This window comes from Saccopteryx leptura, chromosome 1 (genome assembly GCF_036850995.1).
Source record: "Saccopteryx leptura isolate mSacLep1 chromosome 1, mSacLep1_pri_phased_curated, whole genome shotgun sequence".
Lineage (NCBI taxonomy): Eukaryota > Metazoa > Chordata > Mammalia > Chiroptera > Emballonuridae > Saccopteryx > Saccopteryx leptura.
In genome coordinates, this window is record NC_089503.1 from 324,630,992 (window position 1) to 324,775,170 (window position 144,179).

The window sequence follows — 144,179 nt, forward strand, 5'->3', positions numbered from 1 at the left end:
GAATGCAACGGAACAGGCGGTCTCGGTCTCTTTTATGGCCGCGGAAACAACTGCCGCCAGTGCACCTCCGGCAGCTGAAGGAATCGCGGTCACAGGCAGCATCAAGCCCAAGCGGGAACCGCGTCTGTAGGGAGTGATTCGCCAGCAGCCAACACTGTCTGGGGGGACTGGTCAACTTGCCCCCGTTGCTGTCTTTCCTCAGGTGATAGAGAGAAGGCGATTCAAGTTAGGTCTCTAAGGAAAAAACTGTCAGCAAGAATACTTACAAGGCGTTTGTTTAAACGGCTCCTGTCGGGGAACGTGAATGCTTTAACTTCATTCACGAAGACCGTATCCTTTCTGTAAGGAACACTCGTGTTGGACTTTTGTTTTCTGAAACAAAATCCAACAAAAAGTCTTCGTTCACACTGAAGACAACAGCTATGTGAGATATACATCTCAGTTTTGGCCTGAAACAGAGCCGCTTTTTCTGGTGTGCCCCCTACCTGCTCCCCAGAGGAAAACTCCAGCAATGAGCTTTCCACGGTGAACGCATCAGCCACCAGACTCTGCCCATTTCAAAGAAGACGCCCCTCTTTGGGATTAATTGAGAGATAGATACATTTATCTCCTCTGGCGATGCATTCGGTGTCGCCGTGGATTCAGAGAAACGTGAAAGAGAAAATAAAGCTCAGCACCGGCCCGAGCACGCCGGCTCCTGGAGGAACCTCGCCCGCAGTCGGGGCGACTCCCTACGTCGCGGGCCGGGAGCCCCAGGCTCACCCCCGCCTCGCCTGACCTCCGCGGCCGCGGGCCTCGCCCCCCGCCCGGTGCCGCGGGCGCTCGGGGCTGAGTGCTTCGGCCGCTCCACCCAAGGATCGCGCGGCGCGCGGCCCTGCACCTCCCACAAAGCCCCGGAGGCCCGAAGCGGCCGTGGCGGCGCGCAGCGCAGAACACCGGCGCTCCCGGCTCGTTAGGAGCGCGGCGGCCACGCGGGTCCCAGGCTGCAAGGCGAACGCTGGGGCGCACGGGGAGCCGCGCGAGGCGTGCTCGCGTCATTCACCACGGCTGGCCAATGAGCGCCCGGCCCTGGGGCGCGCCGGACCAATCGCAAGCGAGGAGGTTTGTGAGTGGCATTAAGGGAGGGCGGGAGAGAGCGAGCCCCGTAGTGAAGTTGAAGCTAAACCCCATAAGGTAGAAAGAAGTTACAGGGGGGCGTTTTCGGTTTCCAATTAGGAATAGTACTGGCTTCGTAGCCACTACCGAGGAGGAGGATTCTCAAACCGCCTCACCCGTCCCAAAGCCCGCAGCCCCCTCCTTCTCCCACGCACCCTGCCCCCAATTCATGACCGAGAGAGAAAAGGCAGCCCGGGCGCTCTCTGCTCCTCTCTGCCGGTGGGACGCGGAGAGGCCCGCGGGGCCGCCGGGTTGGACGGTAGACATGAGTGCAATTAAGAGGCGGGCGCCTCCGCACCCTGCGCGGCCAGCGGGGACTGAAGGTAGGTGAAGCCGAAGACGCCCTGCGCCCGCTCAGTGGCACCCGCAGCGCTGCGGCTGCGGGAGAGGCCGGGCCGCCTCCCACCCGCGGTGCCCGCGCGGGGCAGCGGTGGAGGCGCCACCTGTTAACCTGGCGCGGCCGTGCCCGAGCGCTGCCGCCCCCGCTGGGCAGGGAGAGCGCTGGGGCGCTCGGGAGTCCCCAGGGACTTGGTGTGTGAGCGCCGCTCTGAGAGGAATCTCCGAGACGTAAGATCCAAGTTAGTAGGTAGCCAAGTTCCAGACCCGCCGACGCGGGGGGACTGGAGGCAGCCCGCGCTGTGGAGGAATCCGGACGGGCGGAACCTGCTCGCCCAGGACGCGCGCCGGCCCCGCGCGCGGGCACCCGCGGCTGCGGTCCGCCCAGGCTCCTCAAAACAGGCGTTTTGTTGTTGGGGCAGCTTCCCGGGGGGCTGGAGAAGGTGGCTGGCACGGGCGAGGGAACGCGAGCGAGTATGTGCAAGGGGCTCAATCCCTGTTCATTTCTCCATATTTAAAAAAACAAACAAACAAAAACACCGCGGAAAGCTGGGGCGCGCTGAGGCCCTTCCCGGAGCTCGGGCGAGGGCAGGAGTGAGTGTGGAGCCGCAGGTCTCTGACGCTCTGATGCTGTTGTCTTCACAGTGGCCTGAAAGAGTCGCCCAGCTTTCCCGTTCTCCCCCGGGGGACTCGGAGCCTCACCTGCCGCGGGACTGACGGCCGAACGTCGGGGATTATTATGTCGGTGTTCCGAGGGCCGGGCTTTGCAGCGCGGGACAGAAGAAAAGGTTGGCTCCCCACGGGTCCCGCCGGCGTCTGATATCCAGACGCCTAGGATTGCCTAGACTGCCCTGGAGCAGCAACTTTTCTATGGTGTTTCCCGTATTTTTAAAGAAAGTATTTTCTGTTAGCCGCGTTGGTCTGTTACTACTACCAAGACAACGAAGCAAAGACTTCCGTCTCTTCATTCACAACATGCTTTTATATATTTGCCAAATATGATCTCTAATTTAAAGTTGATTTTGGTTTTGGATGAATCTGTGGAGCTTATGTTGTAAGAAGAAAGGGGGAGCGAGACACCATGAAAGAGAAGTCCAAAAATGCTGCGCGGACTAGGAGGGAGAAGGAAAACAGTGAATTTTATGAACTGGCTAAATTACTGCCTCTGCCCTCGGCTATCACCTCGCAGCTGGACAAAGCATCCATAATCAGACTCACGACCAGCTATCTCAAAATGAGAGTAGTGTTCCCAGAAGGTAAGTGACTTTGCCCGGATGGAATTTCAAAGACAGAGAAGGGAGTCGAGGATTTGCCAGCCAGTGTGTGACCCTATCCCACTGGGCAGGGAAGTACATTCATACTTTCATACACACTCCGCACAGGGAAGGTTAGCATGGCTTCTTGACTGAGGCTCTCTCTGAACTTAGAGATCCTGTTGCCTTTTTTGTGGCTCTTTCTACTTCCCCATGAATACTTTCTCTTCAGTCCATCAAATACGTTTGGTTGGGAAGCAGCCCAGAGCTGCTTTTGTCAACACTTCAGATACTGGGCTCAATTGAAAGTACTACTAATCCAAACATGACTTTTTTTGTTGTTGTTGTTCCTCTCTTAAGAATTGTATCTGGTAGAAAGCAGGAACGCTGCCAAATTCTTGGATTTTTGCTATGTATAGATAGACCTGAACACGAAGCTAGCTCAACTAGATAATAATTTTTTCTATATGTTTATAATTCTGAAAATGAGGAGCAGCATATTCATGAACAAATATGTCCTGAATTTAACAAATCTCTTGACGGCTGATAGCAAATTTATTTCAAAATTTTGAAATACTCACAGATTCTGAAATTAACTCTGGGACATGAGCTTTGCAACTTTAGGCTTGATATTATCGCTGAGATAATAGGCTGGCCCCCAAATACATAAGATTGAATTAAGATCGCTAGCCCACATAGAAAATACCTCCTAGGTAATGGGTTGGCAATTGGATAATGGGAAAATTGTCTTGTAAGACCTAGATGTTAGAATAGCTGAGTTGTTGACATGCTTTCAAATGTGTATGTAGGTTATTAAGAGTCACTGTGTGAGAACAGAGCAGCCTTCACAAAACATTCTCCTGTAGAAAACCATTTATAGTCACTGGGAAAAGAACACTTCTCTCTTGTACGTCCATTTTTTCCTTGATCCACATTCAAATAACACGAATGGAGTTTAAAATATATATTTTTTAGATAAATCTTTCTGGGCAAGGAGATTTAGAAAGGTAAAGGAGAAAATACCAAATAAACAAAAATCCAAGAGAAAGAGCCCTGTTTCGTTTACAAACCAGAACTTAGGTGACCCAGAAAGGTTTATGTTATTGTTGATTTTGGATGTTTGGGGTTTGTTTTCTTTTAAGGAATTAGGGGAAAGGAAAGAGTCATTATTTGACTTGGCGTTTTGCTTGGTCTTGACTAGAAGTTATTATCTGAATCAAAATCTTGCAAAAACATGCCCAAATTAGTCAGGGGCACTAAAGGGAAAGTTTCAGATTATAGTTTAAATTTATCCTCAAACTTTAAGTAGTGTTACAGTTTTGTCTTAAAGCAGTTTCTTGCACAGTCTCAGCTGACACTGGAAACCACAGGAGAAAAGGATCAAACCCAAAGTACCCGAAAAGTGTGCGTGGCAGGGGGACGGGGATGTGGACATAGATTTAAAATTCTATTTCCCATTAAAAATTCAGCTGAGCATTGCTGGTGAGAAAATTACTATGATGCTACACTGCCTTGTGTTTAAAAAAGAGACCTCGTTGTCTTTTATACTGTCAGCGCCAACTTTATAAAAATAAAGCTATTGCGAACTCCGCTGATGGCGCTGTCCCTAACAGGATTATTAGCAGTGATTTGTCAGCCCCTGCGGTCTCAGTGGGCTACCTTTCGGCGTGATTTCTAGCGGGTCTCGTCAATTATCAGTGCCCATGTCGCTTGCTGTTTGATCAGAAGAAGCATATGGTGCTGCTTGTGGGGCTGCGAGTAATCGCGGGAGGAAGATAATAGCAGGTCGGTGTTCCTGAGTGGACACAGAGTGGGACCCTAGAGTTTGGGGAGTCGCCGGGACAGGGCGCTCATCTGTGTCGTGCAGACCCTGGGCAGGCGCGCCCAGGAGATCGGGCTGGTTTTTGTCATTTTGTTTTTAAGAGAGCAAGCTTTCTTAAGTGCTAACGCCACAAATTATAAATGGCGCGATAAATAAAAAGGAAGAACAAAAAGTAAACTGTGTTAGCCAACTTCTTGTTATTTTTAAAGAGTCCGCTGGCCAGAGTCTGGTTGTTGGCCAGGCCAGTCTCCTGTGGCTACCTTAACAAGAGACTGTGCTTTCCGCCTCGCCCCTCACCTTCCTCCCCAGCCCTAGGCCCTGGGCTCCTCCTCCCTCCTCTCCCTCAGCGGGTGAGTGTGAGTTTATGGGGAGGAGGGGATGGAGGATGTGTGAACTCTGGGCACATCATTTATTTCTCCAGCTACTGTTGAGCTCATAACTCACCCTGCAGCCTCCACACGGTGAGTTAGACAGTCCGAACAGCTGGCTTCTAGGGATGAGGTTTTAATTTTAAGGATAGATTAGCTTCAAAAATTCAAAACCCAACCAAAGCCCTTAAAAATATTAAACAAGAGCAACAAACAAAATAACCCAAATAGTGTTAAGGGAGTGAAATGATCACAAGCGGAAGAACCAGGCACAACCTGCAGAGGGTGCCAGATTTGTGTTCAGCTGCTGCCTGAAGGCAGGGCTTGGACGAGACCGTGTCCATCGCAGTGGGGGAGACTGAGCACTTTACATGGGGGTACTTTTTTTTAGTGATGAAAAAAAAAAGAAAAATAAAGTTTGTTTTTACATGTCTTGACACCATCCTGGAACATAGTAGGACTTCAATTTAATTTTATTTTAAGGATGGGAGATATTTATTTCAAAATGGTAAGCATTCTATCAGATGTAACATAGATTTTTCATGACATATAATCTAAAGTAATTATAAATCTGGTAACATAGGCATAACAATGACTGTAAGACTCCATTGTTTTAGTTCATATACATTTCATCTCTAGTATATTACCTTGTAATGCTAAAAGGCTTAAATCAATAAACAAAAATTCTTTCATACTTATACTTGAAAAATGTTCTAAATCCTAAAATATTGTTAATCCCACCCCCAATTACTGAATACGTCCCCCCACCACCTCCAGTGTCTGCTAGATTCCTTGTCTAGGGGCAAATTTCAGCTCTTATCTGAACAGATAAATTTGAGCTATTGAGGGGAAAAGGAGAGGGGGACAGAGAATAGAGAAACAGAATATGGATGCCTGGAATAATTAAGAATAAATCATTAGATTGGATATTTCACAGTAAAAATAAAAAAAAAAACCTCAGGGAAGATTACTGTGAAATCATTAAAACTGCATATCTCCCAGTTGGCAATGTATCCTATTTTAAAATAGGCTTGCAAGGAAAAATTGAGGCATCTAGAAATGTATCTTTGGTGTTATCAAGACAGAAAGGCAAGATAAAGAAACAGATGATGTGACTTTATTTGTATGTAAAATAGGACAAATTTCACTAAAAACAAATATGTATTTGTTGTCCAGATAGAATACAGTTTTGGATGGGGGTGAAGTGGCTTACAAAATAAACTTCAAAAGGATCAGCCTTGGTTTCCCGTCTATAGCCATTCAGAATCTTAGTAGCATCATACTATTTCATTCGCAAGGTGTCTTGGGAAAATAAAAACAATTAAGATTTTAAATTAGTGGCTGTACAGGAAAGAGAATCTTCTGAAAGGTTTGAAGTACTAGGGTGATTAAACAAACCTTTACAGACCCTTTCTGTAATATTCACCTCAAGACTGAAATCTTTAGTCACCTTGGATTTCTTGAAGCAGAGAACTGAAAGAGAAAAAGAGGCCCCATTTCCCACGTGGATGGGTGATTTAAGGCTGTTTTTCTTGCTGCTTGGGGAAGTGATTGAGCATTAGGTTTCCATGTTTATTTTCTTACATCAGTTTTTCTCATTTAACAGCCTTTAAGTACAGTTTATGCTCCACGCTGGTCTTCTCTGTTTAATTCCAGTTTTGATGTTAACTTAAAATGTAGCATGCAGAACTAAACTCCATGCAGAGCATTTGCAAGGGATATTTATGTGCTAAAAATTGTAGATTAGATCAATGAAAAATATTTTTTCCTACAAACGAGGTGTCCTTAATAAAAACAATAACACAACAACAACAAAAACCATAGAGTATCATTAGCCATGGTAGGAGGCTTTTAAGCAGGTACAGTCACCCACCTGAAGCGAAAATCAAGTCAACTTTCCCGAGGACAAACGTAATTTTTAAGGAGTCACTTTTCAATTCTGGGTAATCTTAGCTGCTTCGAGCTTTTTGCAGACACAAATGTAAACACGATCCAGCCCATGGATTCTTGCCTCATGTCCCTATCTGTCGGCCCAGGTGTTTCTCACGAGAATGCTTGTGACCTTCTCTGTCCACTCATTGTATCTCTGACCCACGGAATTAATTTTTTTGTGGAGATGGGGAGATCCTTCAACTGTTTAGCAATGGGCCTGCTTAATCATAAAGTGCTAACGCAGTGTCTGAGAAGTGTGGGGCAAAGCCTCTTCCGTAGGCAGCGCCACTGGGCAGGCGGCTCCTCCGCGGAGTCTCTGGACCTCGGTGTCTCGGACAAAATCGTGGACGGCGCCCTTGCCGAGGCCTCTGCCTCGCCTCCCGCACAGGCCGCAGCGGCGGGAGGAAGCACGCTGTGGGGCCGGCGGGCTACGGCCGGGCACGGCCGGTTCCCCCGCTGCCCTGTCCGCCTGCGCTCGGGTGGCCGCAGCCGAGGTTGCGCGGGCTCGAGGCCTGCGGACGGACCGTGTCTCCACCGCTGCCCGGCGCGCCCGCCGGCCTCGTGCGGCCCGTCGTCTGACCCTGAGCCTCGGTCCCGCTGGAGCGGCCGCTGTGCAGCCGTGGGGGTCCCGTGGGATCCCCCGCGCCGCGGGCGGTCCAGTCCCATCGGCCTCGCAGAGACCGCCTTTGGGACGGTGGCATCGCCCCGCCGGCCACGCTCAGGAGGCCCGGAGGCATCGCTGGACCCTGTTCAGCTGCCGGGCAGGTAGGTACTGGAGTCAGACCTGCGCGCGTTCCCGTCCGCGGTTCATTAGGACCTGGCCGCAGCGCGCCGGCCCGGAGCCTGCAGCGCGCGGTCTCTGCGGGCGGGCTCGGCGCCCACAGCCGGCGCGGCCCTCGGCCTGACCCGGCCGGGAAGCCCCAGCTCCAGGGCCGGAGCACGAGGAGGGCGCAGAAAGTCTCCAGCCCAGATTTACGCTAATTCTAGCGGATTCCACAGGCGCGGGGAGAGACACTTGAGGCGGACAGGGGAAGGCAGGGCACTCAGTTCCACCACCGAGTGCAGACAAACACGGTGGAGCCCAGGCTGCTTCGCAGGACTAACCCTGGCCCTGCGCGGCCGTGGGCACCCTCCCAAGATCAGCCACACCCGCCAGGCAGCGGGCAAGGCCCACGCTTCCCGCCGGAGGCGGGGGTGGTGTGCCTAGGTGCGTGAAGCAGCCTCCCACCCGGTGTCGGCTCCTGGATTTGGGTCTCTGCTAAGGGTACACAATCCCCATCCTCCTGTTCCCCGGAGAATCGGGCCACTGAGACTTCTGCAGCCCTGAGGCCGCCTGGTCGCTGGGCCCGGGGAGAGGCTTGGCCGCTGCGCACTCGATGAGGACGCGCAGGCCCCGGGGAACACCCAGCCCTCCGAGACAAGTCCACTGGGGACCCGAAGTTAGGAGCGCGGTCTCGGAGGGCTTTTCTGGTCTCAGTCTCCGAGCTGTGATCAGGCCATGGGAGGGCTCCGTTAGACCCCATTATTCCGTAGACGAAGGTTTCCAGGAACGACCACAAGAAAGACAGGTTGTTATAGAGATATAGTGCTTGTTTATTTAAAAAAAAAAAAAAAAAAACCCAAACGACAGAAGAAGCTCTTCTCTTCCTCTCATTTGTGTCTGAGTGAAGGAGGCAATGATGCCAGGTCTGCTATCTATATTTTGTCAAGGGTATGAAATTCATTCCGAAGGAAAAGCTCGATCAATTTATTTTTGCTGCTTGCAATAACACAGCTGGATGATGTTTTGAGCTCACGCTAGACTGCGGCTCATCATTCATTCGCCAAGAACGGGCCTAAATTGTGCCTGTGGGATTAGGTCAATTTTAGTGGATCTACTTCGCCTCATTTGGTTACTAATTGGTTTCTTGTTTTATAAATCGAAATCTCATTTTCAGGAAATTACAAAACCCGTGCAGTCAGTCCATTGAGGTAATCCTTGGGTCAGGGGGTATTTAAATGGAAATGGCTTCACTGCGCACGGAGGGTAAAGCAACAGTGAAACTTCGCCCGGGTTTTCACAGGAAATGTGAGCTAGCCCTTTAGATACATAATAGATACATTCCTTGTAATACTACTTATGTAAATATGATAAACCAGACCTGAAGGGAAGAGGGGGGCGGGGAGAAACAAAATTTATCTGCTAAGGTTAATGTAGCATATCTTGGAAATCTTCCAAAATAGATTATGTTTTCTTTTGTCTTTGGCCACTTTAGCTGGAGAAAATCCTTTTGTCTAAAACCCGATTTAGTTATCGCCTCCCTCACAGAGCTCCCTTTCTCCTTTGCAAAACCCCGTTCCCTCGGCCTCACCGAATTACAAGAGAATCTTTAGATCTTGTTCCCACTGTAATCCTGCCGCAAAGGGAGCTGGTTTCCTCCTCATTTTAAACAGACAATCAAAGGATTTGCGAATTTTCTGCGGTAGGTCAAGTGCAGAAACGAAATCTCAGCTTACCCCCCTTGCCAAGTGAAACTGGGTGCGGGAGCGCGGCCCCGCAGGCGGGAAGCGAAGGGGTCCGGGAGCGGCGTCTCGGGCCCACTCCCCAGTTCTCCGAGGCAGAACCCGTGACCGGGTTCAGAGGCGTCCTGGGTAGGCTGAAGGGCGAGTTCAGCTCTAGTGTTAGGTCAAGAAAGCCAGGCAGGTAGACGTGGGCAGCCAGTTCCTTATAAAACATTAACCCAGACCATAACCTTGTGACGGAGATTTCGACCGGGAACATAAAGAAAAGGCAACGCTCCGTGAAAGCAAAAGGTTCCTTAAAAGGTGGGGGGTGGGGCTGGGGAGGGCGCGGAGGCCCCTGTTAACCTGCGCCGGCCAGCTGTTCATTAACCTGCGGGGTAGTCTCATTTCCCGCCCCCACCCCCAGGCTCACACTAATGAGGCCGCAACCCGAGGCCACGAGCAGCCGAGGCGGGCACCGGGAGTTCGGAACCAGTACTTAACCTCAGCCCAGCTTGGGGGACTTTCAGATGATTTGGGTTGGGAGGCCGATCCCGGACGTGTTCCAGCCGCTTTGGGGGCCTTGCATAAATTTAGAATAAAGGCTTTTGCGGGTCCAAAGCGCATGCTTTACCCTTCGGAGGCTGCAGAAGACCCAGTTCCAGACTCGACTGGGCCTCAGCAAGCTCTGCTCGTCCCAGTGCCCCAGCCCCCAGCCTCTGCAAAGCCGGGCTTTCCAGCTTTGACTGGGCCCGCGGCGTCCAGGGCCAGCGCCACCCGCGCCCCGGGCTCCCCCAGCAGTGTCCTTTCCCCTGGGCAGCCTCCCTAGCCATCCTGCCCGCCACTTAGACTGGGTGGGTGTCTACAGGTTACAGGCGGGGATGAAAAAAGGAACACATTATGCCAGAAACCGAGGAGGATAGTTTGGCTAAGACGGGAGGAGTGAAGAGAAGGTGACAGGGCAAGGGGTGTGTACAGGCTGTCGTGCCGGTGGCCCACCAGAGTGTCCCGGGAGGACCGCAGGGATCAGGGCAGTGGAGTGACTCTGGGGAGCGACACTGGGGCGGGCTAAAGTGGCAGGCAGGCTGGGGAGAGAGGGAGAGGAGTTCCGGGGCGGACAGGGAGCATAGGTGTTTGCAGAGCGGTGGGGAAATCGTTAGATTTATTTAGATGTGCAAACACCCAGAAAGACCCGATTTGAGCTTAAGGGGCGCTCACGGTTACTCGTTATTAGGATTTTGATCGTTTGCTTAAGAAGCAGTTCCTGGTCAACACACTTAAAAGTCCAACTCCATGTTTTATTCTGAAAGATCTAACCCCATATTACAAAGCGAGTGTGTTTGTCATTGTGTATTTCATAGTGATTTGCCCTGTACCCCCATAAATCAGTAAATTGTCCCTCTTTTTCGGTCATGGTAAATCTTGTTTAATGGTGTAACCATAAAAAAGTTTACCTAGTTACATTAATTTTAGCAGCAACACTGTTAAAATATAATACCCATAAGAAGTTTAACCTTGGTCTGGGCAAGTTTCTTCTATCTTATTTTTAATTTTCTTTCGGCAAACAAGTGCTAGAATGGCTAGAATGGCTCTATGTTAATTTTTAAAAAATCAGTCACAGGCATCCTGAGAATTTTATTTTTTAGGCATCACTGGAAAAATTATTTGAGGCAATGACTGGAGAGATCTTAATGTGGTGACATCAAGGAGATAAAGGGGCAGTCTTTATTAAAATGTTACCTGGAAAGTAGAGGACATGAATAATTGTCTATGTCCTAAAATGTTGCTAAAATAGTGTTAGAACCTGTAAGTAGCTGACTTCAAAGAAACTGCGATCTTGGAGGGCATGGGATGGCAGGTGAGATTAGGATGTGTAAGGCAGAGGTGGGGAAGGAAAAGGCAGAGGGAAAAGGATTGCAAGGGTATGTTGCTGCTGGAAGTCATCTGCAAGCAAATAGATTTTTCCAAAGGGAATTAAAGTCAAAGGCCCAGGGGAAAAAAATTGCTGCAGAGCCCTGCAGCCAATCAGAAAGCCCACCAGGGACAAGCTGGGCCTGGCCAGCTGCCTCAGGCCACTCTGGGACAGCAGTGACATTTGACATTCGCTGGATGTGTGGACATCCTCGGCCTCGTGATAAGAATGATGATGAAACTTTGGGTGAGAAATTGTGTCAGTGTCCCTCATCTCTCTATCTATTGCATAGTTATCTATCGCTGGGGTGCAGTGTAGGGTACTCCTTATAGGCCAGGCTGAAGGGGGATGCTCAGTCAGACCCCACCTGCCCTGAGAAGCCCAGGCCCGTCTAGGAGAATGAGTCTGACCTCTGTCCAACCCTCTAGAAGCTGAGAGGGCAGGGTTGAGATTTACTTGCCCCCATCCCCCGCTGTCCAGGTCAGTGAGTAAGGAGGAGCCCTGATGGTATCTGGGCCTGAGTGCAAACTTGGGTATATGACAGAATTGCGAGACTAGTCTCAAACTGCCACGGGGGTTGGAGTCCCGTTGCTAAAGAGTGTCTCTGTGTCTCCACAGGGCTTGGTGAAGCATGGGGCCACTCGAGTAGGACCAGCCCCCTGGACAACGTTGGCCGTGAACTGGGCTCTCATCTGCTCCAGGTACTGGCACGGGCCTTTCGGCAGCCAGCGTATATGCTTGGCTCTTGGCTTCTTGTTTCCCAGAAAAATGGGATCCTGCCCAGACTTGGCCCTACTGCAGCCCCTACAATTTCTCCAAAGTTAAAAAATGTTTAGCTCTCAAGCTCGCTGAAAGCGGGTGGTGCCTCCAGAGGCTGAGAAGGAGACAAGGTGACAACGGGCACGTTTTGGGTTTGAAAGGAAGACCTGCAAGGCCCCTATCAGGATGGCTGAAGCCAGGGAGGGGACGCCACTTGACACCTTTGGGCTGAGGGAACCTGAGTGCCTCCAGGCTAAGCTGCCGAGGCTGGGCTGCAAAACCCTCAGAAATAAAGGATTTACACAGGAAATAAGGGGAATCTGGTAGAAATGCTAGTCAATGCTTTTAAGCCCACACATTCCGGATCCAGCTGTGCCTGCAACTCGTTTCATCTCCTCCCTGTAGTTCCAGGGCTCTCTCCTCTCTCTCCACGGCCCTTACCCTAGGCCCGGGGCCCTGTATAGATGGAGCCTGGCACATAACCCGTACACCTCCCCAGGCAGCGAGTTTATCCAATGTGGACGCGCCCATTGCCGTGTTGTTTGCAGTGTACACCGTTTCAAACTGCTGGTAGCCCGCTTAAGTCGCCTAGCAAATATTTAAAATAGTATAACTCCCAGTGGCATTTTTAGGCTTGACATATGTTTCCCACCCTTTACCCCTTTATTATTATTCAAATCTACCACGAGCTTCACTGGAGGCTCCTCAAACCTAAGCAGGCATCAGAAGAGAATGTGAGCCCATTCTCCGAGGTGGGCGGGCCCGAGTAGCATCTCCCAGCAGGAGTGCCAGGCCCTTTCCTGACCCGGAGCTCCCCTATCCCTCCCTCAGTACCAGAGGTCAGAGATTTTAGTTTTACAGAGTATGGAAAGGCATCGTTCAAGCATTCCCTCATAGGCCTGGCCACTACAGCTCAGAATTCAACTACAAAGGCACTGTCCCCCCCTTTCTCAGGATATAACTTCCATCAGTTGCCTCTCAACAACTGACCACTTACCCAAATTTGACATATCACCAGTCAATTTTCCTCATCAATATAAACAAGAGAACAAACCCCCCAAATCTCTCAGCCCCTCTGGCTCTTGCCCAGTCTTTCCCTCTCTTCATCCCAAACTTCTCACAGGACTGAATTATACTTTCCATTTCCATCGCTCACCCCGCCTTTCTCACTCCCAAGCCCTGCAGCCTGGCACCTCTCGCAGCCATTGTGCTCTGCCCAGGCTCCACCACATTTTGATAAGCAGCATAAGATGCTGGCTTCTTATCCTGCCCCACCCACTAATGCCACAAATATAGGGCCAAGTATGTGCCAGACAGAAAACCCTGCCTTCATGGAGTTTACATTCTAAGGAGATCAGCCTTGCAAATCTAGGTGCACTATGTAGTGTAACAGGTGGTGTGGGTGCTATGGAAAAGAAGAAGGGGAAGGAGTAGAACTGTGTTTGAGTGGAAGAGGGCATCATTGAGAAAGTGACGCTTGGGTTCAATGGAGGTGACACTGATACTTGACATTCTCCCTTTTTCTGAAGTAGCACACTTTCCTGGATTCTTCTCCCTCTCTGCTTGCGCCTCTGGTTTTCCCATCACTGTCTGGCTATAAATGCTGGCATTCCCCCAAGGTTCCAGCTCTGTTTCTCATCTCACAGCTTCAAGGCCTCCTGGGCTATCTCAGCCAACATTATCACCTCAACTCCTTTTCCCACATTTACCTGACTCCAGCTGGTTCCTCCAGTCTAGACATCCTTCCTTAGCTCCAGACCTTTATTTTCTACTGCCAACTGGGCACATCCAAATGGAAATCTGCAAACACCTGAAGTTTAGTATCTCCAAGTCAAGAATTTATTATTGTCCTCTTCCAGACTTCCAGCCTATAAAAACTCATTATGCCTCTCTAAATTTCTAATCTTCGTCAACGGTGTTACCCTCTACTCAGTGACACAGAAGTCAGTCTCAGCTTCCCTTTCTGCCACCATTAATTTCACAGCCAAAACCATCTTTGACATGGATTCCGTTTTCTGATTTCTTCCTCCCCCCTCTTTCCTCCTATAGGTGACTACCCACATTTTGCCAGGAAAAAAAAGTCTAAGCATGTTATTCCTCTGTTTAGAAACCTCTGTTGGAACCCTAACGCCTATAAGAGCATCTCCACATTTCTCAGACTGACTTCTCAAACTCTCCAAAAATCCAGTACTGGTGTACTCTGTCATCCCTGTCTCTGGTGCATGGAAGTAATCAGATCTACCCTCCTGTCAGTTCCTGCCTTTGCCACATCAATCCTTCTGCCTAGGATGACCTCCCTGTTTACTCCAGTTCAAGCCTCTTTTCCAGGGATGTGCTCAAACAGCACCTCTACTGCCTCTGATTCTTCCCCAGGCCTCTGGCCACTCAGCCCCTGAGCTCCCACAGCATTATCTGTTCATCTGTGTGGTCATTATATCTGTATTTAGACTCATCTCTAGGCCTCCATTGGACTTCCAGCTCCTTAGAAGTAGGATCTGACTCATTTTTATGTCTCCACTGCCTGAACTGAAGATTCATTCACAGAAATAAAGGGACAGTGAAAGTCTAAGACTTGCATCATGGAGAGCCTGTCAGTTTGATACATCAGTGTAAACAGACACATATCACAGTACAGCACTACTTTGTGAACTTGCTGCCTGGAAAGCCTCTCATCTAAATCCCCCTCTCCCAGACTCTTTTCAGAGCCACTGGCCAGCTGCCTTTTGTCTACAGCTTTTCAGACTGCCAGCCCTTCCACATCACCCAGTGCCTGCTGTTTCCCAAACCTTGCTACCCCCTCTTTCCATTAAAACATGCTGTCACTATGGAGTCCTTCAAGACCGACAGAGGGAACCTCTGGTCATCATCTCAAGAGCCTAACTCACCTCTTACAGCAGGCTGTGTTTCCCCCCACCCCAGAACATTTGTGTGTGTGTGTGTTACAGATATGACTGCTTTGTCTATTTCAGTGGATTCTGAATCCACTGAATTTGTGGATTTCTGGAGGGTAGTAGACTTATCCATCACTTCCTTTGGGTCTCTTCCTGGGGGCTGCATTTCCAAGACACTTACAAATTTATAAAAAAAAACCCAAAAGGAGGACTCTTGTGGCTGGTTTTCTGTGCCCTCTTTCCTGCTGGCCCTTCTCTACTTTGCCTCTCTGCGCTTCTGGCTGGGCATCTAACTCCTGTCCCCCTCAACCCAGTGTGTCCCAGTGTTCTGAGGGCTCTCCATTCAACTCCGTTCCTATCTCCCCAGACCCTGGACGGTTTCATCTTTGTGGTGGCCCCAGATGGGAAGATCATGTACATCTCAGAAACAGCCTCAGTCCACCTGGGTCTCTCTCAGGTAGGTGAGTGGTCCACACCTCCAGCCTTCAGTGTTCAGAACTGGAGCTGGAGGCAGGAGGGGAAGGGAGGGAGGGCTTTCCTAAAGGCTTGATATGTGCATTTCTGGGACTTGAAACATCTCAACTAGTAAGAGGGCTGGATCTCTCCCTCTCTCCACTTCCCTTATTCTTTAGCTTCCATCCCAAGCCCAAACAATGGCTACATTTTTGAGTCCCTACCAGAGGCCAAACAACATGGGAGATGGGTTACATACTTAAGTCATGATGTCTTCACCAGAATATTGCCAGGGAGCTACTACTACTATTTCCTTTCACAGGTAAGGAAACTGAGGCTTAGATAGGTTGCAACAGCAGAACCGGAATTAGAAGTCAGGGCCGACTCTAGAGTTGTGGCTCCTGTGCTCACAATGCTGTGGACCCCCTGGCCCAACCTTCCAGTCTTCCCATGTGGCACCCACCACTGGGAGATGGTGATACCGTCCTCTTTACAGGTAGAACTCACCGGGAATAGCATTTACGAATACATCCACCCCGCAGACCACGACGAGATGACAGCGGTGCTCACGGCCCATCAGCCCTACCACTCTCACTTTGTCCAGGGTAAGGCAGAAGGGCGCCCGCGACCCTCGGTCCCATCGCGCAGTTCGCTTGTGGCTTTTCCCCAATTATCCACGGCTGGGACGGTGGCGCTGTGCCGCTCGTCTCACAGCCTGCGTCTGCCTCCGCTTCTCGCTCCCAGAGTACGAGATCGAGCGCTCCTTCTTCCTGAGGATGAAGTGCGTCTTGGCCAAGAGGAATGCGGGCCTCACCTGCGGCGGCTACAAGGTGTGTAGCTGAGAGGAAAGATCCTTGTCTCCTGGCCGCCCGGGCCACTTAGCCAGGTGTAGGCGAAGGGGGCAGGGCAAGAGACACGTGCTGCATGGGAGGGACTTTCCTGGGGCCAGGACCGCCAAGGAGGGCGTTCCCCGCACGAGTCAACGAGCCCTGGGAGGGGAAGCAGTACGAGGTTCGTTGAACTTTGTGAATACCTGGAACTTTGTTTTAAGACAGTCTCACTGGGTCCCGTTACTGTGCCGCCTTTGGCGCTCTTAAACCTGGGGACCATAATGGGCCTTAGCGATGCGCTAAGCGTCTGAAATGGTCGATCGCTTTGGTGGATTCGTAGAGTTTATTCATGGCGTCAGATTCTGACCCCGAGAGAGGTTAAGAACCAGAAGTTCAGGTCAAATCCATGATTGTCCTGTTTAAGAGATTAAACATGTAGGCTCCAGGGCACGGCTTCGCGATACAGGTGCGTTAGGATGGGCAGGGCCCGGGCCTCTGCATTTTAAAAGTCCCCAGGTAAGTTCAGTGTGGCAGTCGTTTCCTTGAGACACCTTGGAGCACCAGTGACAATGGACATGGGCGCAGGGGCGTGGCCCACCAGGCGTTTGTGGTCAGGTTGAGGCGCAAGGTTTTAATCACTTCCCCATCTTTTTGGGTGGGTTCCTGACTGAGTGGCTGAGCCTCTCCTTGTCACTTTCCGCCGCAGGTCATTCATTGCAGCGGCTACTTGAAGATCCGCCAGTACAGCCTGGACATGTCCCCCTTCGACGGCTGCTACCAGAACGTGGGCCTGGTGGCCGTGGGCCACTCGCTGCCGCCCAGCGCTGTCACCGAGATCAAGCTGCACAGCAACATGTTCATGTTCCGCGCCAGCCTGGACATGAAGCTCATCTTTCTGGATTCCAGGTGGGTGGCGGGGGAAGAATCGCCCCTGTTAGAAGAGCGGCCCTGCTCAGTGGCTGACAGCGCCTTCCCGACTTTAGGAGCTCATTTTGCAGATGAGGTAACTGATCAGGCCCTGCAAAGTGAGGGTGGGCACCCGGGCCTTAAGTGGCTCTCTGGGATGGGCACACCCCCGCCCCCCGCGCTCATCCCGCGGGGATTGCTTTCCTCAGAGTGGCAGAACTGACGGGGTATGAACCACAGGACCTGATTGAGAAGACCCTGTACCATCACGTGCACGGCTGCGACACCTTCCACCTGCGCTGCGCCCACCACCTGCGTAAGGCGCCACCCTGCGGCACCCACACGACCCGGCGAGTCCCTGGAGTAAGGGTGGGGGAGGGGAGGAGGCCTTAAGTCTCCAGCCAGAAGACAGCTGGGAGCCCCGGGAGCCAGTGACCGTGATAGGTGGGGTCCTGCCAGCCACCGCGCCAACGCTGGGCTCCATAAGCTCCGCCTTGTTTCTTGAACACGGGGGAGGGAGAATTTCCGAGTTTCTAGGCGAAAATTTCCCCAGGGGTTTTATTCTATTGATATGCTGTTCCCCCTCCCCCTCCCCCACAAACTCACTAAAGGTGGGAGGAGAAGCCCAGGCTAGCCCGCTTGGCTCACTCGCGTTGATCCTGTCACTCGCTTGGCTTTGGATTCTGCTTTGCTTTGAGCTTAATCTCCCCGCACAGGGAATGTGAGCGAGGGAGTGAGCGGCCCAGACCCGACCTGACCTTACATAGTTAGAAAATCGAATGGGGGCGAGGGGAGTGGAATCTCCCAACTTTAAATGTTACCCCTCTTTGCTGATCACGATGGACCAAGGACTCAAAGTAAATTAATAGGACAATCCATGCGTTTGGGAAGGTGCGTGCTCCTCCTCCTCCTGCCCCGGCGCACTTTAATCAGGACCCGCTGGGGACCCTGCTCTCACTGCCACGGGTTGCATTTTTGGGCCGTTGAGAAACGGGCTTATTCACCACCAGCTGCCTTCTATCTCTCCATCAGTGCTGGTGAAGGGCCAGGTGACCACCAAGTACTACCGGTTCCTGGCGAAGCACGGCGGCTGGGTGTGGGTGCAGAGCTACGCGACCATTGTGCACAACAGCCGCTCGTCCAGGCCGCACTGTATCGTCAGCGTCAACTATGTTCTTACGTGAGTGCAAATCTAGGACCCCTTCTCCCACTTCAGGCGACCGTGGTCTCCACGAGGGTGCAGGTGGTGCTCACCGCCGGATTGTATGTGAGACTGGGGTCCCCTGGTGACGCCGGCTTTCACTAGAGTGCTGCTTGCATTGGGAGGCGGCAGCTTGAACACTTTCATCTTTATGAAGAGACTTCCTTCGTTATATTATAGAGAAAGATTTAGGAGTTTTTCCATCCACAGTCCATATTTGCTCTCTACTCTCTCTCTCTCTTTTAACCTTTTAAGCGAACTCTGCATTAAATAAAACTTAATGCAGCATAAAGGAAAAAAAGGAGAGAGAGGAAAGGGTCTGACGTACGGAGCCATTTATGGATAACAAACAGGACATCTGTTTCACTTTTTCAAATCTGGGTTTGAAGTTCTTAATTTTAACCAGAGTCTCCAATCAAAGTTAAGAGTTCTGAGAGAGTGATTTTCCCCCTGAACCACAAAGGGGGTTTAAGTGACCAAGAGGGTCTAACCTGAACATCCATACAGCAAAGGGAACCGGCTGATGCTGCAAGTCTTGGCGGGCGCCCAGGCCTCGCGCCCGAGGTGTGACGGCGACATGGGGTGGGGGACCCGCCCGGCCGTGCCACCTGCGGGTGTGGCTGGCTGGGCGGCGGTGGCAGTCGCTTGTGAGCTTTATTCTTTCTAGAAACAGTAATCCTGTGGCCCTGCAGGCTGATCACGTGGCCTCGTGTGTGGCTGACGAAGAAAGCACAGTCCTGTGTAATGTTTGTGAAAGTCGAAAGGTTGAGGACTTCATGAAGAACTCTTTTGTGTGCGCAGTTGCAGTTCGTGTGTGTGTGTGTGTGTGTGTGTGTGTGTGTGTGTGTGTGTAGGTTGAAATTCTTGTGATTTTAGGGGACCTCAGGAGTTATTGTTTACTTTGGAAGAGTTGACCCACCAAGCACTTAGTAGAAATGCTAGCTTTACATTAGGAAGTAGGTTAAGGGGTGCTTTTTGAATTAGACTATACTATGGGAGATGAGATTTGGATTCATTTCATGTTCTCTTAAATTGCCAAATTAAAAAATGTAGTAGTTGAAAATATTTTGCTAGGGAATTAGACTATTTACTTTGTGCCCTGCTTAATAAAAAAAATTAATTCAATAGACTTGGAAAATTAGTTTCGATGAGAATTCAGTACTCAAGAATAATGGCTGGTTACTAAGAACAATTGTTTTATTTTAATTTTTTTCATTTTAATAAGCAGTGCTAAAATAAAAACTACTAGATTTTTGTAATAGCACAAAGTCTGTGTAACAGAGCAGAAAACAGCAATATTTTGGATTTCATGAAACAAAATCATCTATTTTATGAATGCAGTTTTTCATATTATTAAAATAAACATAAAAGAAAATGGCAAATTATAATTCATAAAACAAGACACTCTGTGAAGCATAAGTATTAAAGAGTGAAAAATTATGTCTGCTTACCATGGAAAGGAAATGGACATTCTTTAAGAAGGTGCTTTGTATGTCTGGGACATCACAAGCATTATACATACACTCTGTTCTCTGGTGAGTTCCTGTGGTTAGTAATCATTTTTTATCAAACAGCAGGGTATATAGTCACACAGACCCATATAAATGATCAGAATGCAAGTTAGACCTCCCAATGGGTAAACTTAATTTATGTTTGAAGTCATTTTGAAATATTCTGTTTTGTTTTCCAGTGCATAAGTGTATTTTCTTTCTTCGGTTGACTCTGCCATTCTTCACTTTACACATTTCAGAGCTGCTGGATTAGGCTACCAACTTTACATCAGATTAAAAAGATGTAATGAGGATAAATGATTTACAGAAAAAAAAATAGCATGGCATACGTTTTTCAGAATGTTTTATGACTCTAAATAAAAATAGAAATAAACACAGAAGCATACAAGATGAAAAGCTGAAATTGATTACCCTTTTATGAGACTCAGTTCCAAATCTTTGTATAAAAATTCTTAGGACAATTTTTATAGCTACAAATGTGGAAACTGCCTTAGATGAAATGCCATCAAGTGGTTCTGTGTGTGTTGACAGGATTTTCATAATGAACAGGTTGCAGTTTGTTTGATGTGTATATCACACATCTGGCTGGAAGTTACTAATTTACATTGTCTTAGCAAATTAAATAGATGGCTATTGATTCTCTATGGTAGCAGTGAACTACCACATACATTTGTTTTCAGGACTAATTCTTCATGTAGCCTGAGAATTCCTGATAAGTGAGTTCTTTCCAAATACACTCCCTCAAACAATGTACTTAAAGAACCACAGTCCCCCCCCCTCCAAATAATTTGACAGGCCAAATGTTTCCCAAATTTACACATTTTAATAGATACAGTTTGATGGGATTTTTCATGTTATAAAAGTAGAGAGAATTGTAAATAAGCATTCATCAAATGAAGGTATGACATTTTGGTGGAAGCTACATTTATTCGATGCACATTTCTAAAATTTTTGATGGTAAATTTATTGATGAAGTTAAAATATACCTAGAAAAATCAGTCATCATTATCTAACAGAAGCAATAATGAATAGAAATATTTAGTAACCTTGCTTTTATCAGCTACAATAGCGAATTAGAGGAATTACAGAGGTAGGTGGTGTATGCCCTAATGCATTATTGGCTTTTGTATGAGCACCATACAGAATGTTTATGTTCTGAAATTCTGGAGAAGAGAGTGATAGGGCACTATGATTAAAATGTTAAATTCTATTAGTTATAGGTTTTCCTGAGGCTTCCATAGTTCTTTATTAAAACTTACCCTCTCCCTGCCAAACCAACTACTCCCACCCCCAAACCCATTAAAAACCCCAAACCAAAAACCTAGTCACTTCATGATTTTCTACAAGACAAACATGTCCTGTTAATTTTATGTGCCATATTAAAAAAAAAGATTCCCTTACAAATTTTGGTGCTTACGGGCTTTAAAGTAAGTGTTAAGTATGATAGGCTATGTTCCCTAATTATTTCCAAGAAATAAGTTAATGGAGCTAGTGTCTAGTAACAGTGAATGTGAGGAAAAGTCTAGAAAAATATGGAGAGAAAAGCATATCTATAAAAACCTAAGGAATTTTCTTAATTCATATTTCTTTGATGTTGTTGAATAAGTAGTATTAATTTAACCTGTAGTAATATTTAGAGTATTAATTGTTAATTGCCAGTTCAGATAGGAAACATTAGTATATATTTAGGGTGAAAAAAATTGAAAATATAAAACTATGAAAAAGAATTTGTTGAGAAATGAAGTCTTCTCTTAGTGTTTTTAAACTTTATATATTTTAAAAATAAAACTTAAAAATCTACTTATAAGAATAGAAACCAAGTGTAAAAGTGTGAAAACCCCATTTTAAAATATTTTAAAACAATTTATTCAAACATGCAAGTTGAAATAGTACAACGAATGTTTGTACACATGTTATCTATAATATAAGCCATGTTTTATTTATGTATCAAATTATTCTTATTTGTATCTATTTGTATGTGCATTTATTTCCTCCATAGACTCATTCCAATGTAAGCTACAAACATCATGATACTTCATTCTTAAATAATATTCCCCTACATAATCACTGTACTGTTTATGATGGCACATTTAAAATGTTCAAAATTACTGTGTGTAAAAGGTTGAAAAATATACACAAGAGCTAGTTTATTGATGCCATTAAAAACAATCTGCCACTGAAATTCATCAAGTACTCACTGATGTATATGACCTCAATTAGGCTGATTGATCGATGATATTTTGTGAGGGGTCTTCTGTAGTGGTAGAATGTGGTAAATGTTAGTGTATTTTAAACTGGACTTCTAATGAGAATTATAAGCTAATACAATTCAGATATTTTCTCTGAAATGTAAAAGAGAGAGAAGATTTCAAGGGTGATTTGGTAATTTTGGAATCAGACAGATTTAATATCTTCAATCATTTTTTGTTGGTAAAGAAGACTTCTCTGCTTATTTACTTCTGAAGTTTAGGATGTAATGATAGTGGAAAATCTCACATACTGTTTTAGAGTAATTTGCTAATCACAGATGAGGAAGTAATTGTTTATGTTAAAAATACTATTTTAATGTTGCAAAGAACAGAAGAGACAATTTACATTAGTGTTATTTGCTATTTACTAAATAACCCTTTTGATTTTGAAAAGTTAGGTCAAATGCCCTAGTTCCTTCATGTAAAAGAAAAAACAAAGGTCTCTACATTGTAATCATTGCAGGTCCCATATATTTTTTTTAAATTTTGCACAAGAGCATTGCAGTTCTGACAATCAAAAGGGTATTTTAATATCAACATATTCTGTAAATATAAAACCTTATGTATCCTTACCATAAACCAGCAAACATTAAAATATACTCATGTTAGTTTGCTCTTTCAAATATAATAGTACTGAGTTGATTTGGGCATTAAAAATTTTAAATTAATTAAAAAACCCAATGATATTGTTATTACAACTAGGGTGTTTTAGAAAATATTTTTTAATACTTTGACCAATAATATATATAGTTACAGAAATAGATTTTATTTTCCTGGTTAGCAAAATTACTGTTTTATATTATAAATAATGTCGAGTAAAGCACCCTTTGCCTTAGCAAGCTACAGCAAAATATAAAATAATTCACTCTTATCCTTCAAATCTATGGAACACATGTTGCATAAATTTAATTTTTGATTATAATAATCATGCACTAATGTATACTCATAAATTAGATTTGATTCTTCATTGTGTTTGATCTTTATTATGATCATATTGAACATCAAAGCTGCAGTTGTTCTTTTCAAATGATTTTCTACATAACTGAATCATTATAGAAACAAATTGAAGACACATTCATATTAGCAGTAATTTTTAACAACCCAAACTCTTAAGTAATAATTAATATTAATTTTATAACTATCAAACACTCTATTAAAAGAAAGAACTGGGAGATTTAGTCTGTTTTACAGTACTTAATACTAGTACTCATTTAAATAATCTTATCCTTATTCTCATAAACTTTCACTTATAATTTTTTAATCATAATGATCTGTATTTAGTTTTAAATTCATTATTTAATCTCAAACTTTGTACTTTTTTCCCCCAATACCAAATACATATTTCTTTCAAAATACTGTCATATTTGTTACCTAATTTGCACCTTTGACAACTGTCAAGGGTAGTTTGGGAAGGGATTACACTCTCCATTTTCTAGGTGAGGAAACTAAGGTCAGAAATGCCAAGTCATTCATGAAGCCCAGATTAAACAGTAGGGTGTCAAACTGCTGTTGCATCATGAGATTCTCTCTCTTGGGGTAGGAGTCAGGGGTGGATATAGGGGAGATAATATCTGGGAGAGAAGGAAGGATTTAAATGATTAAGGCCTATAGGGTTCAGCCCACCCAACATCTGGATAGGCTTTCATCTGATCTCATAATGGAAGATTAAAAAGCTGCCTCTGTGTTGCTGCTTCACCAGTGTATTCAGATATTGATGATTTAATGGATTAAATTTAGCTAAGGCATCTTTTCAGTGATATTCAATTAAGACTAAATCTTTCATTTTTCTTAAAAAAAATGTGGCCTGCAGACATTTTAATTTTTTACTGAATTGCTTGCTTTAGACTACACAGATATATTATTGCTAATTGTTTCGATTTTGCAACCAGATTTAATACTTTATGTTCCTTTTAAACAAAAGTGTTAAAATGAATGTTAATGGATTGGGAACCATGTCATCCTTTTTGATGGATGAGGCACAAGTTACCTCCTGTTGCAGTGGATTATTTCCAAGATGATGTGTATGGCGTGTGTGTGTGTGTGTGTGTGTGTGTGTGTGTGTGTGTGTTTGTGGGTGGGGAGTGGTGGTGGTGGAGATGCAGAATTGGCCCCTTTTTCCTTTGTTGGAGAATGGCAGGAAATGTCCCCTGGGGACTCTGTTCAGGGCCTGGAGATAGAAGGCTCTGGGAGGTGCTCTATCAGGGGTGTCATTCTTTGGTCCTTTGGCAAGGTTGCTGCTCAGCCACTTCCCCCTCCCCAGGTGTCTCTGGCCTTCACTTCTTCCTTTGCTGTTGTCCTGACATGGAGGGCACTGACACAGGACATCTCCTATAGTTCCTGGGTAGAGACCACTTGGTGTGTGCTAAACGACCAGCCTGATCACTCATCTCTGGCTTTCTCTTGGCCTAGCTGTTGGGAGTGAAAGGCTTCTCTGATCATGATTCACATCATGGAAATCATATGGATGATTACCTTATTCAAAGGCAGGGATTCATATATGTTATTGTGCCTGGATGGACAAATTCCAATGTGGCTTTACTTGAACCCCAGAAAAAGCATGGTTTTGTCTTCTGATTTAGTCTGTTCATGGGCAAATACTCTCTTATGTTTGGTAAAAGATATGTGTGTGTGTGTTGGATTATGCCTATTCTGTTAATTTAGTAAAAGGCTGCTACTTCTTTCTCCTTATCCAGTGCTTTCCTCTCTCTTCCCTCTTCTGTTCTTTTGGCCTTGTGACATCTTTCCAGATGAGCAGGTGGTAAAAGAAAATTCATTTGGGTTGAAGTGCTGGTGTCTGTGCTTCAGCCAAAAGGACTGGTGGCCGAAAGGATAGGCTGGAGTTTAGGTGAAATCTGGAAACACCTGAGTGCATGCCAATGGAGGAATTTAACACTCTGCCTAGTCTGAGGAGTAACTCTCACTCCTTCCTTTCCCTGCTTCAGGTGTCCCAAGGCCCAGGGAGGTGGCGGGGAGGTGATCTGTGGTGATGGCAAGGCCGAGGGGGATGATGAGGAAACTTACCTTTGTGGGGTCTGGCTGAGTCTGGGCCATCTGTTTACCATCTGTGATTTTTATTCTGAGAAGTTACAGTGCCTTTGGATAAAGATTTTATTTTCATAAAGTTCTATATTATCATGCAAAAAAAAACTTTCAAAGAAAAGGCATGGGCTTTGGATCTGTGTTTGAATATGATTTGCTGTATAATAGCTGTGAGACTATGAGCACAGCTCTACCCCTTTAACCCTCTGTTTTCCCATCTATCAAATGGGGACATTTGTGTCCAATTTTTAAGGACTGAGGGGAATTAAATGAGATAATGTATAAATAGTGCAGTATCAAAATTTATTAACTGTTAGTAATTGCCAATGATATGATATCAACTGAAATTCTTTGGAAGGGGATGAATAATTCCCTCTTTTAGTTGAATTTCTAAATCCTCAAATCCACAAATTGAAATGTTTATTTTCTCCCTCCTCCTCAGACCCTCAACACATACACCTGCAAGCATGTGTTTTTTGTGTGTGGTGGTTTCTACAGCTGGGTTAAGCTCAGCCTGCTCTTCACTGCTGTCACTGTATACTCTAAAGCCAGCTGAGATTTCTGCGGGGCGGGAGGCAAGCAGCCTTCACCGAATGCCTCCCTTATGCCAGACAAGATGGAAGCCCTTTACCTGGTGGAGAGCTGCTTCACAGGAAAAAAGACAGTTATAAGAAACAAAGCTTCTGTCAAATTTCTAAGGTTAATTTAGTTGGAATCAGTGTTTTGTCAACTTGACCAGTGTCAGTAGTTATAGTATAAAGGGAATAAAATGTGCAACAGTGGTATTTTGGGCAGTGTACAGGGGAGCCTTGGGAGCATGCGCTGTACCGCTGTCCGGGCTGGGTGTGGCTGCCCCCCCACACCAGCGCAGAGAGTGGGGCGGATCATGCGGCTGAGGGCCTGAATGCGTGAAGCAGAAGTCTTGGAATCTCTCGAATAGTTTATCACTTAGTTGGCAAAATAGAAGTTTGTGCCATTTATATTTTTAAGAACTCAGATGAACACAGTTTGAAATGATTTGGTACACTTCCACGATGTGCTGAGGGCACAAAATGCGAAGGAGCTTGAAGGGAGGGTGGAGTTGTCAGGGAAGGTGTCGAATTTTAGGGAAGCAGAGGTGGGGTCTTTTTAAGATGGAATAGTGATATAACTATTTGTCCCATTGTTCTTTCCCCATAAGTTATCCTTGAAACGCAGTGATCACTCTTCAAATGAGATTTAACAGTGCTTGTCTCACTGCTCTCGTCTAAGCTAGGATTTCCTTCCTTCTTTACCTTGAATTTTGTTGTTGTTGTTGTTGTTGTTGGAACTAGACATGTTCCATCGGGATTGGTCACTATTTTTCTTAGGGTTATCACCTTTCCTAAATTAGTACCGGTACATCTTCTACGTGGTCACCCTGCTGTAGGAATAAATTAGTCTTTTTAGCATCTAGGCATAGAACACAGTTTTTAAAGTTTTAAGGGATGTCGTAATTCTGAATTGAATGTAAAAATCTATTGAAATGACTATCCAGTGACAACGGTAGTTGTATTTTAAAAATTATTTCTGGAAAGCAAATGTGAGGTATACATGAGGACCACAGACACTGGTGGACTGGAGGGGAGGGAGGGGCAAAGCACCGTGCAGCTGGTTCCAGACCTGCAGGACCGGAGGTCTCCCCAGTGCTGTGTTTGACATCAGAAGCCCACTGTTATTAGAATATGATGCAGCCTAGACTCTTAGTGAGAAATTTGAAACCCTGATAAACATAAGGCGGTATTACAAAGTATTTGAAAAAATGTGTTATGAAATGAGATCTTACTACATTTGATTAGGCAACATAGCATATTAGTTAAGAGCTTGAGCTCTGTGTCTATTGTTTGTTCAAATCCCATTGCTGTCACTCACTGACTCTGTAACTTGGCAAATTGCTGAACTTTGTTGTCTCTCTCGCTTTTTTTTTTTAATCCCTGAAATGTAGGTAATGATAACATCCACTTCATTGAGTCATTGAGAACGTTAAATAGGAGGATGTGTGAGGTCCTTGGCACTGTGCCTACAACAAAGTAATATAAAGTAAATGTGAATTAGGGTGGTTATTTCAGTGAAACTAAATCAAATAATTTTAAGCTTGCCAGTAAGCATAAAAAAATGAGTGTCTATGAGTCCTTGGACTGAAGGAGGGAATGTGGGAGCCTTAGGAAGGCAGAGGGTTTCCCATGAAAGAGAAATCAGCAATGATTCTACTACATCTAGAAAGGATTGCGAGATCCTCCTGCAGTCGGTACGACTAGTAGGTCCTTCAGCATTCACACATGGTTTATTGAGCACCTATCATGTGCCAAGTTCTGGGGACGTCAAAATGAATAAGGAAGTGTCTATAGGAAAATGAAAGACACCTAAGTAGGCTTCCTCAGGACTGATAGTCTTCTTTGGAGGAAGAGTTTCCATCTACAATTAGAAAGAAGAGAGCGTGGGGTGGCTGGCACTGCCTGGGTAACCCCTGGGGAATCAGCTTGCAGATATGGTTAGACTACCCTCTGGTTAGATGGTGGGGGCGGGTGAGGAGGCAGTGTGAGGAGCTCAGCATGTGCGTGTGTGAGTGTGTGAGTGTGTTGACAGAGACCATGATTGGCAGCAAAGTACCTGGCTGCAGGCTAAAGAGTCCATCTTTAATTCTCACAAGGACAACTTTGTTCAGGGCAGGTTCTGAGTATCTCATTACCTGGCCAGAGAGAACTGGGCTTAGAGTGATGGGGAGGTGATTTTTTTTTTCTTTTTTAATGCTTTAAATGAGATTTTTAAATATTTTGGGGGTTGACTTCTAATGGGATTAGGAATCTCAGTAAATTTTTAAATTGAAGAATCATTCTAGGTTCAAAAATCTTTGTAGATTTATTACATTTAAAAATGTTGCTAATTATTTTAAGTTTTTTAATTTTTAAAAAAAACTTTTCCTTTGTAAGGGGTATTTCCCAGGCTTTGCTGCTCTGCTGGAGAGACTGCAAGATGATGGTCGGCTCCAAGCTGAAGGAGGGTGGGGGACGATGCCCGGTTTGCCCCGTGCTTAGGTTGGGGAGTAAGAAGGACTCACAGTGAGGGCTGCCACTTTGTGCCAGAGGCACAGCCCAGCGCCAGGACTGCAGCGCCCATCGAATTTCCTTCTTAGTACCCTATCTTTAAACTGGTAACATTGCACTAGTGTGAACCATGTGAAATCACCATTTCTGTATATTAGAACAGCCCAATATCAACAATTTCATGTAATTTCACCAAATGTTTAAGATGCAATGTGACATTTTACAGAGATTTTGCAGAGGTCTATAGAAAGTTTACTCTCTTGTCTAATATGGGGGTCTCCACTAGGCGCCTCAGTTGCTTCACAGTTTGGGTGTACTCAGAAACTAGTCAGCAGCATATAGTAGACCCCAGACCCGACCCTATCTCCTCTTCATTACCTTAGTCCTCAACAGTTATGACACTTCCACAAAACAGCAATTAGTAAGCACCACACACAGAACATTATTTTATTTAGAACATCTAATATTTTACTAGGATTCAAATAGGAGCTGCTGTCTTGACTAGAAGGATCTTTTCCCTTTGATTGATTGCTAAATGGATAGAGCCTGTGAAAGGCTCTTTTTTCCCCTGGGGATTTCTTGTTCAAACAGAATTTGTTGTATCCACATCAGTAAAGCCGTGCTAATATACGCTGCTGGCCAGATTGTGAAAATGGCCTCATTATATTGAACTGGATGTCATTATGGTATCCATTAAGGTGGGATTCTCTCTGTGTTTGTTCTTTTAAATCCAAGTTCTTTGCCACTTTTCACATCTCTCAGAGAATAGCGACATTCTCTGGCAATGCAATCTGAGAGTGTGCTGTCTCTCCCTCCTCTTACTAAAACCATTACGAAACAGAATCCTTGGTTCTGAGCATTTTCAGGGGTTTGTGCCTTGCTGTTGCTGTTCAGTCATTCACTTTACTCTCTGTGCTTGTGATGACTGTGATGTGTACTGGTTGCTGAAGGTAAGAACCCGCGAGATTTACTTCTTTTAACACTCTCATTAATTGATACCGTTGTCTAAACACACGACAGGAAAAGAGCAGCTTTTTCTGTTCAAAACTAACCAAATGCAACACAAGGCTTTTCATTTTAATTTTTGTAAGCTGTTAAGAGACTAATAGTGTTGGAAGTCACAGCATTTCTGTTAGCTGTTGAAATGTTACTACAGTTCTGGCAAAGTGAAGTATTTGTTGTACTGAATTTGGGTAATGGACCCCTGCAGGGTTCCAGCTCAGGAATGCTGGAAGGCTGAAGCCCATGAGAAGGAGGGCAGGGTGGGTGCCAATTTATATTCCTTCAATTAGAGCAATTAAAGTATAGCAAAGTGCAGGGTAGCATTTTCTTGTGAAGGCTAATTGAAAACAAGAGGAAAATATTTAGAGACGCTACATGGCATTTTACATTATAATTTCTTTTCTATTTGTGTGTCTTGTCAACTCAATAGGACCTTCATTATAAATAATTTTCTATCATTAGAATCAGCTTAATTTCTGTTGCTATAATTCAGGGGATGATAAGGAATGTTGCAGAGTGTATATCTCTCCATGGCAAAGAGGATGGTTCTTGTGTTTGCTCAGCAACTGTTTTCCCAGTGCTTTCTCCGTGCTAGGGCTGTGGTATGACCAAGATAGATGAGACCCCTTCCCTCATGGAGCATAAATTTTAGTGGGAAGAAATATACTTGTTCACAAAAATTAGGGAATATTTCAATGCTTCATATTCATTTTAAGATATTCTCTAATTTTTGTGAGCAGTATAGATAGTATTTATAAACAAATATATCATATAATGTTAGGGAATGAAAGGAAAAAATGAGCAGAACAAAGAGATGAGAGTTAGAGAAGGCCTCTCTGAAGACCCCTGAATAAAGGGAGGGAGACAGCTATGTTGAAACGTGCAGGGAGAGCATTCCTGGCAGTAGAAAGCAAATGCAAAGGCCCTGAGGTAGAATCCAGCTTGGCAGGTTGATGGCACCAGAAGGTCACTGTGGCTGGAGAAAAGAAAGACAGGGAGAGAATGGAAAGTGATAATGTTTGGATAGGGGAGTCAGGCCATGTTGGGTCTTGAAGGCTTTGGGAAGCTATTAGAAAGTTATCACTAAAGGCATGGCAAAGCTAATTTAAGCTATAAAAAGATCATTCTGGTTGGTGTGAAGAATGGGCTTTGGGTAGGATGGAAGGTAGAGGCAGAAAAACCAGTTGGGAAATGATTGTCATTGCCTAAGTGATAGAAGATAATGGCCTGAAAGAGGGAGGTGATGAAAGATCAGATTGAGGATATGTTTTGAAGGTAGATAGTTGGGGTTTGGAGATGGATTAGATAGGATTTGTGAAAAAAATGGAGAGTCAAGAATAACACTTAGGTTTTTAGGCTGAGCAACTTAGGTGAATGGCAGGAAAGAACAGATTTGCAGGTAGGGGTGGCAATTCGCAATGTTTAGTTTGTGATGGCTGTCTTTCATCACAGTGGATATTTCAGGTAAGTGGCTGGATGTGGGTGTCCGTGGAGATTGGGGGTCATCAGTTTATGGAATTTAAAGCTGGTAGAATGCATGTGATCACTGGAGTGTGGGCGTTAACTGAGAAGCAGGCCGAAGACCAAACCCTCTAGCGTTATGGGATCTGAAGAACAGGAGGTGCCCAGGAGGAGGCTGGGGGAAGCAGGCCGTGCGGTGGTGGGTGGGAACGGGAGAAGTTTGGTGAAGGATATGCAATGAGGTCAGGTGGCGGGTAAGTGTACATTTTATCTTTGGGGTGTTTCCTCCATTTTTAGTGGTTTTTCCATCTTGTCTATGGTGCCCTTTCACCAGATCCCTTTAGTTTTCTCACCCCAGATAACCACTGCTCTAGGTAACAATGTCTCCTGATTGGCAGCATCAGCACCACCTATGGCAGAAGGATTATTGAAAATGAAAATTGTAGGTTTCACCCTAGACTTCCAAATGAGAAACTCCAGGGGGTGGGCCCAGCAAGCTGTGTCTTAATAAACTTTCCAGGTGCTTCTGATGCGCCCTGACGTTTGAGAACCACTGCTGTAGGAAAAAGAGCGGTTAAAGTGAATCAACGAAAGATAACAGACGAGGCTTTCCCTTTTGAGCCATCTGTCAAAAGCCAAAAAAAAAACAACCCCAAAACAAAACCCCAAAAAACCCTAATAGTGTATTTTAAGTATCAGCTAGTAGACCATTACCATCTTCATGGGGACTGAGGGACAAGAAATCTCCTTAAACCCTACAAATCACGAAAGCGGGCAGCTGCCTCTTCTATCTTTGGTAATGGGTTCCGTTGGAAAATATATAACTTGTAAAGAATTATACAGCTCTCTGACTTTAAATAGAGACAATGAAAATTCTGGCATTTTAGTGGGCAGTCCAAAACCTCTAGCAACAATTTAGAAATTATTTTGGTTAAACACAGCATATCTACCAGGCAATTTTAAATAGTGTCCGAATACTGAGGCATATAATAATAATGGTAGAACATTTGTTGAATTGTTAATTTTTGTTCATAAAATACAACTCAAATTTATTTTAGCTGTTTAAATAATGGAGTTTAATATATATTTAGTCAAGCATTATAGTAGTAAGGGCTTAAGGAGATTAGAAATAAATGAATCCAATTAAAGAACATCTGTGAGGTTTGATATGTTATAGGTGTGAATGAAGTGTTTGCACAGGAACTGTAAAGAAACCATTAATGATTGACTATCTAAAAGAGGTTTAATCAAGAATAAATGATATAGGACATCTTTTAAAATATTTAAGTTAAACAAATGAAGATTCATACATTTGAAAACAAAGCATGTCATCATTTTTCCTGCATCTTTTCCTAGGGAGTTCAAACTCTGAGGGTCTACTTCTCTATTATCTGCAGAAATGCCAGTATCTTTGTACTGTGCAGAAAAGAGCAGAGCTTCCAACAGTGCCTTGAGACTTGCCCTTGTAAGGCCCTGTGGGGAATTTGGGGACCCTGTGGCTTTGAGTTTGGGATCCAGATTTTCCAGTGTTACAGGAAGGTTATTTCCTTATGACCACAGGTACCTTTTCTGTTTTTGGAGTTTGTGTGGACTTAAAAATTGGATCTGTGGTTCTACCACCATTTCTGCTAGGAGACATTTTTAGAGTTTAGGAATCAGTATTTTTTTTTTTTTTTTTTGTATTTTTCTGAAGCTGGAAACGGGGAGAGACAGTCAGACAGACTCCCGCATGCGCCCAACCAGGATCCATCAGGCACGCCCACCAGGGCACTATGCTCTGCCCCTCCGGGGCGTCGCTCCGTTGTGACCAGAGCCACTCTAGCACCTGGAGCAGAGGCCAAGGAGCCATCCCCAGCGCCCCGGGCCATCTTTTGCTCCAATGGAGCCTCGCTGCAGGAGGGGAAGAGAAAGACAGAGAGGAAGGAGAGGGGGAGGGGTGGAGAAGCAGATGGGCGCTTCTCCTGTGTGCCCTGGCCGGGAATCGAACCCGGGACTTCTGCACGCCAGGCAGACGCTCCACCACTAAGCCAACCGGCCAGGGTCGGAATCAGCTTTTAAGGGTGAGAAGAACTAGGTAAGAAAGCTGTTCCTATGAGAATTAAACTTCAATCTCATACAAGATGGTAGGAGGCAGGCTCCCCATAACTTATTGATCTTAGGCATTGGAAAAGTTTAAAAGGGGACAGACATTTGGAAAACTTCAGCTTAATAAGTGGTGAGGAAAGAGAGGGGGATGGACCCCGAGGGTGGGAGGTAGGAAAGAATAGAAGGGGATGGAAAAGAGGGGCTGGAATAAGGTGTGCACTGTATTTTTTATTTTTTGAAAAATCTAAAAATAAAAAAAACTTGGTTCATATTAGTATCACTTTTTCTTTTCTTTTATTTGGCTTTCCCCCACCCAAAAAGGGGCTAAAATCAAGAGTTCTAATTGTAGGAGAGGAGACTTCCCCTACTCAAGGAAATAAGAAATGAGAAAGTGATAACAGCAACAGAATTTGGAATGTAGAGCAGGAGGATTCATAAATGTGCCTACAACGTTGGTAGCTAAGTATAGAACGAATTCCCAGGTATAAAAAAGTGAGGTTCCTTAGAACAAGGAACTTGGCCCCAAATAGGGTTCACTCCATTTAAACAGTGATGGATATGCCATCTCTTGCTCACATGAAGCCAAATTATTTTAAAAAGCTACACAATTTTTTTTTAATAAAGAAGAGTTTCTTTTCTTTCAATTATAATGAATGATTTAAGTTAAATTCTCCAAAGAAGGAACTACGAAGCCATACAGTACCCATGAAAGCCTTCAGAGACTGGTAATTCTGTAAGGAGGGAGGGGTGGGAAATAGATTAGAAAGTCAGTGAAATGTGTAGGCGCTGATAGAGCATATGGACATTTAAAAACGATCAGTGGTGTGCCTGAAAAGTTGGACCTACGGGAAAGAAGTTTAATAGTGCTTTCTCTTTTGCCATTTTATATTATTCACAAAGAATAAACCCTGAAAATATTTTAAAAAGAAATTCAGGAACTATTTTTTTTTTTTTTGGATTTTTTTTTTTAAGATTTTATTTATTCATTATAGAGAGGAGAGGGAGAGAGAGAGAGAGAGAGAGAGAAGGGGGAGGAGCAGGAAGCATCAACTCCCATATGTGCCTTGACCAGGCAAGCCCAGGGTTTTGAACCAGCAACCTCAGCATTTCCAGGTTGACGCTTTATCCACTGCGCCACCACAGGTCAGGCAGGAACTATTTTAATATAATTTGCCTCAGTGTTTTTTTTTTTAAGGAAATATTTTTCTGATTATGAAAGTAATACATGTTTACTATAGAACAAGATAAGATAATGCAGAGAGGTATAAAGGAAAGACACAGAACATTTTAAATTTATTTTCTAGATATCTACTGTTGACATTTAGTTTTTGCCTTTAACTACATGTACATGCATATATGTTATGTTACATATATGTGCATATACTATACATGTTAATTTTAAAAGATAATTTTTCATGTTATTAATATTTTGTCATTAGAGTAACAGAATTTAATGACTGCATAATATTTTATCACTTGTGTATATCATAATTAATCTTTATATTGGTTATTTAGTTTTATTTATATTTGATTATTTACAATGAAATATAAGAAGTTGTATTGATAAACACCCTTGTATATAGATTTTTGATGCCTTTCTTTCACTATTTTTATAAGATATATTTTTAGAAGTGCAGTTACTGGATTTAAAGTATAAACATTCTTAAGACTCTTAGTAAACACCTTCAGTATACTCCCTTACCAGCTGTATATAAGAATGCCCATTTACCTGAGCAGTGGTGGTGCAGTGGATAGAGCATTGACCTGGGATGCTGAGGTCCCAGGTTGGAAACCTCGATGTGACTGGCTTGAGGGCAGGCTCACCAGCTTGAGCAAGGGGTCACTGGCTTAGCTTGAGCCCGCTGGTTAAGGCACATATGCGAAGCAATCGATGAACACTAAAAAGTGACGCAAGTACAAGTTCCTGCTTCTCATCTCTCTCCCTTCCTGTCTGTCTCTCTCTCGCTAATATATATATATACACACATATATATATTTATTTATATTTATCTCAGCTTATTTTCATTGGGATTTATTGTCATTAAAAAATCTTTGCTAATTTGAAAGGCAAAAATGACATCTGATAGCTGCCTTAATTCATATAGGTTATTACTAGTGGGGCTAACTAAGCCTTTTAAAAAATTGTGTTTTAGCAATCTGGGCATTGTTTACAGTTTTTTCTTATTTTTCTATTGAGGAGATATTGTATTGATTATCAATTTGTAGAGTGATTCCTCTGGGCATTTAAAGTACTATTCTTCCTCATTCCTTTAATACAGTTGTAATAATTCCAAATCAATGGTTGAGGATGAGATTAATATCACATAGGACGTGCCTGAATTATACCTTCATGAAAATTAACTGCATTGTATTAATAAACATAATAAGAAAACAATAACATAGAATCCATTTCTTTGGTTTAGGACCTCACAGAATTTCAGAATGATCATTCCCATATACTGGTTTTTAAAAAAACTCCTTGGGGCCCTGGCCGGTTGGCTCAGCGGTAGAGCGTCGGCCTAGCGTGCGGAGGACCCAGGTTTGATTCCCCACCAGTGCACACAGGAGAAGTGCCCATTTGCTTCTCCACCCCTCCGCCGCGCTTTCCTCTCTGTCTCTCTCTTCCCCTCCCGCAGCCAAGGCTCCATTGGAGCAAAGATGGCCCGGGCGCTGGGGATGGCTCTGTGGCCTCTGCCTCAGGCGCTAGAGTGGCTCTGGTCGCAACATGGCGACGCCCAGGATGGGCAGAGCATCGCCCCCTGGTGGGCAGCGCGTTGCCCCTGATGGGCGTGCCGGGTGGATCCCAGTCGGGCGCATGCGGGAGTCTGTCTGACTGTCTCTCCCTGTTTCCAGCTTCAGAAAAATGAAAAAAAAAAAAAAACTCCTTATATAAGTTTGCTTGTTTAGCAGATATCTCATTTATGTAGAAAGATTTGCCAGTTCTTGTTTTTTTCAAGTCATGTGGGTTTGAGATGAATAAGTTTATTGCAATGAGAATTATTTTGTTAATCACTTGGAAGTAAGTATCTGCTCTCTGTAAGATATTGTGCTAGAGAACAAGCAGAGATTGTTCTAACAGATGGAATTTTGGAGTTTGTTTTCAAGATATACCGTTCATCACACTGTGAGATAGAACTAGAAGTGCCAAATGTGTGAGAGAGGCAGTGAATGGTGTAGGGGCTCAGAGGGAAAGCAGGAGAACTCACTGTGACCCATGGGGGTAAGGAAACAAATTCAGATGCATTGTGGTTAGCAGGTCTGGATTTAGCTAATATTTCAACTTGTATCATGGGGTGATGCAAAGGTATTACACAATCCCTGTTGTGAGGATGGTGACTTTGCCACATCTTACTGACACATTACAGTTTTTGATTGACTTTTTGGTTGTTATTGTTTGTACCCAGGTCTTTCCTTCTTGAAATCACAATGTGATAGTAGACTTTGTGCCTAAGCCATTCCTTACCTTTGTGGCACCATCCACTCCAGAGCATGTTGGGTGAAACTTACAAAATGGAGCAGAATGATGTTTCTAGGCAGAGGCAATATTTATGTAACACCCAAGACTTTCTGAGAACTACTAAAACCGCCAAATCAAACGGGGAAAACCACAAGGAGCAAACACAAATCCACTTATTAGTATGACACTATTACATTTCCAAGGGCGCTTTAGCGTAATTTCCCAGCAGACTATCCTAGTCTGCAAGCCTCTCACAGTATGGAATCCTCCTTATCAGCTCTCTCTGCTGGGCTTCCTGGGAGCCTGACTATGAAGCATAAAGTAGGTCTCGCCGCTGTGGAGGTTTGCCCGGTGGCCAGGCAGGAACTCTGCCAGAATGTAAAGAAGGTCATGCACTTCGTGTAACAGTGACTCTAGAATCCAGTTAAAAAGTTTAGTATAAGGCACAGTCATTCCCACTTAATCCGATCACGGTTTAATGCAATCCTCTGCTTATTTCAGTCAGCGCCTTTGGAGCCAAATCAATTGTATGTCTTTGTTTTCACGTTTTCCTCAGTAATTTGATCACCTTCAGCTGTTTAAAAAAAAAAAAAAAACTCAATTGGGAAATCTGGCAACATCTTTTAAGAATTGCCACATAATATAAAGTCAACAAAGAAGCTCCAGAATGGCCAGCTACACAGCTGACCTGACAAGAAGCAAAATCCAGTTGTCCCAAATGGAAGTGGAGTACGATGTGGCGAGATGAAGAGGGAAATACTTGCAAAGACTCATTACTCAACATGAACTGATAAAATATTGTTGTTACCTTTTCTCTGTGCATTCATTCCAACTCACTTGAAGGTTTTAAATATGTTAGTGCTGCTGTTGGCATCATGGGGGCGTGTCTCCCAGTTGACATGATAGAAATATTAATCCATTTCTCTGAAGCTGAGAGTACCTTTTAGTGGTGAAGACACCTTCTATTTGCTTTGCAAGGGTGTCACACTGAGCTTCCCATGCGGGCGAGGCAGCATTTACCTTGTGAGTGGGTATGCATATTGCTTAAGGGAAGGCTGGAAGGCCAATGATGCAAAAATGGCTCCTATTAATTTATTAGAATTTGAGTAATTCCAAATATATACATGACTATTATAAAATTTAGAGTAGACTCCGATGGTTAATCCTGCAAATTGAATGATTTCTGACTGTCCATAATAAAATAAGAGGATTACTTTGGTCTGTGCAAATATGGGTGAGATTGACAATCTGCATGTACTAGTGATTACAAATTACCCACTGCACACTGCTTTCTGAGCCGAGGCAGCTGAAGATGTCTGCCGCTCTGGTAGAAGGCATTAAAGGGAGGAAAAGAAAACAAATGTAAATTGGTTTTAATAGCTATTTAAAAATATATGGCAAAAGGTGAATGCTACCGTTTCGTTCTTCTTTTGATATGCCAATCATGTTTGGGGGAACTGCAGGAGCTGTTCTTGGGATTGGTTACCTATGGAGTCCCAAACAGGGTCAATGTGGCACTTTCAGGAAAGCAGCAGAAATAGAGCAGGCTGTGTCCTTCCTTTATGAAAGTCAGCTAAGTCAAGTTCCTCACACCATATTCATTTTAGAGGCTAAGTCCTTTGTGCCCAAGTAAGTTATTTTGTCCTTCTCCACAGGGAAGCATTGCTACGCACACACCTAACATTGCTACGCATGTGCCTAACTTTGAGGATGTGTGTGATACAAGAACATGCCTCACTGTGGGAGGGGAGAGAGAGGTAGGGCCAGACTCCTCTTTGTGTCTGAGTTTGGAGGAGGGAAATGGAACTCATAATGTGATTCCCATCAGCAGCCAGCCCTTTAATCTATACAAATGAAATACTCAATTTAATAGAATTCTAAAAATAAAACAAATGCTTTGTTCTTAGTGAATCTGCCATTCAGAGCTCCTCTTGGCAGCACATCAACCATACTTGAAATGTCTTTAAGTGGATATTTTTTTATTGTGCTTTTCATCCGAACACATCTTTTGAGCTGTTAGAGTTTTGAAGAGGCTAAACTATTCTCAGAGTTTTGGTCTGTGCTGCTATAAGGTCCCCGTTTGCTGACTTAGCAATAAAGAATTTACCTTATAAGCTTAAAACTAATAGAGCAGCCTGACCTGTGGTGGCACAGTGGATAAAGCGTCGACCTGGAACGCTGAGGTTGCCGGTTCAAAACCCCGGGCTTGCCTGGTCAAGGCACATATGGGAGTTGATGCTTCCTACTCCTTCCCCCTTCTCTCTCTCCTCTCTCTTTAAAAATGAATAAATAAAAAAAAATAAAAAAAAAAAAAACTAATAGAGCAAATTAAAATGAGTTTGGGATAGAAAGAAATACAGTGTAAGGAGGTGTTTGCAATGAAATGGATTATAATTGCAATCAAAATGAAACTTGTTCTGGGAAAACTGGGTGTGAAAAAGTGCCACAGAGTGTGGGCATTAAGAAAGAATACATTCTATTTATTGAACATTTACCGTGTTATGAGTTTTTCATATACTATTTCATCTAAACCTCACCACATCCCTATGAATTGAGGTCTAGGTGGGTTGTCACATAGACAGTGTGACCAAACCCTGGTCTACCTACTTCATAGTCTTCTCTCAATTTGGTGGATTCTCTTTTGTATTTTTCTGAAGCTGGAAACGGGGAGAGACAGTCAGACAGACTCCCGCATGCGCCGGACTGGGATCCACCCAGCACGCCCACCAGGGGGCGACGCTCTGCCCACCAGGGGGCGACGCTCTGCCCCTCCGGGGCGTCGCTCTGCCGCGACCAGAGCCAATCCAGCGCCTGGGGCAGAGGCCAAGGAGCCATCCCCAGCACCCGGGCCATCTTTGCTCCAATGGAGCCTCGCTGCAGGAAGGGAAGAGAGAGACAAGAGAGGAAGGAGAGGGGGAGGGGTGGAGAAGCAGATGGGCGCCTCTCCTGTGTGCCCTGGCTGGGAATCGAACCCGGGACTTCTGCACGCCAGGCCGATGCTCTACCACTGAGCCAACCGGCCAGGGCCCTCTTTTGTATTTTTTGATGTGCACCAGAACATTAAGCATTTTTATTAATTCATCAAGAATATTTGCATGAATCTTATATATATATGTATATATGTATATATGTATATATGTATATATGTATATATGTATATATATATGCGTTTTCATGTGAATATTTAGAATTTCAAATCATTTATTGGTTTTAAATGTTATTTAAGCCTATTTGATTTGGAGTACTTCTGTCATTGGAAGCAATGCAAGAATTTAGAAAGAACTTTTCTAATTAGTTGAGATGCATACTTGTGGAATCTGAAAGTGTGCAAGAGAAAAACATTTACTCTCTGTTTGTAACCATGAAGTCCCTGTGCTAAAGTGTTGCATTAAGAAGGAGTGGTCAGAATTCTTTAGCCATGTTTTCAGGGGTGCATGGTGTTTGCTGTCAGTGTAGGTCCTCTCTGGCAGGGACAGGCTGGATACTCTGCTGTTCAGTGGAGCAGATTCCATTTGACGCAGAAGATGCCCAAGTGTTGGCGGAGACCTTACTTTAGAGCCCAACCTGCCTGGCTCACTGTCTCACATATGTGATCTCAGGGCAGGTGGGTGAGGAGCACTTACAGCCACTAGGGGCTTTTCTCACAGAGAAAGGCTGTTGGGTTGCAAGTTATTAGTAATCACTGGGGGAAACAATATTTTCTTGGTTGCAACTGTATCTTTTCCCTCTTCCATCTATGTGAAATGTGCAAATGGCATTGGGATACCACAAAATATCTCTTGGTTCTTGTCCTCTAAGAACTTAGAATCTACTGGGAAAAATAGCACATAGTCACTTGAAAAATAAAGTTTAAGGGAGAAAAAAGGTAATTTCTGGTCCCCCCTCGCCTTCCCTTAGGAACTGGCCCTGGTGTCTTCTTCACGTGGGTAGTGACTTAGTCCTTCTTTTCATTGATAGGTCTGTAGCCCCTAGGACAGAGCCCATACACAGACACTCAGTACACACGTATTGAAGGAATTAATGGGGTTAGCAATCAGAAAGGGCTTCATAGAGGCAAATGGAACTTAAGATATTTCTTTGTAAAAGGAGTTTTATAAATATATATTGGGGAAGAGAAAGTCAGGAAAATAAAATATCAGTTTGAGGAGAATTATTTTGGATAATGTGAGGAAAATTTTGAGATATTGTCAGAAAAATAGGTGGGAGTCACATTTCCACATTTTGGAGGGCATTGCATGTCTGTCAGAGGAGTGCTTAGCATCTGTGTTGTGCGTAGTCCTTAGAAGCAGTTGATTAGAGCAGTAAGGCAGACCAGAGATGTAATCAGACTTCCCAAGCCTGAAGGACAAAATGCATGCCCACCTTCTAAATTTCTGTTGCTCCTGTAGGAGGTGTTTTTCTTCTTGCACTGAGTAGATGGACGATTTTATATGAATCTGCTGTAATTTGTTGACATAGATCTCTAGACTAGTTTGTGGCAGTGATATTATTGAACCTGTTTTAGTGTCTATTCCTAGGCACTTGAAGGACCCTTTGCCTGAATTATACTTTTGCTTTTGTGTGATCTCTCTGTAGGAAAACAAATAAAAGCAAAAAAAGGTAAATGAATATTTGCTGACCCATGGAAATCTGCCAGTCACTTTTTCATGTATTACTATAATATTATTAATTTATTACACTACATATATCCACCTTAATCCAAAGAATATTAAAATGAATATAACATTTTTGAAAAGATGAACCCATTAGAGAAAAGGAAAAATAAGATAAAAATAATGGCCGCCAGTGGTGTCTGTTGCACAAAATCCCTGCCATGAGGACCAGTAAACTTGCCAGAGGTGGTTACAAATTGGACTCGTGGCTTGAAACTTTTTAACTCCTGATGCGGAGAGCAAAACATGATGAGTTCTATGATCCACAGTGTTCATGAAAGAAAAGGAAATCAAATGCCCAGGAGCAACCCCACTAGTTCTGGAACCTGAGAGGAAATTTTCCCATGAGCCCTCACAAAGAAGACTGTGAAGCATTTTACTTAGGCTGCCAGTGGGAAGGGTTGACACCCTCTTAGAAAACCGAGGCGTCAGAGGAGACGCTCTGCTTCCTAGAACTGGACTGAAGTGGGAGCTAGGGGCAGGGCCAAGGCTCTTATCTTCAGCCCCTTGGTACCTCAAGCCATAGATTTGCAATAAACTCTCTGAGATACACTCTTTATCCCCTTCATATAAATCTACAGTTATGCTTGTTTATTTGTTTACTGTTTCTTCTCCCAAAGGGATTGTAATCTGCACAAGGGCAGGGGCTTTACCTGTCTTACTATCCTTTCATCACCATAGAGCACAAAATCCGGGATATATTAGAAGCTTAATGAATATTTATTGAGTGAAGGGAAGAATGCAAAGAACTGGTGATAAAATGTACCTGAAGGTAACTGAATTAGTTAGGGATTTTTTAACTTACTGATAAACCAGGTTACATTAGTTTGCTGGCTATAAGAATATTTGGAGTGTTTATCAGAATTATTGATCTGGAACCGCTGATAGAAGATGTCCGCTGGCCAATAATCAGACAGGATCAGATGGCCGGGTGTCTGTTGAGATCACCCCACACAGGAAATCTTTAGCGTAGGTTTTATAATCCATACCTCACCAATGAGGACACATAAGATCTGAGTAGTTGAATATGTTTTTTTTTTTCTATTTATAAAAAGAAAAAAGAATTAATCAAGACATTTTCATAAGCATATACTATAATTTAGTTGTGGTATAAGTAATCCAAATATGGATTACTGTCATTCCTAGTGAGAGAAGGTATGAACTTCATTGCGTGTGGTGGCTAATTAAGGGCTATGTCCTCCCGCCTTGCAGAGACACAGAGTACAAAGGGCTGCAACTCTCCCTGGATCAGATCTCGGCCTCCAAACCAACCTTCTCCTATGCGAGCAGCTCCACTCCTACCATGCCTGACAACAGAAAGGGGGCCAAGTCGAGACTCTCCAGTTCGAAGTCAAAATCCAGGACTTCACCATACCCTCAGGTATGTGCATTGTTGTTCTGCAGATTTCTCTCTCTCTCTCTCTCTCTCTGTGTGTGTGTGTGTGTGTGTCCTGGTTTGGTCTCCTTGTGGAAGAAGTATGAAAACTGTTTGGGATGATTTACCTGGCTTTACTAAATTTAAAGCTTCTATAAATCTGGAAAGCTTTTGAAAACTATTTTCTCTCTCCTGTTCTTTCTTCACAATAACCATACTAGTAAAGATTTGAAATGATTGTGGTTTACTGCTTTTATATAAAGGTTGTGAGAGCCTCTGTTTGCAGTCAGAATCCTAACTTTGTTATCTCAAAGAGTTGATCCAATTTTTTTCCCTTCACGATGATTAGCCAGAAAGATGTAGCCAGCATAGCAAAATAGGGAAAACAAGAGCTTGATGGAGAAGGATTGAATCTTCGTACTGGAACTGAAGTTGGAGGAAATTAAGAAGTGGAGGCAAAGGATCAAGGATGCATTTCATTATGAGAGCGGAGCACAGATGGACTGTTTATGGGGAAGAGTGAAACAGAGAGGGCCTTCCAGATGGCAGGAGTGGTGGGAAAAGCAACTCCTCTCATCTTTGCAAGGTGGTGAGCGGATGAGACCCAGAGGAGGCATTCCAGAAACACTGCAAGGTACAAAGACAAGTCCTGATGCTTGGAAGAAAAACCATTATTTTTCTGATCTGTTACTCAGATGTAGAAACTAGACTGTGTCAAGGTGTGTACACACCTCTCTCCTAGCCTGAAGGGAGCAGGACAGAAGGGGGATTCCCCACTCCCAGTGTCCTGTGACCACCTCACTTCCATCCTGCTCTTTAAGGGCATCACATCAAATTTCCTGTGATTTATTAGAGTAACTTAGGAGAGGATTTCTGGGCTAGTATAAAAGCAAACTGGATTTAGAGTAATTTTATCAAGGTGGTCTTTATCATTTATGTTTTTAATATATATTTTGAATAAAATAATGTCAATCTAGGGTGAAGAAAAATGATTATTTTCTTACTTGTCAGCCAGAGCATATTATTTTGTTGATTTCTACAAGTGTATATACTGTTTGAAGAAATATCATTCATTGACCTAATGGTCACTAAGAAGCTACTCTTTCTATATTATTTTAGTGGCTTAGTATATGAAGAGATTTATGTCACAGGGTTTAAACTCTCCCACAGAAGACCCGATTTCTTTGATTTGACAAAAAAGGGAGAAATAGAGTGTAATTAATGCCTAGACATTTTTCAGTGGACAGCTTCTGTTATGAGGACTGAGCAGTTTACTTTTCAAGTACATTTGAGTTGAAGTCACTGTGAAGGAGGAATTTTTTTTATTTTAGTATTATTTTTTAAGACTATTTATTTTAGAGAGGAGAGAGAGAGAAGGGGGAGGAGCAGGAAACATCAACTCCAACATGAGCCTTGACTGGGCGGCCATGGTTTCAAACCAGCCACCTCAGTGTTGCAGGTTGATGCTTTATCTACTGTGCCACCACAGGTTAGGCAAAGGAGGAATTTTTATTGAACATCTGAGAGACTTTTTTTATTAGCATCTCATACTTTGGGAAAAGTTTTACTGTCTCTTTTACTACCTGAAAGTCTGGATTATATCTTTTGGTAATTCTATCCTTAACTATATAAGAGTGTTGGACACATCGATGAAAGAATTGAAATTAGGAGTATTAGGTTAAAAGGGAGTTTGTCCATTATACAGAAATTAAGCCACAAAAGCAAAATCTCCCCATTCAACTTCCAGAATCTCACTAAGTCTGTTTTCTTTCATGCTCAGCTCTTAATGTCTAAAATTTTTATTATTTTACTCTAGCTGTAATTACTCACTTAAACAAATGTTTTAACTGCCATTAGGCTGCTTCTTGTGGGGGGAGATGAGTTCATTGAAAGTTAGACATGTTTCAAAGCTTTTAAAAAAAACAATACAGAATAGTGGAAAGTAAAATAAAAAAAAGAAAAAGAAATAAAGGCCCTTTTATTTCCTCATTTTTCTTTTCCAAAATTGTGCTTTTTTCTAGATATGTTCTCTGAAGTATAAAAATCATGCGCACACACACATTTGTCCACATAGTGTTTTTCTTGACGTTTGTGTGTCCATTTTTGTGGTTAATATGTATATAAATCTGGTCTTTAGAATTTTGGCCATATGTCTCATTTGAAATTGCACAGTCATGAATTAAATTTATTTGACATTTATGTGTCTAGTAAAGGTTATTCTTTAATTGTGTTTACTTTAGATAATCATGGTGCTGGGTCAATCATTGACTGAGTTCCTACTACATGGGCTGCTAATAGACCAGGGAGCAGGCATTTGTAGTGAATCGTCATGGGGTGAGCAGAGATCCTCTGAGGACACGTTGGAGGAGCGTGACATCCAGGGCCAACTCATTACTGTTTCTGCTGAAAGGAAACAGCTTAATACCATCATCTGGAATTCCAAATTCTTGGGAATTTTAATGAAAAGATAATTTAGCTTCTCAAAAATCGTATTTGGTTCAAACTATTCTCCTACTATTTAGGAATATTTAATTTTTAATTTTCATGCCTTATGTCTTTGACTCCATTGATGCTAGCTGAGCATCAGCACTGGAAAGTTGCTGTGCTGCCCATTGTGAATGAGGTCAGGGTTTGGGCAAAAAGTGCTGGAGTATGAAGAAGCGGTACAAGAAATATACATCAGTTTTGTAGTAGAGTTGGCAGTTGGAATAAGTTATATATTTGGATACATAGTGTATAGATGGTGTATACAAAAGGCTTTCTGAGTGGGGTATCAGATACAGGAACTCTAGCCCGGGGAAGATATTGTAGGAGATTTGGTTTTGAAGGTACAATCCAGGTAGATAGAAGGGCATAAGGGAAAGGAGGGGACATTTCAGGATGACCAGGATTATGAAAGATTATGAATAAATGCAGGAATGCATTGTTTGTGAGACTGGATTTGGAGGTGGAGTGGGGGAGGGTAAGTCCCTGAGGATATGGACAAGGGATGATATGTTTGGAATCATTGAATGGTGCTAACTATTGGCTAAGCCAAGGAATTTAGAGTTTGTTTTGTGGCGAATCAGTAAAGGTTTTGAATAAAAAATGAGAGCATTAATGGGGTTGAAGCAAAGCAAACTACTTAGGAGACTCATTTGGATAATCCTGGTGTGAGTCTGTGTGGGTCTGAACAAAACTTTTTACTGAAGTAAAAGGCATTGTACAGGGAAAATGGGTAAATTTCTATCTTTGGCTTGCCTGCTGCACCTCTTCTTGTTATAGATATATTTTGATCATTATAGATTTATTTTGAAATTATATTTTAAAACTTACTTTTTCTTCAGATAAATACCCAAACATAGAATCACTGGGGCATAAGGCCATTCCATTTTTAATCTTTTGAGCTAACTCCTTACTGTTTTCCACAGTGGCTGCACCAATCTGCATTCCCACCAGCAGTTCATGAGGGTTCCCTTTTCTCCACATCCTCACCAATATTTGCTGTTTGTTGATTTATTGATAAGAGTCATACTGACAGGTCTGAAGTGATAGCTAATTGTGGTTTTTGATTTGCGTTTCCCAGATGATTAGTGATGTTGAACATCTTTTTTATGTCTGTTGGTCATTTGTAAGTCCTTCTTGAAGAAGATACCTGAACATGTCCTCCATTTTATTTATTTTTGTGTGACAGAGACAGAGAGAGACAGAGAGAAGGATGAATAGGGACAGACAGACAGGAAGAGAGAGAGATGAGAAGCATCAATTCTTCATTGCAGCTCCTTAATCTCCTTAGTTGTTCATTGATTGCTTTCTCACATGTGCCTTGAATGGGGGACTGCAGCAGACTGAGTGAACCCTTGCTCAAGCCAGTGACTTTAGGCTCAAGCCAGCGACGTTGGGCTCAAACCAGTGACCTTGATATTTAAGCCAGTGACCTTTGGGCTCAAGCCAGTGACCATGGGATCATGTCTATGATCCCAGGCTCAAGCCAGAGACCTTGTGCTCAAACTGGTGACCTCAGGGTCTCAAACCTGGGTCCTCTGCACCCTAGCCCAACACTTTATCTACTGCACCACTGCCTGGTCAGGCTTCTCTATTTTTTAATAAGATCGTTATTTTGGTGTTGGGTTATATGAATTCTTTATGTATATTTGGATATTAACCCCTTACAGGATGTATCATTTGCAAATATCTTCTCCCATTTAGTAGGTTGCCTTTTTGAAAGATACATGCACCTTTATTAACCAAAGCAAGATACAGAAGTAACTTAGGTGTCAATTGATAGATAAATGGATAAAAAAGTGTGGTACCTGTATACAGTAGAATATTACTCAGCCATAAAAAGAAGAAAATCTTGTTATTTGCAATAATATGGATGAATCTAAAAAAAAAAATAAAAAAGTGATACGGATGAACCTAGAGGGTATAATGCTATGTGAAATAAGTCAGACTGAGGAAGACAGTACTGTATAGACTCATGTACTTGCGGAATCTAAAACAAAACAAAACAAAACAAAAATAAAACAGAAACAGACTCATAAATACAGAGAATAAACTGATGGGTGCCAGAGGAAAGGGTGGTGAGAGAATGGGCAAAAAAGGTAAAGGGGACTAAGAGGCTCAAGCCTCCAGTTACATTTGAAAAAGTCACAGGGATGTAATATACAGCATGGGAAAAACAGCCAATATTATTGTAATAACTTAATATGGTAACCAATGGTTACTAGACTAATACTGTTGGGTTCACACTGTAAGGAATAGAAATATTGAATCAATGTGGTGTATACCTAAAGCTAATATAATATTGTGTGTCAACCATAGTTTAATAAAAAATAAAGCTTACATTTAGTAGCTAATGACACACTTGTACTGAATTTCCGTTTACATATTATTAAAAGACACATAATAAATGCATCTTTATTACTGAATAATTAAGATTTTTTTTAATTTTATTTTTTTTAAGTGAGAGGAAGAGAGGCAGAGAAATAAACTCCCGCATGCTCCCCAAACAGGATCCATCCAGCAAGGCCCCTAAGGGTGGTGCTCTGCCTATCTGGGTGGTTGCTTCATTGCTTAGCAACCTAGCTATTTTTAGCATTGAGGTGGAGGCCACAGAGCCATTCTCAGCACCCGTGGCCAACTCACTGAAACCACCAAGTCTTGGCTGCAGGAGAGGAAGGGGTGGAGGGGTGGAGAAGCAGATGGGTGCTTCTCCTGTGTGCCATGACCGGGAATCAAACCTGGGACTTCCACACGCTGGGCGGATGCTCTACCACAGAGCCAACTGGCCAGGGCTGAATAATTAAGCTTTTAATGGTATTTAATTTTAAATACTTCTTCCTCTTTTCTCAAAAACAAAGAGAATTTTTTTTGTTATTTCTTTCTTTTTTTTTTTTTTTTTTTTCCTGAAGCTGGAAACGGGGAGAGACAGTCAGACAGACTCCCGCATGCGCCCGACCGGGATCCACCCGGCACGCCCACCAGGGGGCTACGCTCTGCCCACCAGGGGGCGATGCTCTGCCCCTCTGGGGCGTCACTCTGCTGTGACCAGAGCCACTCTAGCGCCTGGGGCAGAGGCCAAGGAGCCATCCCCAGCGCCCGGGCCATCTTTGCTTCAATGGAGCCTCGGCTGCGGGAGGGGAAGAGAGAGACAGAGAGGAAGGAGGGGGGGTGGTGGAGAAGCAAATGGGCGCTTCTCCTATGTGCCCTGGCCGGGAATCGAACCCGGGTCCCCCGCACGCCAGGCCGACGCTCTACCGCTGAGCCAACCGGCCAGGGCCTTTTTTTTGTTATTTCTATGTTCACATACTTTTAGCATGCAAATCTGCATCAAATTTTTAAAGGCAGTTTCCAGAGCAAAACTGAGTTTGTAGAGTAACAGGCTTATTCCTTTTATTAGTTTTGAAAATGGTGTTTCAATGGTTCTGTTAATATTATTTATTAGGTTCTTGCTCTATTATATATTAGGCATATCTATAAATTTCTAACAGATGTCTGATAAATGGCAAACAGCAACACTGCTTTTTGGAATTATTTAGGCACCCTTATTTGAACATGCAAGACATGCACAAATTGTAATTCACTGTCACCACCCAGTTTATCTGCAGTAGGAGGTGAACTTTCAGGTCCCCTCTGGTATGAGATGCCCTTGGGAATAATTTTAGACTTGATTATATTAGAGTCACTTAATGAATGACTCAATCACCTTAGCACCTTTAGGGATTACTTCAGACAAGAGAGGTCAAAATAGAATTGTTTTAAATGATTTTGGAGAAATGGTTGTAAGAAATATTATAGTTAATTTTCAAAGACTCTGAAGATAACTGTGATGCTGCAGTTTAGTGACCCTCTTACCATTATGTCAGTTGTATTTCGTTGTTATTGGGTTTATATTCAGGAAAGTAGCAACTTCTTTTTTTTTATAGTTCTGTTGAATTTTAAATATTGAGTATAGAACTTATTTCTCAGACCTTATCTGTAGCAATTGTTAGTAGTAATTGCTAAAATATTTTTCACCTAGCTTTATAGTTAGGTGAAACTAACTATAAAGCTAGGTGAAAAAACTATAACTATAGTTATAGTTTTCACCTAGTTATAGCTACTCTAATACAGTTGAAGTTATCTTGCCATAATTTAGCCATATCAATCATGAATCAATTGCCTCCTGATTCCATTTTCCTTTTCAACTTCTCAAGTCGACATGGTTATAGTTGTTACGTTTTTTACAGACAGTATGTAGCCTCCTGCTTACTGTCTCATCCTGCCCTCCTTTTGTTTTTCCCCTAGTTACTAATAACCAATCCACTATATAATTTTGTGACAGTAGTGCACACCTGAGACAGTGTCTGCTTCTGAAATCTGAAAGTATTTAATCACTTGCCAGAGATACACTGTAACATTTGTAGGTTTTACTCTACATCTGTTACTTTAAATAATCTCACAGAATCCTCTTAATTTTCACTGCCAGCTCTCTGGCTTCCTTTTGGTGAAGGTAGAATCTGCCTTCCTGCAGAGGTTCATCTGACCTCAAAGATACATTGGCTGCAGTGCTGACTTTTTAAATTACAGAGAAAAGAAGGACCAAGAATTTCTCAAGTAGAGTTTTTCCTTGTACAAACTACTTTCACCACTACCAGGATAAATATCCCTTAATTTCATATTTTGTATGAAACATATTTTTTATGTAACATAAAAAAGTGTAATCCTTAGCCATTAAAAACAAAAAAAAATACATACTGCAAAAAAGTGACATTATATTTTTCAAAAATTCCTACACTGTACAAAATATATAGTATTCTAAAAATGTAGGCTTGTTTATATTTTCTGAACATGTATGAATTTGAAATTAGTTCCCTTTTCCTCTAGAAATATCAGATTATTAGAGTGGACTTTTATGGTCTTTCTAGATCATCTTTATAAATTAAAATGTTTTGCTCATAAGGCAAGACCTCTGTGTTACAGATCTGTGCTTTGCTTTTTATTAACTGTTGCATTTAGTTTAATAGTATATAGATGGGCCGACAGAGGCGTCCAAGGGCTGCTGGCTGGTGCCCATCCTTCTCTAATTACGAAGAGGTTTTCTCCACAGTCACTCCCTGGTCACACACTTTTCCTTTACTCAGCTTTCTGAGACTCCCAACTTGACCTGTCGCTAGCCCTGCTTCTCTATCCCGTTCAGAACATGGGTTTCAGGAGGACCCGATGCCTTATTTGAATTAGGCTAGTAAAGTCTGCTATAAAGGACACATAAACTTGCTGAAGAAATGTGCAGGTTCAAGGAACAGTCTGATAAAGAGAGTCTGCAGACAAAGGTGACATTTTAGAAAGTATAATGAATAGAATGGGTAATGAGAAGGAAGGAAGAGGAGAGAGGCACTATTGGGGAGAGGCAAAAGTGATGGTTTCTGGTGGAGTCTCCCTAAACCACTATAGGAAGTTTCTTTGTCTTTCACCTTGCTTTGGAACGTGATAGTATAAGATATTGGTAAAGGTAAGGTCCATATTTATGGTAGACAAACTAGGTATGTGGGTTAGAAATAGGACCATATGATTTTTTGTTAGTTTACCCAAGTGGGCAGGTATCTTAACTATACTGTTTCATTGATTTTTACTATATTGTTACAATATATAGTGACATTATGTCACATAAAATGTATTCCTAAGAGTGAGAATGCAATGACAACACATGTCACAAAAATTTAAATAAAAAGATGGCTAGATTTAGTCACATTAGATTTATAAGTAAGGCAGCAGGATGTTATTAAGAAAAGACCACCGAGAAGAAAAAAGAAACAGTGCTTTAAATGAGAAAGGTGGAATGAAACTTAGCAAAAATGAGAAGATGAAAGAAATAAAATTTGAGGGGACAGTTAATGGGGATTCTAAGGTCCATTAGGACAGGAGATGTTGCTCTTGATAACCAGATTGCCCTGGGCACCCCAAAGTTTTTAGTGCATACTGAATGAGTGCATGAATGAATCAATGGACGAGCCCATGGAGGTGATAGGGTAGGTAGAGAAAGAAACAGAGGACATAGTTCTGGGGATATAGTTCTTGCCTCAGAGGGCGTACAGATTCAGTGGGAGATAAAAATGTAAATGAAGAATACAAACAGTGGGTTTGTCTGTACCAAAGGCCTGTGGTGGCGGCAGCGGTGGTGTGTGCGGGGGTTGGCTGGCCCTTCCAGGCTGGGGAGGTGGGAGTTGGAGGCTGACAGTGAATGCACTCTAGGTGTAGAGACCTGCATGTCACGGGGAGTTACAGTGGGGGTATGGGGGGACAGCTAATAAAGCCCTGCACCCCTGGGTCTCCCCTTAAGGACCAGACTCATTCCTGCTCAGTATCCCAGTTGTGGTTTTCTCTCTCTTCACTCGTTTACCCTTCTTTCCCTATTGCCTGTGTCCTCAGAGTCCTCAGTGGAGGACTGCAACATATCTTAATTTTCTTCTTTGGAAATTTCCCTTTCCAGTCTGCCCTGCTTCTCAGATTGACCTTAAAAGACTGCTGATTGTGTCAGTGCTTCCAGACCTTCCACAGCCGTAGCTGTCACTCAAGGTCACCTATAACCGAGTCCTAAATTACCTGAATCCTGTGATCCAGACAGACTCCTCTGCTCATTATTTGGTGAATGCCTTGTGCTTTGCTACTTCCGTGTTGAACTCATGAATTTTTCAAAATTGCCTATTTTGAAAGGTCCAGACTGAGTGCTATTTTTTTCATGATCTATAACTGAGTTATATTTCTTCCTTTGACCTCTATTTAGAATAATGTATATTCTATCACCTTCTTGATATATCTCCTCTGTCGGGCTGTAATCTCTTTGGAAGTAGTAATTATGTTTATTTGATTTCCATTCTCCATCTGCCCCAGCTTCCAGTATAGTATCTTCCACATAGTTACTCACTAAATGGTAATGGAATGATTGAGTAAATAAATACATTAAAAAGAGTGGGAATAGCCTGATTAGGCAGTGGCACAGTGGATAGAGTGTTGGACCAGGATGTAGAGGACCCAGGTTTGAAATGTCGAGGTCGCTGGCTTGAGCTCAGGCTCATCTGGTTTGAGCAAGGCTCACCAGCTTGAGTGCAGGGTCACTGGCTTAAGTGTGAAATCATAGACATGACCCTATGGTGCTGGCTTGAGCTCAAGGTTGCTGGCTTGAACAAGGGGTCACTCGCTCTTCTGTAGCCCCCTGGTGAAGGCACATATGAGAAAGCAATCAATGAACAACTAAGGTGTCGCAACAAAGAATTGATGCTTTTCATCTCTCTCCCTTCCTGTTTTGTCCCTCTCTGTCCCTCTCTCTGTCTGTCTCTGTCACACACACACACAAAAAAAGGAGTAGGAATACTTTGTTAGTTGTCTGTAGAAGTGTAAAAACCATAGAAGGGAAAATATTCTGCTACTAAGGAATCTATAGCCTATATAAAGAGGCAAAAGGTCTGCATGCAAACAACCTAGAAATGGTTTCACAAATGCCAACTCCTTCAGTACAGATCAAACACCTAGGTACTGAGGAGGAATTAGATGTAGTGGGAGCTCCAGGCTCTTTCAAGAGTAAAACTATGAACAAGCACACTCTGGATCATACTCTAGGGGCAGAGAGCCATCCACATCGGGTCCTGAAGTGGGCTTCCTAGCCTTCGTGTTCCTTCTGTCATCTCCAGTGCAACAATGCAAAGATATGATAGCTGATATTTGTTCTGTGTGTTTTAATTACAAAATGATTGCACTGACCCGAGTGTCTGTGCAAGAAATGCTGTTAAGCTCTTTCTGCCATCTCAAGAACACATCTTTGTTATGGGCACATCCCTTAGTTCTAGGGCTCAGTTCCCATAATTAGTAGATGCTTTCTAGGTCACTGTCTTATCTTCTTTTAATAAGCTATGTATGTTTTTGGGGTACTATACCTTTAGTAGTAGTATGCTCTATGAGGGATAGATGTCTATATGAAAGGCAAAAGTCTCTTAAAATTTTTTCTTGGTTTTGATTTTTGATCCTATTGGCATAAAAGAGCTATGAGGTCATGCTCCCCTCTGGGCCTTGGCTCCTCTTCTGCCCCACCCCCACTGTCTGTGTTGGGTCCCCGATTCAACAGGCGAGTCCATCACTTTTAGACATCTTTAGCGTTCTCCTTATTGTTCTTTCTGTCTCTGATCTTTCCTGCCAGGGTAACTTTTCTGAAATATCATTTTTGTCATGTACCCCCTCATCATGCCTCACCCCTGCCCCTATTTAAAAACCCACTGAAGCTCCTTATTGGTTATAGAAGGAGGTCCAATCTCTTCAGTCCGACCCAGGCGACTTCTTCAACTCTGTCTACCCGCTCAGGGACCCCCTATATCAGCTCTCTACTCTAGCTAGGGTCTGCTGTGTCCTGTCCCTGAGGACACATTTCATGTTGAGCTTAAATCCTACCCACCCCCAAAGCTCAGCTGCATCGTCACCCCTCGTCCCCACAGACCCCTGGCTATATGGCAGAATTCATGTTAAACACAATGTTATTCCATAACATAAGATGGTGTGAATCTGGGGGAGATGTAGTGTCAGAAAAGAAACTGGGCAGTGGGGGAAGCAGCTGGGCTAAGACAAATGCAAAGCCTCTGCTCGGCTCAGTGGAAGTGAGGGCTGGAACCTGCGATCCTGCTGTCCAGCTGAACAAAGGGGACGGGCTGAACCCATCATCAAAACGTATTCAGGGAAATTTACTTTAACAAAATCTATAACAGCAAACTTAGTTAAAACTAAACAGTGAAATTAAAGGGAACAGTGTCTTATTGATAGTTCTTGGTAGGACTTGACCCACTCGTAATGGGAACCTTCTAGAATTAAGAACAATGGATTTGAATACATTTAAGAAACATATTCAGGTTAAAAATGGACGGCATTATTTGACTGCTGTTCAGTTACATGATCAGAGGCACGTGTTTTCGGTCAGCCTTTCAGATTAGCAAACTATCTTGCATAATTGTCATTTAAAAAAGCATTTGATTCTGACATTAGATTCTTTCTTACACTGATGTTTATCCTTGGGAAAACCCCCAGTAATAGTTTAAGAAAGCTAGATTTCTTTAACTCTTCTACCTTTCACAGATTTTTCAGAAACCCTTTAGCATATTAGTATGCATCAGTTTGCTGCATTTGAAAGTTAAGGTTCTGGTGTGTATTGTTTAATAGTTAGTTATGATAGTTTCAATAGTCTTCCTCATATTTTACTGAGTTTGGCTTAGAAGAAGGAAAGGTAGATCCATTCTTCCATTTACAGACAACAGTTTGAAATTGATTAACTCAGTAGAGAGCCTTTGAGCTTCAATTTCTTTTCACAAAATTACAAATCCAATTGATCGCTTTCAGTGTGCAGAAGGCCAGTAATACTCCTGCCAATCTGTTGGTTCCTTCCAAGAACACTGCCAAGAGCAGCTTGGGAAGCCTGTCCTTTGTCCAGACCCAGAATATACCAGTGGATGACCAAACAAAGCTGCAGTGAAGGCATTGGAGCAGGTGGCACCACCTGTACCCATCTAATTCAAGCCCATCTAATCTGCCACTTCTATGAGAAAAATCAGGGAGTGAGAATATCAGTATAGGATGGAAGTGGATCTGGCTTATGCCAGAAGCTCATAATAGAAGAAGATTACCATACAAACTAGCTACTGGTCCTGGAAACTCAGAATTTACCCAATGAAGGGCTAGAGCTATTTCTGTATTACCTATGCAAGTTGGGATATTCTTGATCATTTACAGCTGTATATGCCAGGACATTAAGAAAACTTCTTTAAATATTTATTCTATGTTTCTTACCTGTTTAAAATCTTCAGTGCAATGAAAATCCCAGCAAGCTGTTAGGACTTTACCTTTAGATTTACAAAAGGATATGAATTGTGGATTTCATGGTTTGGGAACAGCTCTCTCCATATGGACCTCTATAGGAGATTCCTTATAGAATTTCACTGGAGGAAACCCGGCCTCTGGTCCGAGTGCTGATTCTCTTCCAGCTGTACATCACCCTGACAGCTAATGAGATGTCGACTATGGTTACTTTTCTGTGAGAAAAATGAGTGAACCAAATCCCAGGAACATTTTTGTAGCTGTGGGGGGTGGATTAAGAGAAGGCTTATGACATTTCAAACCACATTTAAAGCATGTTAAAAAACTTCCCATGTTTCTACTTTGTGAAATATGTCAGGGATTTTACAGGTATATAAGATTTCTCACCAGAATACTCTTTGAGCTAAAAATAACTAAAGTGTGGATTAAAGTTAAAAACAGTGTCGTAATAAGTAGGTTGAACTTTAAATGGAGCAAATGGAAAACGAGTGAAAAATCTTGTAAACACATTCTTAAAAATGGATTTTTAGAAGCTGACAATTTATCTTATTTTTTTAAATGAAGCAAGATATGACCAAAACATTTAAAGTTCCTAAAAGTTGAATTTTGAGTATTTGCTTTCTAATTGTTTATAGTATAAGTGGAAATATTTATTGCTTAGTTCTTCTAGTGAAACCATCCTCAACTCTGTAGTATGACTCAAGATTGATTTTTTTTTTCTCTTTCAAATGCATTGTCCAATTTTTCTTGAAGTTGTTTTAAGGCTTCAATGTTTTGGAGCTATATGTCATTAAACTGACTTTCATTAAAATATTCATGAGGGTTCTTGTTCAAAGCGAAATATTTTTGAGACTTAGGTAGAAATCATGTTATACTTAACCGTTCTTAATGTGTAGTCTATAAGAATTATTCTTGCTGTTGATTAATAAGACAATAAATTAGAAATAAAGTGGCAGCAAAAATCTTCTACCTACTACTAGTGGGAGGGCAGGAATGTTGAAAATAATGTCTATTTGATCTCTTTGTAGTTTCAGTTAGTTAAGATTTCTAGCTGTTCTAGTTCGTTCAGGTTAAAAATGGACTGCATTATTTGACTGCTGTTCAGTTACATGATCACAGGCACGTGTTTTCGGTCAGCCTTTCAGATTAGCAAACTATCTTGCATAATTGTCATTTAAAAAAGCATTTGATTCTGACATTAGTTTCTCTCTTACACTGATGTTTATCCTTGCAAAAACCCCCAGTAATTCCCAATGTGTGGAAGCCAAAGCCATTCTTTATAGTAAACACAACTCCTGTTTGAGGGAGCAGCCCAGAAGTGGGGGTTATTTTTTTTAATGGACATGCTGTATTACTTTAATCTAACCCTTTTACCATCTGTTCTTCCCATAACAGTGAATGAAAAAAAGGGAACATATTTTATGTTTCAGGGTTACATTAGTAAAAAGTAAGATAAAAGTGATTTAAAAGCGTGCATATGTTCTTAGTACAATGCAGTCTGCATCTGTGATGTTTTTTTCTCATGGTTCAGACACAAATCAAGAAGAAACCTGCTCACGCTTGAGAGAGTGAAAGTTTTTCATGGAAAACAGGACTTTACCATAAGAGGGTCTCTCTCTTTATGTTACAGCTAAAAATGATAAAAACCTCCATGAGCTGCCAGAATAAAAATAGATAACTGTAACGTCTATTGTTGTAACATCTGGCATCTTTCCCGAGTTGGGTTGTTGCCGCCACCTCCAGATGAATGCCGAGCACCTGTCTGGACCATGCTGCTGAGGCAGGAATGAATCTCACGACTTGTATCAGAGGAGGAATAACTGTGGGTGTAACTGTGTTAAAGAGAATGTCAGTGGGGAGGGGACGTCCCCAAAGGTGTGTGAGGGTGGTTTACTGGAGTGTAGAGGTTGGGGAAAGTCACCTTGGTAAAAACATGCTTGGGGATGTAGGATCCATTCCTACTTAGAGGGTAGGACACTGCCATTGCTGTGATCCGAGTACCTAAGTCTAGATGAGCATAAGGTGCTGGAAGGAACCAGGGCTCTGGAATCGCACCTTTCCTCTTAAACTTCATAACCATGTGACCATGAGCAAAACATTCTTTTGAGCTTCATTTGTTGCGTCTGTAAAGGGATTCAAAGTCCTTTCAAGATGCAGTTAGCATTTAACAAGGTAATGTCTATGGGATCTCAGCATAGTGACAGACACATAGCAAATATCTGATAATGGTAGTTATTGTTATTGTCATTACAGGTAGTAGTTAGCATATGCAGATCATACAGCAAATTGCCTTTTAATCAGTCATTGTTCATTTTCTCTTCCTGAGCCACTAGTGTTGGAAGGGAGAGTATCAGCTTCCTTCTGTGAACTCCTAAACTATATTGTTTTGTTTTTCTATTTGGGTCTTTGCCATTTTCTTACCTGTATTAAAGTTATGTTTTATGAACATAACTTTTATTTATAAAGTTATTTATACTTCTGCTAATGTGAGCACCTGGAAGGTGGGGCTGTAGTTTTCATATCACCTGGCACAGTGCCTTGCAAATGGTAGGCACACAAACATTAGAATGAATTGCAGAAGGAATTATTGTAAATAGTTTGCACTGGATACATATAAAGCTTCAAATGATGGCCCAGACCTTTAACTGAATGAGATATGAGTCTCTTCCAGAAGGAATGATTCTTTCATGAGCTAAATCCTAAAGAAGAGCCGGGGGATCTAGATGTCATCTGACATCTATTTCTGGCAGTCATCCAAGACTTTTGCCTGTCAGTGTTAGCCCACCTTTGGAGAATGACATTTGGTTTCATGTTTATGAGAACCAAGGCAGCCTTCATCTGTTTCATTTTTTAATTTGCTAAAATTAATGCCTGCCTTGAAAATTAAGTTTTAAATAAGAAATATGGGTAAATTAAGGTGCAGAGTATTCCAAGTTAACAATTAAAAAAAAAAAAGAAAAATAGAGGTTTTTAGCAAAATTAACCCAAAATTAATTTTCAGTGAACTTTTTGTGCCTGATTGATACACCCAATCAAAATAGGAAATTAAATCATTTAGTTTCTTAGCCTTAAATATAAAAAGAAGTGTTGGTACCTTTTCAAAGGAAGAAGAGCAGGTATTCTATAGCTGCTAAAATGTAATTTTGTTTTACTTGAAGAGGGAATACATGCTGACAAGCACTAGGAGTACCATCTGCAGGTCTTGCATACATTCCAATTAGTCATGATTCTTACTATCTCTCTACTCTTTAAAGAAGATCTTTGGGCTTTTAATCAAAGTTTAAGTAATAAGAATCATTGCTACCAAAGAGAATTTCAGCTCTGAAAATCAAAGTATTTCAAAGAAAGGCCTAGTGTTTAGGTAATTGGACAGTGGGCTGATTTCTTTTTGCAGTTGGGATGTTGATATCTTATCCTTGCACATATGTTTTATCTCTAACAGGCTTGGAGGATGAGGGACTGAAAATATGGTCTCTAGAAAATACAGTCTAGGGAAAAACTCATTTTCACAAGATGGCGATATGATAACCATTCTTGTTTATGCACATGAAAGTCACTAATCAAGAACTTGTATATGCGACATACATACCTGTAACATGCTTGCATTTTTTTTTTTATTAAGTGAGAGGTCAGGAGGCAGAAACAGGCTTTCACATGTGCCCTGACCGGGATCCACCTGGCAAGTGCCCTACTGGACAATGCTCTGTCCGTCTGGAGTCGTTGCTCCATTGCTCAACAACTAAGCTATTTCAGCACCTGAGGTGAGGCCATGGAGCCATCCTCAATGCCTGGGATGGGTTGGAGCCATGGGTGCAGGAAGAGAAGAAAGAGAAAGAGGAGAGAAAGAGAGAATAGGGAGGGATGGAGAATATGGTCTCTTTTCCTGTGTGCCCTGACCGGGAATCAAACCCTGGACTTCCCAATGCCAGGCAGATGATCTGCTGCTGCTGAGCCAATTGGCCAAGGCTCATGTTTGCATTTTTAAGAGTGCTTTGATGCACATTATTTGATCTTCTGCAGTCCTATAATGGACATAGTCTGTTCTGTTCTGCAGATGGAAAATCAAGGTCCAAGGAAAGTGATCTTTTGTTGTACAAGTCATATTGTACATAGTAGGTCGGGTCATAGTAGGTCGGGTCCTTCCATATTTGATTCCAATGCTGTTTTTACTAGAATCTCTTGTTGGTACTTTAAGTTACATTTTTATGAACAAAATATTAAGAATCAGTAATAAAAACAAAGATACTTAAATAATTCACTTATAAAGCAAGTTTCCATTTCTTTAGAAAACAAGTATTTTTTAAGAAATGTCTTTGTCACTAATCAGTCTATGAAAATAAAACATAGGTTTACTATACAGGATTTTTAAAATATTTAAAATATTTATTTTGAAATGATCTCATACAGAAAGAAAAGTTGCAAGAATAGTAAAGTACTCCTGTATATTAAACCCAGGTTCACTGGAGCTTAACATTTTGTCATATTTGCATTGCCATTTTCTCTCTCTTTCCCCTCTCCATCTTCCCTCGTTATTTATTTTTTCTCAACCATTTTAGAGTGGATTTCATATATGATGACTCTTTACCTAAAGCTTACTACTTCAGTGTGTATTGCTTGGTGTAATTCTAACTCCTTAAAAAGGCAAACTTGCAGTTTTTGTGAGGTGTTGCCAAATTTCCCTCCTTAGAAGTTTCATAAAAGTTGGCATTTCCACCAGCACTAGGCAGAAGCACTGCGTCTCCACACCACGATATATTGTCAGGCTTTGGAATTTTTGCTAATCTGATCACTGAGAAGTGGTATCTCAGTATTACTTTAATTTGCATTTATCTTATTAAAAAATTAATCACCTTTTCATATGTTTAAGGGCTACTTTATTTTTTGTGAATAATCCATTTGTCTTTTGACCATTTTTTTATTGTGCTTTCTTTTGGCTTCTTTTGTTAGCTTTTGAATTGAGAACTGAATTTATTTGTATTTTTTTTTTAAATTTAGGTGTCCAAGCTGTGTATCCTGTAGATCCAGATATGTAGTACTTTTATTAACTTTTCCCCAGAAATTCTGTAGCTTATGTTTGTATTTGCCTATTTCTTTCAGTTATTTAACAGCATTTTTCCCAAGTAAAGGGTTTTTAAAATTTTAATTTTCTTTTTCTTTTTTTTTTTTTGTATTTTTCTGAAGTTGGAAACGGGGAGGTAGTCACAGACTCAGGCATGCGCCCGACCGGGATCCACCCGGCACGCCCACCAAGGGGCGATGCTCCGCCCATCTGGGACATTGCTCTGTTGCGACCAGAGCCATTCTAGTGCCTGAGGCAGAGGCCATGGAGTCATCCTCAGCGCCCTGGCCAACTTTGCTCCAATGGAGCCTTGGCTGTGGGAGGGGAAGAGAGAGACAGAGAGGAAGGAGAGGGGGAGGGGTGGAGAAGCAGATGGGCGCTTCTCCTGTGTGCCCTGGCTGGGAATTGAACTCAGGACTCCCGCACGCCAGGCCGACGCTCTACCACTGAGCCAACTGGCCAGGGCCTTCATTTTTCATTGTGATTCGAGAGTATTGTTTATATTTGTACTTCATAAAATATACTGGTTTTCTTCATAGCCTAATACATTTTAATCAATTTTGATGATTAGTTATGTACACTAAGAAAGATTCAGTCTGTGTTATCAGTGGGTAGAGTTTGATACATAGCCATAACTTTTAACTGATTGGTTTTGTTAAGTCTTCTGTAGTTGTTTTTTTTTAATCTATTTTTTTGTATACTGACAGTGGTGTCTTAGTTTCCTATTATTTGAATGTTTGTCTATTTCTCCTTGTAACTCTTATAGTTTCTGCTTTATAAACATGGTATTGCTTTGTTGTTTGATAAATAGAAAAAAAAGAGAGAGAAAAAATATTTGTAAGCAAGAGAGTGACATGATTACATAAGACTTTCAGAAAGATCTTTGAGGTGGCTGGGCTCTGGGAACCCCAACCCCAGGCTAGGTTGGGGGTTTCCAGGAGCTTATTTAATTTTCCTCTGTCAGAAAGACAGAAAGTAGAATGGTGGTTTCCAGGGGTTGGAGAGTTATGGGAGTTATTATTTAAGGGGTACAGAATTTTTGTTTTGCAAGATAAAAGGCTCTGGAGATGGATAGTAGTAATGGTTACACAGAAATGTGAATGCTACTGCCATTAAAATTCATACTTCAAAATGGATAAGTTTGAAAGTTTTATGCTACGTATACATTACCACAATTAAAATAATTTTCAAAAACAAAAGGAACAATTAAAGAGAGTCAGGAAGTGGGTAACAATGCTGCTGTAGACACATGTATAGGGTTTTGTATAATTTTCACTTATCTGGAAAAAATGTCCAAGATTGCACATGGTACTTGCACATTTAGTTTTTTAGAAATTACCAAACTGGTTTCTAGAGAGGCTGGACCATTTTACATCCCACTACAATGTGTTTGAAATGCGGCTCGTAAATACTTCCTCCCTGTCTGTAGTTTATCCTTTTAGCCCTCTAATAATGTCACTTGCAGAGCAAAAATTTTAATTTCAATCAAGTCTAATTTATCAGTTTTCTTTTATGCATTGTACTTTTGGTATCAAGTCTAAGAACTTTTTATCTAGCTCCAGGTCTTGAAGGTTTTCTTTCATGTTATTTTATAAAAGCTTTACAATTTTACCATTTACATTTAATTTGTATTTAAGTTATGATACTTAGGTTGTGGTTCATTTTACTTTTGCCTATGTCCAATCACTCCAGCATCCTTTGTTAGGTCTGTTTTTCTTCTATTGAATTGCTTTTGTACCTGTGTTAAAAATCAGTTTGGCATATTTGTATGGGTCTGTTTCTGGGTTCCCTATTTTGTTCTATTGATCTCTGCATATCTATTTCTCCACCAGTACCACACAATTATGATTACTATAGCCATATGGTACGTTTTGAAGTTGGGTGGACAGGGTCTCTCACTTTATTATTCTTTTTCAAATTATTTTAACAATTTTAGTTCCTTTGCCTTCTGTATAAATGTGTATATATTGAAAACTTTCCATCTTCTTTTAGCTATTTTCTCTGATCCTTTTATTTTTTCTATCCAATATTTGTTTTCTTACATGTTTTCCAGCTTTTCTTTGTTTTATCTTTTTAAATCTATCCTCCTCTTCACAATTTGTAATTTATAATTTTACAATTTGTAATTTAATTGAAGATTTATTCAAGTTCTTTGACTTTGGTCAGTTTTTATTGCATTTTTTTTCTTGTTTTGTGGTTGTTGGCTGTTTTTTTCTTTGTCAATTTCTCACTGTTAAATTTCTAATTCCAGGTGTTGTGTGCCCATGTGTGCGTGCCGTGTGTGTGTGTGTGTGTGTGTGTGTGTGTGTGTGTGTCTGTTTCTTCAAATCCTTGTTGAGGGTACTCATTACATTTCAGAGAGTTTGTTGTCTTATAATTTTCCTTTGTTTCATGGTTAGTTACTTGATGAGAACTTTTATCCAGCTGGGATGTTTGTATTTCCATTTTCATGTTTTATTATTTTTTTTCTATAGAAATTTAATAGGGAGTTTAATTTTTTTCCCTATTCTTTGGCATTTCATGGGCTGGCTTACTATTTCAAGAGCACTCTTTCCTGTCAGTTTTGTGAAATATAGTTTGTAAGTATATAATGATGGTGGAAGGGAGGGGAAGGAGGAAAGAGGATTTGTCTGTCTTGTTTTTCTTTCCTGTTTGCTGGATTCTTAATTCCCCGTTCCTTCTTTCCTTTCACTGCTGTGTGTAAGGGACTTGATCCATTCTCAACTTACTTTCTTCTCTTATGGAAGTGACACTTGTCTGAAATTGCCACTTTGGATTCTGCTTTATTTTGAGCCCTTTTACTGTGGCCAGTGCTGTGGATCACCGTGTGCTCTATTATGGTGATGTCCCAACTCTCTCTCTCTCTCTGAGTCCCTTAGACCTTCTTTTTATCCTTCTCTCTGTACCTACAGGCTCACAGAAGCTGCCGTTTGACTTTTTAAAAACATATAAATAATCTGAACTTTGGCATATTTTCTGCCTGTTAGTACTGCCAATAGCATGGGCCACATGTGAATTAACTTGCGCTCCTTGATGACCTTATAGGTTCTGGAGTAGGATGTGCAGAGACATTTAGATTCAAATGGCAAACATTATCCTTCATACTCAGAAGCTTCTAAAATATAATAATGTATTGACCAAAAAATATCATGTAAATCCTTCTAAAACTTGGGCTATAATTGGATACTTGGGGGAAAATCAACATTATAGTAAAATAATAACATATAACTTTCTTCTTATAACCATAATAATAAGAATTCTTGGACATGAATTATAATTTTAAATAATTATCTCCTTTAAAAAATGAAATATAAGGAAAGGCATAGGAATCATATGTCTCAACACTGGATAGTATACCAAATACTGATGGTATCATATAGGATATGAGAGCTTAAGGAACAGTTAGAGAAAGTTTAATCTAACCAAGGCATCATCCTACAGATGAGGCTAAGAAAGAGAAAGTAGTTTGTCCAAGGTTACCCTGAAAGTTACAAGCAGGGATTGACCTGAAACCAAGTTCTCCTGGCTTCTTGTCCCTATTGCCTGTTTCATTAAATGGGCCCTTTTCTGGATCAGTCATTAGTAGGTCAACTATCAGCATGACCCTTTTACTGTTGGGACAAAAGAAATTAAATCACTTGTCCAAGATGGTGTATGTAGTAAGGAGCAAAAGTAGGTGTGGGGAAAACCGGGAGCCTTGCTAAGCAGCATTCATTCACTGTGCCACTCATGCTGTGAATTTCTGCTGGCTGACCTCCTTCCTCTCTGCTCGCTCGCTCTCTTTCCTCTAACACTTACGGAACACCTGAAAGAGTTCAGGTCAAATTGTGGGGTTGTACTGTTCTCAACAGAGTTCACTTCTAGTGCAGTTCCTTTCCAAGGAACGAATGTGGCTCAGAGTTTTGATGATGCACACAGGTGCAAATTTACAAAGGTTTCTGATTGGGCTGTTCCTCTGTGCCTCTAAAGCAAGGTGAGGTCTTGGTCTACTCAGTCTACCAATTTTTGCCTGTTTGAAGGGCAATGTACCCGCTGTTGTAGTTTCCTGACTATTGACAAGAGGCTTATCTCTCAACTTTTTTGGGTGCTTTGGGTGCTCTTGAAATGTGTACCTCATGTATGCCCAGGTTACCTTGGGTTGAATTTTCTTTGTGAGCGAAGGACTGAATGTTCTTCTTTGCTGTGCCAACACCACTTTCCCGTATACACTCAGGGGAAGCTTTTACCCTTCTCAGCAGGGCTCAAAAGTCTTGACTGTAGTACTTCAGAAATAGGCCTGGTTTATACTTTTATTGAAACAAGCAGAGTCTGGGCAATTCCTGGCATGGAATAGCACGATGATCTGAATTTTCCCTAGGCAAGCACATGGATGGTGTTAGCAAAGGGCAAATGTATAGCACTCTGATCCTCACTCAGTAAGGAGAGGGGGTGCCACCGCTTGCTTGGTGAAAGGGAAGGTGGTTTCTTGTGACAAGAAAGGCTGGTGCTCATGGGGAGAAAACACTGATGCCATGTGTGTGGGATGTAGGCAAACGGAACTTAGGATGCCTTGATGTGCCCAACTCATAGTCCTGCAGGGAAAGAAGTTGGATTGACTTTTATTTTTTCCTTGATGGAAAATGCTGATAGTCCATATGTACATTTGGGAAATAATTAAAGTAATAATTAGAAATGGTAATGGAAAAACCTTGAACCTGGGCCTTGCACAGAACTCTGTCCTGAGCACAATGTATTTATTAGCGTATTTTGGAGCTACCCCGTAGGAACTTCTGTACCTCGTTGCTCTGGTTCCAAGAGCCACGGGCTGAGCTGCCTGTGAGCACTGAGTGTGGAAGGCGGTCTTCTTCCTTCTGCTGTGGGTGGGCCTGGTGAGGGAAGCAGAGAGTTTGCCTGTCCTGTGTAGGTCTTATCATGGGTAAAATTTGCTCAAGTAGCACATGACAAGAAAAGAACAGTGGAGCCAAGGAATATATCTTTCCTCTTCCTTCCCCCTCCCACCATAGACAACCATTCCTCTTTTTCTCTTGGCTAAGAATAAAATGTAAAATAGACTTATATTTTGGTTTCTGCTGAGACTATAAAGCAGTTCGTGCCACTTTTCTGGAAATCTCTCTAACATTGGATTATTTTTCTCTCTCTTCTCTTCCTTAACAGTGTTTTCTCTCAAGTGTAAAATCATGGTTTGGAATTCAGGCTTTGAGACCAGATAGACTATGGGGTGGCCATACCCTCTTATTAACACTCTCAGTGGTGCAGTTTCCTCATGGATAGAATGGAGATACGTTACTGTCCAGGTGGTTATGAGGATTTAATGATATAATATATATACGCAGTGATTAGCACATTGATAGGCATACAGTAAATTCTCAATAAATGGCATTTATTAATTTTATAGCAGGAAATCTCTAGCACCTAGCTTTGTATCTGGCATTAGATAACCAAAAGTGGACAGAAATTATGTTACTGATATTAGTGGCTCATGAGGACCTTCAAATGGAGCGTATCTCCTAGGGAGGTCTGCTGAGCCTTTTACGTTTCTTTCAACACCAGACCAAATACCCTGGCAACAAGTAAGCAGTTTAATTCCAACAAGGCACAGCATGGCCTGCAGCTGTGTTTTCCTGATGATCCTACGCATATGCATATTTGAAGTTGACTTTAGAAAGCAAGAAACCAACCCCAGTGAGTAGGGCCAGCTCATACAGGCAAGACTTTTTAAAAGTTGTATTGCAATTGAATTAGGTAAGCATTTATTAACTAGCCTACCCTGTAGCCAGCACAGCCCTCAGAGAGTTTACAGTCCAAAGTAAGGAGTTTGGGTGCTGCACATTGATGCCTTCCTTAATTCTTATTTTTGTTTTGTTTTCTAATTCAGAAAAAAAGCCCCCAAAACCCGTGAAAAGGAAATACTGTAGAAATAAAATCTGAAGCTTTCTTGGACTCTCCCTTTGGCAATACCATTTGGGTAGTGATAGAGAATTTGAGTTAGATTGTTGGCATTGCCCCCTGCTAACCCTGTGGTGTTGGGCAAATCGTGTTCCCTCTTTGGGCCTCACTATCCATACAATGGGTTACTAATGTTTCCATTAAAGGGTTAAGATAAGAACTATGTGGGGAGAAGGATGTAATTCACACTAAGCACTTTCAAGAGTGCCTGGCATTTAGTTTCACCCGTGTTTGTTATTATTTTATCTCCTCTTTTCAGCAGCCAAAAGGATTTTGTTTTGCATGATTGCTTCCTGGGTGAGTCGGGGGTGCCCAGCTGGTGCTAGAGTGAGTCTTCTTTTGGTGTCTTCAGCCCATTACGTCCGTAGGGGTGCTTGCTCAGTAAAAAGGCTATTTTTAAAAAAGTGTACGTTTTTCACCTTCTCGGTTTCAGTATTCGGGATTTCACACGGAAAGATCGGAATCTGATCACGACAGTCAGTGGGGCGGAAGTCCCCTGACCGACACAGCCTCCCCGCAGCTCCTGGACCCAGCTGACAGGCCAGGTTCTCAGCACGACGCGTCCTGTGCCTACAGACAGTTCTCGGACCGCAGCGCGCTCTGCTATGGCTTCGCGCTGGACCACTCCAGGCTGGTGGAGGAAAGGCACTTCCATACCCAGGCCTGTGAGGGGGGCCGCTGCGAGGCCGGCAGGTACTTCCTGGGGACGCAGCAGGCGGGGAGGGAGCCCTGGTGGGGCTCCCGGGCAGCCCTGCCCCTGACCAAGGCGTCCCCGGAGAGCCGAGAGACCTATGAGAACAGTATGCCTCACATCGCTTCAGTCCACAGGATCCACGGTAAGGCCGCTGAAATGACTGGAGCTCACAGCAGCGGGTCCCTGGGCAGGTTGATAGTCCTCGAGGTTGGACACTGCAGTGACTGACCCAGAGGTCTTCTCCTTTGAATTTACAAAACAGAAACTCACACCAAGACTTAAAAAAATCAATTCCACTTTCTTTAACGGTATTCATTTTGCTAATAGTTTGCCAAATACATTTATTTTTGGACAGGAGAGTAAAAATGATTCCCATTTTACACATCAAAAAAGTATAGAAATTAAGTTAAAGTGAATTGCTAAGTCTGTTCAACTTGTAGTTTTGTACATATTTAATTTTTGTGTGTATTGTTTTCTTGGTATTCTCATGCTTCAGATGTGGGCTTAATTGGTTTGGGGGCACATCTCGCTGCGTTTTCCCCCAGGGTTCTGTTGGCATTCTAGGGCGGCCTTTGTTTTATGGACTATCACTCACATCACAGGAAGTTTAACCTTTATGGCCCTCCAGACATTAAATGCCATTAATTGCCACCTTTCATCCTTATTGTGGCAACCCACAAGGACCCCTGTGAGTAAAGGACCAAGAGAGATGTGGAGTACCCAGAGATTTTCACCTGAGGCTATGACAGGGCTGTTTGAACACACAGAAATGGGCACTGAAGGGCAAGCTGTCAGTGCTACTAATGCTATCCTTCATTCATTTGAAAGAAAACTGGTCAAGGAACCCATTCTGTCCATTTCAAACTTGGGTCCAGACAGGTCTTTGAAACCCTTCTTATTTCACTAAATGTCAATGACATTAAAATTGATTCAGTGGCCCTGATATTATTATTCTTCTTGCTGCGTCTTTAGGGTGAGCAATGTTCTAGACGGTGATGTACTCACCCATAACGGCTTTTGTCAGATGCCACCCAGCACTGCCTGCCTTCTATGATTTTAATTTTCTGGTTTTGATTTTTATTTTTCTCTTTTTACTTTGAGTTTCTCTACTTTGGTAGACTGGTAATAGAAGCCCAGGGCAAATGGCAATGGCTTGCCAAAGAATGGAGCGAAGTGAAAATCCTGGCTTACCATACACGGTTTCGAAGAAAATATTAAAAATAAAATAAGGAGAGAAGGGAAAAGGAAAGCAACGGATCACGCGATCCAGGGCTTCTCTGCTGCGCTCAGCAGTTCACAATGGTCATGCGTCCCTTCCTGTTTCTCTTTTTTCTTTTATACTGACTTCAGACTTCTTGGAGAATTATTTAATTCATGAAATGTATTTTGGATGCACTATTCCTGCATATTAGAGCTCTCTCTTTGGTTCAGATTGAGTTTTATTACCATTTAAAATTTTTATTTATCTTTATCTTATTTCAGATACAAGTTATTATATGATTATGTGTAAAACTGAGATTTTTACCACTAGATTTGAGAAGGCTATATTTATATTTTTGATTGGGACAAGACATACACATATCCATGCACACATCTACACATATACATCTATATCAATGTGTATGTATTAACACTCACTTTAAAAATTACATTAAAGTTTTTTTGTAACTCTGCTTAAGATATATTTAGCAATATTGGCATTTCAAGTGATTTATTTGGAATTGAGGAAATAACCCAGCTTATATCATTGTCTTCCCAAAACCCATTGAAAGCATTTTCTAAGCATTAATTTAACATGACACTTTTCTAGAAAATAACATAAACTAAAGCTATGCATTTTTTATAATTTACAGCCAGACAGGTCCAATGATATGCATACATGAAATACAAACACACTTCACCTGTTTGCTAATTGGCATTCACAACCTATGAACAAGGTTTACCTTATAAAAAACATGTTACAAACTTCATCTGCACTTAAAAGCCACAGAACGATGAATTCCAGAACAATACTTTGACCCTCTATCTACCATGTGAGCCTGTCTGTTTCAAATATTGCTGCATCTATTAAAGATGAAGAATATAATGTTTGTTTTAAAAAGAAATACACTTACATTTTGGGGGGTGAATTTTGAGAAAACTTACCTTTTACTTTTTATTTTTTCCAGGGCGAGGCCATTGGGATGAAGATAGCGTGGTCAGTTCTCCAGACCCCGGCTCTGCCAGCGAATCAGGTGACCGCTATCGCACTGAGCAGTATCAAAATAGTCCGCATGAACCTAGCAAAATTGAAACTCTGATAAGAGCTACCCAGCAAATGATTAAAGAAGAAGAGAACAGATTGCAGCTAAGGAAAGCACCCCCAGACCAACTGGCTTCCATTAATGGAGCCGGGAAAAAGCACTCCCTCTGTTTTGCAAACTACCAACAGCCCCCACCGACAAACGAAGTCTGTCCTGGCTCCACTCTTGCTAACACTTCACCATGTGACCACATCCAGCAGAGAGAGGGAAAGATGCTGAGCCCCCATGAAAATGACTATGACAACAGTCCCACTGCACTGTCTCGGATAAGCAGTCCCAGTTCGGATCGCATTTCAAAATCCAGTTTGATCCTAGCTAAAGACTATCTCCATTCGGATATGTCTCCTCACCAGACAGCGGGAGACCATCCCACCGTCTCTCCAAACTGCTTTGGCTCTCACCGGCAGTATTTTGATAAGCATGCTTACACATTAACTGGATATGCCTTGGAGCACTTATATGACAGCGAAACCATTAGAAACTATTCCTTGGGCTGTAATGGCTCACACTTTGATGTAACTTCCCATCTAAGGATGCAGTCAGACCCAGCACAAGGACACAAGGGAACATCTGTTATAATAACCAATGGAAGCTGATGTTTTTCTAAAATATTTTGTTCTTTAAGGATCTCTGAAACATATTTATAGTTTAGTGCCCCATGACCAGGATTTACTATGCTACAGATTGTTAGAGAGGATAATTTTTAAGTTACTTGGTGTTTCACATGTGTTCCTTTGAAATCAAAGAAAACAGCACTAGCATTCAAGGTTTTTCACAGATAATGGAGCTGAAGTGAATACACAAATTTCCCCTCTAATTATATGGGAACCGAATAGATAAATTTTGAATAGAAAATACTTGTGTGGCTTAAGTGAGCATATACGCCACATGAAAGGACTGATGGATGACAACATTGTGCTGTGATGAACCAGTGAACCTCACACAACACAGACCGCTATCTATACTTTATGTGCAGACATATAGATTATGTACCATAAATATACCCCAAATGAGTAACTTTCCTTAACCTTAGAACGTTAGGATTCTTAAAGAAATTTTCATTCCCAAGTTAACTAAGAAAGAGAGAGATGCGTCTTGTAAACTGTTTTCCTTTCTGTGTTTCTAAGCAGCTAGCTCATTTCGTTCAGGTATAAATTAGGGAAATGGTTATGGATATGGTATAAGAATGAGTTTTCACCTGGTATCCATTATAAGCAATCAGGAAGTGGTGATTTTTTACCTTACTTTTGAGTTAGACAGGGAACAGGATCACATTGACATATCAGTAAGGGTTTTTCTAAGTGAAAGTACAGAGATGTTGAGACATACATCAAAAACTTAAGAGTGCCCAATTGGAAATAGTTAGTGAAGATAGGTCAGAGGCAGAGAGAAATGAAATAATATCTCAAAAAAAATAATTTAAGGTTCAAAATATGGAATCAACATATTTGGGGCTCATAAAACCAACCAAATAAAAATTTCAAACCAATTCAAGAAAAAAGGCTAATAAGTACAAAAGCTAAGGGAAACCAGTGAAGTGCTACATGATAGCAGTTATGTGTTTGAAAACATTTCAAAGCACAGATGTGCAAATGTGACAACATGTGGAAAGCCTCAGGAGAGAGTCTTAAGATAAAAGCTGAAGCTGATAGACAAGGGATTAAAAAGGCAAGAGTAGTACTTTGACTGAAGGAACAGGCAAAGTATTCATATTTTTATTGTTTGTAAACAACAAAAACAAAACTTGGTCTTAAGTTCATGTGAAACAGTAGAAAGACCAGCAGACTAGATGCCAAGATCTCTCGGTTCTGGTTCTGACCCTGCCTATAACTTATTTTGGGAACATAGATGTACCACTCACATCTCCTGGGCCCTAGTTTCTTTGTCTGGATGGCAGTTCTGGAGTTCCACGGCTCCGGAGTTTGGTGGTGCAGCAGAACTGAACTTTTTAATCATTAAGTGATAAAGTTGTTGAAACTGATCATTCTGGCTTTTCTGTACTCATATAGAGGTCTAGACACTTTATCATTTAAGCAGGTGCATGGACTCTTTTAAGCGTGTATAGTTACAGACAGACAACTTTCTAGTTCAGCCAGTATGTAGATGGTAGAAACTGATAAGGGAGGAGAAAAATAAGATTTATTTAAGGTACTATTCCCTAGTAATCAAAGCAAAGTGACATAGGTGATTAAAGAAGTTTCATAGCTAATGTTTCCTAGGAGTCCCACACCTGAAACTCTTGCCATATTCAGAGGGAATGTATTGGAAGAAATTGACTTATAATTTTAAAGATACCGTGATATTGAACACTCAGGGATTACTACTATATTTTCATCATATGACACAGTTATTTGGCAATCCATAGGTAGGTGACAATCTGAATGATGCTAATCTGAGAGGGGAATACTGGGTTGTTTGCACATGAGGAAATGGCTACATAAAGTTAATAATTATATCTTGGGTATGAAACAATGTGCTGTAAATGGAAAAAAGTGCAAGTAAGTGAGAAAGTTAGTGGTTATATATATTTTCAAAAAAGTTCAAACAATGAAAACTAAATTTTGAACTATACAAGCAAAAGTATTCAGTAATTTTGGGAAAAAATATTTATGAGAAGCTCCTGGAATACTTAAAATAAATTTTTGATCATTTTGCAACATGAAGTAAGTTTTTAGGAATGCTAAAGGTTTTGCAGACTTCTGTAAATGGATAAATGGTTTACAGACACAAATATCTGAAGAATATGGTCTGTTTTGGAAAGGAAATCTATATAGATGTGGTTTACTGATGTATATACATTCTACGAAAAGGTCAGAGACAGAGACTATAAAGGAAATAGCATCTTAAGAATCAAGGAAAATGAACTGATAGGAAAGAAAAGAATGTCAATAAAGAAGTTTCAGTGGAAAATTAATATAGAAGATAGTTAATTGAGGAAAGAAATAAATTATAAATTTTACAAATAGGGGGTAATTAGAAGGAATAATGATCTTTTAAATGGTATGACCAATATCTTTTAAGTGAGGACAGAATTAACTAAATTACATTTTAATTAAAATTTTTGATAGATTGACCCAGTTTTAAATACAAACTATTTATTTTATAAGTCAATAATTTTATAGTAGCATATTTATTGTATTACTTACACTGCCTTACAGGCTCACAGTATTATATAGCTTATATTTTTTGCAATGTGGCATGATTATTACAAAATGTTCCAAGATAAGTTGAGACAGTTTAAGGCAAGGTATCTTTTTAATATACTGTACACGCAGACATGTTTAAATATATTTACAACCTACACTCTTTTGTTCTGTGCAGGAACATATTGCCTCATAATGAAGATGTCATCTGTGTCTTTTTAAAATATGGGATATAAAATATGTATGTTTCCAATAACTTAATCAGTTAAAATTAAACTTATATTGGCTTTAGTTTTGATCCTTGATTTCCATAACTTTGTTAAATCCTGAGAATCATGATACTTGATTAAAATGGAGAGAGAGGTATGATTTTTATATCACCTTAGGGAGTCGTAGCAATGTGCTCTATCCAATTGCTCTTACAGTATGAGGCAATTCATTAGGTGAAACTAAGCTCATGCTTTCTAGTAATAGTAAGAGTATCTTTACTGCCCATTTTACTTGCCTGCCCTACCTAACTTTAAAAAGTGACCAAAGAAATCAATATATCCCCTGTCTTTCTCTGAAAAATTTTGTGAACTCTGCTATTGAGAACATACAGATTTGACATTTTATTTTTGGATGCAAAATATTCTTGTCACAGTCACCACAGGTCAGACACATAGGTGTGCTTCAGCTCCATCTTTTGACATCCTATGTTGAATATAACAGACCAGCTTTTCTCAACTGTAACTGCCTTATATATATCAATAGGATAAGAGGAAACAGTGCTGATGGGACATTCAGAAAAGAACAGGATGCAATAAATGATTTGCCTTCAGTAAACCCACTCATTCTTTTCTGATTTTATTTTATGGGAGTTAGACTATTTCTATTGTGTAGTATTCTTAATTTTTCTCTATACCCAGCTGCCACATGATGCTTCTGGGCAGAGAATCCACTTAAAATAAGCTTTAATGGGATCTTCCTGAAAAGGATAATATTCTCATATTTTTTTCTTTTCTTTTAAAATGGGGGGTGGTGGTGAAGATTGATTCAATAAAAAACCATTTGGAAAATATGCATAGATACTTTAAAATAAAAATAAAGGTTTCCCCACCCACCTACCCACCCACCCAAGACCTAGACCAACTAAGTTTGATAGAAGACACTACAGCTAAAGAGACATTCTGTATACAGGTATAATATTTTATAGCTCTCTCTTTTTCAAGAGAAGGACATTATTAAGGTGTTCAATGAAATTCTCTTGGTACTAGTAGAATTTGGAAGTGATGGAGTGATATTTGAAAAACTGAGAACTTCACCATTTTCGGGTCACTTACCTGGCCCAGTGGATAGCTTACACTGTAAATACACTATCTTTAATTTAAGGATTTTGAATGCCCAGATCTGACTCCCCAGTTCACGCAAATCACATAGACATACATTCTGTTTTCTAAATGACTTAATGAAGAATGTAAATCCTATGGTTTCTAAGTAAGTGGTTCAAATTTTATGTAAATGTCAGTATTTTCAAATAGGAATTTGACTCTAATACAGTTAAATTTATTGGTTAGTTCTTACTGGGAAATGCACTGTGGATAAAACATTCATTATCATTCTAAACTTTAAATGAATGACAGAATAGCTATGAACATATGGAAAGGATATCTTACATAAAAAACGTTCTTGGGGGGAATATCCATGTGGGGTACGCATTTCTTATGCACAAGAATTGTACGGGTAGTCCTTCACTCAAAAAGTGAGATTGTGCTCACATCCAAATAGGGGTCTGTTCAGAGTTCCTTCTCTAAGTTGTGTGCAGAAAGGCTGTATGTGTGTATTACATATATTTACATATATGTATTAACACACAAACACACACATGCAATGGTAAAGCGAGAAACAAGACTGTATTCTGCTGTGCTCCTTAAAAACTGATGGTTCATATAAGAAATCCTAATGAATAATTTTAAACCAAACATTTATAGTTTTAATGATTATAATTTTGCTGCATGGGGCTTTGCTTTCATAAACCTATATAGTAGAAAATTTGTCCTAATTTGCTGATCTGGAACACATTTAATCACAATTGAATTTATACCCAACAACCCTGGAGTGTTTACATTTCAAAAGAAATGAAATGGCGTGAAGATTTTAGAAGTACTGTAACTTTTTTCTTTATTTTCCAAAGGGGACATATTTCAAAAAAAAATGAAACATATGAGTAGGCACTTCAAAAAAGATAAAATATTTTATGTTTGTTTTTTGACTGACATGGTATAAAAAGGATTATATTTGTGAAAGAAGATACTGATTGCCAATATTTCAAATACCATCTTGCAATGTAAAGTTTTTAGTGACATCGTAGTATAAATCTGTAATTTGAACTTTTACTTTGGAATGTAAAGTAGAAAATATTAGCTATGTCAATGATATCTTGCAAAGTGTTTCCATTTATAATTATTTATATTGTAAATAGCTTTCTGAAGTAAATTCGAAGTTAACATGTGCATAAAATGTATTTATTATGTGATGAATTTTTTGGTTTTAAATATAGCTACCGATATGCACTTTGAGTCTGAATTATTCATTGAGAAAAAAATCTTTGTAAGACAAAACACACTGTCAACCAGCAGATTTAGAACAGCAAAGAAATAGGACTCTTTTTCTGCCAGATTCTGTTGGAATGGTTAACACACACACACACACACACACACACACACACACACACACACACACACACGCTTTAAGAGACCTAACAATCGAATGTCACATATATGCACAGTAACAATTAAATGATGAGTCTAATTTTTACTAGACACTGGAGATTTTCTCAGTTTTTCATTGGAACATCTTAAGCAGTACTTTTTTGGTCGGCACTTTGCTAAAATAAAGCAAGAAATTTTTAATGCCCAAGGGAAACAAAAACATAATATTGAGGTTATTTACTTTGCTGTCATTCAAAAGCAAATTAAAAACACATCTTGAATAATTTTTATTTTATAACTTAAAGTATTATTTTACATTTAAAATGATGAATTAGGGTCAAACAAACATAGATTGTCAGATGGTTTTCTCTTAAGCATTTTCATAGCACCCACCTTTTTTTTCTCCAGAGACTTCTGACTTTCCTTGATATACTCTAGAAATGGTCAATTTGGTCAATTCAACCAACACAATATATTTTTTGTTCATCAGAAATATTGTTTATGTTTCATAACGGTTTTTGGCAAAGCTGCATAAAAATATCATTGCCATTAATATCACAGCATTTTTCAGATTTTTTCTAACATGATTCTTTAAATATTTATATTAGTGCTTTTGCTTCTAAAAATAAAATTTTCACCTACTTTATACTCCAGAATAACTGTACTTTCAGTTTAATCCATAAACTTTATGGAATATCTTTTACATGCCCCCAATGGGAAAGATACCAAGACTCTTATTGTAGGATGTTATAGGAAAGCACAAACAAAGGGTCTTTGATTTTCTTTATATGCTTTGAAAGAGTAAATTCTTTAGATAGTCATAAAAATGACAAGCACTTATTGAGTCAGACTGTGCCAGGCACTAAACCAAGCTCAGGCCGTCACTGAAGTCTCAGTAGAGAGCATCACGGAGGACATACCGATATGCTCCATCTCAATAATGAGGAAAGCGAGATCAGTGGTTACGGGACTTAGTGGCACAGCTAGTAAGTGGTGAAGATGAAGTTTGAACCCAGGCAGATTTACTCCAAAGCTTTATTTTACTTCATTCTGCCTTCTTTCTATAATAATAATTTAAAAATTAACATTGTCTAAATAGTGGCTGTAGCAAGAGATCACTTAATCCAATTGATGGAGGCTCCAGGAGCCCCATGAGTGGTTTCAGGGCTGGGTTGCTATTTCTCCCCATCACACAGACATGGATGACCAGCCCCAGGATGCTGAGGCCAAGCCTGCTGCTCCCTTACACAGTATTTCGCCCTCCTACTAAATGAGTGGTATGATGTCTCTTTTGTATGCCCATGAAACCAAGAAAAGTCTAAGGCATGAAAAGCTATAGGCAAATTAACCTAAAACAATTCCCATCATACTTGAAAAAATTTTTGAGGCTTTCTTAATTAACAAAATACAACTATACAATGTTTTTACCTACCATTTTTAGGATGGCCAAAACAAAGTATTACCTTTTTCATGATAGTCCTTAAATACTCTTTTGTGTCATGGAAATCTTTTTTTTTTTTTCCCTCTTTGGATAAAAACCAACCAAATCCCACTCCACCAATAACTGGTATGTTGGTATTGCTTGCATTAGTTAAGGCCCTGGGTTTGAGGGTACTTTGTGGGTTGAGCTTCTGGGGCTATTGCAACTGCCTGAACGTTATTTGACAGGAAGGCTGCCCGCCCTCAGAACACAGCTGATTCCTATAAGATGTCTTTAGGAATTGGCATGAGCCTGCTGGGATCAATCATCTCTGGCTGCCTCAGTGGTGGTGGTAACTCATGGGTGCCAGCCATGCAGGCAGCCCATCCAGCATTCGGCTGCCTTGGCCTCTGCCTCATGGTGTAAGGAGGGTTGATCTTCTGTATCTTCTGTAGCACTTCTCGGCTTTTCTATAATTATGCCTTATAACTTAATATGTACTGCATTTACTGATGGAATCAGATCCAGAATGGGGGAAATGTAAGACAGCCCCTGCTTTGAGAGTTTGTAAATAATCTCTGCTTTGTTCAGCTTCCCCCAGGTCAGGCTCCTGTGTGGGGAGTAATTCCATATGGGAATCTTACTCGAGTGCCATCTAAGTAAACCTTAAAGGGAATCTTGGCAGTATCTCCCGAGACATAAGGAAGTCATTCTCAGTTTCTGGGGAGGATTTTCTGATAGCTTTGTTTTGTGTCTTTGTGTGTATATGTGTGTGTGTGTATGTGTGTGTGTGTGTGTGTATATATATTTAAAATAAACTGAACGCAACCCAAAAAGTCTTTTTATGGGTGAGATCTCCAGAGTTCACTTGGAAATAGGTAATTGGGATCTAATGTGAAAAGAATCATCCAGACAATAATTGTGGTTCATTATTCAGGGCTTTCCACATTTCTGATTTCTACTTTTAGCCCTTGTGTTAGTCACATGCCCCATTAGTCAGGCTAGACAGAGTTTGTCTATGGTGCCATGCTAAACCTATTTTTTTTAATTTATAAGGTTAGAGACACATTTTTAATCAGAATTTGCAAGGTCATAATTGAAGGTCATCAATAGGTAAGAAAAATTTTTTCAGGTTGGGGAGGAGAAGAGGTGGGAAGGCTAGCAAATTTTTGCACAACTTGAATACATCTTGCAATCACCAGTGTACTTTGCTTAAATACCTACATCTGCTATATAATTGACTGATTTTTTTCTGAATAAAATTAACATATATAGGAGGTATCTTTTAATTTAAGACAGTATATTTTATACTTGAAATTCATTTTTCTTTCATGAATACTGCTATTGGTCCATTTAATGTCCTCAGAAGGAAATAAGATGGCTAGAGAATTCTACCACTCTTTCATAACCCCTGGGTTGGTCTATGGCCAGGTCTCCAGGTCTCCTTTAGAGATTTTATGACATAATGCCTTGCTGCAAATTTTTACTTGTTTTTTCAAGCTCATACCATCCTGCAGACATCATGTCATGTTACTTGAGTAACCATCCCTAAATGAGGACTTTAACAAAGAAGTATATACAATATAACCATTGTGCCTCCCTCACAGTTACAAGAATTAACAACTCTTGCCATCAAATCTATGGCATTTTTTATAAGGAAGAGATTGAGATTAGGTGTCAAATTTTGTCTTTATGTGTCCAAGTCCTGATGCCTCTGGTCATTCCCTGTCTAAAAACCTTTCACAGCTCCGTTCACCTGCTTACCCTCCTCTCTTCTCTCTCTCTCTCTCTTTTGTATTTTTCTGAAGCTGGAAACGGGGAGACAGTCAGACAGACTCCCGCATGCACCCGATCTGGATCCACCCGGCACACCCACCAGGGGGCGACGCTCTGCCCACCAGGGGGCGATGCTCTGCCTCTCCGGGGCGTCGCTCTGTTGTGACCAGAGCCATTCTAGCGCCTGGGGCAGAGGCCAAGGAGCCATCCCCAGCGCCCCGGCCATCTTTGCTCCAATGGAGCCTCGCTGTGGGAGGGGAAGAGAGAGACAGAGAGGAAGGAGAGGGGGAGGGGTGGAGAAGCAGATGGACGCTTCTCCTGTGTGCCCTGGCCGGGAATTAAACCCGGGACTTCTGCCCGCCAGGCCGACGTTCTACCACTGAACCAACCGGCCAGGGCCTCTCTCTCTTTTTGACTTGACTCAGCTCCTCTCTGATTTTTTACATACACCGGTGTTCATTTGACACACACACAGGTACACACACACACACACACACACACACAGGCACACAAACACTCCCTGCTCAGATATTCTCGACTCAGCATGGCTGCTGTTGTAAATGCTGAGAGCAACCTGAATCCCACTGAGTTGAAGCCAGAGTGCGCTGCTTTACCTCGTTACCTCTTCCCAGTATCTCAATATATATCTGTCTCTTTGCCTTTTTATTTCTGCCTGCTTCTCTTATGAACCAGTGACTTCCTCTTTCCAATGAGGATGCTAAGGCTTTGCATCTCAGAAAGCTGTTGTGAGCATGCAACGGAGCCACGCCTGGGGAGCCCTCAGCGGACAGCAAAATGCTCACTAGATGTTGGCGTTGGTGTCAGAGAAAAGAGCCTCAGAGAATAGCGTCAGGCTGTTTCCCACTTCCCTCTCATTCATCATCCGGTCAGAGCTCAATTAATTCACTGAAACTCACCGAGTGCCGAGTGCCAGCATGTGCTGACATGCAGCCAGTCGTTGGCAAACCGAAGGGAAGTGCCGCCCCACACTCTAGAGGCTCACAGCTGGGGGAAGGAGGAGAGGGAGAACCAGAGGCCCTTCCGCGCCTTCGCCACTTTCCTTGGTGCTGTCCCAATGGCTGGGAACTCCCCTTTCTTTGACTCTCCATATTGATGTTCTTAGCTAACTTGGCAGATTCTCCCTCAGGTTCTCTCATGTGTTTGGGTTCTTTCATCAGCAGCAAAGACCCTCAATGCTGGGACTGTTCCCTCTCCTTCTGTTCCCTCTAGCTCTGGCCCCCAGAACACTGCCTGACAGATGATGGAAACATGGCAGATATGTTTCTGATGAGTGAAGAAGTGCTCCCTCACAAATAATGATGATTTCAGACTATTTTATCTTGGTCTATAGTCAGTATCAAAAAACTCCCTGGGGCTTCTGTTACCCAAAATAATATTCTGGATTCAATAAACATGTTTTTGTTTCTGTTTGTTTGTTTGTTTGTTTTCCTGGCGAGCAACTTGCTTTCCACATTCTGATTTTGAGACTTGACCAGGTTCATTCATCTTAACGATTTCCCCCTATTACTTGTACCCTGAAAAGGTGATATCTATGTGACACCCTGGGGCAGTTCTGACTGATGGTGAGTGTGAGCCCCTCTGTCCTGTCTCTTCTCCCCTCTCAAACGCACCTTTTCCTTTCACTTGCCTCAATGCTCCTTTTGCATTTTTGATGCATATTCCATATTTCCAAGTTGTATTATATCACACAGACCCATTAAAAACAGTGTTTTCTCTAAACCTTATCTTGTCATTGTGTGAGATGCCACCACAAATTCAACTTACTTATTTTCTTTCCCAAATCCCTCTCTTCCTCTCAAATTTCTATGCTATACATCTCCCACACTGTCGACAGGGTATTTTCTTTTCCTGAAGAACTTATGCCATTTATCTACTTTAAAAGCCCTTCTGTATCCCTAGTGAGGTTGAATGAAATTGTAATCCCTTAGCTTGTCACATCAGGTGCTTCCCAACTGAGCCCCAAACTACCTCCCAGGTTTCTCCTGCATGGGTTTTTTCAGTCTCCCTGGAATGTGCCATGACTTTTCGCTATCCTGGGGCTTGGCACTAGGGGCTATTCTCTCTTTGAAATGCTTCACAGCCATTTTATTGAAAAAATTCCTCTTCATCCTCCAAGGCACAGAGCTCTCTTGTTTTTTTTGTTTTTTTTAATTTTTTTTATTCATTCATTTTAGAGAGGAGAGGGAGAGACAGAGAGAGAGAGAGAGAGAGAGAGAGAGGAGAGACAGAGAGAGAGAAGGGGGGGAGGAGCTGGAAGCATCAACTCCCATATGTGCCTTGACCAGGCAAGCCCAGGGTTTTGAACCGGCGACCTCAGCATTTCCATGTCGACGCTTTATCCACTGCGCCACCACAGGTCAGCAGAGCTCTCTTGTGATGCCTAAGACAGATTCCATTTGGGAAAGTTTTGCACTTCCTTTCTGGGCTCTCACAGTATTTGGTGTATATTTCTGTTATAAAATTTAGGGAGTGTGCTGTGAGTTGTAGGATCTTTATTAAACTATAGAAACAATAGGCTGGATAAAAATTGGCACATAATAGAAACGTGTACAGCAATAAAGAGAATATATATAATTTTTCAACTTTTTTTTATTCAACAGTGTGTGATAGACATCCTTCTAAGTTAGTTTCTATATATTTCTTTTATTCTACTTACAGGATATATGATGTTTTATAGTATAAATGTGCTATGGCTTACTTATCTATTCCCTGTTTTGATAGCCACCTATTACTTTCCAATTCTTATTATTTTACATTAAATACGTGTATATGTTTTATATACGTATATACATAAAATAAACATCTTCACAAGTAAATAATTTTGAATCTGTGACTGAATTTCAGCAGAGCAGTTTCCTGGAAGTAAAATTGTTGGGTCAAAGGGTATCTTCTTTTTTGTGTGTATTTTTCTGAAGCTGGAAACGGGGAGGCAGTCAGACAGACTCCCACATGCGCCCGACCAGATTCCACCAGGCACGCCCACCAGGGGGCAATGCTCTGCCCATCCGGGTGTTGCTCTGTTGCAACCAGACCCATTCTAGTGCCTGAGGCAGAAGCCATGGAGCCATCCATAGTGCCTGGGCCATCTCTGCTCCAATGGAGCCTTGGCTATGGGAGGGGAAGAGAGAGACAGAGAGGAAGGAGAGGGGGAGGGGTGGAGAAGCAGATGGGCGCTTCTCCTGTGTGCCCTGGCCGGGAATCGAACCCGGGACTTCCACACGCCAGGCCGACGCTCTACCACTGAGCCAACAGGCCAGGGCCTCAAAGGGTATCTTCAATTTTGATAAATACTATCAAATTGCCCTCCAAAGACATTGTAAAAGTGGACTCTCCCCCAATAGTATATAAGATTATAAGATTATATTCTTGTTTTTTAATAAAGTTTTATATCCTGTTTCATATGGGTCTTTTGTATTTCTTGACTTTATTCCTAGGTACTCAATAATTTTATGAACTGCCAACATGTGGATCTTTTAAAAAAAACTTTTTTTCTAATTTGGAATTTATAGTGTTTAGGAAAATGCTTACTTTTTGTACACTTATATCATTTTAATTATCTTTGATTTAACTTTTGCTATTTCTAATAGTTTTTAGTTGATTTCTTTGGGTTTTCTGGGTAGATGATAATATTTATATTCCAGTATTTGTAATTATTCCTTTTATTTTTTCTATATTAGTAAGTTTCTAAATATCAATAACAGATATTCATTTTTATTAAATGCCTTTTGGCATTCAAGATGATAATACATTTCTTTCCTGATTTCCTAATTTGAAACATTCTTTCTTAAGGTTGAAGCATCCTTATATTCCTGGCCAAAACCTGTTCAATCAAATATTGTTTAATATACTCTGTGTTCAGTGTGCTAATGTTTAACTTTGGACTTTTTCTTCCATATTTTCAGTTGTGATCTTTTTGTCTTGTTGGTTTCTATTTGAATAGGGGTTCTTTGAGAGCAGGACCCATACATATACTGTTCAGTTGTAAGTACCCCTTACCTCACATAGCACCTGGTACATAGTAAATGCTAAAACCATATCTGAATGCCTGTATTTGTGCTCCGAAGACCTGGATTCAAATCCCAATTTGATTCAAATCCCTGATGATGTGGATAGGTCCCTCGTATCAGTTGTTCCTTTGTTTGTGCAATGTGATATTCCTTTCTCAAGGGGCCTATGTAAAGATGAAATGAAAGGACATATTTATTACAGTGACTAGAGCGTAGAAAGTAATTAAGATTAGGTTCTTTGCTATTTCCTTTGAAATAGAAAAATAATCTCACTTTAGCTTATGTTATGGGAAGGTTATCAGAGCAGTCCAAGAAATTTTTAACAGGTAAGATTATGGGTGACTCAGAACCTCCACATTCTTACTGTAAAGTTACATGATGGATGTCATCCTTCTTTAGATCACTGTCATTAAATAAACATTTGTTAGATACCTTAGGACAACTTGAGAAAAACTTAGCATCAACTAGATTGTCAGAGGCACACATGCCACACATCTTTTTGGACTTTTTTTTCTTTTAAACTTATTCCAAAGGTGTCCTGAAAGGGTAGACTTGATGCTAATCAGTTGAGTTGCCAGTTAAGTTTAGCAATAAGCTTGAGAATTTTAATGATAAGAGTGGTCTAATTTGGGATTTTTCTTTCTACTGGAAAAGGAAAAAAGTAACTGGACCATTTATACCTGAAACCTTCCACCATCAAACTTAAATATTAATGTTTTCTCATATACAGGAAAATATATTCTATTGCCTATGCATGAAGTTGAATCGATGTCTCAGTAAAACCCTCTGGTGTCATCTCACTGGATGGTTTCAAATAGGAATACAAAGCCCAGATGAAACTAAGATGAGATAGTAGAAATTGTGACAGGGCTATTTTTGAAATGATGCTCTTAGGAAAAGCTGCTGATTGAAATCAATACCTCAAGACCCGGAATTTGAAAAGACCATTTCTGAGACCTGAGAGGGTCACTGAATAGAAGTGTCAGTTGATGGTATTCAGACCATGCAATTGCTTTCACCAAGGTGTTTACTTAAGTGACTTGTGGTAGCTGGTGGCTGAGCATACATTGAGAGTCTTCCTCGACGCAGGCTCAGGGGAGGAGGAGACTAGAGGGGACATCATCTGCAGTTTAAATGAGGAAGTCCTAGTGTGCTATATTGGAGGAAATAAATTGAACTGGATTTCCTTTTTTATTTATTCCCTGGAGAAAAGAATCTGTGAAGAATGGGAAAATACAAACATTTTCAATGTTAAAAAAATAGTGTACCCCAATTGTATTCATTTCAGACCAAGTCTTATTTAATAAGTTATAATTGATCAGAAAATTATTTTGTACAGATCTCTGCTAGTGTCTCCCATTCATTGTCTTTGAGGCACATGCAGTCATTTTCTTTTTGTCAGGTGTAAGATTTTGTCTGCGTTAATGTCTGGGGAGGGGTGAGGTAACACAGAGACTATTCATGCAATTTCAAATTGCTTTATATAGAAGTTGCCAGATCACTTATTTATAAACATATAATATGATATATGTATAATCATCATTTGAGGTAATTGTGTAGGGAAAAATGTAGTTTTTAATGAAGCTATTAGGCTTTCAGTTTTTTATAGCATTTGATTTTAAAACTTAAATTACAGGGAAATTTGATTTGTCTTTTTGTATGTCAAAGTGAGTAAATTCATGTTTCTGTGTCCTTAGCATGTGTGTATCTGAATCATTAATTTTGTTCACTATGTTTAAGATTGTTTATTTAAATGAAATTGAATACTTTTTTAGGTTCAGTACCCTAAATCTAGCCCTCTACTTTCCCATCACCGTGGGACTGTCCCAGATCCACACATATGTCACAGGTATAGCTGACCATCACAGATACAGAAGTAACAGTCTCCACCTCCAGCCCAGACATGCTGCAGGTGTGGATATACCCTTCATAACCATAAACTTGCCCAAACTGAATGCATATTAAGCTTTGGAAACTGAATCAAAGTTTTCAAATGTCAGAAGAACAGTGTAGAATGCCACACAGCCCAATCAGTTGCTTTGGTCTGTAAAATTATATTTGGAAGGTGCTGCCACTTTTCTGAGAAACTCTTCCACTGGGGAAGCTGTGAGCACAGTGACAGGGTGTGAAGTAAGACGGGGCTGGATTATTAGGAGCATTATGAGGAAGACAATCAGCAGAGTCTTATGCTTCTCCCGTGTGCTGACACATCTGACCTTGAATCAGAGCGCATTTCTTGGACCTTTACATCACGTGATTATGTATTCTAGCTATAGAGATTCTGCTTACCACCAACGTTAAGTTTGCCTTCTTTGTCTTTTCATGTATGCCAAAAAATCAAATCAAACCAAACCAATACAACAACAAAAGAAGAGTTGATAAGATAGGCTGGAAGCCTAATTAAAGAAATTTTCTGCTATTTCTGCTTCTGTTTTTGCTTTTTTCCTCTTTTTTAAAATCTAAAAATAAATAAAACAAAACAATTTAAATGTGACCTCTGTAAGGCCAGGAGCCGCCATCGTGGCCATTCACATGCAGGTTCACATTGGATTCGGACAGTCGGTAAAGAAACCATGGAGCCAAAAACTGATGGGCCATAGCCTTTAATCCTACCTTGCACCCGGCGGGCAAGTAAAAATACACACTGGGCTCCAAAACCCAGTCACACTCAGTGCTCACAAAGCCACTGACTTATCCGAGTTTCCTAGAATCAAAGGTTTCTAGCTCACCAGCCTTCTTCTCCTCAGTTCCCCATCTTCTTCCTTATCCCAGATACAAACTCTACACAAACTGGCATCTCACTCAGCACTCCGCCATCTTGGCTGCTTCTCCTGGCCTCCTCCACGTGGCCTCCTTTAGCTGCTGGCTCTACTCTCTCCGCTCTCTCATGCTAACCTCAGGAACCAAGAGCCAAGTCCCGTTCTGCCCCCATTTTATAGTGTAGCTTCACAACCTTTAATCCAATATACAAAATAGGGTAGTCTCTAATACAAAGTCACTTCTCTGAGGCATGATTGGATTGTACCGCCCTACAGCAAAAAGGGTGGGAAAGGCTTAATCCCAAAACCAAGCCCCAGGTTACAATGATCTCCAACACACATTAATATCACCTGGGCGATGGCCTCTTTAACAAAGTGAGCATAATACATTTTATCTGCCCAACAACCTCAAAGTCAGTCTTGCTAATCCATACTCTATCACACTAGCAATGCAACCTTGACCAAAGTACTTGATCTGTCCAAATCTCAGTGTCCTCAACCATGAAATGGAGGAAAAGAAGGATTCCTGTTTTAAAGAATTGGCATAAGTATGAAAAAAGTCATGTCTTCTGTAAGTAATCACCCATCTAACTTTGAACGTTCTATGACTTGGATTGGGGAACTTTAGTTAAAAGACCTGAGTGAATGTCTCTTGGATATAAACACCCAAGAAGCTGTGTGAGTGAGTGACCTTTGTGCAGACACAGAGGAATGCATGTGAAAGGGCTTTAGAAAATTAGCCTAGAGGTTCTAGATTGTCTCTTTTGTTAATTAGCAAAAGAAAAAGAATGCACTGATCCAAATCAGCCCTTTCTCCATGTCAGCAAAATGGCCATTAGTCATTCTTTCCCCTTATCACCTGGTCTCCCTCCCTTATAATCTTGTTACCTCTGTTCTGCTTCTGATCAGTAAAAGCTAAGGAAGAATGAAATTCAGGAGTCTTCTTAGCCTCCCTTGGCAGGCCTCCCCCTGTTCCTCTTGACACAAGTTTGTGTGTTGAGTAGGTTTTTTCCACAGGACAATGGTAATTCCCAGCAGGCTGGAGTGCTACAAGTGGTAACCCTGACATGTCAATTTTTTCAAGTCTTCAAAGCATGGAAGCATAGTACCTAGGACATAATTAATACTCAATAATTAGTACTCATTAAATATTGTTATGATTAGTACTATGATTATCATCATCATTATTATTTTGGTATTATTCTTTGAGCTACATTCTGTAATTTCTCTTTCTAGTATTAAACTGACAATCAGAATTAATATTTATGGATTTTCTAGTTCAGAGAGTTTTAAAGGACATAGTGTCTCATCAAAGGCATTCTTTGTAAAAAGAAAAAATGTTGGAATGTATGTGGTAGTTTTATTTTTATTGCAGTTCTTTAGTGGAATTCCAATATTATTCAGCATGTTTTATGTTTACAGAATTATTTAGGGTATAATCAAGAATACCATAATACTGTCTTCATAAATGGGCACTGTTTTAAAAACTAGGCATAATTAGCAGGAAGATATTCATAGTGTGGCTCTGACATTATTATGATGGCAATATAAATTCCATGAGATGGAGAAGACCCAGGGAAAGAAGGCTATAGATTTATTATAGTAAGATGCATTTGCAATATGGATTGTACTTATCTTTTTATTTGCCACAGACAATGTAAATTAGGAACATCTGAAAGAAGATTCAAATAATTTAGCATCTGTAGCCCCCTATAAAATAGGCTGTTCTGATGCCTAGAGTGGAAACAGAAATTTACTATTTTCTAACTGTCCTGATATCATTTGGCATGAAGTCCCGAGGTAGCCTCCCACCAGTGGTGGACAGGAAGCCATCCTGAAGGAAAAGTGAGGGAAATAAAGAAAAAGTGGGACTTGCTTGCCATTGTTTCCTCTGCTCTTTAGTGCTCTGAAGAAAGATGTCATCAATGAATAAAACTCTTTGAGGGGGTAGAGTTTGAGGGTAATGATGTCTTCAAACCATTTTCCATCCTCATGGGGTTTTTTTGTTGTTCTTTTATTTCTAAAATTATCAGCTTTAATAAGTGTAACAGCGATTAAAAAATTAAATTTATGTAAGTATGTGCAGTCTGTTAGGGTGTTCTTCATAGCTCTAAGTGTTTCTGGGTGGATAAATTTCTCAGCATAGACAAAGAACACCACTGTGCTCCAAGCATGAAGTTAATCACCATGGTGACAGATGAAGGGAGGAGGGTCTATCACCAGCCTGGAACCTTATCATAGATTCTCATGTTTGCTCTTCCCCTAAACCTTATTATCATTATTCTCATTTGACAGATGAGGAACCTGGGACTCGAAGAGTTTTAAATGACGTACTCTAGGTCACTTGGGTCACGAGTCAGACTTCATTTTGTAATAAAGATGAAATACCGTAATTTGGTTAAGGGTAAACTGTGAACGCATATCAGGGCGGTGGGCTTCTGCCTCTTGAATGCCCTGGGAAAACCTAGACTGCCAAGCAGCTGTGAGCCCAGGAGCGAATGTGCGCTGTGACACTGCGATGGTGAGAAGACCAACCCCGGGGGGAGTGGGCTGGGTGGGAGAGGATGGGGCGGGAGAGCCCAGGAAGAGCTCGTGTCTCATCGCGGAAGTTCATTAGCGCAGCTGCAGCGCTGAAAGCGATGGGGAGAAGCCTAGTCGAGGGCGGCACTTGCCTCATTTACTCTGAGTGGCTGGTGCATTTTTGAAGTGGTTTTCCAAGTTTTCTCATTACACAACAATTCGGAAAGTTTGAGCAAAAGCTGCATGCTCTCTAAGGCCTAAGAGATGGCCTCACCCTTCTCTAATCTGCAGTCAGACTGAGACATTTTTCCCACTGGGGACAAGAGGGGCTTCTCCCGGCTGCGCCCATTTAGTGACAAACAACAGCTGGGTAGTTTTGATCCAATTATAGCTACTAATTTGCAAGCGGCTCTAAGCGGACCTGAGATATCTTATGACTTTCTCTTAGCTGTGTGTTGTGATTTCAGAAAGGGAAACATGATGTCCCTCTGGCCTCCCAGGCTGGTATGAGAGCCTCCGCTTAATGTGGAACTGATTTCTTTCTTTGAGCAGTAATAGCAGAGCAAGCACTTCAAAAAGACCAATCCATCTCCTCTCCATAAAACGTTAATACCCTTCAATGTACAAAAAAAAAGAAGCTTTCACCCTTTGCATGGCAAACACCAACTGAAAAAGCAAAAAGGACCAAAAACATTTGAATATCCTCCTTTGCAAGCTGTTCATTAGCCATTTATCCCACATTGTGAGAGTTGGAGAAAGTATGGTCATCCTTTTTGCGGCTTGCCTGTCAGCTTGAGCTTTGCTTGCACTTGGGAGGGGGGAAGAAGGGACGGAATCCTCCCTGGAGCAGCACCCTGGCCCTCCGCAAGAGGCTGGCCACGGAGGCTCCTGCTTCTGGGTGTTTGCTCTGCAACTTCACATCAAAGCTACCCCCCTACCCCTCAACTGGAATTCAGAATTCAGATCAGGGATCTGGGAGAGGAGATGCTGTTTTCAAGATGTACATGAATATGAACTTCTGAAGAGCCTGCAGCACTGTCATTCTATCCTGACAAATCCCACTTGGGTTATTATTATTATTATTATTATTTGTATTTTTCTTTCTTTCTTTCTTTCTTTCTTTCTTTCTTTCTTTCTTTCTTTCTTTCTTTCTTTTTTTTTTACAGAGGCAGAGATAGACAGGGACAGACAGACAGGAACGGAGAGAGATGAGAAGCATCAATCATTAGTTTTTTGTTGCACGTTGCAACTTCTTAGTTGTTCATGGATTGCTTTCTCATATGTGCCTTGACCGCGGGCCTTCAGCAGACCCCTTGCTGGAGCCAGCGACCTTAGGTCCAAGTTGGTGAGCTTTGCTCAAACCAGATAAGTCCACGCTCAAGCTGGTGACCTCGAGGTCTCGAACCTGGGTCCTTCCGCATCCCAGTCCGACGCTCTATCCACTGCACCACCACCTGGTCAGGTTTATTTGTATTTTTCTTAAGGAAGAAGCAGGGAGGTAGAGAGACTCCCGCATGTTCCTCGATGGGGATCCACCTGGCAAGCCCACCAGGGGTTGATGCTCTGCCCATCTGGTGTGTTGCTCCACTGCAACCAGAGCCATTCTAGCACCTGAGGCGAGGCCATGGAGTCATCCTCAGCGCTCAGGCCAACTTATTCTAGTGGAGCCTTGGCTGTGAGAGGGGAAGAGAGAGGGAGAAAGGAGAAGGGAGAAAGGAGAAGGGGAAGGGTAGAGAATGAGATGGTCACTTCTCCTGTGTGCCCTGAATGGGAATTGACCCCAGGATATCCACACATCAGACTGATGCTCTACCACTGAGCCAACCAGCCGGGGCCCACTTGGGTTATTATACCATCACGTTTCTCCTTGCTCTCATCAGCTTTCCATACCATTCATGCTAGGAGCACACAGTCACTTTCAGAAGGAGGCCTGTTTGGTGAGGAGAGGAGGCAGGAGATAAGTAGTAAACAGTTTCCTTAGTTTCATTACCCCCTTTTTTTATGTTCAGTACTAGGAACGAACTATTGGTTTGGAATACCAAGTAGGTATTTTTATACACAGAAATGGTATGAGAAAAATTTGACATATTGCATTGGTTATCAGTTTCAGAGAGTTAGTCACCCCTTAGTTGTTAGGGACTGGTAGTGGTCCAGAACTTGGACCCTGGAGCGGGGTTCCCTTTTCAAATTCTAGCATTGCTCCAAACTAGGAACATGATCTTAGTCTGGTTAATTAACTTCTCTGGTTCTCTATTTTCCCATCCATAAAATGGAATGAATAATAGAGCCTATCTCAACAAATCTAGAACATCATCTGGTATGCAGTAAATCCTCAGAATGTGTTATTGGTATTTTTTTAATCATAGATATTAGGAAGTGTAATTCAATTTTGTTTTATGATTCTATTCTGTCAACATTCTATGGATAACTTATTCTTGCTGGAAAGAGATTGAAACAAATTCTTTTAAAATCAAAAAGTAAATTTTTCTATAAAACCTAATTTGTGATCTCTATTGGAAGGAATTTTTCCCCATTGATAACTATAGCATCTATAAAATAAACATAATTTCTGATATATTTCTGAATTAATTCTTATTGGGTACCACCATGGAAAAGATAATTTGCTGGTGTATTTCAATGGCTTAAGGGATACACATCACCTTTAGATTTAAATCACAAAATATTTTCTCCCTATTTAGCAAGTCTGTATTTTAAGAAGGTTGGTTGGTATATAAAGTTCATTACTTTTTAAAATTTAATTTTAACTGGTTTTCAGGAGCTTCTGTAAAATATGTATAAATCTAGATTATTTTAAAATGTAAACTATGAAGTTAAAAAATTGTGAGGAAGAACATGTTCTTAATTGATAATACAATAGCATTATCAGGTTACATAAATGTTCTCATACTATTCCTCTTTTTCATTATCAGGACTCTCAGAATAATAACAGAAGCTGAGATAAGGTCCAGAAGAAATAAATAGTAGTATTATTAGAAAATATAAAACTTGATTTTGCTTTGGGGATTTAATTTTATCTTCTTACTGCAAAAGATAATATGTTTTTCTCTCAGAGAGAAAAGGAAGAGTGTGAAATATACACACAGATATTTGAAAAATATGTTTTACAGCCTCACAAAAGGCATTTAGTGTATTAAATGCTTAGTCTGTAAAATCATATACAAAATTAATGAAACAGCTAAGAATTATTGAGCACCTATTATGGGCCAAGCCATTTATATATACACTTTCATCTAGTGCTCACAGAATGTTACATCGTATATTTACCATTGCTTGGATAGACTCTAAAGACATTGCTTTCTCTTTTCATCTTTACCTCTCAAGTAGCACTCTTACCAATGGACAGCCAGTAAAAATGAGAATGTTTTGTTGCTACAGAACTATATTCTCCTCTCCTCCAAGCATGCTGCTTAGACTGTATCTTCTAGCCTCTTTGCATATAGGTGAAGCCATATGTTCAAAAGCTGGTCAATAAAAAGTAATGGAAATGACATAGGCTCCTTCTAGGCTTGGGCTTTAAATCTCCTGAAATCTTCTGAGCTTTCTGCAGGCTGGATGGAGAGGATCCAGTGACAGGCTTCAAGACCAAAGAATATGGAAAAGCTACAGATAGGAGGGGTCTGGGTTCCATACTGGTGAGCAGAACTACTTCTACACCTTGTCCTGTGACATGAATAAAACACTTTTGTTATGTTAAGCTCACTGAAATTTTGGAATTGTTCATCAGACCAGCTAACATTGCTTACTGTGATGAAAACAGTTATTATTATTTTTTTCAGAGAGAGAGAGAGAGACAGACAGACAAATGAGAAACGTCAATTCATAGTTGTGGCACTTTAGTTGTTCATTGACTACTTTCTCATACGTGCCTTGACTCGAGGGCTCTAGCTGAGCCAGTGACCCCTTGCTCAGGCCAGGGACCTTGGGCTCAAGCCAGCAACCTTGGGCTTCAAGCCAGTAACCTTGGGCTTCAAGCCAGTGACCGTGGGGTCATATCTATGATCTCATGCTCATCTGGTGAACCTATGCTTAAGCCAGATGAGCCCGTGCTCAAGCTGGAGATCTTAGGGTTTTGAACCTGGTTCCTCAGCTACCAAAGGTTAGTGCTTTATCTATTGCGCCACCACCTGGTCAGGCTAAAACAGTTAGTAATAATGTTTCTTTACTAATGTAGAAATGACTCAAAATAATACAATAAGAGTAGTGAACATCTATTGAATATTAATTAAATTCAAGGACTGGAGCTTAGAGCAGGTAAGTTACTAGACAAGGACACAAGTTAATGAGTGATAGGACCAGGACCGAAAGCTGGGCAGAATGACTTTGAAGCTTACATGCTTAACTATTATGTTTGGATATTTGTCTATGAAAGACAGCATTTACTAAAATTATTTTTGCATTATAGATGTAAATCACGGGATAAAGTGAGCTTCAATTAACCTTTTGCCTTAATCATTATAAAAATCTTGTAATAAGTAACTATAAGTAACTATAATTTTTGTAGCTGGAAATTTGAATTCTTACGTCATTGGGTACTATGTCAGCATTTATAACAATATAAATATTTATGCATCATCTTTATAGTTTTATTTTTCAGCTGGGCCATATAGCTCAGCTTAGATATAATACAACAAGGCTGCCCACTTTTCTGTTTTTGATTTGGCAGGATTATTTTTTTATTTTTATTAACTCTACATCTTCCACATTATTCTCGGTACTACAACTGTCAAAGGAGTATGGTCTTTGTGTTTTTATTTATTTATGTTTTGTTGTTAAGATTTTATTTATCCATTTTAGAGAGGAGGGAGAGAGAAAGAAAGAGAGAGAGAGAGAGAGAGAGAGAAAGAAAGAGAAAGGAGGGTGGAGCAGGAAGCATCAACTCCCATATGTGCCTTGACCAGGTAAGCCCAGGGTTTCGAACTGGTGACCTCAGCATTTCAGGTGAAGGCTTTATCCACTGCGCCAACACAGGCCAGGCCAAATAAGTATGATCTTTGAATCCTAGTGACCAAGATCTTAGTTGTGATTGTAGCAGTGGTCTGTGTGACTCTGAGTGGGTGGGGGCTAGGAGAGATGCCCGGGAGGGGTCGGATGGGTCTACACTACCCTCTACATTTTTGTTCTGTGGGAATCCATTCTTTGTATTTCTTGCTTGTTAAGCCTCCTGAAGATCATTATTTATCTCCCAAGTAAAATGTACACATTCAAACTCCACTGACCTTAAGAATTTTAAATATGATTGTATGTAGACCTTGTAGAAAAACCACCTTTAAAGTGTAAAAAGAAAAAAAAAAGTTAAATTAGAAACAAAAAGATCTGAAAACTCTGGAACCTATACATATAGAAATAGTTTTTTGGGGGCCATATGTTCCTCTTTGTAATACAAATGTGTCGAAAGAGCAAATATCTGCAAAAATCAACTATAAAGAATACCATGCGAGCTAACGCATATCAAGCCATTCAGTCACGAAAAAAATTTGGAGTAAGCAGCAGTGGGTCCATGCGGACTCCCTGTCCACAGTGGTGATAAAATCCCAGATGCTGTGCCAGCCGCGTGTGCAGAGGCCCCAGGTTGGAGGCACCCCTGGGATGTGTGTGCATGAGGAGAGGGCAAGGCCAGCTCACCATTTGAAAGCTTTGAACAGCCTGTTTGGAATGCTAATGGGTTATGCTTTCTGCTTGCAGAGAAGGATGATTTTTCTGCAAAGCATTAAACCATTCCCGTCCCCACCCCCCTAGGTCTTTCCAGTAGTAGTTCTATCAAATTCTATTAGACGACCCTTTCTGGACTACAGTATTTTACATTCAAATTTGGAGCGTGTATGTGCCAATCCATAGGGACATAAGAAAAGCAAACTAAGGAAAGCAGGCCTAGTTAAAGAGAGGTAAAATGAGAAAGCCCTGGAAGGGTTACTGGAGAAGAGGAAGGGAGAGAGAGGGGAGAGTGGAGCTGGAGAGGGTGGGAAACGTGGAGCTAGTTAGCGGGAATGTTAGCTGCGTGAGGCTGAAGCATGGAGCTGCTGAATGCGGAACGGACCTTCGCCTGAGAACACGGCAATGTCAGTATTAGCTGTGGTTTTGACTCCAGTGATAATATATTAATTTATATATGGAACACATATTGCAAACAGTGAAATCTAATTCTTAATCTGACAGACCGTCAAAGGGAATTGTGTTAACTAGTAACTTTACACATCTTCAGCAGACTGATACGTGGTGTTAAATGGTGGTGCGCCTGAAGCAGAAGGAGCACCTCCAGGGCCTCCCACAGCGTGAAGGGAAAAGCTCACCCCATTGAATGCAGCGTCCCTCATGTTTTGGGTTCATTCCTTCAAAATCTGATAATCCATATGTAGCATGTATGATAACTGGAGAATTTTATTAACCAGGACATTTCATTTCCAATAAAGCTGTGAAGAGTTTTTATTCAATGAACACCGAGTTTCCCTACCTCATGCTCCTTCCCGTCTTGAAGTGCAGCTTTTCAGGATACGTGGCTGTGTCTCTGGGGCTGATGTTGAGGCTCCTTTGCTGAGGCCCAGAGAGGACAAGCGCGTTCTCGGGCTTCCCAAGGTGCTTCCTCCGCCCCCACCTCTCAGTCCGCAAGTCCCCCAGGAAGCCTGGGATAATCATGCTCAGGTTTCTGCTCACCCCAGATGCTTCTGCTCAATCTTACAGACCTCTCCTTGAATTTGTTTCCCGTGCTAGTTTCTCCCAATCTTTCAACTTCTGTTTTCCCATCCCAGCTGCCGAAGGTTTTCTTGCTTTTGCAGTTTCATAAACAGAACTGAATAATGATAAGCAGACGACCCTCTTTGCAAAAGTGTGTGAACTAACAGCGATGTGCTGTTGGCGAGCCACGTGAGGAGAGCCACGTGAAGCCATCCACGGGAGGGCAGTCCCGAGTCACCTGGCCATGGGAGCAGAGGTTGCAACAATGACTATGAACAACATGAGGGACCCACTGGTACCACTCTGGGACTGCTTGAACTTCTCTCTCTTCCAAATAAAGCTAGATAAAAACTGATACTCAAGTACCTACTGACTGCAGAATACTGTCAGGTACAGTCCCAGGCCTGCCTGGCATACATAACATCCTCCACCATATGCCTCTGGTTTGGGAAATCTCTGGATCCTGCAGTGTCGCTCAGACCTGGCACCAAGCTGCTATCACACAACTGAAACATTTTATTTTTCATGACAATTTTATATCACTTCCAGACTTGAAAACTTTTTTTTTTGTTTTATTGAAAAATTTTGGTTTACTTGTTGGCAGATCAAACGCTCTTCTTAAGTGCACATATTTTAAAATTAACTGTCCTTTAACTTCAGTGAACAAACCTGGTTAGAAAGCATTTCACCCCAACAGAAAGTCTTTTAATTCTTCTTCAATTCTTATGAACCCAGAAAAAAGTTGAATTCCCAGGGCCTGTGGACTGAGCGTCTCTCTACATATGGTGAACAGGATGTGTGTCTGACTGCCCTCGGAGGCACGGTTTTTTTTATTTTTTACCTTGCGTTGCTAGTGAATTTTATATGTTTCCCAGCCTTTGTTTACTGATCTAAACTATATTTTTAAGTTTGAATATATTGATTTCATCTCACAAAGAAGGTGGGTGATATCTAGACCAAGCTGAGGAGGCATTCCGTCCCGTGACTGTGCAGCTTGGACAGACTGATCAGTCAGAGGGTTCCACTGTGACTTCTTTGGTTGAAAACCTGGCTCTGCTATTTACTAGCTGTGTGACCTTTGACAATTCTCTTAACTTTTCTAAGCCTCAGTCTCACGGTTTATAAAGGGGGGATGAAACTAGTGCCTAACTGAAGGATTGTTAAGATTACTAATTGAATTAATGTACCTAAAAAATATCTAGAACAACAGAAAATGTTAGCAATTAATTAAGTGGGCCCATATCTAAAAGATATTCTTAAAAGTGTTTTTTTCCTTATTAAAAATAAAATAGCTTATGCGGTCAGATGAGAGGGAAAAAGTCTCACTGAACCTCGTTCCCTGAAGTGAGATGATAATATTTTACAAACAACTACAATTCTGCTCTGACCATTAGTTTATTCCTCAGGCCTTAGAGTTAGTACAGTAGAACATCTATCAGTGTTCCTACCTCTGTGGGACTGTAAAGCCTGTTGCTTTCTCAAGACAAAAATTGGTAAACCACAGTCACAATGCCACCAGTGTACACTTTGAGACTTGCCTTAACCCCTGTGCTGCCCATGGCTTTTAGGGGGACACCTCTGTGCTCCACAGGGTGGGCCCTTGCCAGTCATATTTGTGTGCTGTTCCCTGTCTCTTTAGCCAAGACTGTCAGGACACCTGACCTAAAATGGGCTAATCAAATTCTTTATCTTAATGGATATCTTGAAGTGTCATTTGGCTTTGGAACTGATACTTCTAGGCACTGCACGTGCCTGTTATTAACATGTAAGACTGGAAACCATGGGGCTGTCATTTTGGGCCATTGTTGCAGAGATGTAGAGAAAGTGTGTCTGCAGGCAGACAGAGGAATGGAGACGCGAGAGAAGCGAGATGCAGTTGGGGAAGATTTGAAGACAGAGGATGGATAGGATTCCAGGTGGCTCAGCAGTTCCAGCTGCACTTTTGCCCTTCAGCTTCATGAAGCATTCTCTGTCTACATAATTAATTCTCTGTTTTACTTAAGGTAGCTGAGTAGCAATCAAATACCTTAAAGATTCTTGGTTCTGGTCAGTATGATGTAATGTAATGAATAAAGGGTTTCATGTTCAAATATGCTGTGAAATACTGAATTTAAACACAGTAAATTCTTTTATTTATTGAATGGTTTTTGAAGACGTTATATAGTTAGTGATGCACATTGTGATTCCTCAAATGGTATGGTACCTATGGTAATTTCTAAACTAATTGACCATGGAATCCTTTTTTTCTTTAGAGAAGAAGGGTAGGTACAAGTGTCCCCAGCTCTCTTGTTGCTCACCTATGGCTTTCATTTATAAATGATGCCCAAATCTCTTTGGAATTATAGGCTTTATTTTTAAAATCAATACAAGCTTTTAATTGACATTGGTAATAATGAAACAAACCAACTTAGTATTTATAATAACACACTTGGGGGCACAGAGATTATTCCTACTACATCACAGAATTTTTGAAGTATCTCATTCGTCTCCAGATCTCTATGACAGGTCCCATTGATGCCAATCATATTAGTTGAATTGAATTATTAATTTTCTGAAGAGTTAGAATTAAATATCTTTTATTCTTTAAATAAGTAAGAAACTGTTTCTCCTCCCCCCTACCCCCAACAGTAGAACCCTTTGAAACATGGCTTTCTATGTCACAAAGCTATAACTGAACTGGCTCCATTAAGTGGCACCATTTTAATTCTCGGGGGTACATTGTCAGCAAGTGCTTTACTCTTTTACAAGTTTCCTTCAAATTTGATGAAATATCTGTTATACATTTGCTAAAGGAAAGGACAATAAATCTTTATTGGTTACAGAAATCAAGATTTTGTTTAGACACTAAAAGAGAGCCTTAAGTAACAGACCATTAATTTGATAATTTAATAAAATTGTAAGAGGATGTGATAAAGAACAGTTCACTTTAAGATTTTGTTGTTCTTATATCAGTAATGGCACTGACTCTGGCAGTATGAAAACAAGCTGGGCAGAGTTAAGATGCTTTAGATTACATGAGTATTCATACTTATAATGCATATAACATATGCATTTCATTTTAATTTATGGACTTAAAGGAACAGTGATTAAGTAGGAGATAGAAGAGCTTTTTAAACACCTTCTGGGGAGTGATTTCTATTCTTTGCTGTCACATCTCCAATTATTCTTTCTCTTCAAATACTTACTTTCTTTCTTTGAGTTTTCCTGGTGCAGGTGGCTGCCATTTGTAGAGCTATCAATTTTGCTGCCCCTTTTAAGGCAGCTATTATTTATGCCAGTTCCTGCTTAACCTTCTTTTGATTCGTTTCGACAAGAACAGCTACAAAACATTTTAAACAGTTCGAGAAAAAGGTTAACTTTAAGGATCAAGTATTATCATGCATAGCCTCCAAATAAAATGTTTAATTTGCTCCAGCACAACTCTCAGGGATTGTGACTTTAATGTGCTTTTAATTTGAGCCACTCTTTAGCATGCCAGAAATGTGAGAATCGACGCCATGGAAGCCGTGCAATGCCAGCAAGGCTATTCCACGGAGTGGCAGAAAGCATGCGCTCTGTCAGCGAAAAGCTGTTTTCATCTTTGAAAGACAGTCTGAAACTTGTGTCTTTCGGAGTAGCGGCTGTCCCTCTGTGAATTGCTGTTGTGTATTTTACTCTTCCAAATCATTTGGTTTAAAGTTGGTAAAGTTAGAGTTAATGGCAGGTTTTGTAGTCTGCCATTTGGGTTAAACCATAAATTACCACTCCTTGTCTTGGTACTGAAAGAGATTACTTAGCCATTCACAATTTCCATGGGATGTTCTCCAGATGTGTGCCATCTGAAGTCTCCTGACGCCTCTCTCCGGTGGACTAAGCTGGCCTCTTGTTGAGGAAACAAAGAACTAGAAAATATATACATCAATGTTAAAACATGCAGGTCCTCAGACAATGTTCAGATGCCTTCACACTTTCACCAAGTCCATTTGCGTTTCCTAACAAAGCCTCTACTGTGGTGAGCAAGTGCCAAGGCTGTACTTACCCTTCTTTATGTATAATTTTATGCTAATCCTCAAATTGTTCAAAGAGCCTCAAACAGTCAGCTGCCTTTTGCTGTCTTTTGAGGTATCAAATGATGTTACAACTTGGAAATCCCGTAGATGCGGGCAATTGTGTCTTTAAACAATTCTGGCCCATTTGGTTTTCTACTATGTTGTGTGTTAGGGACATGGTTCTCTGCAGTCCATCCTGAAACCCTGAGAGGGGATTCTCCATTTCAAAGTTGCCCAAAGGAGATAGCCATTAAAACAACGTTACTTCTAATCCAATTTCCCATAATCTCAAACACTATGCAAAAGCAAATGCTGAACCTGTAGCTGAACCCAGTCTTTTGAGTAACAAACCAGGACCCATAATGTATTATCTTATCTATTTGGGGGAGAGGCTGATTGTTTGCAAAATATCTTTGGGTTGCCATTAGTTGGGGTTTAATCCTTTAGAAATATTCAGCGCTCAGGCCTGTTCAAACGCCCGAGCCTCGGCCCCTGGCAGCCTTCCGCCAGGCCCGGGCGGTTGCTTGTGTACTTAAGCTCCACTTATTTTGTTCAGGTTCACGATCAGGCGAGACAGCACTGTCAATTCAAAAAAGACATTCTTTTTTCAAACTATTGATCTCCGTTTCTCTGGCAAATCCTTTGGTATTGGCTCTTAGGATTACTGTAATGTTATAATCATTCTGTTAAGGATTCAGATTTGTGGTAGGCTAAAAGATGGGAACATCAAAAGGACTGAAATGCCCTTGAAGCAATCAATTTTTGTTCATCAAATACAAATGCTGAGAGGCTGCTTTCGGCTAATAATTTATAACTGAATTAACGACACATGGCTTCCTCAGTTCTTTTTCCTTGTATTGTTTCCCCTGTCCTCTTAAATGATCTGGTTTTATATTCTGGGAAGTGCATTTGAATTGCATAGTTGTTCTAAACAAGAAGACTGCTCTGGGAAGTGAAAAGCTTGTTTTGCTTGCTTTCAAACTGCTAAGGCAACAGAAATCTTTTCTCTTTATTTAGGCTCAGCGAGAAGATAAATCCTAATACTCAGTCTGTTTCTCCTTCCTCTAGTAACAAAAAAATGCATTTATGGTTTCTGTGTGGATAACATCTTCCACCATAGAATGATATCTGTTAAAATCACCAATGGCCTGCTGTGTCTCAATTACTTTTACACAAAGCAGTTCCAACAATCCTATTAAAAAAAAGTTTATTAATAATAAGATGATGTTTTAGGGCAGGATTTTCTCTGTTCACATAATGATTAAAAGTACTGAACATTAAAAAAGTTCTGAAGGCTTTACATTATTTTTAATTCATTCCCACTTATCCTCTTCTGTGTTTCAAAGTGAGAACGTTGATGTTTATATCTGGAGCAGTGAAGACATCTTCCAGTGGGAGCACTGAATCTCCGCCCACTTCCAGTGTGTCCAGCGAGCTTCAGAGTTAATCACGAAGAGGCACCTGAGAAGGTTCTGTATGTGGCGTGAGCACGACGGAAGAGCAGAATGTGGCAGGGCACAGAAGTCCCACCAGACACATGGGTTTGTTCTCCACCTATGCAGAAATTTCGATTATTTAGATAGAAACAGTTGAACATTTTCTTTACTCACTTATAAGACAGTAAAAGTTAATCAGGGTGTGAAAAAATGGTGGAGGAGTAACATAGTTGAGAAAAATGTTTTTTTAAATATTTTATAAGCATTTACATACATGTAAAAGTAGAATCCCTAATGATGTGCAATATTTGTTTAGTTCTGCTGATAGTTAAGTTTTTTTTTAGCTCAGTCTGAGTTACTATCATATTTGAAAATAATAAAAACATTTTTCCTAAATAGTTTACAGTGAAGGCTTTTACTAACTCACATCTCCTGCCCACACTTCATTCCCCTTTGGTTCCAATAATTGGAAACAAATATTTACTGAATGCATCCTCTATCGTCTTTGGTTTCCAGTGCCCAGCATTGAGCCTGGTACATGACGGGAATTCAGAAAACATTTGTTGAAAGACTGAAAGCTATGTTTTATGTAGCTTTTAGATATAAACTCAAACATTACAAGATTTGGAGTCAAGTTAATATTTTAGAGTTCTTGATCATATAGACTCAAAACAGAACCACTTCTAAATGTTCTAAAAATGTTGTTCTGTATCAGTTGTGTGTGTGTGTTTTTTTTAATGCAAGTAGATGACAACTCATTGGCACAGAAACTGTCATCTTTGCATCTGGACAACAAGGAAAGCAAAAAAAAAAAGCACCTTATACACTGGAATAGTGTGTGTAGGGGGGAATGCAAGTCGTACTTTTTGGACTTTAGCAAAAATCACTTTGCATGAGGATAGTATTTTTAACTTTTCAAAGTTTGAGGCCCTGTATTAAATTTTATTCTCACAGCAAACTGTGAAGGAGGTAGAGCAGATATGACATATAATTCTCTCTTTCTCTCTTTTAAACAGGAGAGAGAGTTCTGCTTCAAAGTTGTCAGAAAACTTGCTTGTGGTCTCACAGTCATTTTGAGGCAAAGCCGAAACTGGAACGATGGGGCCCTGACTCCTAATCTTGGATTTTTCTCTCTTAATTTATGGTGCCATACTCTGACAATCTCAGAACTCTAGCAAATGTATTCTTCTCTTTTCCTCATTTTATTATGTACTTATACTCCATTAACTGGAATATACTCTGGGGGGGGGGCAACAGAAATTGTGGATGTATACAGTAAGAATGGAAATTTTGGTGAAAATGGATTACCATAGTCATACTTTGATGGTGATTTTGGGAATTCCAACGTAAAAATAGGCATATATTTTTTTCTTACTTAAACAATAGCTCTCAAATTCTTTTATTTTTTTCCTCATATTCCAATCAGAAGTTATTCTGAAGAAATAATAATATAATTTTCAACAAAATGTAAATAATGCTTTCCTCAGGGATATAGGTCTTTTGATAAGTGACAAATTATAAGCCACAGAAATAAAGCTGTGATAGAGGATTCTACATTGTTCACAAAAATTAGGGGATCAGGGAATATGCAAATACTCCAGTACTTTCAGCCTTTTAAATAGTGCATTTTCACCAATGAAATAATAGTTGGTTTCACATCTCATTTGCATAATTGAACAACTTTCTTTGACTTGTTGTTTGCTTTTCTGATGTTCTTATTTAATAAAAAAAAATCAAAATCAAATATTTATTTTTTAATAGCTTCATACTCATTTTGAAATATCCCCTAATTTTTGTGAGCAGTATACTTATCCTCAAATAAGAGAGGCCTTTTGAACCAGTGATGTCCCTGAAATCTCACCAGCCCCGTACCTGTTACCGACAGACTCATATTCTCTTAAAGACTGGTCTCAATGGTTCAGTTTCAAAATCCACTTCTTATTGTCTAAGTCAAAATCCACCTCAAAAGATATTTAATTTAAACACTGATAGCCATATTAGTATTTTCTTCAAGTCATTTTGACAAAGCTATTGAGATTCGTTTTTTTTTTTTAAATTTCCCACTGCTTTTCACACTGTTGGGAAGAAGTCTTATTGTTAGGTTCCTTGCTTGCCTGAGGTTTTCAGTGTTGTCTGCCTTAATCTCTGTAAACTCAGGTCTATCGAAGGCCATGGCAGAATTTTTGTTATTCCTCATGACACATGATATTTAGCTAGCTATAGCAGTAATACTGTTGGTATTTGGAAATAAATACCAGACGACTTGTTTTAAATACCCCTGACACTTTCATGCAAGTGGTGAAGGGAAGAGAGAGCTTCTTATCTTGTAATAACTGAGTTATCGTCTTTTAAACAGAGACTGTGTTTGCTTCTAATGGCACTTATAATCTTCCTATACGCAGGTGTGAGCAGGTATGAGTGCAGGTGGGCGAGAGGAAGCAGCTGGATCAGACTATTAAGTGGTAGCAACATTTATGCATTCATAACCTGTTAGGAACTGGCACCTATAAGGAGTGATGTTTTGCTTCCTTTAAGGGAAGAACCATTGCTTCCTGATTGGTTATTCACACACTCCAAATACACAAGCAACCAGTTGGAGCAGAAGAAAAACATGCACATGTCATACACTTTTTAGCTACAAGAATGAGTCTATTCCTTATTTGTTTTAAAATATTTATATATTTTACATATGTACAATTCCCGTGAAACCAGGTTTCACAAAACAGGAGCTGACACTATTTTCTTAACAAAATTTCAGACAATGGGTCATGTTGGAAAAGAAACACCCTGTAAGCCACTGGGTTTCAAGGCACACTTCCCAGTCTACTTGAAACAAGTGTCTGGCCCCAGATGCTTGCTCACTACAGGCAACCTGTAGACTCAGTAAATTTAGCAGCCTTGAGTATAATTATAAATAATAAATAGAAGGTAATATGTTTTAAATAAAAATCTGAAGTGACCTAAGTGGATCTGAACACTCTATTAAAATGCACAGGCTCGTGTGCTTGGTTCATTCATGGCAAACACTGGGTTACTCTCTTCGCTGAGCACACATTTGATGGAATTAGGGTGGGGAGGGAGGGGAAGTTGAAAGCACTTTCTTTTCCTAGTTTGAAGGATTTTCCTCTTCTCCAATAATTGGAAACAGAATTCTGTTTAGGGAAGTAAAACCATTTTCTCCCAATATTAAAGCATTTGATGTTTATTATAGTCTATTATGTTTATAGTCTCTTTCTCAGCTATAAAAAATGGAATATTTCCGATTAATCCAGAGACAGTTTAATACCATTTCACTCTTTATAAAATCAGTGTGTTGGCTTTTTCAGTTTGCGAGGAACAATAACATGTTCTGGAAGCTCAGCAGGTGGGGTTTGTCCCCAGGGTCCAGAGAAAGTAAGGAGGCTAGGAGGCTGGATTGAGGAGCGGAACCTCAAACAGGACGGGGACATTTTTCAGAATAAAATGGCAACTCTAGCAGTTCAACTTTCCTGTAACTTGACCTTCCTCCTTTACTTTTCTATATGTTAACTTTCTTCTTCACCAATAACTCCTCTTATGATTTATCTCTTAGGCTATTAGTTAGTGAGGTTCCATCCAGTGTAGTGTACAGCTGTGAGCATTGTCCCTCTTACCATAGCATTGGATGGGGTCCAGGGCTCTGGATTCAACCAGGGCTGGCCAGGTGTCAGGGTCATAGGTGATAAAGCAAACATGGAGCCTTCCCCATGGAAGCATAGATGTAAAGGTGTGTCTTAAAGCATAAATCTCTTTAGATGTGCTATGTACAATATACCCACTTGTTATATAATATATCATATGCATCTCATTAAATTGAATCTCATATTAATATATAGCATACATTCTTGAATATAATCAGTCAATTGTGCCTGGCGCATACAAGCTTTCAAGGCACATAGCTATAATTTACAGGGGAGTTGATGGCACTCTGCTTTTTATGCTTATAACTCTGTAAGAGCCAAGGCTAACCCATATGTAACTGTGGTAGTAATACAGCCCTGTAGAACTGCTATAAGGCTCAAATCATTATTCTACATAATAATAGTTTAGAAAGTATGAACTAGTTCTATATACATCCAAATTATTATTAGATATGTGTTCAAAGCCAAATCTAGGAAATTTATTAAAGAGAAAAAAATTAGGCTCTGGAAAATTTGTGCCTGCTTTTTGAAAACTTGTACTTAAGGTCTGGAAAATTTGTATTCTGCAGGTAGCTGGACAGTATAAATAGCTCCACTATCTCAATGCATTCAATATATCAACGTGTTGTTTATCTCAAGAGCTCAGAGTAGATAGTGCGTTGGTTCCTTTAAATTCAACTTTATTCAAGCAGCAGCAGAAAGGGACTGATCTTGTTTCCAATGGAAAGAGTGAGTTGTGTGCAAGATGGTGAGGAGGAAAAAGGAGAATGGCATATTTCAGGCAGGAGCATGGATGGTGGTTGAGAAAGAATCATAGAGGGTGTGAGGGGAGCATGTGGTTTCCTGTGTGTAGTCCATAGAGAGTAGAAGAAATAAGGAGAAGAAGATTTTTAAGATGTTTTCTTGCACAACATTGTCTCTTCTTCCTCCCCTACCTGCCACATGTATTTTATGAAAACCTTAATTTTAAATTATACTTAAAAAAAATTGACACACCAGAAGATGGGCCCTAGGACCACACATATTATTTAAATTGTACCTTCAAGACTATTATTCTCATAATAAAAAACATTTATTGAGCACCTACTGTATTCCAGTGAGTACTGATGACAAAGCCATTTAGCACATGACATTTCCTGATGACTACCATTAGTTCAAGGACAGACACATGACCCTAGAAGCCAGAAGGACTGAATCAAAGGGTCTGTTCTACACATAGAGAAGAGCTTTACTCTCTTTTGTGAACAAGAAAGCACAGCCCTATTATTGGAAACCATCTTTTCATCACAAAGCAAAACTCATTTTATTTTATTTATTTATTATTATATTTTTAAAATTTTTTCTGAAGTTGGAAATGGGGAGGCAGTCAGACAGACTCCCACATGTACCCGACCGGGATCCACCCGGCATGCCCACCAGGGGGCGATGCTCTGCCCATCTGGGGCATTGCTCTGTTGCGACCAGAGCCATTCTAGCGCCTGAGGCAGAGGCCATAGAGCCATCCTCAGTGCCCAGGCCAACTTTGCTCCAATGGAGCCTTGGCTGCGGAAGGGGAAGAGAGCGACAGAGAGGAAGGAGAGGGGGAGGGGTGGAGAAGCAGATGGGCGCTTCTCCTGTGTGCCCTGGCTGGGAATCGAACCCTGGACTCCTGCACGCCAGGCCGATGCTCTACCACTGAGCCAACCGGCCAGGGCCGAAAAACTCATTTTAGATGGAAGCTGTCACTGTGGACAGAACAGATGGATGGAAGAAGATGAGTTCTTGATAACATACCTGACATAACATCCTGGACTTCTATGTGAAGTACTTTATTATTTAAAGGTTGTTAGAGTTGGCTGTTACTAGCAGTCAGAATTAGTCTCTTAAATAGTCTTGTTTGAGTCTTTGTCTCATATCTTTCTTGGTAGACAGTATATGTGGTTTTAACTAGAAGAAACTGACTTATATTTGCTAATAATACTCTCCTCCTAAGAAAGAGATGTGACTTAAAGGGAAGATTACATGTCTATATTGCAGCATTATTTCAAGAATTTAATGAGCATAGTCATAAACTCATTTTGGAAATTCTGAAGCAGAAAAGAAGTACAAAATGAGAAATAAGAATACTATCTTCTCTTTGCTACTTCTACTAAACTATGCTTTTAGTAGCTAACAAGAAAAGGTCACTTTTGCCATATATATTCTTCTGTCAAATTAAGTTTGTGATCTCAGTGGTAGGGAATATGTATTTTTCTTCAAGAGACTCAATAAACGTTCATTTAAATGAAAACAAAAGCCACATGGATTATAAATATTTTTATTTTTCCTGAACTAGAGTGTAAGCTCTTTAAAGTGACTCAACCACGTCTAAGACTCAAATTTGTTTTTTGATTTTTAAGTTAATTAATTAAAAATTTAAATTAAACTATAGTTGTCATACAGTAGTATAGTAGTTTCAGGTGTACAACATAGTGATTTGACATTTATATACCTTATGATGTGATTGCCACAGTAAGCTAGTAACTATCTTTCATTGTACTAAATTATTACTATCACTCTTTCCACATGCTGTATACCACAAATTTGTGGCTTATTTATTTATAATTGGAAGTCTGTACCTCTTATTTCCTGGTCACCTTTTTTTTACACCTAACCTCACCCACCTCCCCTTTGGCAATCATCAGTTTTTTTCTTGGTTTCTATGAGTTTGTTTTGGTTTTGTTCTTTGTTTTCATGTTTTAAATTTTTATTTGGCACTTTCTGAAAACATTACTTTATTCCAGTGGTGGTAAATAGGTTTAATCTCATAAACTGCCTTTTACTGACTGCTGTATATTCCTGAAGATTTGTGCTAAGAGGGATTCTAAATTAGGTTAGGTTTAATCTCGCTAAGAATCATTTTTTTTACTGAGTTTTATAAATATAATATAAAAATACAAAAATATATTTTGACTATGCAATACACATCTAAAATATTTTGTTTATATGTGGACATGAATCAAAGGGAAACATGGAAAGTAAATACAATCATTCTTCAGTATCCACAGGGATTGGTTCCAGAACCCTCCATGGATACTAAAATCCATAGATGCTCAAGTCCTTATGTAAAATGAACATCCTTCTGTGTACTTTAACTCCTCTAGATTATTTATAAGACCTAATACAATGTAATTGCTATGTAAACAGTCATACTGTGTTGTTTAGAGAATAATAACAAGAAAAAAATGTTTATACTTGTTCAATGCAGAAGCAACCACTGTAGGCTTACCATAGTACACATGTGGGTGTGGAACCACCAAATATGGAGAGCCAACTGTTGTTGTCTTTGTAGAGACAGCAATATCATTAGGGGCTATTTACTTATTTCTGTTAATGTTACTATGCTGTTCTTAGAACAAGTTAGAAGGTATTGCTAGATGATTCAGAGTGCCTTTTACATGTCTTAAAACCATCATAAGAACTCCATGCTCCTCATGTATTAATATGCTTAGTGGAGTTCAGATGTGCCCATGTGGTTGTATCAGCAGTTTGGTTCTTTTTATCACTGAATAGAATTCCATGGCATGGATATGCCACAATATGTTTATTAATTGACTTGCTTGTTTTCGAACATGGAGTTGTCTAGTTTTGGGATATTATAATAAAGTTGATCTAAACATTTGCATACAGCATAGATTTTCACTTCTCTCAAGTAAATATCTAAAAGTAGGATTTTTGAATCAAATGAAAGGCACATATGGAACTTTGTAGAAAATTGCCAAACTATTTTCCAAAGTGATTTTACCAATTTCCATTGCCATTAGCCATGAATGGGAGTCCCGACTGCTCCATATCTTTGTCAACACTTGGTATGGTTAAGCCTTTTAATTTTAATGATTCTAGTGGATGTGAGTTGGTATCTCATTGTGGTTGGTCATTTAATTTCAATGTAATCATTACATAGAGTTGTGGGGTAAAAACCAAGTCATAAAATATAATTTCTATTATTATATCAAAAATAAGGATAAATGGAATAATCACATAGAAGAAATTTAATTTCTATTATTGTAATGAAAATAAGGGGAATTAAAGAAGCTGAAAAGAAACCACATTTTGCAGAAAAAATGAAAAGAAATTAAAATAGACTTTATTACATGGGATAATTTCACAAAGTAGGAATATTTTGATTTGTTTGAAATAAACAGGCCTCCCTCACCCTCCAGACATCGTCAGATGGGGCCATGATGGCAGCATCAGCTCTGTGAGCTGCTTGAGAAAGCTTGAGGCAGGCAGAGCAGGCAGACGTTCCTGAGAAAGTGCACTGTGGCTGAATGATTGCTTTTCTCATCGTGCTGATAGAGGTTGCGCTAATAAATATAAAATGCTGCTTCTCAGATTGATTCACTCTTTCACCTCCTAAACCCAGGAACAAAGGGGAGAGAATTGAATATTTACCATTGTTGGACAATGATCTCCCTTTCAATTTCTACTTAGGCTTTGGTGTACTGGGATAACATTTGGATTAGGTCTGTGGAAGTAGAAAGGACAACTCCAGTCTATTGGCTAACCTGAGCCGAAGTTAAGGGGGAAAAAAATAGAGTGAGTTTTTTCACTGAGTCAGCAATAATCATGCCCAAAGGTCTCAGTCCCCAATGTGTTTCATAGAGGGTCGGGAGCTTATTGCCTATTCAAAAACCTTTGTGAAGCAAATCTCCTACCATGGAAATTAAATTTATTGCTTTATGTAAAACTTGGTAAAATATGTAGAGACATGTGGTGGACATAATTTTAATCAGGTGATCTTTTAAAGATGAACCAAAAAAATGATAAAAATGACAGTATTTAATTTAGAAATTGTCACAAAACCAGTTATACTTCCTTTCTCTGAAACATCGCCAGTGCTGATGTATGTTCTGAAATTTTTGTCCTAACGCAGTAGTATCACAAAGTTCACAACCTGAAAGAGATTCTAACAGAACACTGATCTGAGCAACTTGTCATCTGTGATGGGGGACAAAGGTCAAGCAGGGGTCGGTTTTTATAAAAACCGCCCACTTTTGCAGTGCTGGTCAACCTGGTCCCTACCGTGCAACCAAACAGCACCGCGATTGGCCCATCATGAAAGCTGGAACGCCCACTAGTGGGCGGTAGGGACCAGGTCTACCAGCACTGCAAAAGTGGGCGGTTTTTATAAAAAGTTTGACGACCCCTGGAACCAGTAACAGCCATGGTGGATGAAATTGTTGCTCATCATTATTTGGAACTACATCATTATTACTATACACTAGTATATTTTTTCATTTATATACATTTGTTTATATCTTTACTGAAAAAAAATTTGAGGGGACAAATTATGTGTCTTGGTCTATGTGGTGGTTATAAATAAAGCACACAGATTTAATTCTGATTTAGCCTCTGTTCCTATTGAGACCACATTTTCAAAATTCAATCAAATGAATAATGCATTGTACTATTTATTCTCAGTGTTTTGAGATATGTCTTTTTCAAGTCATCTAAACAAAGACTTAAAGTTCACTTTAATTTTTATTTTTATTTTTTGCTCAAAGTATCATTTTTAAATTTCAGTGCTGGGCTGGTGATACTATAAACTAAATAATAGTCTTAAAAATTATTGAAAGTGTGAAGTAATTGTGAAGTTATTGTTGCCACCAAATATATAACTTGAAACTTATGCCTCCAAGCAATGAGTACTTCAGAGAAGACTCCAGAGAGAATTAGACCCAGAATTCTCTTATGGAGCTTTGATACATTTCAAACACTACAAATGAAAAAGAATGGCATATTGAAAATGGGGATCATATGTATGGTGTAGCTTTTCTTCAGAAATTCCTTAAAATAGAAAAAAAAATTGGCAATGAAGTGCTATTCCTTCAAGCTGAGAAATGGCGCCATGAAGCATCAATAGGGACCTGGGTGAAATCCAATATGGGCCATCCTTAGTAAAGAATACCATTCAGCTGTTGAAAAGAAAGAGGTAGTCTTACACATATTGACTTGGCAAGATCTGTAAGATGTATTTTAGAGTGAAAAATGCATGGAACAATAATATTGTATAATCTCGTTCGTACAAGAAAGGCAAAGTATAATTGTGATATGAACATATATGTATGTGAATGCCCGACATGAATACCGAACTATCGATAGAGATCACTTCGAGGAGGGGAGTAAGCAAGTCTGTGTGGCCTCATATTTGTGTGTATGAATGTGCATGTGTGTTTTGCAGGTGGCATGAGAGGCGGTAAACCAGAAATGAACATGTTTTGTTCTATATGATTCTTTCTTGTTTGAATACTTTACAAGATTATATTTAAGTAAATGACAATTACCCCAAACAAGAAAAAAAAATTTTTTTAATTCGATGCATCTTTAGCTAGTTCAAGGGTATATATAATATGGTACTGGTATATACCCAAATCTGTAACATTTCCACAGAGAACAAAAATGAAGACTGTTTTGGAATCAGCTCTATAATGTCAAAACAATTAATTGAAAAAGGACATGTATACAAACATAATCTAGTGTTAAGTGATATACTCTGAAGGCTGTCGCACTCTCTACTCTACTTTTCATTCTTAGCAAAGGCCCCCCACCCCATAAAGCAGGTGTTCTATAAATATTAGTTGAATGCTTTTGGTTTGTTGGAAGCATATACCTTTTGAGATTTAAAATGGAACAAATGATATTACTTAGCATATTAGAAACAGTATGAATTTCACTACCTGGATTAATTCCATTTCCCCAGCAAAGATAATCACATCAAGAGCACTAGCTGCAAGTGGTTTGCGAAACAGAGGCCGGCGAGAAACCGACGTGGCATCCAGCTCCGTGCCAAATGGAAATTCTCCGGCCTGAAGGCAGTGTCCAACCTTCACTAGATGCCGCACATGGCTTCCTGAGCCATTCCTACAGCATCATCCACCAGCCGTCCTTAACGTGAAACGCGAAGCAGGATCTCCCACAACGTGCTCCTGGACCTCAGCCAGGCTGTCTACCGGGTGTGTGACCAAGCTGTCTGCAACACAAGCTCTTTGGGGAGGACGTGTGTGGAGAATGGATGGCGATGCAGGCGGTGCACCAAGCTGAAACGGGATCGCCACGAGCAGGGTGGGCAGAAGAAACACTGCGATTTAATATCAAATGATAGGCTGAGGAGGTGGACTTCTGGGAAATCAGATGCAATGGAGAAATTCCTTTCAGGCCGAGTCTCACTGTGGGGAAAGGGAAGAGAATAATAAATGAGAGGGAAAATATTTTGAAGTTTTAGCTTTAACTAAAGGAATATTATTAGTCAATGAATAAAGTATAAAATAGTCTGCCTAGCAATGACGGTCTTCAGTATGGTCATCACCAACAGGAATGTTAGTTTTAGGCTCAAAGTGGTTTTGCACTGTTAATCTAGAATATGTCAGTTAATGCTACATTTATATGGAAAAAATGGTTTCACACAGTCATGGTGTTTACCTAGGTTTGAGATTTGCAAGAATGTCACATTTTAAAACTTTGGAAAATGATTTTTATGTTCATAATTTCCAATGTAAAATGAAAACACGGACCATCTGGAAATTATCAAAATGCTATGTAAAGGCAATGATGCCATTTACTGTATAGAATCAATTTAGCACACCAATAAAAATACACACACGTATAAACCTTGAAAAAGCAGACAATTTTTTTTCCATAGAAGTTTTCATTTAAATTCTGTTGCCATTTCTGTGCAGTAAATTTTATTGTCACACAGCTATGTCTAAAGTACTTTTTATTTGATGTAATCCTACTGCATCATTAAAATATCAGTATTCTTTATGTTTTGCAAATATTTGTGGACACCATTAAGCAACACGAAGCATAGTGCAGTAACAAATGTCCGTTTTATGGCTACTGTCAAACTATATATTGTATAATGCCCCAATATTATCAACAAACTAGATCTAAATTATCACAACCCTAAGTCCATGAAACACAAGACACATATATAATCTCCTTTAGTCCTTGTATTGAAATGTTAGAATTAAAAGATTGACCTATCAATTCTGACAGAAAATGTCATTTTCCAGAGGAATTTTTCACTCAGGATAAAAAAAAAAAAGAAGAAGAAAAGGCAAAGGAATGGAGCTAAAGGCTGATTTTTGAAAACAACTCTAAATCAGAGATTTTTATGTGCGAAGAAAAAACAAGAGGTGAAAGGGGAAATAAATGTGAAAGTATTCATTTTTGGGGTCACTGTGCTTATTGCTATTATTTAAATTAACAAAGACATTCAGGTTATCAGTAAACAATGTTGGTTTATGGTGTTAGAGATTTTCTATCAACTCACAATTCTACTGGGGAGATGTCAAGGAGATTGGTGTTTTAAACTATGATAACAAATTGCCCACAACATATGGTTCACTGCAAATACTGAGCAAATAGTCTCTAAGTTGCTCAGGAATGTGACCAGCTAAGGTGCAGCAGAGATTCTGTATGAGCTTGGGTCCAAACGGGAAACATTTTTGTCATGTAATTAGGCAGAATTAGTGTGGACTTGTAAACCCAGCAATTCAATTTATCCTATGACAGATGCTCCCTGATTTACTGTTAAATATTTCCTTACTTCCACTAAATTTTTAAAATCATTTCATAAATCGTAAAAGACAAATCACCTCCTGCTGTCCTGACATCCCTTGGTCTTCTTATTTTGTGGAGCTTTGAAAGTGGTGAAAGAATCGATTTCATTGACTGCAAATGGCAATATTAATCATAAGAGGTTGTCAGGAATCATAATGGTGAATGTGTGTAGAGGAGTCGAGTTGGTAGAATAATTTGCTTATTGTAGTTCCCTTCATCGTCGTGGTCTTCCCTGGCAGCAGTGGGAAAGATGAGAGGGGGCTGCTGGATCTGGCTACCAGAGACAAAGCAAGGAGAGAAAAAGTTAGCACTGTTAAAAGCAAGTGTTCTACTTTCAAATGCACTGTATTCAGACAGCAAAGGGCATTTTGACAGAAGGCAGCCGTTACTAACCATGAAAGAGATTTCGGAATCTCTTTCTGAACTCTGCAGACCAAGTGCACATAAACTGCTTTTAAAAATTACTCAGCCACGCAGTGTTTTCACTTTTAATTGTCTGTTTATTATAAATTTCTGAGGATCTCTTCCAACTGAAGAGTTGCATCCCCCTCTGACAGAAGTTGCCTCATCTGTTTGATGATCAATTTGAATCGTAATTTCCTCCCCAAGTGTTTCTTAATATATATAAGTGCCAATTGAGAGGTTTGATTTTTTACTCCATTGTAAGTCATGTTGCTGATATTGACAAGATTTGTGACAAGGTTATGAGATACCTTGATTAATAAATCTGAATTTTAAAAAAATTACAGATTTACCTGGAAAGCATTTTTTTTCTCCTATGAGATGAATTGTGTTGAAGAAACATTAAAATTGGTATTTTATGATTTATATCTAATAAAAATGAGACGTTTGATAGATAAAACTGTTATTTCAGGCCAGAATTATGTGGAAAGAAAGGAGTACTTTCTAATTCATGTAAATGAACAGAATTGGGATTTCTAAGGACTGAAAACTAAATAACAGATTGAATCAAATAAAATTAAATTGAATAAAAATATTTAAAAATATTTCAGTTATAGTAGGCAGATGTTAAAGTTTCAATTTGATGAAATTTCAAAACAAGTTATAAAATTGAGACATTTTTCTAATTACAGTTGCTTTTTAAAAATCTAAATGAAACTTTTTGGAAAAGGTTATTTCTTTTTATGTATTTATAATATAAAATAGATGTAAATGCTAGAATATAAATTTAAAAAATATTTGCATCTCTCATCTAATTTATGTATCTTTTTATGTTCTCTTTGAATAGTGATAGATGAAGTCAGGTTTTTTGGAATTGCTTTACATAATATTTATAAAGGAAAATTTAAATCTTACAATCAACATAGGTTTCTTTCTGGCTTTTCTTTTAAGGTTTTTCTTTTTTAAAAAATATGAGTATTTGAAGTTTTCTTTGGTTCCATTTTCCTTTGGGCTTATGTAGGGGTCGTGTGAATAATTCTCCCTATCACTTTTAGGGGTGATTTGGGTGTACTGCATATTATGAGTCATTAGAATTAGTTACAGAGACTCACAAAAACATGAAGCAAACCATATACAATTGATGAATTCTTTCAAAAATATACTTCTTACAAAATGTAGCACACTAATCATAAAGATAATACTTCTATTACTCTCCACTAGTATTCAAATGGTTAGAGTAGAACAGTTTTTGCCTTTGTGTTTTGAAATGGAAGGACATTAGAAAACTGTTGTGCAATGGTAGGTAAATATATATAAATGTGGGTACAAATATAAACATGCATTTGTGGATAGATGTATTTAAAAGTTGTAAACAATTTTCGATAAAAACTGGGGTAGCTGGTGGTATAGGGAAGAGGAAAATTTTTGCTTTTCACTTTATGCCCTTCTGAACAGTTAGAGTTTTCTAACTACATGTGTTCTGCTTCTACTTTTTGAAAATATAACGATTAAAATAAATACATTAGAGAGAATTATGTGCTATTTCCTTTTTCTTCACATTCTGTTTTAAAGTTTTGTGAGTAATATTTTTAAAATAAAAGATTTAAATACATTTTTAAAAAGCTTGAAAGTAAGCCGCCTTATTCCTTGGCTTTAGAAACAGGCTGAAGAGCAGTTACACACGATCAAAAATGTTGTTTAAGTTATTGTGTTTTTGCTTTAGTGCTGCTTTGCGTTCAAGTTTCCTAGCTAGATGTTTTGATTATCAGAGCTTTACATGACTGAGAGATAGTTGCTTTTCTGTTGACTTTCTACAGAAAATATGTAATTTATACTGAAATCTTTCTGTGACATTGCCTGGTTGCCACTCACGGGATTTGGAGCACGCTGCTAGGAGGAAAGTGGACTGTCACGTGTGAGTCTGTAGGAATGGTCTGTGTATTCAGTGCTCTTTAAAGAGATAGGGTTTTCTCCATTAACCTTGTTTCTTTCGGAATTTTATGTTTGGTTGGAATATCATTTTGCTCTGACTTTACTGAAGTATGATAGGTCTGCAGTATATAATCAACCTTCTTTTGATTCTAAACATTCATTTGAATGTATACTGCCCACAAAAATTAGGGGACATTTTATCACTTCATATTCATTTTGAAATATCCCCTAATTTTTGTGAATAGTTTAATTAAATATTGTCTACTATGATTTTCTATCTTCTCCATTTCACAGTTTCACTTTTAGTATCTGGAAGAAATATTGTTTAATTTTGCCAAACATTGAAATAGGACTTTTGAAAATTAAAAGCAATGTCAACTTACAAAAATAATACTCATCAACTTCTATATACAACTATAGCTATATATATATAATATATATATATATATGGTAATAATTTAGTTACTTGCAAGATATATTCTGCTTCTGAAAAAGAAGACAGAATTATGTAGTTCAAGCTTGTCTCTAAAAGATGCCAAAGCAATAAACGTAGTTATAAAATCATTGGAAACAACTGTCAGAAAATTTTTAGCAAAGCATTGACCAGTCGAATATTGCAATTTTTAAGACGTTTTTCTATATTACATTGAAGCAATAATAAAATAAATAAATAAGATGAGTTTTAATATTAAATATAATAAATAAATAAAACAAAAATAAAATTATTATTGAGTTTATTTCTGTTTCAATCAAAATGTAGAAAATAATTGGTGGAAGAATTCCACACAATATAGATAATGAGGGTGTCATAAAATTGTTACTTGGATTTTAAGGCAGAAGTTTTATTTTTAAATTTATAGATATCATGCACACTTCCAAGATTAAATATATATCTTACACTCAACTTTTTATATTGTCATAAAAAGCTCTGTGGGAAATAATAAACATCATATTTAAGTTCAGGTTTATTTTGCTATGCATTCTTGTTGAAAATTATATGAAGTCCTTCTGCTTCCTTCAGAACAATATGCCACTGTGTTCCTTATACATCTAACAAATAATATTGTAACAGATTCAAAAATCTTCTCTTCAAAAGTGAAAAAAATGAAGGTCATTTACCACTAAGAAGGCACTATGTTGCCAAGATTGTTTTTTTACTATTATGCATTCATAATCCTAAATGAAGTCTAGTTCCTCAATTGATAAAAAATATAATCAGATTATTGGTCTTTGAAAATTTTTTTAAAAAATCTTATTTTTATTAATTTTAATGCAGTGACATTGATAAATCAGGGTACATATGTTCCGAGAAAACATCTCCAGATTATTTTGACCTTTGATTATGCTGCATACCCCTCACTCAAAATCCAAAATTTATATGGAACCAAAAAAAATAGAAGGTCTTTGAAAATTTTATTCGACCCAGAGACACAAAGATTAGTATTAAATGCAGGGGTGGGAGAAGGTATTTATAATTCAAGGTTTAGAAAGTTATTTTATTTGCACATCATTTTAATCAAGTGCTATGTGAATTAATTTTTAAAGTGTTAGCCAAAAAACATATATACATAACACACACATATATATGTATAGACAACAGTGTAGCAATAACCTGAGGAAAAATGGGGGTGGAGGTGGAGGGAGGGCAAAAGGGGGAAATAGGAGTGGAAAGAGACTTTGTATAGTGCATGGGGAGGGGTCATGATGAGGTGTGTCGATGGTGTTATATTTAGTGGGACACTTGAAATCACGTCAGCACAATAAATTAAAAAATAAATTAAGCCCTGGCTGGTTGCTCAGTGGATAGAGTGACTGCCTGGCATGTAGATGTCCCAGGTTAGATTTCTGGTCAGAGCACTCAGGAGAAGTGACCATCTGCTTCTCCTCTTCTCTCCCTCTTCCTTTCCCGCAGCCAGTGGTTCAGTTGGTTCGAGTGTGGCCGTGGATGCTGAGGATAGCTCTATTGAAGCATATCAGCCTCAGGCACTAAAAATAGCTTGGCACTGGAGCATTGACCCTAGATAGGGTTTCTGGGTGGATGTCAGTCAGGGTGCATGCGGGAGTCTGCTTCACTATCTACCCTCCTCCCACCTCAAAATAAATAAACTAGTTAATTAATTAAAGTATAATAATAGTTTTTATTACTAAAAACAAAGTCAAACTCTTGAAGCAGTATCTTCAGTATTCCCTTAATTTTAAATCACAAATAGGTTTTATATTTTCCACTTTGATATTATACTGAGAAAGCAATTTACTGACTTATTGTTTGAAAACATGATAGTAATAGTAAAAAAATTATGGGATCAATTTACCTTTTTCTTTTTCTTTTAATATTAAGTGAGAAGCAGAGAGGCAGAGAGACAGACTCCTGCATATGCCCTGATGGGGATTCACCCAGCAAGCCCACTAGGGGACGTTGCTCTGCCCATTTGAGGTCGCTGCTCCATTGCTCGGCAACAGAGCCAAATTAGTGCCTAAGGCGAGGTCATAGAGCCATCCTCAACACCCAGGGCCAACTTGCTTGAACCATTCAAGCCATGACTGGGGGAAGGGAAGAGAGAGAGAGGGGGGTTGGGAGGAGGGGAGGCATGGAGAAACAGATAGTAGCTTCTCTTGTGTGCCCTGACTGGGAATTGAACCCAGGACTTCCACACACTGGGCTGATACTCTACCACTGAGCCAACTGGCCAGGGCCTTCCTTCATCTTTTTCTTTTTTAAACATAAATTAGTATTTTTGAGTTATCACTAGCTTGCTTTGCATAATATTATGACAGTGATTCTACACTTTTTACACAAATATTTTTCCAAGGTAATGCAGCAATAGAATAATTTTTTTGCCTTATAGCCTCAAATTTTTCTCATAAAAAATTTTAGTTCCATTTTGTAAACAGACATTTGTCTAAGTTATTACTACCACTGTTACTATTATTATTACCGGTAGACACTATCAAACACCAAATTTTTCTAAAACCTATGCTTAATGCATTACTTGCATTATCTTATTTCATCTTTACAACTGTACGAGACAGAGATTCCCTATTTTACAGATGAAGGAATTGAGGTACAGAGAAGAAACTCACTCTTTGTTTCATAACTAGCTAATAATGATGTTGCAGTTGGGAACCCAGGCAGTCCACACCAGAGCCCATGCCTCCACTTCCATAGACATGGGATTCAAATCTATTTGAGAATTTGAAGTTCCATTTTATGTTTGGTTTATGTAGTAACAGAATATAAACATTTGTGAGAGAAAATAATATAAAATCTTAAGAAATAATTTTAGTTAAAATATTTCTCTATCTAAAGACAGGCTTTAAATTTTCAGAAAAAAATAAATTGTGTGGCTTCTTTATATTCAGGAAAGAAGCTGCAGGTAGCTAAATGGGGCACAGTGAGCAAACAGAGGTCAGGTTTTTTTGTTGTTTATTTATTGCTGGCTTTGTCTGTGATCTCTAGAAGTAAAGGGCATAGCTTCTGCTCTTAGTTCCTCACAATTTGGTTGGGGAATCTGTTGAGTAAATATTATAGATAATTAAATGCAGTATGAGCAGGACTAGATCAGAGGCAAATCTAAGTTTTACAGAAAAGGATCACCCACCTTCCTTAGGTTGAGGGAGAGTGGAAAGTCTTCTTAAAGGAGGTGAACCTTGAGCAGCATACATTTTGAAGGGTGTGTAAAAGTTTTCCAGACAGAGATGGGGTGAAGAGGAAGACCTTGCAGGCAAAGGAACACCACATTCAAAGATACAAGAGACGAATAGCAGAGTGTGATTCGGAAACGTCACGGCTAGAGTAGGGGAGAAAACAAGAATAGGAAATAGAGCTGTAGAAATAATCAGAGCCTGGTAAAAATAACTGCCTTTTATGTACTATTCTAAAGACCTAAGATTTTATCTTGAAGGTTATGGCGAATCATTTAGAGATTTTAAGCAGGAGAAAAACATAATTAGATTTGTGTTTTAGAAAGATTGTTTCAGCCACATTATGAAAGTTTTAATGCAATAAGTCAAGAACTGGAGTTAGGAGATTGTTATATGATTGTGATAATCCTGGTGAGATATAATTAGAACTTGAATTATAGCAATGGAAGTGGAAACGGAGAAGAGAGGATAGATAGGTTTAAAGCTACTTAGGAGATGACTAAATGAACAGTTAGGTATCTCCCAAAGGCAACCCTCTTCTGATTTCTGTTACTATAGGTTAATTTTGGTTTGTTTTAAATTTTATATTAAATTATATAACTATTTATTTTGTTCTGTCTTATTTTACTCAATATGTATATAATTACATAGAGCAGTAAGCTGTTCTTTATTCATTGCAATAATTGCATTCCCTTGTGTATATATATATATATCACTATTTAGTCCATCTATTATTGATTGACCTTTGGGTTGTCTTTATTTTTGTGTTAATTTAATTAAAGGTGCATAAATATTCTCGTACATTTTTTATGTGTATATATATATATATGCATTTCCATTAGAAATGTTGGCCCATGGGTTATAAGTGTGTTCAGCATTAGTAGTTACATCAAACAGTTTTCCAAAGTGGTTAATCAGGTTAGTCCTATCCACACTGATCAATAGATTAAGGTTCTCCATATTTACACCAATAGCTGACATTATCAGTCTTTAATTTTAGCCAGTCTGATGGTTGTGTTGTGGTATTTTGTAGTTTTATTTTGCATTTTAGTGATGACTAATGATGCTGACCACCTTTTTATATGTTTGTTGGCCATTTGGATATCCTTTTTTGTATTTTTTTTTTAAACCATGTTGTCTTTTGCTCATTGATTTCTAGAATTGATTTTATGTTCTAGATTCAAGTCTCTTATTGAAAAATACTTTATTGGAACTATGTTGGGAATATCTTCTGATATGTGTCTTGCCTTTCATTCTCTTAATGTCTTTTGAATAACAGAACTTCTTTATTAAACTTTTCCTTTGTAGTTAATGCTTGTGTCTGTTTAAAAAAGATTTGCCTATCTCAAGTTAGAAGACATTTTCCTATCTTTTATTCTATAAACTTAATCTAAAATATTCTAGAAAATTTTTCTCTGTATTGTAAGGTGGGGGTCAAGTTTCATTTTTTTTTTCTCACGCATGTATATCTAGTAGACTCAGCAGCATTTATTGAATATACTATCTTTTCCTTATCACACAGCTGCGTCTCACCTTTAGCATAATCAAATAACCATACATGTATAGATCTGTTTCTTGACCATTTTGTTTCACTAATCTATTTCTGTATCTTTGTTCCAATATTACATTATTTTATCATTGTAGATTTATGATGTCTAATTATGTATGTCCTCCAAAATTCTTTCCTTTTAGTCATTTTCTCTGGATATGCATTTCCATATTAATTTTGTAATCATCTTGTATGTTTTCCCGAAGCTGTTATCACTAATATAGCTTTTTGCCTATTCATAATGGAAATAGCTGCTCTTTTCAGTTTGAGATTGGTAGAAGTGAAGTTGTACCTTTTCCCTTCCAGTTTCATAAATGTCTTGAATTCTAGTCTCTAATTAAGAATCACTGATGTGTAGGCCCTGGCCGGTTGGCTCAGTGGTAGAGCGTCGGCCTGGCATGCAGAAGCCCCCAGTTCGATTCCTGGCCAGGGCACACAGGAGAAGCGCCCATATGCTTCTCCACCCCTCCCCCTCTCCTTCCTCTCTGTCTCTCTCTTCCCCTCCCGCAGCCGAGGCTCCATTGGAACAAAGATGGCCCAGGCGCTGGGGATGGCTCCTTGGCCTCTGCCCCAGGCGCTAGAGTGGCTCTTGTTGAGACAGAGCGATGCCCCCTGAGGGGCAGAACATTGCCCCCTGGTCTCTCCCAGTTTCCAGCTTCAGAAAAATACAAAAAAAAAAAAGAATCACTGATGTGGGCACAGCTTTAACTGCTTCTTTTTAAGTTCTTTTAAAATATGCTGCATTTTGCCTGACCTGTGGTGGTGCAGTGGATAAAGCGTCGACCTGGAAATGCTGAGGTAGCAGGTTCAAAACCCTGGGTTTGCCTGGTCAAGGCACATATGGGAGTTGATGCTTCCTGCTCCTCTCCCCTTCTCTCTCTCTCTCTGTCTCTCTCTCCCTCTCTGTCTCTCTCTCCTCTCTAAAAATAAATAAATAAAATAAAAAAAATAAAAAAAATTTAAAATATGCTGCATTTTTTATTATATTCAAGTTAAAGTATTTTCTAATTTCATTGTGATTTTTCCTTTGGCTATTGTTATATAGAAGAATATGGTTTAAATTCTAAACATGTTATTAGTTTCTTGCTTAATTATACTCTAGTCTTATAGTATGACCTATATAGTTTAATACTTTAAAAGTCATTGTACTTATTATGGCTTAATATATGGCTTATTCCAGTAAATATTTCTTGTGCATTTTACAAGTCAACGAGGTCTATTTGGCTAACCATGTTCAAATCTTCTATAACTTTAGTATTTTTTTTCTATAAATCACTGAGAAACATAAACTACCTTATAATAATATGGATTTATTTTTCCCTTTTATTTTTTGAGATAAGCAGGGAAAGAGACACAGAGGGACAGATACAATGAGCTGTTCCTTTATGTGCCTTGACCAGGGATCGAAAGGACAACCTCTGTGGTTCATGACAATGTTCCAAGCAAACGAGCTAACCAACCAGGGCTTAATTTAGAGAGACAGAAAGAGGAAGGGAGAGAAAGGAAAGAGAAGAAGAAAGTATCCATTTGTTGTCTCACTTAGTTGTGTATTTACTGATTGCTTCCTATGCATGCCCTGACCGGGGATCGAACATGTTATTTTGGGATGCTTTAACCGACTGACCTAATCGGCCAGGGCCTTTTTCTTTTTAATGTTAGTTTTCGCTTTACATGTCTTGATGCTCTGTTATTGGGCACATATAAAATTTAATGTTATATCTTCTTGTTATATTAACCTTTTTGTCCTTCAGAAATATCCTCCTTTATCTCTAATATTTGTTTCCTAAAGCTTACTTTGTCTGATATTATTATAGCTACAGAAGCTTTATTTTGATGGATAATTTCAAGGTATATTTTTTCTAATTTATATACTTTGAAACTCTGTGTCATATTTCAAGTATAACTCTTGTAAATATAATACTATATATTATATATATTTTTGTATATATGCTATATATACACACAATCATTGCTTTTATTTTAGAGTCAGTAACTTTTATTTTTATTGGTAGACTATTTTATTAAATTTTGGGGGGTGACATTGGTTAATAAGATTTATAAGTTTCAAGCAGTGGTGGGATTCAAACAATTTAACAATTGCTTCTCTGCCCTAATGATTGTGATAAGTATAAAAAAGATATACTAAAATATAGTTTATTATTTCATGCATTTAATACTTAAATAAGAACAACAAAAGAGGTACACAAAACTAGATTATAAGAATTTAAAAATATTAATGAAAAAATATTAACTAATACCTGACAAAAACAATACTGTTATTTAAGGTATTTCCAATGACAGATTGTCACTCCCTGGTTGTTTGGCACTTTTTCTCTTTACATTATATGTTTGTTTACTGAAGTAACAAGCACAAGGGAATTAAATGTAGTATTTCATTAAAAGTATAATAAGTTTTATGAAATAAATAAATAAATATTACAAGCATAGTTCTGTCAAATTTTTTTCACCTGTGGATGGAGTGAACATTACTACAGGCACTTAGAATACACTGATGCACAGATGAATTAAAAAAGAGTTAAAAAAGAGTAAGGAATGTAAATTTGTGATTTTCACATTCAGTGGCAGCCCAGGTACCCACCTTAGAGAGAATCCTGGTTACAAGTGCCATTTAACAAGTGGTTCGCCAAACTCAACAAAAAATTAGGTATCGGTTCTGCTGAACCAGTGCAAATCGGCTAAATTCCACCACTGGTTTCAAGGGTGCATTCCTATGGTATATGATCTGTATATTGCATTGTTTGCCCACCACCCAAAGTCAAATCATCTTCTGTCACTTGTTTTTGACCCATTTTTAATTGGGTTATTTATTTTATTTACATTTAATGTAATTACTATCATATTTTGGTTTAAATCTTCTATTTTTATATACACTTTCTATTTGTCTCCTCTGTTCCTTTTTCTTTTTCTGTTTTTGCATTTATTTAGATTATTAATTAATATTTGTGCTTCATTTTCTCTGTTTTAGTTTGTTAGCAATACATTACTTAATGGTTACTCTAGGCTATCCTCATGCATCCTTAACTTGTTAGAGCCTACCTTAATTTAAGTTCTAACTAAGCTCTAATTTTCTATGCAATGCAAGAGGCTTAAAGACTTTAATTTTATTTATCACATTCCTGTCCATTGTGATGTTGTTGTCATATTCACCTCTATACAGTATCTGTTATAAACCTTGCAATGCGTTAGTATTACTGCTTTAAACAATCAACATCTACTTAGAATTAGCCACACATTTACCCCTCTCAGTGCTTGTCATCCTTTTTTTTTTTTTTTTTCCCTGAAGCTGGAAACAGGGAGAGACAGACAGACTCCCGCATGCGCCGGACCGGGATCCACCTGGCACGCCCACCAGGAGCGACGCTCTGCCCACCAGGGGGCGATGCTCTGCCCCTCCGGGGCGATGCTCTGCCGCGACCAGACCCACTCTAGCGCCTGGGGCAGAGGCCAAGGAGCCATCCCCAGCGCCCGGGCCAACTTTGCTCCAATGGAGCCTTGGCTGCGGGAGGGGAAGAGAGAGACAGAGAGGAAGGAGGGGGGGGGGTGGAGAAGCAAATGGGCGCTTCTCCCATGTGCCCTGGCCGGGAATCGAACCCGGGTCCTCCGCACGCCAGGCCGACGCTCTACCGCTGAGCCAACCGGCCAGGGCCTTGTCATCCCTTTTTGTATTACCACACTTCCATATGACATTATTTTTATTCTTCTTGAAAACCTTACTTTGGTATTCCTTTTAGTTCAAAATTGCTGACTATGAATTAACTTGGGTTTTGTCTGAAAAAATGAAATCTTTATTTTGTCTTCCTTTTAGATTATTTTCATTGGTCATAGAGTTCTACTTTAACAGTCATTTTCTTTTCAGTATTGGCTTTCATTGATTTTGTTTAAAAAAAAAAACAAAAAAACCCAGCTTTGAGTCTTATTAGTGGCTTCTCTAAAAATGTGTCTTTTTTTTTATACCACTTTCAAGATTTTTCCCTTTGCCTCTGATTGCCTAAATGAGTATCCATTTGAATTTTTCCTGCCTGGGTTCATGGAGTTCTTGAATCTGTGGGTAAATTCTTATTCAATTAATTCTACAAATATTGTTTTTGCCTTCTTCTGTCTCTCTTCTTTTTTTGGGACTCTGATTACATGTATGTTACTGATGTCATATATGTCTCTTTTTTTCTGTTTTTTTCTGCTCTGAGTATTAATCTTGATATCACTGGTCAATGTATTATTTTTCTCTTTTGCTGTACCCATTAGTTTATAGAAACCATCTACTGAATTCTTATATTTTCAATGATATTTTTCAATTCTACAAGTTCCAGTTGATTCTTTTCATACAGATTCCAATACTCTGATGAAAGTCCATTTCCTGATATTTTTAAATAAAATGCTAATCATAATTTAAAGTCTGTTTTATACAACTCCAATATTTGTAGTACTTTTCAATGTATTTTTATTGCTTGCTTTTTTTTTATTCTTGGTTTTCAGTCAAAGCGTTCTGTTTTATTTCATACTTGGAATGTGGCATTGTGTAACATGTATTGTGTATGACAAATTGTAGAGACTTTGGATGATGCCAGCTTCCTTCATGGAAGATTTAGATTTCCTCTGGCGGGATGATACAATAAGAGAAAACCTTTAATTTAGTCAAGGCTCAACTACTTCCAGTTTGCCATTACTTCTATAGTGGAGTCCTTTTAGAGATCTCAAAAAAGACCAGACCTTCTCTTCTTTGGTGAACTAATCTCTGCCATGATTTTAAGCCTTTTATTAGATGCATTCTGCTTGGTTTTTCAGAGAGTCACCACTTCATGCACGTTCTACATCTTATATAGACCGTTGATTATGCTTCTCTGTAGTTTCCTTCCTCTAGGATCTTGAGGCTTCAAATGCTGGTTATCTTTTCAGCATTGAATTCCACTGCTGACTGCTGTTCCTGCTTGGTCTTTTATCTTTCTCTGTGATTGACAAATTCTCTGAGGGAGAAGCTGCTGAGAACATAGGGCTCACCTCCCTGTGCTTCTTTTCTCTTCAGGATCTTTCACCTTACATCCTGTCTGTCTTGGGTGCTCTTAGGTATTTCATAGTAACTTTTTTTTTGGTATTTTTGTCAGTTGTTGATTATTATTATTGGAGAGTTAATGTCCTATTCTGGATATGTTAAATTGAGGCACCTTCCAAGTGGAGTTGTCCAGTAGGAGGTATGATGTATAAGGAAGATATTTAAGACTGAGATTTATATTGGAGCCATGAATTAAGTGTCAACATAATATAGGGGTTCCTAGATATTATGGAAGTGAATAAATCTCCCAAAGAAAATGTGGAATGTGCAAAAAAAAATTCTGAAGAGATAATAATCTTGCCAAATTCTACATTTTGGGGGTAAGGCAAGAGATGGCCATAGATGTTGGAGGAAATGCAAGAAATTATAATGTCACTGACAGGAAGGAGTTTGAAGAAAATCTGAAGTGTCAACCATTTAAGAAAAGTCAAAATAAGAAATAAAATTGTCCAATGGCTTACATGGGAAATACATGCATTACTTTGGCAAGAGAGAGTCTAGAAGTCAGAGTAGGTTAAAGAGAGGAGCAAGTAAAAACTGTGAATACAGACATGTGTAGAGAAGTTTGGTTACAAGGAGAAGGAGAGAGAAAGGGAAAGAAATAATTTAACCTAATTTTTACTTTTAATCATAACATATTACAAGTATATAGAAACTATATAAATAAATATAACACACACCCTCTGGAAACCTAAATATGCACCATTTAAGCATGAGTTGTTAACATTTCCCCATATTTGTCTAAGATCTTTCTAAGACATAAAATTTTACTGAAATGTTAAACATCTTCTGCTCTCACAATCCTTCTTCTCTTCTACCTTCTTCATTTTCCTAAAAATGGCGTACATCATTGCCATATAGATTTAAAACTTTTATTATAATGTGTCTATTTTGTTCTATTATAATAAAATAGACACATTTTATTATAGTATGTCTATTTTTAGATGCAATTGTTATTGTGTTTGAATTTCTCTTAAATGTTATAATTCATGTATCATTTTACAACTTTTAAACACAATCTTTTATTTTTTAGCTCTAGCATACCATATTGATGTATCTAGTCATTTTAGCTGCTGTATAGTGTCACATTGTTTGTACATACTAGAGAGTATTGGTCCATGCACCTGAATGACAATTATAGAGTTATTTCTGGTTTTCTGCCACTACAATCAGGGCTCTACTGAACATGTTCAAGAATTCTTCAAGGGTATTGGTAGAATTTTCAAGGTTTGTGATTTGTGTGTCTTCAACATTACTTAATATTGTTAAAGTGCTTGCTAAGAAATTAAATTATGAATTTATAATAGAACAATATTGTATTTGTGTATGCATGTGTATGTGTGTATATGTGTTTGTGTGTGATTTTTACTCATCAAACCCAGATTTTGGAATGGAGAAAGTAGATATGTGGAGTGACTCGTGGTTGGAATGTTCGTGGTAGTGTGGCAGAAGGACAGGGTCAAGAAAGTTGAATATCAAAGGAAATGAAGACTAGAATAGAAAGGTAGACTATGTACTCTTATTGATCAATGTCACCCCATTAAATTTAATTTTCTAAATAAAATTTTTAAAAAGAAATGTAGACTGAAAGGAAATGAAGGTTCAAAGAGCTGAAGATTTCAGTGTGGTTAAAGCAAGTATATGAGAGAATAGAGAGGTTAAGACATGATGAATTATAAGGTATATGATGAGGTGTACAAATAGCAGAAATAAAATGGAGAAGTGATTAACCTGAACATTAACAGAATTGGGAAGACTGGACTTTAAATATATATATATCTACAATTGCATTAAATTTGTCTGAGATAACTGTGGGCCTTCACCCCAAATGATGTCACACATTTTCAAAGCTTTTTTTTTTTTTCCCTGCCAGGTAGCAGATGGGATACAGACCCTGAAAGCTCAGTACAGCAGCATGTGATCTCTGCTGAGAGAAATTGTGAGCAGTCTTTTTTTTCCCTCTTTTTTCTTTTCCTTTTTGGCAGAGAGAAGGCTTTGGAATAAGAAGTGCTTGGAATTAAGACAAAGGTGTTAAAGATGTGATGGTTATTGCATATGCTCCGTCTGATAAGTGGTTAGTGCTGAGCTGGAGCAGATGGCAAGGAGGAAAGGATGGCAAATAACAATTCATGTCACATTTTACTCTATAATTTGATGTTTAGGGATCAGTTGCTCAGTTGGGATCTCCATGACACATTCCTGTGCTTGTGAAAGCATCCCACCCGGAAGTGCTGATGCTACTATTGGAGAGAGAAACTTGACAAGTTCAAGATGAAAAGTGAACAACTTTATGAAGACAGGATGCTCAAATATGCTTTATTCTCATTTGGTAATCTACACATAAAGTTACTTCCCAGCCTGGATCAATGGTAAATACACTATGCCATACAGTGCGTTTGTATTTGGCAGTTGAACTTACCAGGCAGTTTGACAAACTGAATAGCTCAAGTGTGTCATTATGATTATAAAGCCTGCCATCCTGAAGGAGGTTGTTTATTACAGGCAGGTACCATAGAACCTCCCAGAGTTACAACTGAGGCTCTCCTGCTGGTTTTATCGATACATTGTTCTCAATCTTTCTTTTCTCAGTCCAGGCCAGTTGTGTCACAAGTTGTATCTCTCTTACTTCTAAAATGGCAGTTGATGTAATTATAAACTAATTGATCTGTGTCTTCCTCTTGCCTGACAATAAAACAAAATAAAAAACAATTATATGCCTCAGTTGGAGAATCTGGATACTATCTATTCATTCATTTTCTAAGTGAAGAGACTCATTTTTTACTTGGCTACTTGGCTAGAATTTAAGTTTTGTGGTTTGGTAGAAAACTATTTTGCTTAAACTTTCTGAATTTATCTTTGTTTCTTGGTATCTCTCTTTTTTGAAAAATAAAACTAAAGTTAGGTACCATGATAGGAAGGATTGCTGCTGTGTTCATTCTTTTTTCTTTCTTTCTTTCTTTTTTTTTTTTAGTGAGAGGAGGGGAGGCAGAGAGAGACTCCTGCATATGCCCCAACCAGGATCCACACAGCAAACCCACCAGGGGGCGATGCTCTGTCCATCTGGGGCCCTTGCTCTGTTTTTATAGTACCTGAGGCAGAGGCCATGGAGCCATCCTCAGCGCGTGGGGCTAACTTGCTCCAATTGAGCCCTGGCTGTAGTAGGGGAGGAGAAAAGAGAGAGAGAGAGAGAGGAGCGAGAGGGAGAGTGGTGAAGAAGCAGATGGTCGCTTCTCCTGTGTGCCCTGGCTGGGAATTGAACCCGGGACGTCCACATGCCTGGCTGATGCTCTACTGCTGAGCCAATGAGCCAGGGCCCTGTGTTCATTCTTACTGTTGTTCTAGATTACAGGTATGATTGTTTCCTTCTTGTGCTACCAGCACATCTTTGTCCCACTTTTTGGGCAGCTGAGTCTTACCTTTCTTTACAGGAAACACCCTTGCATAATGCCTATGGATGGAATTTCCAAAATCTGAGTTAAAGTTCTTAATATTTTTTTCTTAACACATAAGGGATAAATTACTTAAGTGCAAAAAGTCAAATTTTTCTTTAAAATGTTGCTTATTTTCTCCCCCACAGTGTTATTTACCCTCTGACAGTGGGAACACTGCCCATTTTCTCTGAATATCCAGGCCTCTATCTTCACAGATGGGTTTTAACTTAGACTCTTGTAATTTTCTCTCTGGACACCATTTTAATCCTTAAATTGTACTTAATATTTTTAGTTATCTTTATAGGTAGTATTTTGAGGTAAAATTATAATATATGTTATCTAATTTGGTAAGTAAGCTTTTATTTATAAACTTCATTTACAACAATCTATACTCATAAAAAACATCTCTACTTTAAATAACTCAGTGACATAGTCATTGGTTAAGTGGTAAGGCTTCGTTAAAAATATTAGGGAGCCTCAAGCATGCTCGAATTTCTTCTCCTATTCTTCCTTAAATGTATCTTCCTCTCTTACTTATTATTTTTTTTGGCACATCTTTAACTGCATTTTTAAAACTTGGAAATGTTATGAGTGCTTGGTATCACACATTAATGACTAATTTTGTGAGGAACAATTTGTGAATTGTTTAAGTGACTAAGTCATGTAGCTTCAAATAAATGTGTTTAGAAAGGGTTTGCACTGTGTAATAACTAGGAAAGTTCCAAATTTCCTCATCTTTGGAAGGGCTCCAAATGGAAGATAAAGTATTCTCTGGTAAGAAGGGCATGCTCTCAACCTGATCCCTGACGACGGGACTCGTGTACGAGGCAGAGGAGGGTGGGCTAAGGAGAGAAGGAAGTGACTGGGGCAACGTGGGTTCAGAAGTATGGAGAACACTTCAGTGGTGTTGTTTTTCTGACAAGACTCTTCTCTCCAGAGGGCTAGGTTGGTTGAAGAGGTCCCCTGATTTAAGGCAGTGTCCCACTTTGTGGCCAAGACATGACCTCCTTGAGCTCCTCTCACGGCAGTTACCTCCTCACCTGGAGAAAGTGAACCCTGAGTGCCAATTTAAAGCAAGGATTAATTGTGAATTGGCAGAACTAAAAGGATTTTATATTTCTGGGACATAATAGAAATAGGAAAAGGTATACTGAATATAGACTTCTTAGAACTAATAATACTAAACTAGGAAGGAAAAAGGGCAGTGGTGGATAAGCCAATGGTTCTTTTCTAGTTACATGTGAAATCCTGTAACAGAAAAATAACTGCTTTGTTTCTTTTTTTTTTTTAATTTTTCTTCTTTTTTTTTTAAAGATTTTTTATTTATTCATTATAGAGAGGGGACAGAGAGAGAGAGAGAGAGAGAGAGAAGGGGGGAGGAGCAGGAAGCATCAACTCCCATATGTGCCTTGACCAGGCAAGCCCAGGGTTTTGAACCGGCAACCTCAGCGTTTCCAGGTTGACGCTTTATCCACTGCACCACCACAGGTCAGCTGCTTTGTTTCTTTATCGTTTTACTCTAAGTATTATTTTTGTTTCAAGTGATAATTCAAACTGGCTAAGCAAGAAAAAAAAAGTGGGAGGGAAAGAATAGTTTATTGATTCACTGAACTAAAGTTTGGTGTATCTAGATTTAGGGGCTCAGATAATTTGGTCTCCCTCCATCCCTTACTCTGCTTGTCTTTGTACAATTTTTTAAAGGCAGGTTCTGTTTAGAAAAAAGGTTTTACGGTGGTAAAATGGCCTCCAGAACCACCAGACCAACACAGTGAGAGAGCTCAGTGGTCCTGGAAGAAATTTCTTTGGTGACTAGGGTTTACTTTTTTTTTTTTTTTTTTTAATTTTTCTGAAGCTAGAAACGGGGAGAGACAGTCAGACTCCTGCATGCGCCCGACTGGGATCCACCCGGCACACCCACCAGGGGGCGACGCTCTGCCCACCAGGGGACGATGCTCTGCCCCTCCGGGGCTTGGCTCTGTTGCGACCAGAGCCACTGTAGCGCCTGGGGCAGAGGCCAAGGAGCCATCCCCAGCGCCCGGGCCATCCCTGCTCCAATGGAGCCTCGGCCGCGGGAGGGGAAGAGAGAGACAGAGAGGAAGGAGAGGGGGAGGGGTGGAGAAGCAGATGGGCGCTTCTCCTGTGTGCCCTGCCGGGAATTGAACCCGGGACTTCTGCACGCCAGGCCGATGGTCTACCACTGAGCCAACTGGCCAGGACCAGGGTTTACTTTTTTGAGTCATTAGTCTGTCTCTGAACATTCCCAGAGGGATGGAACACTGATGGGCCAGATATAGACCCATGGAAAGAGACTGTGGTGGCGTTAATGCCACACCAAAATACGTGGAGTAAAGTAGAAGAGGTACCCTGAAGGAAAAGCAGGTCCTGTTATCAAAAGATGATGTTGGGTAAAACAAACAGAAAAAAAAAAAAAAAGATATTTATAGCAATAGTACTTTTTTCTTCTAGAATAGTCCTATATAGAATTATGTTCTAATAGAATATAATAAAGACAACTTAGTGTGTGTGTCCTTAATATAGTTTTAAAGACCTCTGAGGTATTCATGCATGCTCTTCCTCCTTCTGTAAGCTGATTGATGTCTATTTATTTCAATTACTCAGAATGAATGTCATCACTTTTTAAGGAAAGACTTCTTTGGCCTGATAAACAGGTTAGTACCTCTTTTAGATGTAGCTCTCAGTATTCTGCTTTTATGCACTTATCACAAGTCTTGTTTATTAATTTTCTGGAAATATTTACTTATTTATTTTGTCTCCCTGACCATTTACAAGCTCTATGAGGACAGAGAATACAACTATGTCATTCACTGTTGATTGGTCTATGCCTAGCACAGTGCTTGGCAAAAACCAGTACAAAAATATTTATTGAATGAATAAACCAAATTAAGCCTTAAACCTCTGAAGTCTTTGGCTAAAATTTAAAATAAAATTTGCTAATCTCTCACCTTTAAATTTATTTGTGAAAAGCCAGACCAAAAATTGAGTGACCAAAGACTTGAAGATCTGTACAGGGGGTCTTCAGGTTATGACAGTCTTGACATATGACATTTCGAGTTTACAACATTCACTCCCCAAAAACCTTAAAAAAATTGAGACTTGAGTGTTTCAGCTTACGCCATTAGCATCATACTAATGGACTATGTGGGCTAACTAGTTTGGTTGCACACAGCAGAAGAATACACTGTAACACTGTGAGTGAGGGAGTTGGTTTCCCTCAGCTGGCTTCCCTATGCCATTTTGGACTTTTAAAAGCGCAAGCATTCTGTTTATGTTAGGCGCAAAGCATTCTACTTTGGCAACTTTTTGGTCCTTATCATGACTCCTAAACAAAAGTCAGAGTCTTCAGATGGTAGTGCTTTGAAGAAGGGAAAAGCCATCACAATGGACATCACAAAGCTACTGGCATCACTTGGAGAGCAGCTGCCTGTTGAGGACCTCATTCAGCTGGAGAAGCCGCTGATTGAAGAGGAAGAGATAGAAACCCCAGAACCCAGAAGATTTACTACTAAGGGTTTGGCAGAAGGCTTTTCTATGGTAGAGGATGGGTTGGCAAAACTTCAAACTGAGGACCCCAGCAATGACAGATTCAGTAAGGTCAACAGAGCTGTTATGGATGCTTAATAATGCTATAGGAAGCTTCTGGAAGAGAAGAAGTCATCAACCTTCTAGACTAGCCTGGAACAATTCTTTAAGAAGGTAGAGAGGCCTGCAACAGATCCTGTACCCTCTACATCAGCTGCTTCTCGACATGAAACACCTGTAGTATAGGTAAAATCTTCTTCAGCATCTCCTGCATGTTCCTTAGGCAATCCTGATTCACCTGACCCAGTATCTCCAGCACTTTCTGCAGGTTCTCCTGCCTCTCCAGCTTCCTCCTCCCAATAGGTCACCCTTCCTCTTCCAGTGTGCAAGCCAACCACAGGAATAAAGGGAAGGAATTTTTTTACACTCATTTAGTGTCTTTTTTTTTCTGTTATTACAGTTAACAGTACAGTACAGTATATATATATTTTCTTTTTCTGTGTCTCATTGTGTTTTTATGTTCTAGATTATGATTTTACAACTGTGCTAGGATAGGTAAGTGAGTTAGGCTAGGGTGTGTTTTGACTTACACCAAAATTCGGTTATGTCACTGTAGTAGGAATGGAACTGTGTTATAACCTGAGGACTCCCTACACTGTATTCCTATTAAGAGTTACTGTAGTTTTCTTTTACTTAAGGATAAATACTATACATCTTATAACTAATCATGTTTTTCTTTTTTACTGAGTTTTTAGGAAAGTGAAGGATCAAATTTGCTGAATTTAATACTTTATCCTGTACATTGTTTCATAGGACCTCTCTCTACGCTGGGACATATTTTGGCTTGAGAAATTGTAAAGCTATATAGTTCTAATTACCAGGAACAGAGATGAACCTATTTATGGTAAATTATCCTCTGTAGAGATCAATTCCCCTTTGCTTTCAGAATCTTTGCTACTAGAGTTTTATCTTGCTGAGATTTGCACAAATCTGCCCCACACTGAAGTTTTGTATATTGGTGCAGCCTTCAGGAACCTACCATGTTTCTCCAAAAAAAAAACATGGGTAACAACAATAGCTAGCTTGCCATCTCCTCTCTCTCTTACAATTCCCCTTCTCAGCCACATTTCCAGAGCACTCATTTAAAATGGAGACGAAGGAGTTGCTTATGGTATAATGACCAAAGTTTCCCCCTCTATAGGGTGATCGGATACCAATACATTTCTTCAGGAGTTGAGGTCCCAAGCATACATTATAAGAATCAAGCATGAGTCTGATAAATCACCAGATTTCTCTCAATCTGCTTCAGAACTTTGAGGTAGAAGAGGAGTGAGAGCAGGGGAAGTATGTTCTTTGAAGATTCTGGCTAAGCATGAAGCCCTTTCCTGAAACATCATATTGAAACAATGTGCTTCTTTGTCTGGCTGTATGGAGAAAGAAGCCTTATGCAAAAAGTATACCTATAAGTAATTCTATATCTGTCCTTTAAAAAATTATCACGTTAAATAACCTCAATTAGTTTTATTGAAATATTTTATTTTTTTTTAAGTGAGAGAGGGAGAGAGATGGACAGACTGGGACAGACAGACAGGAAGGGAAAGAGATGAGAAGCATCAACTCATAGTTGTGGCACCTTAGTTGTTCATTGATTGCTTTCTCATATATGCCTTGATTGGGAGGCTTTAGCCAAGCCAGTAACCCCTTGCTCAAGCCAGCAATCTTGGGCTCAGGCCAGCAACCTTGGGCATCAAGCCAGTGACCTTTGGGCTCAAACTAGCAACCATGGGGTCATGTCTATGATTCCACACTCAAGCCAGCAACACTGCACACAAGCTGGTGAGTCTGTACTCAAGCTGGATGAGCCTGTGCTCAAGCTGGTGACCAGGTTTTGAACCTGGGTCTTCAGCATCCCAGGCTGATGCTCTGTCCACTGTGCCACAGACTGGTCAGGACAAAGTACTTTTTGCTTTGATGATTATTCTGGCTAGCAAATTAATTTGTCTAGTTTTGTGAAGAATAAAATATTTCTGTACAGAGTAGATAGATAGCACTGGTCAAGAAGAAAGAGTTGTTTTTCATTCCTCTTTCTAAACCCATGGCCTAAAAGTTGAACCAATATAAAAGAACTCAAACAAGACTTGACCTTAAATAATTTTTAGTGTTTTTAATAAGCTAAGGAAAAGTGAATAGAAACATATGGAATTCATTTTTGAGAAAATAAACCTTTATTCTAAATTAAGATAAGAGTATATAAAAATAATACATATAGATTTCAACAAATTTAAAAGAGCTGGAAGCAAGTCCAAGATGCTTGATGAGATAGTCTCTTTTTCTTATTTTTGATTATAGCCAATATGTTTTCTCTCACTCTTTTTGTCCATTGCCCAAATTTCAAAGGGAAGAATGGACAACATAATGGAGCAAGACTATGTCAAACTAGTACCTAAACAATGGGGTAAAACTAGTGAGACATTTGTAAAAGCTTTTATTTTTGGCAATAGAGAAAAAATAAAGAAGCTGGTGGTGGTGGTCTAGTAATGGAGTGGGATTTTAAACTGCTTTTTTTCTGGGTTCCGAGTCCACTACCTAACCTTTCTTTGTTTAATGGAAGCCAAAGGACTTTTTTTATTTGAATAAATTTTATGGAAAAAGAAGATGATAATTAGATTTCCCTGCTGTTTGAATTCAGAGGAAATAGTTGTAGAAGAAGCCTTATACAGTGTGTCCGTAAAGTCATGGTGCACTTTGACCAGTCACAGGAAAGCAACAAAAGACGATAGAAATGTAAAATCTGCACCAAATAAAAGGAAAACTTTTCCAGTTTCATACCTATTCAGTGCAGTTCAATGTGGGCTCCATTTGTTGCCCTACACACATCCAAACGATAGTGAAGTTCTTGCCACACACGGGTAAGGACGTCTGGTGTAACAGAGTAACATCTGTGATTCCCTGTTTTAAGTGATTAATGTCGTTGATATGTTCAATGTACACATGTTGCTTCACATAATTCCAAAAGTAAAAGTCTAAGGGTGTCAGATCTGAGGATCATGGTGGCCATGGCTTGACAGAATCCCCTGCCTATCCACCGCCGGGGGAATGTTCTATCCAGAAACTCACGAACAATGGTGGTGTAGTGTAGAGGAGTGTCGTCCTATTGAAAGATGATACCTTCTGGAAATTGTGGCACTGCATACAATTCCAACATGTCAAGATAGGACTTTTGACATCACAGACTGCTCCACAAAAAAAAAAAAAAAAATGGGCCTATCACCTTATCATGCATCAGGCCACACCACACATTCACTTTAGGGGTGTTACATTCATACTCAGCATAGGCATGAGGATGTTCAGCAGCCCATATTCGGACGTTATGGCGATGCACATGTCCACAGATATGGAAGGTCGCCTCATCGCTAAACACAATCTTCTGCAAAAATCTTGCATCATTGTCAATCTCATGAAGCATATCTGTAGCAAAGGCGCATCATGTGGGTCTATCTGCCGGTTTAATAGTGTGCAACAGCCGCAATTTGTACCCTGTAAAACAGAGATGTTTCTTTAACACCTTATGAACTGTAGTCTTGCGTAGGTGTAATTGTTGAGCACATGCACACACAGATTTTTTAGGGCTCCTTAGGTAGCTATCCCTTATAGCCTCTATGTACAGACTCGTCACTGACTGGTGGCCTACCAGAACGGGGTTTCTCCACCAAACTGCCAGTTTCCTTCAACTGCTTTTCCCACCGAGTAATGTTATTCCTATGTGGTGGCGCTTCGTTATAAATGCACCGATATTCACATTGCACTTTGGTCGTGGATTCGAATTTAGCAAGCCACAGAACACAATGAACTTTCCTCTGTACCATCCACATCTCAACTGGCATGGCCGTGGGCTGCTCCGCTGTATACATGGTGTTATGTCATCATCTGTGCATGTGCACATGCTGCCACATCAACCTACAGAAACTGGGAGGGTTTTCCTTTTATATAGTGCAGATTTCACATTTCTATAGTCTTTTGTTGCCTTCCTGTGACCAGTCAAAAGTGCACCATGACTTTATGGACACACTGTATATGGGAATCACATACCAAGAAATTTTAAAACAGAAGTTAGGAATAACCTGAAAATTAAAAACTTTATTAATGGTAAGCTACTTCTAGACTACAACAGGCTGCAATTCTCATTACTTGATAAAGATGGTCATTGATTGTCTCCATTGGCCACGATTGCTGTTCCTAGTCAATGTATGAAATTGCCTTTGTAATTTCTCCCCTGTTCTAGATGTTTTCTTATTTTCGAAGATATAAAGATATGCTAGAATTAGCCAAAATTTCTGATAATAACTTGTGAACTTCAAGACTGGAATTTAAAGTCGCTATGATTAATCATCAATGACCATAAGAACATTTCTTCACTAGAGGAATTTGTATATCCAGATTGGAAATTTGAGCAACAGTTGAAATGAGGTAGTTGTAGCAGACATACTCTAAGGTGAACTCCAATGAGTGATACTCATGTGCGATCTCTTCCCACTGAATGTAGAGGAAACCTTTTATTTGCCTCTAACCAGTGGTAAAGGGGATGGGATGTCACTCCCATAAATAAACTTGGTTATTTAAGACTGTGTCAGCAGACTGAGGTGAGATTCTCCTGCTGGCATTGAAGATGCCATGCTGTGTGAGGGCCTGTGACAGTGCCACATGGCAGGGTACTGTGAGTGGCCTCTACAGAAAGAGAGAAACAACCTGCAACCAATGTGTAAGAAGCTGAAGACTTCAGTCAAAGTCAAGGCAGTGTATTCTTCCAACAATCTGAATGAATTTGAAAGTAAATTTTTCCCAAGTTAAGCCTCCAGATGAGAACATGACCCAATCTACTCCCTGACAGTAGCTTTGTGAGATGCTGAACAAAGGGCCCAGTAAAGCTGTTCTTGCAATCCTGCTCACAGCACCTATGAGGTATTAAGTGTGTGTTGTTTTCAGCCACTATATTGATGGCAGTTTGTTGCAGCATAAAAACTAATACAATGAGTGATGCCATGATGTGTTTATTTAAGGGACACCAAGAAATCAAGCAGAATTGTCATTTTTCTGGACACATGCCTGAACCAGCTGGCTCCTCTCCACCCTTTAGATCTCAGTTTAAAGGGTTCATTCTCAGAGATTGCTTCACCCAAGTGGACGACTGCTGTTTAGGTACAGCTTTATTATTGCACCTATAGCTCATTTTATGGAACTTGTCACATGTTGTGATACACACATGCATATAAAATAGATCATATTATAATAATATGTAATATACTTTATGTATATATGATTATATATAATCTATATGTAATATATAATAGAAATATATTTATATATAGCTCTATAGTTATGCTTATCTGCGTAACTTTTTATTGCATGCTTTAGAAAAAGAACTTTAATTTTAAAAATTCTAAAGATCATCAATATATGCTCAAATGTAACATATGCTGGCACATGGTAGAATAAATGAATAATAAATAAGCGTGCAACTCAAATGAAAATGTAGGTTATTGAAAGTTTCATACAACAGAAAAAATCAGGTGAGTATTTAGATCAGCTACAGAGGGAACATAAAAGAGAATAGTTCATGTTCATGGGAATGGTTACCTAAATATTTTTTTCTGACCTCTGCTCTCAGTTGACTTAAGTGCACATAAAGTATTAACTTATCTAGTCAACTTAAATTCTCCTACTGAGTGAATGATCTCTTGCTACTTCCTTCCCTTCTCTTTAAAGAAAGTAGGTCGCCAAAGACATTATTCAATACTGGGTCTCACAAAAGTTAGGACAAAGAGAGTTCTTCACCTCTGGAAAGAAGACCATTGAGTTGTGAAGATATTTAAAGACGTTGCAACCCATATGCACACTCAGAACTGTCTGCTGACTATATCCATAGATATGTATTGAGAAGCTACAAACGCAAGCAAATGCTATTGTGGTTAACATATTAAAATACATGTAAAATATCTTCTCAATCAAGATATATTTTAAAAGACTGGCCCAGGCACTATAGCATACCACTTAGGGTAAATATTGACTATGTGGTTATGGGCATTTATTTAAAATTCAGCTTTGTGAGATAATGCCAAATTGTCCTCCAAAGTGATTGCACCTGTTTATCTCCTGCCAAAATAAATTGTCATCCCTCTTGCTCCATAAATATTCAGTCCTTTTAGATTTTTACTGAACTCATCGGTGTAAAATGGTATTTTATTACAACTTTAATTCTAGTGAAGTTGTAATATGTTTACAATTTTAAACATATTTCTTAGTCATTTATATTTTCTTATCTGTGAATTGCCTGTTCATGACTTGTGGTTATTTTCTATTGAGTTATTTATTTCTATTTCTTATTAATTTATATGAGGTTGTGCTTTTTGAATTTTGAGATATATATTTCTTTCTCCTGCTTGGTTGCAGGTGTTACAAAACAATTTCCCACGTTGGTTTGTTTTTTCACTCTATTTGTGGTGTCTTTAGATGCAAAAAAGTTGTTAATTTTTACTTGGCCAAATCCATTTGCCTTTTCACTTATGATTTGTACATTTTAAGTCTTTTTTTTTTTTTTTTTGCATTTTTTTCTGAAGCTGGAAACAGGGAGAGACAGTCAGACAGACTCCCGCATACGCCCGACCGGGATCCACCCGGCATGCCCACCATGGGGTGATGCTCTGCCCATCCTGGGCGTCGCCATGTTGTGACCAGAGCCACTCTAGCGCCTGAGGCAGAGGCCACAGAACCATCCCCAGCACCCAGGCCATCTTTGCTCCAATGGTTAAGTCTTAAGAAAACCTTTCTTTCACTAGGTTATAAATGTATTCTTTATTTTTTCTAAAGGTTTGAAAAGTTTTTCTTCCACATTTAACTTTTAATGATCCTAAAAAATGTTTTGTACACTTACCTTCACCACACTGAGTTTTTATGCTTATGTAGAAGGAACCTTCTGGGTCCCAACTGCCATCATGTAAGTTAGGGTACATTACAAGAGACCTGCCTGAATATGGCAACTATACAAATCAGAGCAACTTTTTATTTTAGAATAGACTAGGAAGGTCAATCCCCAAATGCAACTGTGTTGCTTATTGGAAAGGATGAACTCAGTATTTCAAGTATTTTTAAAGTTGCATGCTAATTTTGTATTTCAAACTACATTCTCCGAATTGTGGGTATTTTCATCCCTAGGTAGCTAATCTGATCTTTTCCATTTAGCTAGAAGAAAACGTTTGTGACCATATGGGATGAAGGGACCGACTCCAGGCAACACCATGAGAAACATCATTTGGAAATGTTAGACATCAATAAAAGTTGCCAATGTTGCTGATGAACAGAAGCTTCTGTTCCAAACTGTTTAAGAGATTTTACTTTTAGGCCAGTATTAGTGACTTTAAATATTTTCACAAATCCAATTTCAAGGGGTCTCATTCTATGCATTAAATATCTCTCCTTACATAAAGGAGAAATGTGTTCATAAAAGTTATCTGGAATTTTATGTATTCTCCCTGAAATGCCTAGTTATTAAGAAATTCTCAGTTCTTTTCCCTAATAGACATTAGGGCATTTTCTTAGTGATGTCTTATCTCAATGGAAAACAGAAAAATGACTTAAATGTTTCCCAAATTTTCATAAGCAACAATAAAATACCTGGTATTTTTTTCTGTTGTTTCCTTATGTAATAAAAGAAGATTCAAATCATATTGACTAATAAACATTGGTGTTATGTGAATTATATTAAAGCAAAATTATTCTAATTATGTGTTCATGCTGGTCTTTCACTCCATATCTTTGTAAAATTAAGTAACATAATGGGATCACATCTGGAATATGCTTCTCTGAAGATCTAGGACAATCTCATATGGAATTAATGATTCAATTTCTAGAAGTGGAGTTAAGCTATACTGGATATTGAAGGAATTTTAGAGAGTGCCTTTGTTATTTTCTTGGGCATTTAGAAATATGGGTTGAAGATAGCAATATAGTCTGGTTGAATCAATACAGGATAGTAAATATTTAAGTGTGTCTGAATAAAAGAGGTAATGTAGTTAAGCTTAATCCTGGGTAATAACCATTCCAGCCACCGGCCTGCTTTTGAGCTAAGAAGACACCTGCTTCCCTTTGCATCCTTTGCCAGAATATGTGTAACACTTCGAGCTGGGATTTCAAGGACAGTCAATACAGATTACTGCAGAATCTCATTTATATGACACCCTGGGTGTTCTGAGAAGAACCTGGGAAACCTACACAAAAGTTTATAGACCAACAGAATTTCCATATTAGGCTTTGCCTTGGCTCTGGGTATGATATGGACCCCTATTGCATAATCCCTCTTGATGGAGAGGTACCTCTTGCAATGAAAGTCAAATGCATTATTTTGGCTATTTAGTCTTCCCAGCTGCCACATGTCTTATTTTATGTCTAATAGGCAGCTGGTTACAGCTGCCTGGAGACAGTTATATCCATTAGAGTCCTTTGGTGAAGGCTGGTGCGTCTCAAAACTTAGATCATGGGTGGTAGGTGTCTCCACAATAACGCTGATGAGAGAGCCCAAGCAGCTTTGTGCTTTGAAAGGACCTCTTTGACTGCAGAGGCATTCTGAAGCTTCAGGTTCCAATCCTAACCCAACTACTGTGTTCTGTGGATTAATCATTCATCCTCTTCCGAACTTTATTTTTCCTTTAAGTATCCATCTTGGTCATTTGGCCTCTACCTTTGAATTCTCAAAAATGGATTAAAAAAATGTCGATACATGGGAAAAGATACAGGATGCTCTTTTAAGGTGATGTCCATGCAGAATACACAGTATTTTAGAATTATTAAAAGAGGTTTAACTCTATCTCCTTACAATTTTGGTTCAAAATTGTGCAGAAGCACTAATAACAATTTGATGTTTAGTGGATATCAAAGTAACAGGAGAGAAGGAGCAAGACAAACAACTCTAAGTGCTTACATGTACACTGATATGTGAAAGAAACTTTTATCTTGTTTAAGTTCTGGTGTGTGTGTGTGTGTGTGTGTGTGTGTGTGTGTGTGTGTGTGTGTGACATTTGTTAAGAAAGTCACAAACATTCAGGTTAATAGACTTTTGTGGGTTTTTTTTCCTTATGAGGAATCTGTATGTATTGAGTTTTAGAAGTTTTTTGTGGATAGATATGCAAAGATGTTGACTGGTCATAAAATTTTGGAGTAAGACGCAGAATTGATCTACTAATTAATGAAGACATTTCCTTTACAAGTATTAATGTGCCATCTCCAGCTGGGATACCTCCAAAGACACTGCTGGGGAGACGCTATGTTCTATGGGTGAACAGCATCAGTTAAAGTTGGAAACAGAAGAGACACATCCTATTCTTCATTCAAAACTTTCACACTTCATTGATTTTTTTTCTTTTCTTGAATTTACCTGTCTCTGTAACTCCCTTTATTGGTTTTGTCCTTTCTAGTTATGTAGCAGAATCCATACCTGCCTTTCATAGAATATGTGAAGAAAAAATGTGTTCTCTTAATATGTATTTTTTATTTATTGATGTTACAGAGTATGTGAGAGAGAGAGACAGGAACATCAATTCATTCTTGTATGTGCCCTGACCGGGGATCGAACCAACAGCTTTTGCACTTCTCACAGCACTCCAACCAGAGCAGTGTTGTCTTAATAATAAAGAATATTAATTGAAGTCCACCAACATGCCAGGTCCTAGTCTTTGCTTACATGAATGGCCACATCCAATCGCTGTGATCTTGTTAGAGAATTCTATTAATTCCTTAATTAAATCTTAGAAATGATTAGGTAACTGCCCAGACCCACACAGCTAGCAAGATGCTGTCAGCCTTTGAACTCAGGTGGTTCCATGCCAGGGTCCATGCTGTTACCACTTCTCTTACCTTACTTTTTTTTTTTTTTTTAATTTCCCCACCCTCGGGTCTAAATATCCTTTTCTGTTAGTGATTACCCCACAACAGTATCTTCATCACTTTTTTCTACCTCTTTTCTGTCATGCAAGGTCACTACTATTTGTTTGGCTTGAAGTTCTGCTCCTCCTGGTTGGCTACATTGATGACACAGTCGGATTGTGGATGAACAGTGTGGAACAGGAGAGAGCCCAGCACTGGCCGTTAGTCAGCAGCCCTTGAGCCCTCCATTCTTTGTCTCTCTCACTGAGTGAGCCTTTGTCAAATGCTTTGCTCTTCAGAGTATAGTTTTCTTCTTCCGTTGTCGTCAGGGAAAGTATATTACATTTAAAACAAGTTGTAGATACAATTTCCCCTAATCTATTACACATGGCTTAGCATACCCACTTTAGCAGTAAGGAAGCCCTGGGATCTATTTTGGGCTTTAAAGAGGGAATCATCCTAGGAATTGTGATGACATGTTAAACCGAGAAAGGACAATAAACAGCAAACTCTAGAAAACTAATGATTATTTTAAACAGCCTTAGTAAATGGAATAATAACAGTACATTTCAAAGCTTTCATGTGTTTTTCTTTCATTCTTTAAATTCCTAGACTGTGTGCCATGTCCACATATTATGAACATTTCATCTAAATTCACTAAAGGTGGAACTAGGAAAGGCACATCTGACTTGAGTCACAAGTTGACTATTCTCATATCATGAATGATGCTTGCTTGTTCTTGGATTAAATCACTGCTTCTGCTCTGTATCTCCATAGCTATATTTCCATTTCAATTCAGAAAGAACAAAGAAGTATTAGTCAAACCTGGCAAAATTTCAAATGTCATGTGGGCCAAATCAGGTCAAGATCAGCCAGTGGGAACAAAATATTTACTATTTTACTGTGTTCTCATTGGACTTGGCGTTTTGTAGGAACTCTGAATTCAGAAACAAATAGTGATATTGTTCTTGGTCTCATTGATTATATTCCAGGTGTACCCTAGGCAAGGAGACACATGTTGAGTATCATGGTATCTGCTGTATACCCTTTTATATCATGTGACATTATAGAAAGGAATAAGAGAGAGAAAGAGGGGGGAGAAAAGGGCTGCTGGATAAGCCACTCAATTCTCCCTCCTTATATTGAGATCCCCATTTAAGAATAAATAAGACTTCATAATCTCTGGAAGGTAAATAAATACACTAAATAATAGTGTAGATATTCTGGTGTGTTTCTTTGGTTTGTTTTTTGTTTTATGTGAACACCTAATGTTTGGACCATTCATAGCTTGAAACAATTTTTTTTTTCACTGTAATTCTGATAGGTAGTCAAATTGTTCCAAGTAACCCTGTTTCAAATGTCTCTAGGGCATTAGTATTAAAAGATAACTTGAACAAAAACATTCAGAAGTTAGCCCTGGTTTAAACAAAGGAACAATTTTCTTTACTTCTGGATTTCTTAAAGTCTTTAATATGCCAATGTGGGTTGAGAATCTGGGAGGGCAAAGAGGGAGGAGGTAGAGTACTCAGCAGTTCCTTAAACATTTTTGTCTTGAGAGTCCTTTTACTTCCCCCACAGAGGCCCTTGTGATATTAGTATTACATGAGATGCATTTTTTAAAATGATCCTTTGAAGACTTATTGGATAGTTGTAAGATTACAGTATAATGAAGTTAGTTCAAAGTTATAGTTGAAATTAAGATTAGAAGCTATTCACATTAATAACGGCATAAACTATTAATCGTTGCTGAATATTAAAAATCATAATGTTAGAAACTCTGACTGTCAACCATAAGTTAGAGCAAGGCATTTTGTGACTTATAATTTCACTATGCTAGCATCCACTAACAACACTTTGAAAGTCCATTGGCTTTTGAGGTAATCTAAGTTTGGTTGACATGCCATAAACCTTCTTTCCCTTTCTGATCTTCCATATATTTCATGTCCTCTGAAAACCGTTTTAGTTTTGATTGAGTTTTTAAAAGTAATATGTCAGGTTCTAATGCTCCTGCTGGTTTAAGGAGAAATGCTCTCACTAATAAATTATAATGAATTGTCAGTCTCAACAGGCCTGTGACCTTCAGTCGGTGGGGGATTCAAGGCTAAACTTCATTTCCCCTTCTTCTTGTTGGAGCACTTCTCTTGTTCTAGCCTGTCCTCTTAATTTATGGGTGGGCTGCCCACAGGACAACTCACCTGCAAAAATAGTTCATGCTGTGGTGTTTATTGAACTAAGTAGGCTACATGCTGACTGAGAGTTTTTACAAGGGGATGAAGTTGCTGTCAAGATCTTCCATCATCTGAGCAAAGCTGGCACTCAAATTCTCTCATATTTCAACATATTAAATCTAGTTGGTGGGAGAGGATGGATGGGAATGAGATGAGGCTCAGTGGTATGAAATCTGCTTAAATGTCTTTTTCAAGAAACTCTGAGAATCTGACTTTAGTGAAATGTATCAATAAGACAGCAAAATAAAAAGATGTACATTAGAAATAATAAAACAGTGCTCTACTAGCACAAGATAATGGACATCTCTGTAGCCTACCTGAAGGAATGCTAAGATAAGTAGCTCTAAACTGATTTTTCTTTCCTTCTTTTTGGTTTATTGAGTGAAATATTTACCAGATATATTTTTTTATTCTCCAATTTTAAGAATTCTTGGCTTATTAAATTAATATGTTCTCATCATAAAAAAGTTTGAAAAGAATAAAATACAATCAAAAAAGGGAAAATATTCTATAAACCTCTCTTAGGGACAATTATTCTTAACACAATTGTTTTTCTTTCCCATGGGTCTTCTATGCATTTTTTTTTCCATAGTTGTGCCAGTGTAATATATACAATTTTGTGCCTTTTTTCCAGCTTAACATTATATTAGAAGCACTTCTTATATTACTAAACACCCTTTGTGAACATACATAATTTCCAATGCTAAACAGTGCTTTACAAGATACATGTATTGTTCAGTCATTCTCCTACAGTGGAGTAGTCTTAATACTATGCTCAGTCGTATGAGCTTTTATTTTATTTTTTTCTTTCCTTTCTTTCTCCCTCTCTCTTTCTTTTCCATTCTTTCTCCTTCTCTGTCTTACTTGCCCTCTTTTTTATTTATTTTTTGCAAATACTCAAAATTTAACTTCTTTCTGGGAACTCAAGTTTTTTGCACTGCTGTTACCTCTGCTTTCAGAAGCATTCCCCCAGATCTGCAGAGGGAAGTGCTGGGTGAATGACTGCTGGGGGAGTCATTCATTCCCTTTTTGCCCTGGTCCTCCAGGAACAGGGGGTCCTTGTCTGTATTCTTCAATACTAAATCTTCAGCCCTTTTAATGGGTCTGGGACATCAATAATAAATATTTGTTGAATAAATATTGTTGAATAAACTGATTTGTCAAACCTTTAGGTTATTATTTCTTTTTGTCTTTTGTTTGGGGGAAGGGGGTTTAATCTTAATAGTATAAAAAAATCTTT

The 144,179-nt window shown here is 39.7% G+C and overlaps 1 protein-coding gene across 3 annotated transcripts; it reads left to right on the forward strand.

The window, feature by feature from the left end:
* The first annotated feature begins 1,186 nt into the window (after nucleotides 1-1,186).
* Nucleotides 1,187-74,185, forward strand: SIM1 (SIM bHLH transcription factor 1). 3 transcript variants are annotated; one of them, XM_066358817.1, is made up of 12 exons: nucleotides 1,187-1,478; nucleotides 2,137-2,747; nucleotides 11,878-11,960; nucleotides 15,277-15,366; nucleotides 15,859-15,967; nucleotides 16,107-16,192; nucleotides 16,899-17,098; nucleotides 17,308-17,414; nucleotides 18,131-18,278; nucleotides 42,030-42,198; nucleotides 65,940-66,342; nucleotides 68,369-74,185. In XM_066358817.1, the coding sequence occupies exons 2-12, from the start codon at nucleotides 2,573-2,575 to the stop codon at nucleotides 69,097-69,099; spliced, it is 2,301 nt and encodes a 766-aa protein (XP_066214914.1). In that variant the 5' UTR covers nucleotides 1,187-1,478; nucleotides 2,137-2,572; the 3' UTR covers nucleotides 69,100-74,185. The 3 variants fall into 3 exon arrangements, with proteins under 3 accessions (XP_066214914.1, XP_066214915.1, XP_066214916.1); XM_066358818.1 differs by lacking the exon at nucleotides 11,878-11,960 and having other exon boundaries at nucleotides 15,863-15,967; XM_066358819.1 differs by lacking the exons at nucleotides 1,187-1,478; nucleotides 11,878-11,960 and having other exon boundaries at nucleotides 2,617-2,747.
* Nucleotides 74,186-144,179: the final 69,994 nt, after the last annotated feature.

Bases quoted from the DNA above. Each gene is read 5' to 3' on its own strand.
- SIM1 (XM_066358817.1), top strand. From the start codon at position 2,573: ATGAAAGAGAAGTCCAAAAATGCTGCGCGGACTAGGAGGGAGAAGGAA. The intron at 2,748-11,877 runs GTAAGTGACTTT...GTGTCTCCACAG, and splicing joins GAGAGTAGTGTTCCCAGAAG to GGCTTGGTGAAGCATGGGGC. The intron at 17,415-18,130 runs GTAAGGCGCCAC...TCTCTCCATCAG, and splicing joins GCGCTGCGCCCACCACCTGC to TGCTGGTGAAGGGCCAGGTG.